At 39.4% G+C, this 141,873-nt stretch overlaps 20 protein-coding genes across 20 annotated transcripts; 7 read left to right on the top strand and 13 right to left on the bottom strand.

Annotated features, from left to right (window-relative positions):
* Positions 1 to 34,493: 34,493 nt before the first annotated feature.
* On the bottom strand, positions 34,494 to 37,267 carry K441DRAFT_657298 (uncharacterized protein). Its single transcript, XM_067648157.1, has 2 exons — positions 36,797 to 37,267; positions 34,494 to 36,731 (listed from the first exon to the last, which is right to left on the bottom strand). Exons 1-2 carry the CDS (start codon positions 37,236 to 37,238, stop codon positions 34,630 to 34,632), a joined length of 2,544 nt encoding a protein of 847 aa, XP_067506100.1. The 5' UTR covers positions 37,239 to 37,267; the 3' UTR covers positions 34,494 to 34,629.
* Positions 37,268 to 45,739: 8,472 nt separating this feature from the next.
* K441DRAFT_675993 (uncharacterized protein) lies at positions 45,740 to 46,400 on the bottom strand (the record flags this gene model as incomplete). Its single annotated transcript, XM_067650903.1, has 3 exons — positions 45,740 to 45,943; positions 46,082 to 46,164; positions 46,334 to 46,400. 3 exons carry the CDS (start codon positions 46,398 to 46,400, stop codon positions 45,740 to 45,742), a joined length of 354 nt encoding a protein of 117 aa, XP_067506099.1.
* Positions 46,401 to 47,788: 1,388 nt separating this feature from the next.
* K441DRAFT_551387 (uncharacterized protein) lies at positions 47,789 to 49,788 on the top strand (the record flags this gene model as incomplete). Its single annotated transcript, XM_067643097.1, has 3 exons — positions 47,789 to 48,132; positions 48,391 to 48,718; positions 48,772 to 49,788. The coding sequence occupies 3 exons, from the start codon at positions 47,789 to 47,791 to the stop codon at positions 49,786 to 49,788; spliced, it is 1,689 nt and encodes a 562-aa protein (XP_067506098.1).
* Positions 49,789 to 49,894: 106 nt separating this feature from the next.
* Positions 49,895 to 50,378, bottom strand: K441DRAFT_50783 (uncharacterized protein). Its single transcript, XM_067642067.1, has one exon. The coding sequence runs from the start codon at positions 50,299 to 50,301 to the stop codon at positions 50,002 to 50,004; it is 300 nt and encodes a 99-aa protein (XP_067506097.1). The 5' UTR covers positions 50,302 to 50,378; the 3' UTR covers positions 49,895 to 50,001.
* A 278-nt stretch (positions 50,379 to 50,656) lies between these two features.
* Positions 50,657 to 52,925, top strand: K441DRAFT_695082 (kinase-like protein; the record flags this gene model as incomplete). The annotated part of the gene is made up of 2 exons (XM_067652783.1): positions 50,657 to 50,835; positions 51,041 to 52,925. The coding sequence occupies exons 1-2, from the start codon at positions 50,816 to 50,818 to the stop codon at positions 52,923 to 52,925; spliced, it is 1,905 nt and encodes a 634-aa protein (XP_067506096.1). The 5' UTR covers positions 50,657 to 50,815.
* Positions 52,926 to 54,042: 1,117 nt separating this feature from the next.
* On the bottom strand, positions 54,043 to 56,173 carry K441DRAFT_633077 (WD40 repeat-like protein). Its single transcript, XM_067646368.1, has 4 exons — positions 55,871 to 56,173; positions 55,573 to 55,808; positions 55,231 to 55,522; positions 54,043 to 55,171 (listed from the first exon to the last, which is right to left on the bottom strand). Exons 1-4 carry the CDS (start codon positions 56,156 to 56,158, stop codon positions 54,146 to 54,148), a joined length of 1,842 nt encoding a protein of 613 aa, XP_067506095.1. The 5' UTR covers positions 56,159 to 56,173; the 3' UTR covers positions 54,043 to 54,145.
* Positions 56,174 to 56,830: 657 nt separating this feature from the next.
* K441DRAFT_686061 (Di-copper centre-containing protein) lies at positions 56,831 to 59,233 on the bottom strand (the record flags this gene model as incomplete). Its single annotated transcript, XM_067651951.1, has 8 exons — positions 56,831 to 57,010; positions 57,062 to 57,663; positions 57,720 to 57,841; positions 57,889 to 58,190; positions 58,262 to 58,525; positions 58,576 to 58,703; positions 58,903 to 59,055; positions 59,086 to 59,233. 8 exons carry the CDS (start codon positions 59,231 to 59,233, stop codon positions 56,831 to 56,833), a joined length of 1,899 nt encoding a protein of 632 aa, XP_067506094.1.
* A 1,862-nt stretch (positions 59,234 to 61,095) lies between these two features.
* On the bottom strand, positions 61,096 to 63,366 carry K441DRAFT_675988 (DUF1750-domain-containing protein; the record flags this gene model as incomplete). Its single annotated transcript, XM_067650902.1, has 3 exons — positions 61,096 to 62,952; positions 63,001 to 63,264; positions 63,322 to 63,366. The coding sequence occupies 3 exons, from the start codon at positions 63,364 to 63,366 to the stop codon at positions 61,096 to 61,098; spliced, it is 2,166 nt and encodes a 721-aa protein (XP_067506093.1).
* Positions 63,367 to 64,059: 693 nt separating this feature from the next.
* K441DRAFT_415676 (uncharacterized protein) lies at positions 64,060 to 64,707 on the bottom strand (the record flags this gene model as incomplete). Its single annotated transcript, XM_067641523.1, has 2 exons — positions 64,060 to 64,472; positions 64,563 to 64,707. Coding segments are annotated over 2 exons (558 nt in total), but the record flags the coding sequence as incomplete, so codon positions are not given.
* A 16-nt stretch (positions 64,708 to 64,723) lies between these two features.
* On the bottom strand, positions 64,724 to 65,510 carry K441DRAFT_657292 (uncharacterized protein). Its single transcript, XM_067648156.1, has 2 exons — positions 64,839 to 65,510; positions 64,724 to 64,788 (listed from the first exon to the last, which is right to left on the bottom strand). Exons 1-2 carry the CDS (start codon positions 65,155 to 65,157, stop codon positions 64,781 to 64,783), a joined length of 327 nt encoding a protein of 108 aa, XP_067506091.1. The 5' UTR covers positions 65,158 to 65,510; the 3' UTR covers positions 64,724 to 64,780.
* Positions 64,993 to 65,944, bottom strand: K441DRAFT_50544 (uncharacterized protein). Its single transcript, XM_067642045.1, has 2 exons — positions 65,200 to 65,944; positions 64,993 to 65,135 (listed from the first exon to the last, which is right to left on the bottom strand). Exon 1 carries the CDS (start codon positions 65,680 to 65,682, stop codon positions 65,206 to 65,208), a length of 477 nt encoding a protein of 158 aa, XP_067506090.1. The 5' UTR covers positions 65,683 to 65,944; the 3' UTR covers positions 64,993 to 65,135; positions 65,200 to 65,205.
* Positions 65,775 to 68,101, top strand: K441DRAFT_657291 (6-phosphogluconate dehydrogenase-like protein). The gene is made up of 13 exons (XM_067648155.1): positions 65,775 to 65,944; positions 66,007 to 66,035; positions 66,101 to 66,119; positions 66,175 to 66,194; positions 66,249 to 66,280; positions 66,337 to 66,643; positions 66,700 to 66,739; positions 66,792 to 66,911; positions 66,963 to 67,394; positions 67,449 to 67,552; positions 67,610 to 67,676; positions 67,733 to 67,896; positions 67,946 to 68,101. Exons 1-13 carry the CDS (start codon positions 65,900 to 65,902, stop codon positions 68,049 to 68,051), a joined length of 1,485 nt encoding a protein of 494 aa, XP_067506089.1. The 5' UTR covers positions 65,775 to 65,899; the 3' UTR covers positions 68,052 to 68,101.
* A 616-nt stretch (positions 68,102 to 68,717) lies between these two features.
* On the top strand, positions 68,718 to 69,549 carry K441DRAFT_552134 (uncharacterized protein; the record flags this gene model as incomplete). The annotated part of the gene is made up of 3 exons (XM_067643130.1): positions 68,718 to 68,830; positions 68,891 to 69,268; positions 69,330 to 69,549. The coding sequence occupies 3 exons, from the start codon at positions 68,718 to 68,720 to the stop codon at positions 69,547 to 69,549; spliced, it is 711 nt and encodes a 236-aa protein (XP_067506088.1).
* Positions 69,550 to 70,780: 1,231 nt separating this feature from the next.
* Positions 70,781 to 72,515, bottom strand: K441DRAFT_686056 (inositol monophosphatase; the record flags this gene model as incomplete). The annotated part of the gene is made up of 2 exons (XM_067651950.1): positions 70,781 to 70,799; positions 71,710 to 72,515. The coding sequence occupies 2 exons, from the start codon at positions 72,513 to 72,515 to the stop codon at positions 70,781 to 70,783; spliced, it is 825 nt and encodes a 274-aa protein (XP_067506087.1).
* Positions 72,516 to 73,608: 1,093 nt separating this feature from the next.
* On the top strand, positions 73,609 to 75,138 carry K441DRAFT_657285 (uncharacterized protein). Its single transcript, XM_067648154.1, has 2 exons — positions 73,609 to 75,024; positions 75,082 to 75,138. Exons 1-2 carry the CDS (start codon positions 73,905 to 73,907, stop codon positions 75,120 to 75,122), a joined length of 1,161 nt encoding a protein of 386 aa, XP_067506086.1. The 5' UTR covers positions 73,609 to 73,904; the 3' UTR covers positions 75,123 to 75,138.
* A 649-nt stretch (positions 75,139 to 75,787) lies between these two features.
* Positions 75,788 to 76,767, bottom strand: K441DRAFT_607808 (uncharacterized protein; the record flags this gene model as incomplete). The annotated part of the gene is made up of 2 exons (XM_067645452.1): positions 76,362 to 76,767; positions 75,788 to 76,306 (listed from the first exon to the last, which is right to left on the bottom strand). The coding sequence occupies exons 1-2, from the start codon at positions 76,758 to 76,760 to the stop codon at positions 75,788 to 75,790; spliced, it is 918 nt and encodes a 305-aa protein (XP_067506085.1). The 5' UTR covers positions 76,761 to 76,767.
* Positions 76,768 to 78,392: 1,625 nt separating this feature from the next.
* K441DRAFT_675981 (uncharacterized protein) lies at positions 78,393 to 79,734 on the top strand (the record flags this gene model as incomplete). The annotated part of the gene is made up of 3 exons (XM_067650901.1): positions 78,393 to 78,603; positions 78,655 to 79,601; positions 79,681 to 79,734. The coding sequence occupies 3 exons, from the start codon at positions 78,393 to 78,395 to the stop codon at positions 79,732 to 79,734; spliced, it is 1,212 nt and encodes a 403-aa protein (XP_067506084.1).
* A 4,097-nt stretch (positions 79,735 to 83,831) lies between these two features.
* On the bottom strand, positions 83,832 to 84,856 carry K441DRAFT_714537 (uncharacterized protein; the record flags this gene model as incomplete). The annotated part of the gene is made up of 2 exons (XM_067653960.1): positions 83,832 to 84,460; positions 84,507 to 84,856. The coding sequence occupies 2 exons, from the start codon at positions 84,854 to 84,856 to the stop codon at positions 84,088 to 84,090; spliced, it is 723 nt and encodes a 240-aa protein (XP_067506083.1). The 3' UTR covers positions 83,832 to 84,087.
* A 773-nt stretch (positions 84,857 to 85,629) lies between these two features.
* K441DRAFT_657280 (uncharacterized protein) lies at positions 85,630 to 87,170 on the bottom strand. Its single transcript, XM_067648153.1, has 2 exons — positions 86,737 to 87,170; positions 85,630 to 86,690 (listed from the first exon to the last, which is right to left on the bottom strand). The coding sequence occupies exons 1-2, from the start codon at positions 87,109 to 87,111 to the stop codon at positions 85,851 to 85,853; spliced, it is 1,215 nt and encodes a 404-aa protein (XP_067506082.1). The 5' UTR covers positions 87,112 to 87,170; the 3' UTR covers positions 85,630 to 85,850.
* A 2,179-nt stretch (positions 87,171 to 89,349) lies between these two features.
* K441DRAFT_552230 (uncharacterized protein) lies at positions 89,350 to 91,059 on the top strand (the record flags this gene model as incomplete). The annotated part of the gene is made up of 1 exon (XM_067643135.1): positions 89,350 to 91,059. A coding segment is annotated over one exon (1,710 nt), but the record flags the coding sequence as incomplete, so codon positions are not given.
* Between the last annotated feature and the right edge of the window lie 50,814 nt (positions 91,060 to 141,873).

Genomic DNA, 141,873 nt, shown 5'->3' with positions numbered 1-141,873 from the left:
TCTTAGGCTAGTAGATCTTAGTAAATTTCCTAAATTTTAGTTTAGGGTTAGGGCAGTGCGTTATAGAGTATTCCTTTCTATAATAAGGGGTAGTAAATAAAAGCTTAAGGTTATTCTAATTAATAACTACCTTATATAGCTTTATCTAGGGTTGTTTAAGGATTACTAGGTAACCTAAGGTAGTAATAAAAAGCCTAATTAGTTCTTTATAGTATAGGTATTAGAGTCTTAAGGCTACCATATAAGTAATTTAGCCTAAGACTATATGTTTACTATTAAATCTAAATATATTAATATGCTAGCTAAGGGGGGTTAAAGTAAAACTATTATTTTATATAAAGATCTTATTAATAAATTCTATACTACTAGCTCTTATGTTAATTAGGACTTAAGTATTAGCCTATTAATTATTTTACTAAAGATAATAATTAATAGTTATGCTATAATCCTAAGAGTTAGAGTTTGTAATATTTAAAGTATTTAATAAGATCCTAAGGCAGAACCGTTCTAGAGAGCGACTTAGCTTTAGGACCTTTCTTTTAGAGGCGATTAGGGCGGAGTTCTTATAGCGTATCGGTTATAGCTTTGTCCTTATAAGTAGTACTTATTAAATAACGTGTTAAAGCTAGATAATAATTAGGGTTAGTAAATAGGGCTTAGTTAAGGCAATTAGTTGCTTATACTAGTTGTCTATTTATATATTTAGGATAATAAAACACTACTTATACTAATTATTTGTATATATATTTAGGGTAGCAGAATAGAGCAGTAACTTAAGATATAAGCGTTGCTTCTATACTTAAAATAAAGGCCGTATTTAATATGTCGTTTATATTTAATAGATCCTTTTAAGGCGTAAGAGAGGGTTCTAGCGTTAATTTTTTTTTATCCATTGTATTATACTACGTACAATACTGCGCATGCAGCCTTGGGCTATGGCGCTATAGTTCTATATACATAAATCCTTTCTAGGCAGCTTAATATGTACTAGTAGCTATGTCCTAGTAGTTATAAACCCTAAATTAGGAGTTTATAGTTTCCTAGTAAAATACTAAGATACTACAACTACTAGGGAATGAGAAAATGGTAAGAAAAACTATAAAAAATTCTAACCCCTGTCCCCTGTCCTTTTGCAATTTATTTCTGTCCTTTTGCTCTCTAATATCATTTTAAGAGCCTAGTAGGAGTTGCCTCCTTCTAGAATCCTATCTGTTTTTATTCTTCCATAGAATCTTCTTTGCGTACTAGTTTAGCAGCTTTAAGAGTCTCGTAGTCTTTTACTATTAGCAAGAGTGTTTTTCTTTACAATTAATGCAAAGAGGGGTAGTATGCTAGCAAGCTTGCCTGTTATTATACAGGTAGAACAGGAATAGTCTTTAGATAAATATGCAGCCGTATAGTATCTACAGGCCCTAGTAGAGCACCTGTCTCCGTATATAGCCAAATTTTTAGCAGCTCGTACACTGCGTAGTAGGAGAGACTTCGAGGTATTTTACTACCTTAGTAGCTGTACCCTGCAATTAATATCTCTTTTTGCTTAAGGATTTCTTGTCTTTTTTCTTCGTTTTCTATAGTAAAAACTATAGAGCCGAATCTGGTCTGTGGATCGTGTCTTTTTAATACTAAATAAGATCCATTTAGGTAGTCCTTGTATCCTTATAGGATTAAAGGTCTCAATTTCTCTTTTAGAAGCTTAGAGCCTCCTTCTCCTAAGAAAGGTAGGGTAGGAACCCCATAGGCTATAATTTGAACCCATGGTTCTAGTTTTTGTTCTCTTTAAAAAGTAAAAGCAATTATGCAGATTTCCTTGTATTTAACTAGGAAATCCGCATTATACTCTTCCGTAGGTTATAAGAAGAATATTTTGTTTTCCTTAGTTCTAGTTATGGATGCTTAAAACAGGTTTTTCTACTTGCAGTTTTAATGCAAATAGTTGATTGACTTTGTTTCGTATAGAGAAGGTATCTAAAGGTTAGTCCTTTTGGTCTATAATAAGGACTAGCTTCCTTTCTTATAGCTGCTTTTTCTTACTTCTAGTAGAAGTAGAAGGGGTAGGAGATGGTGTTGGTAAGGAGGGCAGGGGGGACGAGGAAGGGAGGTTCTTCTTTAGTCTCTCTGCGTAGGTTTCCTTAGTAGGAGCTACTTCCTTACGGAGAGCTCTTACTTTTTCGACTAATCCTTGTAGGATATCTTTTGCCTTTTCTTTCCCTTTTATAAAGGGATTTTCTCTCCTACTAGAATACTCCGTGTATAGTCCTCTAGCTATTTTTAACTTGTTCTTTTCTTCTTCTTCTAGCCCTTTATAGCCTGTATTAGGCTTTCTAGGGCCTTTTATAGGTGTTGTTTAGGAGAAAGGGGAGGGAAAGATATACTAGGTATACCAGCCGTAAAAGCCATTAATTTTGTTGTCTTTTTTGCAGGTTTTTGGTTTTCTTTTTNAGTAGAAGACTNAGNATGTCCTCTTTTTTCTCCTNTCCCAAATAGGCCAGGAGAAGGAGAAGGGGCAGAAAAAGTGAATGTAGTCGTAGACTCATTATCACTTATTTCTATAGGAGGTTTTTTTTTATGCCTATTAGACTTTGGCATCTTATAGGGGGGTTTCCTAGTTTTTTTCTACCCTTATACCCTTTCTCCTTACTAATCCTACTAGAAGATTTCTGGGGAGATTAGGCTAAAAGGGAGTAGAAAGACTAGCCCCTATTGGTATTAGTATTGGTGGTAGTGGTAGTAGTTTTAGTGTTCCTGTCCATACCTCGCTTATAAGCTAGGACCACCCCTANAGAAANTTTTCTNTTNGGATAANGGNGTAAAATNACAAATAAATCCACNTCTAGCTNGCTAGGCGGTAGGAATTAGGTCTTAAAGGTTGGAAAATCAATTGTTTTTGATGGTAAGATGGGTATGCGTAAGTTTTAGAGTGTGGCGCTACCTTTTGGTAAGGTTGCATGTGCGGTAAAGGTTTTTTCCAGCGTTAATATTTATGGTATTTAGGTCCTTGCAGGTCCTAGGCGGCTAAGGGGTAGAGTATTAAGGTATATATTTTAGAGTAAAGCGTAGTATATCGTTATATAAGCCATTAATAATATTAGTATAGGCGGTAAGGGTATCTAGTAGCTTAACTCCTATAAGGAAAGCCTTTAGTTTAGAGTATAAGGACTTTACTAGGCGATTAATTAAAGCGGGCTTATTCTATCTAGTCTCTTTAGTATAGTAGTAGAATTTAGCGAAGTATAATAGAAAGCTCTTAGAGCCTTATATTATCTTATTTAGTTTTTTTTATACTATAGTAATTTAGTTAGGGTTGCTATAAGATACTTCTAGTATAGTAACTAGTTTTTTATAGTGCTTGGCTAAAATAGGTATATAGTTTCTGCGGCGTCTTTTATTAGGCGGCTTATAGCGTAATATAACTGGCTATTAAGAGTAAGGTATCGGTTAATATTACTATTAAGCTTATTCTTAAGTTAGTTAAGAAAGAAGCGTAGTTTACTTCTTTTACCTAAATAGGCGAGAGGATTAGAGAGACGTTTAGTTAACTTCTTTATAGGGGTATAAGGGCGCGAAGAGGCTTTAGGGGAGATATAAAGGAACAATATAAATTCTATCTAAATCTAAGGGTATATAGCTCTTGTAGAGTACAAGACGTTATATAAAGAAGAGAAAGGAATAATAAGAAAGTTATATATTAAATAGTTAGGGGTCTTAGTAGTCGATATATACGTACGTGCGTACGCGGTCTTTAACCAACTTTAGTAAAATTTAATAGATCTAGTAGAACTTGGTAAAAGTCGATTAAGCTAGCAGAATTTGGTAGAATTTAGTCAAAGTATTAGAATTTATCTGTCGAGTGTTTTACCGAGACATTCCTATTATAACTAGGCTAGTCCCGTTATAAAGGGCACTAGTTAGTAAATTTAGGATTAAGGGGCTAGTTTTAGACACGTTCTCTTTACTTAGTATTTATAGGTTAATACTAATAGGGGTAAGTAAGGGTAACGGTGTAGTAGACAATAGGTTTTAGTAGATCTCTTTAATTTCTTTTTTTTAGAGATTTAATTAACTTATAATATTGGGCTTTTTAGCGAGTAAGAGTGTCTATAAAAGCCTATTATAGAGTCTCTATTTATTTTGTAAATATAGCATATTATTATAGGACACCCCTATAATACCTTGTATACGTCTACCTATTTTTACTAACTTAGCAATTAGAGACCAACCGCGAAATAGCAATTTAATAGCAATCTGATAGCAATCTAACGGCAATCTACGGCATCCCGCTATATCCCGCCAAGTTCTACTAAATTCTGCTAAGTTCTGCTAGAACTATAACTTAAACCCTATTTTACCCTATGCACGTATTAACTAAGTAACTAAGTTAATAATATATACCCTTTCTTCCTGTTTTCCTACCTTCTTTCCTTATATAACGTCTTAATCTTATTATACAGTTTATATATATAGCTTAATAATATCTACTTTGCTATATATTATCGTCGCTTATACTTACTCTATAATACTATATTATGTTAAACCTATACTACTTTGCCTTACTTAATATGCAGAATAATCTAAAAGCCCCTATATCTGTAACTAACTTATATAATATATTTACTAAATAAATAAAGGGCCTGCAATAGGCCTTTATAGATACCCTTACTTAATAAAAGGCTTAACACCAAGAAATAATTGGATCCCTAAGAAAAGAAATTAAAGAGATCCGCCGTAACCTACCGTCTACTATACTATCGCCCCCACTCGTTTCTACTAGTGTTGACCTATAAGTACTATATAGAGAAGACGTGTTTAGGACTAGCTCCTTAACCCTAAATTCGCCAATTAGTGCCCTCGTAAAGAAGCTAACTAAACGTCTCCCTAATTCTCCCGCCTATTTAGGTAAAAGGAGCGAACTACGCTTTTTCCTTAACTAACTCAAGAATAAGCTAAACGGTAATATTAATCGCTATCCTACCCCTAATAGTTAACTATGTTATACCATAAGCCGTCTAATAGGAGACGTTGTAGAAACTATATACCTATTTTAGCTAAACACTATAAAAGAACTAATTACTATACTAGAAGTATCTTATAGCGACCCTAACCAAATTATAATAGTATAAAGGAAATTAAATAAGATAATATATAGTTCTAAGAGCTTCCTATTATACTTTACTAAGTTTTACCACTATGCTAAAGAGACTAAATGGAATAAACCCGCCTTAATTAATCGCCTAGTAGAATTCTTAAACTCTAAACTAAAGGCTTCCCTTATAAAAGTTAAGCTGCTAGATACCCTTACTACCTACACCAACGTTATTAACGGCCTATATAACGATATACTATGCCTTACCCTAAAATATATACCTTAATACTTTACCCCCTAGCCTTCTAAGACCCGTAAGGACCTAGACGCTATAAATATTAATACTAGAACCCTCTCTTATGCCCTAAAAGGATCTACTAAATATAAATAATATATTAAACATGGCCTTTATTTTAAGTGCGGAAGTAATACTTAGTTACTGCTCTATCCCCCTGCCTAAAATAAATATTTAAATAACTAGTATAGGCGGTATACTACTATCCTAATTATATAAAAGGACAACTAGTATAAGTAACTAATTGCCTTAACTAAGCTCTATTTACCAACTCCAATTATTATCTAGCTCTAATATATTATATAATAAGCACTACTTATAAGGATAAAGCTATAACCGATACGCTATAAGAACTCCGCCCTAATTACCTTTAAAAGGAAAATCCTAGAGCTAAGTTACTCTCCAGGACGGCTCTACCTTAAGATCTTATTAAATGCTTTAGATGTTATAAACTCTAACTCTTAGGATTATAGCATAACCGTTAACTGCTATTTATAGCAGAATAATTAATAGGTTAGTGCTTAAGTTTTAATTAATATAGGAGCTAGCGGCATAGGATTTATTAATAAGATCTTTATATAAGATAATAGTTTTACCCTAATCCCCCTTAACCGGCATATTAACGTATTTAGATTTAATAGTAAACGCACTATCTTAGGCTGTATTACCTATATAGTATTTCTAAGACTTTAATACCTAGACCATAAAGAACTAATTAGGCTTTTTGTTACCACCCTATATTACTTAGTAATTCTTAAATAACCCTAGATAAAGCTATATAAGGTAACTATTAATTAGGACAACCTTAAGCTTCTATTTACCGCCTCCTATTATAAGTAGAAGTGCCTTATAACTTACTACTTAGACCTAAAACTAAAATCCGAGAAATTTACTAAGATCCACTAGCCTAAGAATTCTACTAAATTTCACTAATATAAGACTTCTACCGATATCTACTAAGGATCCGAAAATTCTGCTAACCCCCATAAATAGACCCTAAGTACTATACTACCCCGCGCTAAGTAAAAGCTTAAGCTTACTATATAAAAGTACTAGAAGGACTAGTACTTTACTATAAAGAGTATATTTAAAGAACCTAAACCTAAATCTAATACTAACTCCGTACTTAATACTAAATCTAAAGCTAAATAGGAAGCTATATAAGAAACTATAGACAATCTAATCAAGCTTAGCACCCTAGATATCCGCATAATTAGAGGTACCCTACTAGCGCAACTTGCTAAGAAACCCAAGCATATAATCTTCGCTATTACGATAGCCGATATTAAGAAGGCCTTAGTACTAAAGAAGTATACTAACCCTACCATAAAGGTACTAGTAGAGCACTATTATTGCCTAGATATATTTTTATAAAAGGAAGCTAATAGGCTACCGGAATACCAACTATATAACTATAAGATTATACTTAAAAAAGGAGAGCAGCCTAGATTTAAACCCTTATATAAAATGTCCTAAAATAAACTCTAAGTGCTATAAAGGTATTTAGACGAGAACCTAAGTAAAGGATTTATTAGAGTAAGCTTATTACCTATAACCGTACTAGTAATCTTCGTTAAGAAACCTAGCGGCGGTCTATACTTCTATATAGACTACTAAGCTCTTAACGCTGTTACTGTTAAGAACTAATATCCGATCCCGTTAATATAAGAGACGCTAAACTAATTAAGTAAGGCTCGTTACTACACGAAGCTTAATATTATCTCTATATTTAACCGTCTCCGTATTATAAAAGAAAATAAATAGCTTACTGCATTTCGTACCTAATATAGACTATTTAAGTACTTAGTAATACCCTTTGGCCTTATAAACACTCCGAGCTTGTTTTAATATTATATAAATAATACCCTACGCCCCTACTTAGATATCTTCTATACTGCTTATATTAACGACATCCTAATATATAGTAATAACCTAACTTAATATTAGGAATACGTTAACCTTATTTTATAAGCCCTACACAGAGCTAGTTTATAATTAGATATAGATAAATATAAGTTTTATAAAACGGAAGTCTTATACCTTAGACTCCTTATTTTTATAAATAGTATATAAATAGATTTAAAGAAAGTTAAAGCAATTATAAACTGGTAAGAACCTAAGAACGTTAAGGATATAAGAGCCTTTATAGGGTTTGCTAATTTCTACTAACGGTTTATTAATAACTTCTCCGCCCTAGTTTTACCCCTTATAGCTCTAACCTAAAAGGATAAAGTCTTTATCTTTAATAAGGAATATAAAAAGGCCTTTACCTATCTAAAGATTATATTTACTACTGCGCCTATACTCTAATACTTTAATCTAAACCAAATAAGTATTATAAAAGCTGACTTATCTAACTATATTACTAAAGGTATCCTGTCTTAATATAATAAGGATAGAGTATTGCACCCTATAGTATACTTCTTAAAATAATTAAGCCTAACTAAATATAACTACGAGATCTACAATAAGGAATTGTTAGCTATTATTAGATATTTTAAACAATAGCGACCCGAACTAGAAGGCGCTAGATTTCTAATTGAGGTCTTTAGCAACTATAAGAACCTACAGTACTTTATAACCATAAAATAGCTAAGTTATTATTAGGCCCGCTAGTTAGAATATCTATCCTATTTCTAATTCTTAATTATATACCGCCTGGGCGTTTAAGGTTAAAAGCCTAACGCCTTAACCCAACACTTACAAGACGCGCCAGCCCTAGAAGAAGCGCGCTCTTACTAAAATTAAACCCTACTTCACTCTAAACTATTTAACCCTCCTATTAAAGACCTTATGGTACACGTCCTTAAAATAACTAATTAATTAATTAAATAGATTATAGTTAACAAATACCTAAATAACGAGTTTATCTAAGAGACGCTTAAGCTAATATATAATAGCATTAAACGCTTTAAAAAGATTTCTCTAAGTAAATACGAAGCCTGTAAAAACCGCTTATATTACTAAAACCGCCTAGTTATACCTAACTATAATAAACTTAAGCTTAAGCTCCTTAAATATTGTCGGGAATGAGGCAAGCGGTCGTCACGTGTCGACGTGGCCCTAGCGTAGTGAGGAACCTTAGGTTCCTCACCCCTTTCCTCATTCCTATCAAGAACAGAACAATCAACAACCATCATACTATCTACGAACCGTAGCTACGTGATATCCCCTTGTGAGTCCAACACTGATCAGTGGTTAACTTCACTGTTATACCACAGAACAGCTAGGTATCACTAAGAAGAGACGAGCCACTGTACCAGTGCTACTCGTGCTAGAGGAAGCTGTCTTTTGAGGTCAGAACTGGTCCTAAACCTTAAATAGAACTCTTCTATAAATCTAAGGATCTAAAAGGCCAGAACTGGTCCTGAGCCTTTCTGAGATTACGGATTCTTGCGTCCATCACGCAGAACAACACGCTTTACGAGTCTTCGCGATTCAAGGCCAGAACTGGTCCTGAGCCCCATAATCGCAAATACACGTCACGAACGCGTACCAAACCACGAACGCGTACCAAACCACGAACGCGTATCAAACGACAAGTACACATCACGAACGCGTACCAAACGACAATTCCTACAACTCTATAATCTCTATTACGACACCTGACAATATAGCCGTAAGCCAAAAATATGGCCACAGTCACATCAAACAACTGGAAAGACTCCTTACCACTAGGGGTAGCTACGTACGCGAAACTCATCGACGAAAATTGGGACGAATTTACCCTTAATACAACAACTTGTACCGCAAAACAAGTTAACAGCTTTCTCCTACACCGTATTCTATTTTACCGAAGTAGATACTACGCCGATTCACAGCTGTGGGAATATTTTAGGGAGGATTTTATGGGATGGACTGCCAACACCTAGGCACTTAGTAATATTTATATTATTTAAGATTTTCGAGACTTCCTTCGGGAGAAAGGAGTATTTGTCCCTATAAACGGGGGTACTATTAGAGACAATATTCAGCAAGTCCTTGACGCAGAAGAAGAGCACGAATGGACTCCACAAGAGATTNAGCACCAAAAGAAGTTTAACTCTCGAGGGAATCCTAATAACGGACAGCCACAAGCAACACTACAGACAACCTTAGGCTATCAAACACCTCAAGTTCCTCAGGCTGCCGTATCTCAACCTGTGCAACAAGCTCCGCATCAAGCTCCGCAACAAGCTCCGAAGCAACCTCCACAGCAACCACAACCTCCGCAGCAATCTCCGCAAGAACCTCCGCAGCAACCACAGCAGCCGCAGCAACATCCGCAGCAACATCCGCAGCAACCTCCGCAACAACCCCCGCAACGTAAGCAAGCGCAAGATCCCCTTGCTTTGAGATCTAATAACCTCCAAACCCTGCCACAGCAAGATCAGGAGAAGAAGTTCAGCGGGGAATTAGAATACGGCAGAGGGTACGATCAATGTCAACCACAAAGCAATCGTGGAGGTCCTTGTAGAGGTCCTCGTGGAGGTCCTGGTGGAGATCCTCGTGGAGATTCTCGTAGAGGTCCTCGTAGAGATCCTCGTGGAGATTCTCGTAGAGGTCCTCGTGGAGATCCTCGCGGAGATTCTCGTAGAGGTCCTCGTGGAGATCCTCGTGGAGATTCTCGTAGAGGTCCTCGTGGAGGTCCTCGCAGAGGTCCTTATAGAGGTTCTCATGGAGGTCCTTGTGGAGGTCCTCATAGGAGTCCTCATGGAGGTCCTTGTGGAGGTCCTCATAGAGGTCCTCATGGAGGTCCTCGTGGAGGTCCTCATGGAGGTCCTCATGGAGGTCCTCGCAGAGGTTCTCGTGGAGGTCCCCTCGTAGAGCATCAAGAACTCTTTGGGATTCAATGGATTAATGGCCAAGACAACCCGGCAGATGCGATGACAAAGGCAATTCAAGAGCATTCCTATTGGTCAAACTGTTGTTCCCATTTACTCGAGCTAGCCGTATCCAGTTACGCTCCGCTAGCTCCGCAACCCTATTTTCAACGACGCAGTTTCCTAGGGCGTGCTACCTACCAAATTCTGCCATATTCTGCCGACCTAACTTTCGCCAACCAATTAGGATTTTCTATCCCCGGGATGGAAAATCGCTATTGGCTCGCTTACTACTAGCGCCTTGGCGACTCCCTTGTATTCTCGTTAAACTAACGTCCTTCTTTATCTTCTTCTTCTCCTTAGCTTGTATCTTTATATAAGTGGCAATCTACAAGTGGTATATAGATGGCAACACAAAAGAAGAGTTGCAGTGTCGGGAATGAGGCAAGCGGTCGTCACGTGTCGACGTGGCCCTAGCGTAGTGAGGAACCTTAGGTTCCTCACCCCTTTCCTCATTCCTATCAAGAACATACAATCAACAAACATCATACTATCTACGAACCGTAGCTACGTGATATCCCCTTGTGAGTCCAACAAATATGTATATAATCTACTAGTAGCCGGCTACCTAGGCTAAGGAAAAACCCTAGAACTGCTCTAATAAGAATACTATTAGCCGAATATATATAATATAATACGAAGGTATATCTTTAGCTGTTATATCTACTAATAAGCTAAAGCTTTATATAAGACATATAACAGCCTCTTAAAGCTACTACCTATTCTAAACCAAAGATAGAAGGATATCTTAATTAACTTTATTGTTAACCTCCCTATAAGTAAAGGCTGTATAAACATTATAGTAGTTATAAACCAACTATCTAAGATAAGGCACTTAATCGCCTACTATCGCCTAACTGTTCCTAGATTACGTATAGAAACCCCATAGACTCCCTAAAACAATTATCTCCAATAAAGGTAGCTAGTTTATCTCTATATTTTAGAAAAAACTAACTACCTAACTCCGTATTAAAGCACTACTATCTACTATATATTACCCGGAAATGGACGGTTAAATGGAATATATAAACGCTATAATGGAATAGTATATCCAGATATATACGTCGTATTTATAAGATAACTAGATTAACTGGCTTATATTCGCCGAGTTTACTATAAATAATTTCGTCTTGGAAACTATAAAGGTCTCCCCGTTTTAGCTAATTACGGCTAATACCTATAAATGGGTTTTAAACCTTTTAGTAATATTCCTCGCCCCGCTCGTCACGCCTTATAAATTATAGAAGTAAATTAATTTATAAAGAAGATAGAGGAACTATAACGGTTCCTTATTAATAAAATAATATAAGCCTAATCTGTCTATAAAGCCGCAGCGAATAAGAAATAAACCCCAGTACTAGTTTACTAAATTAGTAACTTTATTTAGCTAGATATAAGAAACCTAAACATAAAACGACCTGTTAAGAAACTTAATTAAAAGAACGCTGGCCCTTATAAGATTGAGAAGGTTGTTTTCTCTTACGCCTACTAACTAAAGCTTCCTAATATAGTTAAAATCTACCCCGTATTCTATACGTTAGTCCTTTACTATTATTAGGCCATAGAGACGCACTGGTTGTAACCGGCTTAGCGCAGGCGAGGCGCAGGCGAGGCGCCTATAAAACGTAGTCGCCCCGCATCAGAGAACAGCAGAATTCAGTTCTATAGTTCTACTTCATTAAGAACCAGATACCTATTGCATTCCGCTACTGTTATTACGTTACTACATGCCCTAAGGACCTTGGCGTCCTAACAACCCTACTACCCCCGTATTAGACGCCCTACCTAAATAAATATAAGACCCTCCCCTACCAGTTAAAGTAAATAGTAAGAATAAGTACTTTATTAAAAGAATTAATAACATTAAGTATAATAAACGGAAACGCTAGTATATATACCTTATAAAATGGAAAGGCTTTATTAAACCCTTATAGGTACCCGTTAACTCTATAGGACTTATATAAGCCGCAGAAGACCTTTATATACTCTACCTAAAACTACTATAGCCCTATCTCGCAAAAGCTTAAGTTTAAAGGGGGGGTACTATTATGGGACACCCTTATAACACCTTATATACATCTACCTATTTCTACCAACTTAGTAATTAGAGACTAACCGCGAAATGGCAATTTAACAGCAATCTAATAGTAATCTAACGGTAATCTATGGCATTCTGCTATATTCTGCTAAGTTCTACTAAATTTTATTAAGTTCTACTGGGACCACGACCTAAACCCTATTTTACCCTATATATGTATTAACTAAGCAACTAAGTTAATAATATATACTCTTTCTTCCCGTTTTCCTACCTTCTTTTTTTACGTAACGTCTTAATCTTATTATACAGTTTATGTACATAGCTTAATAATATCTACTTTGCTATATATTATTGTCGCTTATACTTACTCCATAATATATATAGGTCTTTTATAAATATAGGGGCTTTTAGGTTATTCTATATACTAATTAAGCGGTATAGGGTATAGGTTTAACGTAATATATTATTACAGAGTAAGTATAAGCAATAATAATATATAGCAAAGTAGATATTATTAAGCTATGTATATAAACTATATAATAAGATTAAGATATTATATAAGGAAAGAAGGTAGGAAAACGGAAGGTAAGGGTATATATTATAGACTTAGTTACTTAGTTAATATATATACGGAGCAGAATAGGGTTTAGGTAGTAGTCCTAGTAGAACTTAATAAAACTTAATATAATGCGGTAAATTACCGTTAGATTGCCGTAGATTTCTATTAAATTGCCGTCTTATGGCTAGTCTTTAGTTGCTAAGTTGGTAGAAATAGGTAGATATATATAAGGTTTTATAGGGGTATCCCGTAATAAGGAGCCTGGATTATTAATCCTTTACTGCTTTATTATTAAGCAGTTAGGCGGAGCTAATAGCCCCTTAGCCCTAAACTAGTAGATAAAACGGCGTCTTTAAAACCTAAGATACTACGTAATACTTATTTAATAAACGCCCCCTTTAACGTAGGCTGCACCCTAGCGGTTAGAGATCCTTTATTACTATCCCTTGGCCCGTCAATTCGCGTCCAACGGTTATCGATAAGAACTAGCCAATCAATCGTGCTGGATTTAACGCCTGTACTAGGGGGTGTAGGGCCTTGGTTTTGTAGTAATTTAATATACGCGCCTGGTTTTGGGAGTTAAGTCGCTCGATATGAAGTTACTAGCACTTATCTTTCCTGCAGAACTGTATTTTGCATTGTGGAGATAGGTGCACGCGTTGTTTCGAAACTGTTGTTCGCGCACGGACCACTTACTCGTTGGACGCTGACGGGCCAAGGGATATCGCTAAGGGGCACTCTAGAGTAATATTTATCTATTAATTTAGTAGTACCTAGTATAGCCCTATATAGCTAAGGTTAAGTAGTAAATTAATTATAATTTATAAAGCGGCTAGAGCTAATAAGCCGTAACTTAGAACGGCTTATGGGCTTATAATATACGGCCTATTTTAGGGCGAGGATATCCGTATAATTAAATATAGTTATTAGTTAAAATATAATAAAATATAAGGTAACTAGAAGCTGTTTAGTAATATAAGGGAGCTTATAGCGGCAAGGAACTAAGCGCTATTACTTTAGAAAAGACACTCTCCTAATAAAACGTAGCAGGCAGTAGTACTAACATAGTAATTTTTATAGATCCCATTAATCGGCGGCTATAAGTAGTAGCTCCCTAGAATGGCCTAAATGGAATAGAAAAAAGGCTTTAAATATTATAAATACCCGCACGCTTTAGTAAGAGGAATCTTTTAAAGTTGGCTACTAAAATATTAAATAGCTATTGCTACTCCAACGGCAAAAATAAAGGAAAGAGCCGTTTTGTTTATTACCGCGAAAGGAGTATAAAAGAGGGAGTCGCTATTAAAGAGCCTAAGAGGCGCTGCGCTACTATTAGTCTAAGATATAAAATTAAAAGTAGGTAGGGCTTATATATGCGCAAACGCTAATAGTGTTACGGCTTATATAAATGCCTCTAAACTAAAGCTTGTAGAATGCTGTATTATAAAGATACTAAGCTAAAGAGAGGGAAAAGGAGTTGCTAGGACTGAAGTAAACAAATATATAGGGGTAGCCGCTAAGGCTTTAGTAATAGGCGAGCCAATTATAGGTCGGCAGAATTTGGCAGAATTTGGCAGGTAGTATGCTATAGGGCCGTTATATTACCCCCTTTTTTAAAAGAAAGCCTACCCTTAGGCTTAGTTAGGAATAAAATAGCACTAGGCTTATAAATATAAGATTATAAAATATAAGATAAGGAAAAGGAGACGTGAGTACGTCCGGACTAAGTATAAAAGGTAACTATAGGTTATATAGAAAGCAATAAGCTAAAAGCCGCTAAAAAATCCCGGTAAGGATTTAACTAATTAGATAACTTTAACCGGTGGCTAAAGTTCCTAGATATCTAAAGTTTTGCGGTAGTAGCAGAATTTGGCAGAATTTGGCAGATAGCTATATTAGGGCTTTAAGGCGTTTTTGTCTCTATATTCTTCTAGTAGCGTATTATTTTTATTATACTAGCATTCTATTTATTTTTCTAAGTACTTTATAGGTCTAGGCGCGTTAGGGTATTAGTTATAGAACTTTTTAAGCTTTTAGGGGTAGCTTATAAAGTTTTATATAAGGTACTAGGTTAGGTCTAAATTATAGCCTTTCTATTAAATATAGTATTTTAGCATTCTCCATACTATCTTATAGGCCAGTATTTTGTTAACTTCCTATTTATTATTACCGTTTACTTAAATTAGTAAAGGAGGCTTGTTCTTTTATCTAGGTAATAGGTCGTTTATAGCTTTCTATAGCTTATTTAGCGAGAAAATAGGGTAAACCCTAATTAAATCTAGGAGTTTTATCTTATATAAGTTGCCTATCTTCTTAAGAACCTTATATAGTCCTGCTATTTAGTAATCTAGCTTCTAGCTAGGTTGTTTAGTTTTTTAATTTCTTAGTATAACCTAGACTATATCGCTAGGGGTAAAGTTGGGCTCTTAATAGTATTTATTCGCCTACTATTCTATTAACCTTTAGGCTTTTTCTAGGTTCTTATAGGCTACCATCTAAGCTTCCTCTAAGCGTTTAGCGTACTATTAGGCCTTAATATAGGATAGCTTCTCTTATATAGTCTAGGGTTCTTCTAGCCTTTTCTAGTTAAAGCTTATATAGGGTAAGTATTTCTATTTCTAGCTAAATTGGGGCAAAACCTATAGAGTTATAGGGTAGGGTTGCTTAGGCGTAGTTTATTAAGGGTAGTAGTTTAAACTAGTTGTCCTAAAAATAGTTAATAAAGGGCCTAAGCCTCTAGTCTAGGTACTAATTTATAATCTCCGTCTAACCGTTTATCTAGGGGTAGTAAGCCGTAAAAAGCTTTAGCTTAATGCCTAAAATCTAGGTAAACTTATTCTAGAAGGCTGATATAAACTATAGCCTATAATTAGATATAATAGTATCTAGTAGTCCGTAAATTTGGTAGATATAATAGATATATAGCCGGGCCGCCTTTTTAGCATTAATGTTCTTATAACAGGAAATTAAAAATAAGCGTTTACTAAAGCGGTTAACTATAACTATAACTATATTATATCCGTTACAGTCTATAGATAGTTTATAAAAGTCTATAGAGATATACTACTAAGGGCGCTCTAGTATTAGAAGTGGCTTAAGTAGTCCTAGGGTCTTATCCCGTAGGGTTATAGCTCTCTAATAGTCTTCGCAGTTTTATATATATTAATTAATATCTATAACCATTCTTAGCTAGTAGTAGTAGTAGTTAATAATTTTACGGGTCTTGTTCTTGCTAGGGTGTGCTGTAAAAACCTAGTAATAAGCTTTACGGATTAGTTTAGTCCGTAAATTATTAATATTAGGGACTATAAGCCGCTCCTAGTATAGGAGCAACCCTTTCTCCGCTTTAAAATTGGGGTTTTCTTTTATAGTTTAATTATAAAGGGCCTTTAGGGCATTAGCCATGCGGTTTATAGTTAAAAGGCGGTTAATTAGCCCTATTAGTTTGTTTAAGGTTTCCTTTATTAATGCTAGCTCGTTTAGCTAGAAGTCTAGCTTTTTAAGGATCTATAGATTAAGCTATTCGGGATAGAGAAGGGCGCGCGTCTAATATTAGCTCTTTAGCTTATCCTAGGGTCCTATATCTTATTCTCTTTAGGTTAGGGTATTAGCATTAAAGTTTTACTTACTAGAATAATATATAATTATAAAGAAGAATTGGGAAAAGATAAATTAATTCTTTATCTCTTTAAAGGCTTTTATATAGTTATTATTAAAGATAAAAGGCGTGTCCTTCCTAGTTAGTTGTATAAGAGGTTTTACCATAATTCCATAGTTATAGATAAACTAGTAGTAGAAGTTATAAAAACCAAGAAAGGACTAGATCCCTTTTACTATATAAGGGGCTTTTAGTTATAGATTGCCTTTACCTTTTTAGGGTTAACCTTAATTCCTTCTATAGTTATAATAAACCCAAGGTATTTTATACGTTTTACCCTAAATTTATATTTCTTAATATTAACTTATAAGCCTACGTTCCGTAGTTTCTCTAGGACCTTTTTAATATAAACTTAATACTTAAGTTTATTGTCTAAGTATATAAGAATGTCGTCTAGGTATACTGTATAGAATTTATTAAAGTAATTAAAAAGAACATTATTTATATACCTTCAGTACGTAGCTAGACCGTTTGTTAGTCTAAAAGGAAAAACTTTATATTTATAGGAACTATAATAGGTACGGAACGTTATTAAGTCTTTAGATATAGGGTTTATTCTAATTTAGTAAAAAGCTTAGCGGATATTAAGTTTANTAAANATCTTTNCCTAGCTTANACGTATAAGGGTCTCGTTAATTAAAGGAATAGAATACTAATCTTCTTAAGTAATAGTGTTTAGCTTTTAATAGTTAATATAAAAATAAAGGCCTCTACTAGGCTTTTTTATAAATAGAATAGGAAAAGTAAAAGGGGCTTAACTTAGTTTAATAAACCCTTTATCTAGGTTATTAATTAAGTACTACTTAATTACTTTTAGCTTACCTATTAATTGTTAGTAGAGGGGGCTATAGCCTAGTAAGTTATTGGCTTTTAATTAAATCTTATAATTATATATCCGGTAATAGGGTAATTTATTTAAAGCCACTTTTAAGAATATATTCTTATAATTTATATAGATAGTAAAAAGAAGGCGTTTAACTAGTTCCTTGTCAGTTTCCTTAGCTCGCTCTTTCTCCCTATTATTAATAATTTAGTTAATCTTATATAGGCTTATTATAAAAACCTTATTATCCTTCTAGTATATATTAAAGTGGAACGCTATAGCGCTAATTATAGCGATATTTACTATAGGGGGGTTATATAATAATAGGGGTGTATATAACCTTAGGGGCTTCTAGGGTACTAGTATTATTATTACTTTTTTTAGCTCCTATTACATCTTTTAGAGGTTATCCCTTATATCCTATTAATANNTTCTTTTCNATANNNNTTANATNTNNNNAATTTNNANNTTATNTANNTTANTATCTNTCCNNCTTCNNTATATAGAGTCCTCTTTAAATATAGCGCTTTAGGAGAGTATCTTTATTAGTATAGAGTTCTTTCTAGCTTTATAACGGGCGTTTTTTTTTTTAGTAAAGGCTAGGTTACGGGCCCGGATATCCTATTAGTAGGTAGGGTTAGCCTTTACAGCTAGTGTCTTATAATTAGTTTTGTCGGTACCAATTTAATGGTATAAGTAAGTCGTGTCTAGGGGCACGAAATACGTATAGTATCGTATGCTTATTTAGACGGTGGTGACTGTCGATTCTATTAAGGTGGGCTACGTGGTCTATATACTAACGCACCTCCCCCCTAAGCTAGTGTTTTAGGAGTGTACTAGACACGTAAGCGAACCGAACGCGTAAACGCGTACTTGGTGTATTGAACCGCGTAAGCACGCGGTTAGTACAGTAGGTGCTGTAATTATACACTAGCGGTACTTGGAAAATGGAACCACTTGCGTATAGCCTCCGTAATTGCCTTAATAGAACTATAAAAGACGTAAGAAAATACATAGGAAATCCCTCCCGAGGTGCCTTTTGGGTTGCCTTCCGAACGGTGCTCCAAGCTAGCCGTAAGTCCTGCTTACGGTCCGTAAAATGAACTATACGCCCTTTAACGGGCCGTAAATGCACTATACGGCCTTCCGAACGGGCCGTAACTAAACCATAAATGCTCCGTTAGTCTCGCTCTACCCATTCTATAACCTTTAGGTTGAGCTTATTTATGTTAATTAGGGTTTTGAGAGCTTAACACGGCTTTGCCTTTATTATAGCGTTTGCTAGGTTATCTCCACTGCTGATCTATTTAACCTCCGTAATCTCGCGTTGTTTATAGGCCTGATATAGGCATATTAGGTTAACTATAAGCCTCTTCTTTTGTGTCGTACCTAGTTTGACTAGGCAGTTATAGAGGGACTTTAAATTAGTATATAAAACCAGGGGTAGCTGCTCTAGTTATAGGATCTTCTGGATCGTTAATTTGATTACGGCTGCTATATTAAAGCTATGGGCTAGTGTATATAGTTTAGAAGCTAGTATACTGCGGGTTACTCGCTTATATTTAATTGAAGACTAATATAATATATTTGCGTCTTGATTATAGTCCGTAAGTATAATTATAAAGCCGATTTGCGATAATAGGTCCCTATTATTGGCGAAGGAGGCGTCCATAAATACTATTACGCTAATAGAATTTAGGTCTAGCGGTATAAAAGTAAGTCCTCTTATTGCGTTGTCAATCTGCTATTAAATACGCTTATTAAGCTGCTTAATATTTTCTTCTTGCGGATCTACTGCCTGGGCCGTAAAGGATAAGTTATAGGTAGATTTAGGTTGACAGACTGTGGCAATATAGGCACCTCTTACACGCTGTGTAGCGTATTGGTCCTTTATATTTACGGTTTTATAGGTCTCTTCGCGGGAACTAGTAAGGTCCATAGACTTTGCCGTAATAGGCTTTAGGTTTTAAGCTTGGCGTTCTTAAGTTAGCTAGATTAAGTTACCCTTTTGTATAATTAAGCCTCCGTTAAACTTAATTGGAGTTTACTTAGTTAACTGCTCCCATGGCTTTGCTAGGAACTTAGCCTCTTATAGTTTGGTCTCTTCCGTATCCGCAAAAGTTTGGTCCGCTAAAAAGAGGGTATTGTCTGTTTAGAGTCCAACGATGCCAAGGCCGTTTAATAGGGTATGTAGGAGGTAAGGGTTATAGGTCAACTGCTCTATCTTAAGTTTACTAACGTGGTGCTAGTAGTACGTCTTAAACCAGTGGTTTCCAGCTTCTGGTACTCTATAAAGTGGTTTTATAACCCATAAAATTGTTCCTAGTTATAGATTAAGCTTAAGCGGTGGCCGTATAAAGATATCCCTACTTAGGTAGGTATTAGACTGTACGTAGGCTTGTGAGATGTCCCGTAAGTAAAGAGCTATGGGTTTGGTTTTCTGTAGACCTGGTGTAAGCGCAAGTATAATTTGTTAACTGACCTGTTAAATTGTAGGCGATTGCGTAAGGACGAGGTCCTTTCCCTAGTCGTTATAAGCTTGTACGACGAGCCTTAACTTTTTAAAGGCTTTATTAGTACCAGGGTGCTTAATTTTGTTAATAAAGCGCGAGTTAAATATACGGACGCCTTGCGGAATGTCTCTCTCCGTTATAACCGCAAAGACGCCCTTCTTAAGTAGTCCGTTGATCTCTTTGCGTCGTAAGTCTATAAAGGGGGTTTCCTGTACTAGAACTAATATATCCGCAGGCGGAGATTGTTTTGCGGATGTACCTACGGAGGTGTCTACAAAGGTTAGGTAATTCTCCATTACGGGGTTCTTAGTTACGGGGTACTTTTAGGGGCGCCCTCGGCTACGCTTTATAGTAGGTTTTACAGGCTTAGTAGGTTTCTAGGGGACTTCTTTAGTAGGTAAGGGTGCTTCTAGTTTATTTGGTTTGGCGGGTGCTTCTAGTTCATCTAATTTAGTAGGTGCTTTTGGTTTATCTGGCTTGGTGGGTACTTCTGGTTTATCTAGCTTGACGTTATAGGTGCTTTTAGGCCGAAAATAGGGTTTTACGGATGTGCTTCTGAAGCTTGTTGGTCCGCTAGGGAGCTATATATAGTAGGTCTCGTCTTCTATAGCTAGTAGACGGTAAGGTCTAGTCTAATTGCCGCTTTCTCGCTATATAAGGACTTTAGAGTTAAGCGGGAGGTTATATACTGGGGTTGTATTAGGTCCGTTACGGTAGTATAGGGCGTTATTAACAGCTTGTTTGGCCCGTAGTTTAACTATCTTAGCTATTGCCTTCCGTATTATAGCTGCTCGTTCCGTAATAGACAAAGTAGGGGGGTCTAGGTTACTTATCCTTGGGTAGGCTCCATAGACCAAGAGGGTAGGTACTAGTCCGTTAGGGCCAGCGGTGTCGTTAACGGCTTTTACAGCCATCTGTAAAGCTAGTTCCTTTTAGATGTTTTTATACTCGTCCGTAATAATCTGGTAAGCTCTCCGTAAAGCTAGGTAAGCTCGCTTAATAAGCCTAATAGACTAGTGCGCCTTAACTAGAACGGCTTTTATTAATATAGCTATGGCCATAGCATACTACTGGAATTTCTTGCTAATGAAGTTTCTACTAGTGTTGTGGGTGATATACTTAGGAGGCCTAAGGTATGTATTAATCTAGCAGGTCCGTAAAATGTCCCAAGTATATTTTGCGGATATATTTTGCAACTAACGGGTAGCTTAATAGTGGGTTGCCTCGTTAATTATATGTAATACTAGACTGCCGTTAATGTACATAATATCTATGTATACTAAGTGGTTGAAATTAAGGTCCTTATAAAGGGTGAACTTAAATCTGCCTAGGGAACGTCCGTATTTCTGGCAGAAAGAGTAGTATTTAGTCAGGTGGTTGATTGCCTTCCTATTAACGTTGTCGTGTCCAGAATGTTCAAGGACTCTATATAGCTTTTTAGCTGACGGGTGGCCGAAGCGGCGGTATAGGCGGTGGATCTCCGTACTAGTGAGGTAGTACGGGTTATAGTTAAAAGATTCCTAAATATAGGTCTGTAAAGTCTCTCCCTATATAAGGAACGGGTGTCCAAAACGTTATATAATTGGTAGGGTAATATATTTACTTCCTAGGGTAGTTATAGGGCTAATTACAGTGTCCGTAACGTTGTTATAGTAGACCTATAACCTATCTATATTTACAAGGCAGAGTAGAAAAGGGGTGTCCGCTTTTACTACGTGGAAGTTAACTAGGCTAATTGGGGTCTCAACTGCAACTGATTTAATTGATGTGGTTGAGCTAATGCCGAATTAGACGTTTACGGCCCCAGATTGCATAGTATTAATATCCGTATTATCATTTACGGTGGTCTTATATACAAGGTATTATCCGTAACCTGTAGTAGACTTCTTAGAGGCACCTATATTGATTATAACGCTATAGAATTCTTTAGGGGTATAGCGTTCTGTAGTAACATATGCAAATAGGTCCTGTTTACGGTCCGTAACGTCCGTAATGGGTCTAACGGGTGTGCTTATGGGCCAGTTTTTGGGTATAATTAAGTGTATAAAGGAACGGTCGGCTAATATGGTTATAGTGTTAAAGGCTTAACTGTCCGTAAAAGGTCTAAAAGTAGTTAGGAATGTCTCTAAGGTCTCCTATTCCTAAGCGTCTAAGTTAAAATCAATTATAAGGGCTTCTATTAACTCGTTAAGAGACTCTTCTACTTCCTTTCCTTTATATTCTAAGATAAACTGGTTAATCTGTTTATTAAATTTCTTCTTAGACCTGTTACGTTCTTCTTAGGTATACCTTATAGACTAACATCCTTCCTTACCGCATATAAAGCACTTCTGATTGGTTTGTCTGTGGGGGTATGCTTTTGTACGGGAGTTGCTATAGAGGTTATGGGTAGAACCTGGTCAATACGGGTGCTGCTAGCGGTAGCGGCGGTCCGTAAAGTAGGCATCTAAGTCAGTTTGCGGATCTTATAGGTCTGTAACGAAGGCTTAAGTACTGCCTAGCGGGTTTAAGGCTTTGTACGTTGCAATAGAGGACCATAAATCGTTGATAAGGCCAGCTACGGTGTCTGCGGGCTTGTAATAGGCGTATTTATAGGGTTCCATTTCCTAGCAGGCCGTAATTAGTTTATTGTGCAAGAAGTTATCCGTTTAAAGCTTAATATTAAGACCGTGCTATAGGTGGCGGAGGTCTTTAATAAGGATTTATAGGCACTCTATAGTTGATTTTTTAGTATTCTTATCTATTACGGTCCGTAACTTGGTTGTATTCTATTAGGTAAGGATATTACGCCTATATTCTAGTCCTTTAAAGTAGTTACGTGTGGCTTTGTATAGCTTATTAAAGGGAACACTAAGGGGGTTGCTCTTAAGGTTAGTGTAGTAGTAGTTAAGTGCTAGGCCGCGTAGTATGGTAGAGTAGGCTTAGCTAAACTCCTGTTTAGGAATATTAGCCTTCTAACAGAGGTCCGTAAAGATAGTTAGTTTAAAGTTAAAGTTATTGTTTTCACCGCTGTACTTAGATTTGTCGGTATAGAGCTTAGCTAGGTTAGCTAGCTCCTTACCGTAGGTCTTTACTTAGGTAGTTTGCGGGTCTGTAGCTTGCGGATTTATAGGTTGTAGATATATGGGTTGCGGATCTGTAGTTTAAATAACGGGAGGGGTTTGGTCCGTATTTTAGTTCGCGGGGGTATTATAGTCCGTAATTTGGGTTATAGGGGTATTACGGTCCGTAATATGAGTACTAGGTATACTTTAGCCAGTAAGATTAATTCTAAAACTGCTTGGGTTTATAGGACAAATTTGGTTAAGAGGGTTAGGTATAAGGCTAGCGATTATATTAAGTTTGGAAGAAGCAAAGAGTTCCTTAGTAGTGTTATACTCGTCTAGGATTTCTTTCTTAGTCTATTCCGTTTAGTCCTCCTTATATATTATATTGTATAAGGACCGTGCGATAGTAACCCGTTTATTCCTTTTAACCTATACACCTTAGTTACGTAAAAGGGTCCGTAGGTTACAGATAGTAGTAGGGTTATATTCCTTAAAGATGGCTTCCGTAAAGTCCGTAAAGTCTTCCTAGTATTACTCCTATAGGTCGACGTTTATAAGCTTAAAGTATTTATACTTAAGGATTTTAAATTTAATATAGTTGTTAATATTATCTATAGACGTAACGTCGACTCCTTATCTCTACTTCTTTTAACCTTTATTAACCTGCTTGCTGATATCTACTATACTATATAGTGTAGTGTGGTGCGTAGCGGGTGGAAGAGGTCTTATAAAGGTCCGTAAAATCGGTTGACGGGCCCGTAACGGTTCGTAAAAGGGTAAGGGGGTCTCCGTAGGGTCTTAATAGGTCTATAGTAGTTCGCAGGAGGGTAAGAGGTCTCCGTAACGGTCCGTAAAAGTAATTAACGGGTCCGTAACGGTTCGTAAAAGGGTAAGGGGTCTCCGTAAGGGGTTAGAGAGGAGGCCGGGGTATTTTAGTAGAGTGTGGTGGTCGCGTTCTTGGTATAATTGTGTTCTTAACGTAGTTGCGTTAACTACTGGTACAGTAGTTAATATCTCTAATTAAGGTGGAGCGTAAACGTCTTCTAAAACCAGGGTAGATTTAAGGTAATTCTAGGTAAGGTGGAGCGTTAGATGTCTTCTAAATCTAAAGTACTTTAATTCTCTTTAACTAAAATAGGGGCTTGCAAGGTGGAGCGTTAGACGTCTTCTAAGCAAGTGCGTATCTCCTAATCTGTGCGCGCTTACTAATTAGTATTGGTACCAATTTAATAGTATAAGTAAGTCGTGTCTAGGGGCACGAAATACGTATAGTATCGTATGCTTATTTAGACGGTGGTGACTGTTAATTCTATTGAGGTGGGCTACGTGGTCTATATACTAACGCACCTCCCCCCTAAGCTAGTGTTTTAGGAGTGCACCAGACGCGTAAGCGAACCGAACGCGTAAACGCGTACTTGGTGTATCGAACCGCGTAAGCACGCGGTTAGTATAGTAGGTGCTATAATTATACAAGTTTAGATTTCCCTAATAAAAGAAAGTAGTTTTAGTCTATCCCCTAGCCAGATAAATTGTCTTTATTATATATTTAGCCAAATATTAAAATAGGACATCTATTTTCGGCTAAGGATTATATTATAAGACCCTAAGTCTAGGGTATAGAAAGAGATACTATATTAGCGTTATCTGTTAAGAGCAATATATAACTTTAAGACATAGGTAACTAGCTAGCTGGCTTAGCTATTATAGCCTTTTACCTAAATAGGCTTCTCTAATTAAGTGGCTTTTATATTTAAAATTTTAGCAATATTATTTATATAAGCAGTATTTATAAAGGCGAAGCTATTTACTCTAATACTAATAAGGGCGGTTATATTTACTTTATATCTATTTTAAGATACTATATATAGAATGGTAAAATACTTTCCACGTATTAACTAACTAAGATTAATCTCTTTAAGATTAATAGGGTATCCTAGAAGGGAGTCTTTCTCTAAGATTCTTTTTTTCCTAACTTATTAGACATTTCTCCTTCCTCTATCTCCTTAATATTGTCTATATCCTTTAGCTCTAAGTAAAATAAGGTAAAATAACCCTCCTTATTATAGTTATAGCATATAGCTAAGGTAGGGTTAATTAGGGTATTTTAATAAGTATTAGTTAATAGTGAAGTATATAGCTAGTTAAGTAAGGCTTACTAGTATATAGATATAGCCGCTTTTAGTATAAAAGCCATTATAGCTTATCTTCCTACTTTAGCTCCTATAGGTATAGTTAATAAGTTTTAACTACTATAAGCCCTTTTTATTAATTAGAACGGGTATTAATTTACTTTAATTTTAAGTTAAGTAATAAATATTAGGCTATAAGTCTTTAGTAGGTTAGTAAGTTATCTAAGGCTACTATAATCTTCTTTTATAGTTAAACCGTTAGCTTATTATATAGGTTTAAATAATAACTCTTAAGGGGAACCTAGCCTTTACCCATTAGGTATAAGAATTAAGTCTAAAACTTAGTAAAGGATTAGTTTAACTTTATTATTAAGCCATTATAATTATAACGCGCATTTTATAATTTATTTAGGTTTATATATATAGCGGCTAAATGCTATAGTTTTTTACTAATAAATATAAAGCGGATAGGGGAGTTATCCTTAAATTTGAATTAAAGGTAACGTTAAGTATCTCCTATAGTTTAACTAAAGAGGTAAAGTATCTTAGCTTCTTTAAAGAGGAAGTAGTTATAGTTAACGCGGAGTTTTCCTCGTACTTAAATCCTCTAATTTTTAAAGGTAGGGTCTATTCTATTAGATAGGAGTTAGGGGTTAAAAAGCTTAACGGACTTTAATTACTTTATTATTATATCCATACTTCCTAGTATATTATATTTAGTAAAGTAAATAGGTTAGCTAGGGCTTTAGAAAGGGGAACCTAGGCTATTTTATAGGGCCGTAAGGCTTTCTAGGATCTCTTATAGGGTCTCTTATATATTTTTTACTTTAAGATAATTGGCTTTCTGGCTAGCCGTAAGGGCGCGAATCTACTCGCGTACGTCTATAACATTATTATTATCTTTAATTTCTAATCCTAATTAGATCTTAGGTTCCTCTTAGGTAAAGATAGCTCTCTTAAATAAGCTTACTTTAGGTACTATTATTAGCTTTTTAGGGTTTATTAGTATTATATGCTTTAGTTTTAATTCTAGGGGTATAAGTCCAGTCCTATCTAGCTTATAAAGTAGAATATTATTAAGGCCTTCCTAGGCAGTATAGGGTAAGCTTAGTATAATATTACGGCTTATATAAATGCCTCTAAACTAAAGCTTATAGAATGCTATATTACGAAGATACTAAGCTAAAGAGAGGGAAAAGGGGTCGCTAGAACTGAAGTAAACAAATATATAAGGGCAGCTGCTAAGGCGCTAGTAATAGGCGAGCCAATCACAGATCGGCAGAATTTGGCAGAATTTGGTAAGTGGTATACTATAGCGCTGCCACAAATAGGGGGTATAAAATGCCTTAGGGGCGGAGCAAGGAGGTCTAATTAAGGCTAGGGTATTTAATAAGGGGGGCAGTATTAGGGAGAAAAGAGGAGATAGAGGAGGGAGAGTAATATAGTAAGGAGAGGACGCTTTATATAATAGTTAGAGTATAGGCCGGAATAAAGCGGCGGGTTAGTAAGTGAGGGTATATTACCTATAAAGGAAGTATCTATTTTCTAATACAGATTTACTCTTATAGATATAATCTTTTATAAAATATAATTTTTATATATAAATAATAATAATTCATTGCTTAACGTCCGATTTAGATCCCTATTAAACCTACGCGGACTACTCCTTATATACATATAGGGAAAAAACTCTATTTAAGAAAACCCCGTAATCTATCTCCCTACCTTTTAGGACTCGCCTGCGAGGCGCCTGCGAGGCGCCTATAAGTTACTTATAGTGCTCCTACTACCTTACTTTTTAACCTCTTTAGGAACTACTGCTGCCATAATAAGCCTACGGACGCGCTAGTATTATAAACTTTACTCTACTACTGTAGAGTTATTAGGGGGCGCCCATTACTTACCCCCCCCACCCTTTATTACTATTTCCCTTACAACCTAGAACTAGTTTAGTACATTTTAGCTAATAAGCCACTAGGTAACCGCCTTAAGGCCTTTTTATATTAAGAGTGGTATATTATAGTTCTCTATACTAGCTACTAAAAGTATTACTTCTTAGTTAGTACGTAAGGGGCATAATAGTATTACGTGTTTTAGTATCTGTCTTAGCTAGCTATATTCGCATCTTAGGCTACCTACTAGGATACCCACCCAGTAGAGCCAGTCTTTTAGTCCTATTATTCCTATTCTTAAGAGTATCGCCATTATATTTTCTGCCTTTATTAGGCCTTCTTAAAGCCCTAAAGTATTTACCCCCTATAGCGTTAACTATGCTATAGCTTAGGTTCCTCTTGCCTTAGTTAGCCTCTATATCTTTAACTCCTATACGCCTCTTTAGCGTTAGTCTAACCAGTATTATATTACAGTAGATAGTTTCCTAACGTTCTTTTATACTCTGCTTTAGCTCCTTTTTTTCTCTTACTATTGTCTTTACTAGCCTCTTACGCGTCTCCCTTTTTCCTCTATATAGGCCTAGGCCCTAAAGCAGCACCATTTTTCTTCTACTTTCTTTACCTGTTTCTCCAATATATCTTCCCTACTTTAGGGTTGTTAGTTTATTCTCCCATAGGGCGCCCTAGGGTCCCTCTATAGTTTGTTTAGGCGTGTCTTAATATACTTTATAATATTAGAGTTACGTTTATTTTAGGCCCTTTATATTGCAGCGGCTTTAATATATAGTTATAGGGGGGGAATATTGGCTTCCTTCTTAAGCAGTACTGTGGCCGTTCGCTTATATCCGCCTGTTATACTCTAAAGTCAAGCTATTTAGACCTTTTGGAGTGGTTTAAGGAGCGACTTAGGGGGGCCTTTCTTAGATTCTCCAATGGCCTAAATACTGGACCTATACGTTATAGTTGGCCGGACAACTACTATATATAGTAGGCGTAACCTCTAAAAGCATGGGCTCTATATAGAATTAACGATCCTAGATAATATAATATACTATACTTAGCCCTTATAGGCCGCTTACGCTATATATACGCTCTACTAGAGCTATAAGGGTTATTTTAGCCCTTACTCGGCTGCATCGCCTAGGGGCTCTTAGGGGTCGCCAAGGCTAGCCTTCGGCTAGCCCTTGGCACCTCCTTATAAGCACCTTAGGCTTGCAGCCCTTCCCTCCTTATTAGTTTAAATATAAGGCAGTATTACTAGGGTATATGGTAAGGAGCAGGCAAGCCGAGCATAAGTTATATAGGGAGTCAATAGAAGAGGACAATATAGTAAAGAGTAGGTAATAGCCTCGTACTGAGAGACGAACCAATAAGGAGGGAAAGGGCTGCAAGCCTGAGGTGCTTATAAGGAGGTGCTAAGGGCTAGCCAAAGGCTAGCCTTGGCGACCCCTAAGAGCCCCTAGGCGATACAGCCGAGTAAGGGCCAAAATAACCCTTATAAGAGCTTACTGTCTACCTATACTCCTAATACCCTTAGGCCCTAAACTAGTTAACCCCTAAAGCCTTAAATGCGGATTATATACTAGAGATCTACAGATTAGTTACGTTTTTTTATAAAATAGATTAGCTGGTATTTCTTTAGTAAGAATTAGACTCTATATTATCTTGCCCATTCTATATAGGTATTATAAGCTTTCTCTAGTATTCTACAATTCTTTACGGCTAATGGCCCGTATATAATTAGGTTTGTGTTATTAATAAAGCCTATCCCCTAGGTCGCCCCTTTCTTAAAGGAGTTAAGTAGGTTACTTATAAAGAAAAGGAAGAGTATAGGCGAGAGGGGTAATCCTTATAGTATTCCTATTGTAACTATAATAGGGGGGCTCTAGTATTTACTAAAGACTAGTAATATTTCTTTCTAACCTATAAACCCTTAAATAAATTATATAATCTATTCTAGGAAGCCTTTTGCCCTAAGGATATATAGGAGACGCTTATGGGGTATGTTATTATAGGCGCCACTAATATTTAGGCTAAGCATTAATACTATAAAGTCCCTTTGCATCGCCTATGCAGATTTAATAGTAGTAGTAAGTAGCGTAAGTGCTAATAGTGTTAAGCGGTTCTTTCTTGCCCCTATTTAGCTCTATAGTAGTAGGGCGTATTTCTTAGCCGTGTCTACTATATAGTCCGCTATTACCTTTTCTAAGATCTTGCTAAGGGTGTTTTTTAAGGCAATAGGGCGGTAGCTTTCTAGGATTAAGTAGTCTGCTTTACCTTCTTTTTGTAGGATAACCGTTATTATAGATCTTCTAAGTTATAGGTAATAGCCTATAGCAAAGTATGCTCTAGCTACATCTATAAGCTAGGGTGCTATAAGTAGTCTATAGGTCTTTAAGGCCTTATTTAGAATCCTATCTAGACCTAGTACTATATTATTTAAAAGGCGGCTAATAGTTCTAGCTATTTCCTCTGTTATTATATCGCTGTTAACCTATAGGCGAGTTACTAGTGCTTTACCCGTAATATTACTAAGGTCTACTAGAGCCGGTTAGGGGAAGAACCTTTTTATAAAGATCTTTGCCTTCTTATCATTATTATTAGTGGCCTATAATTCCCCTGCTCTTTATAGGGGTAATAAGCATAGGTCTTCTACTAGTCGCCCTACCTTTTTCTTTACCTATTTTGCTATAGCCTACAGGCCCTTATTATAGGGGAGGCTCGGGTTAAAAGTATACTTATTTATAAATCGTCTCTAATTATTCCTTACTTCTTTTTTTAGGGTATTCTTTAACTGGTTTCTTATATCTTTATATTGTCTCTTATCTTTAGGGTTATAGCTACTTAAGTATTTCCTTCTTACTTATTATTGGCTAGCTATAAGAACTATGTATTATATAGACCGTGCGTATCGCGTATAGGGGCCTAGCCTTAAGACCGGGCAGTACTTTTTTAGCCTATTTTTAATCGCTGCCTAGATCCTTTCTAGTCTTTGGTTGATTTCCTTAGGGGTGGCTAATAAGCCTTACTTGTTTAGTATTAGGTGGATTTCTTTTAGGTCTTAAAGTTATTATTTAACTATATTAAGGAAACTGTCTACCTTAAGCATCCTTATTGCGTATCTTTTACTATTTAGTTACGCCTTAATGTCTAAATCTAGCTATATCTAAATGGGGATATAGTCTAAGGTAAGTGCCTACTCTTCTTTAGGGTTGCACCTTTTAAGTCTTTAGTATAGGCCCTTGTCTATAAATATAAGGTTAATTGTACTTCTAGCGGATCCTTATTGCCATATAATTACTCTAGGGGGGGTGGCTAGCTTAAGGCCCTAAGTGTCTATAGCTTTTAGTAGGCACTCTACCTGTTATTTAGTAGTAATATAAATACCCCCCTACCGCGGGTAGTGGAGGTTTATATCTCTTAATAGGATAAACTCTATGCCTTTAGTTTTAAATAAGCTTATTACTAATATAATATTCTCTATTTATAGGACCCCTTTAACCCTAGGGTTATATATATTAATAATTTATACCGGTCCTCTATATGTCTGGATTATTATAACTACAATATTTAGATTAACTGCCTACTATAACTATAAGGACAGGCTAATAGTCTTACTAATTATAAAGCATACGTATATAGCTGCTTTTAGTTTATATAGGAGCTGGAATCCTTAGGGGCAGTATATTAATTGTGTGTATATATTATAGTACGGCTCTTATATAGCAAGGATATAGTATTTCTCTAGGTCTAAACTGTCTAGTAAGGGCCTTACAAGATAGTAGTTTGTATTGCTATAGTTATATTATATAATGGATAGGTAGCGGACCCCCGGCGAGGGTCCTTCGCCTCTTTATTGTTCCTTACTTCTTCTATTTCCACTTTCTCTAAAATATTTAAAACTTCTGTTCTTTATGTCTATACCCTAGTTACTACTTATTTTATATAAAGCTTTTTATTCCCGTATCTTATATTCCTACTAGCGCTTTTATATCTAAATCTATTGTCTCCGGTTCTTTCCCTATTCTTACTAGTTAGCTATATGCCCTTTAAGAGTTAGCTACAAATGTTATATTTACCGCGTTAAGTCTAATTCTTAATTATCCCAGTCTTAAGCTTACTATAGCTGTCCATAANGGTCTTCCTATANGGCGTCCTCNCCCTTATATCCCCTATAACCCTTATGTCCCTATATAGTCTAATAATGTTACGCGGCGTCGCTTCTAGCCCGTTAAGGCTTAGGATAGCTAGCCTAGCCCCCTAGTATTAAAGGTAGGAAACGCTAGAAAGGCACCTGCGCCCCCCTAGCTTATTGCCTATTATTTCCATTTATATAACCTAGCGTATAGTTATTCCCGTAGCTATTAAGCCCTTACCTTCTATCTTCTATATTTAATGCAGTCTTCTCTCTCCTACGCCTTATATGTGCTTTAGTGGCAGTTTACGCATTTTATTTAGTCTTAATTTAAGCAGTGTCTTATATTATAGGGGCCTATATAGTGGCCGCAGTATACCTATACTGCGTATATAGATTGGATGTGCCCCTATTATATATAGCGATAGCATTATTCTAGGCGGAGTCTGTAATTATAGAGCCTTACGTTATATATAAGGCTATTTATAATAATACCTTTTTAAATAAGGAGTTTTTGCATTCCTAGTATATATATACTAACGATAAGGGAGCCATGTGTTTAACTAGCATTTCCCTAGCAAGTCTCTAGCGACCCTTATATTCTTTTATTATTTTTATTATATACTTAATTTATATTTTCCTATTAAAGCTATTAGACTTAGGTAATCTTAAGTCCTAGTATAAGGCGTTCCGTTTATTTTACTATTTTATATATAGTTACTATATTATCCGCCTAGCGTCCCTTTTCTACCCTAAGGCTTAGGGGAACCACTAGGACTTCGACTAGGTAATCTTTACGGAGCTCTTTTATACTAATACGTTCTCCTAGCCTATCCCCTACCCTAACGGCTTATTCCTTTATCTATTAGTCCCTTAGGGTAACTCTAATATCTCCGCTCCTAAGGTGTTAGACTATAATAGCGTTATAGACCTCTTTTTAAATCTCTATAAGGACTTCTATTTCTAATTATCCTTTAAGCCCCTCTACTTTTTCTATATTTGGTTATATTATAATTATATACCCGGATATTATCTTTAGGGGTGTGGGTTCCCTATAGACGCGCAGCTATGGCGGCCTAGGTACGGTTCGCCAGTAAGGAGGGTTTTTATTTATTTTTAATTTTGCTTAGCTATTAAAGGATTTAATTAAGGGTTTACTAGAGGGGCGCCTAAGATTCGCTAGACTGGCGGAGCCATTCTGCTAGCTATATTAGTTTATTATAGCTAACAGTTACTCCCCTATAACTATAGATACTAGACATGTCCAATAGGCTTTATATTTTATTAGATGCCTTCTTAATAGAGGTCTTTCCACTTTATAGTATAGTATTCGCCTATTCTTATTATGGAGGGCTATTGCTAGGCGTGGTTCTGGTGGACGCGCGCGAGTATAAACCACCGTTATTTGATGTATGCCTCCCCTGCGATGCATATATCTTAGGGGGATTCTCTAGGTATTTTTTAGGGTTCTTTTGGTTAGTTTTAGTCTTTTTAGGCCGGGTGTAGCAAGAGCTTATAGCTAACTCGTTTTATATATAAATAATATAGTATTTAAATTTTTACCCTTATTTTATAAAATAAAAACTATATAAGAAAAATTAAGAAAAATGATATATACCACCTTTTATACCCCTCTAAATTTCTCTATAAAGCGTCTAAAATATTATAGTTTTAGTTTTAGTAATACCTAAGCCTAAAATATATTTAAAACGGGCAGTAGTATTCTTATATACCCCTAAATTAGGCTTTATACTTATCTATATAAAGTAAAGAAAAAAGAGTCGTAGAAACTTTTAATTGGTTTAAACTGCTTAAACGGCGTAGGAGTAAAAGCTTGCGGTAGAGCAATAAATGTAGTTAATTAAGAAGCTGTAGTTATAGTAGTTAATTATAATCCTCTACGTCTTCCGCGTCTTTCTATATATTCTCTTTTTTACTTATACCTTTAGGGAGGCTCCTAGTATAAAAGGCTATACCGAGTTAATATATCCTCGTAGTATTTAAGGTTACGCATAGGTGGGCGATAGATTTTTAAAGTTTGTAATTAGCTTATAAATATACTAAGCTACCTATTTAGGCAAGAACTAAGCCTAATTTAGGAGTATATATATACACTAAAAAGGTATATAAGAATATCGCTGCCGTTTAATCCCTATTTTTATTACTACTATCTTATCCCTTATAAGGGGACTTTATAGATAGGGGGCCATAAGGCACGATTATAAGAATAGATAGATTGTGGAGGAGACGAATCCTTAAGGAGGTAAGGCCTCTAGAATTGTAGAGACTATATACTACGGGCACGTGCCAAAGGTATATGCCTGGGGACTATCCGAGGGGTGTCTGGGGGTTGTCCTAAGGGAAACCTAAGGTGACCGCAATAATATCCCTTATATCCCTTCTCTAATATCTAATTATTTAAAAAAAACTATAAAGTAGAAGCTCTTTAGTTTTTCTATTTATTATATTTAACAATAATATTAGAACTATATTATATAAAAGTTAGATATAGGTAATTAACTATATTATTGTAAGAGTATATAATGTAGGTCCCGCCACAGTCGCGAGTACTGCTGTCTTTTTGGCCTATCAGGCGACGTGTGTCACGGGACTCACTAGTTGCTTGTTTATCCCGTGACACCTATGCACGTGCCACGACTGCCCCTATTTCTTGACCACGTCGACCTAAATCTGTTCTGTTCTTCCGAGCGTCTTATTGCCTGCAAGGGCTATTTAGCTTAGCTTTCGATAGGATTAACTTAGTTCCTTTAAAGCTGCCTCGAAGTCCCGACTACTATGGCCCTATAAGGCCTATACAGCTACGTAGCTGCTTTAGGGAACTAGGCATTGGTTTACTAAATAAAGCCTTTAATAAATCAGGGTTGCAAATTAATCAATTCGATTGCCCGCACAGAGCATATTTTATACCATGCACGAAAGCACACAGTATAGGACACGGCCCAAATTATGCTCTGTGCGGAAAATTGAATTGAATTGAATTGATTGATTTGTAACCCTGTTAATAATGACGATGGTTCTGCCACATGCGTCTACACGCGTTTCCTGCTTACATGAGCAGACTCCCTTTGTTTGTGTTTTGGTTTGTCTCCATAGCAATCACTTATTGATTGCTACACCATATAGGCCTATGTAGGGCCTATCCCATGCGCCGTCACGAAAGGTGCTCCTTTTCCTGAGCCAACCAGAGGCTCTAGGTTTAATTAAGTCTTGGCAAAATAAAGTTGTAGATTTAATTAATTAATTATAACCCAATATTATAGTAATAAAGCTTAAATTTAATATATAATTCGACTCTAGGTTAAACAAGGTCGGCATCATTGGAAGAACGTTTGCAGCCCATTGTGGTGGTTTAATCACGATAAGAAGCTATAGAGAGACGCGTGTTGATGTTTTGGTGTTCGCGCACGGGCCACAATAAAAGGATATTCTTCGTAGTTAGATCTCATTCATTCCAATATCATTCAGTTCATCAAATAAACCGTTTATATAAACCTTTAACAGAACTCTGCATTGACTAGAACAATCTTATAGCTGAACGCTAAAAGCAAAGCCGCCGTAAGCATAATCCGCTACATTGCTACATAGGTTTAATTCCATGAAAAGTACTCTCCAAACTCAAACTCTGAATATCCGAAGTCCAATTTCGGACAGGCGGAATCATAAGCTTCCAGCCACGCTCCTCTGCTTCATTCAGGACAGTAGTCATTGCCTCCTCAGTATTACTCTCATCCTTGGCACAAATAATAAAGCTACTCAGGTAGAACATTATGAATGGGTATTTTGCATTCATGTAGCAATGGATGTAGTATTGCCACATTCGCTCCGCCCAGGGTCTATCAAACGGCATGGATGTCCAGTGATAAATGTGGCCTTGCCAGGTACCGAAATTCAGCGCAGGCTTCCCTTGTCGGTTGACGATTGGCATGGGCCAAGCACAGTAGTGTGTTTGGATCGAACCTTTAGCCATGAGTGCATTCGGATGCTTGTCTTTAAAGTTCCTTGCGAATTCAAGGAGACAATTGGGCGAGGGGAGTGCTCTAAAGGATGCGGTGGACTGCAATGACTCGGATAATTTTTCTCTGAAGTTATATGGGAAATACAGATCAAGGCCTCCATCTGTACCCTGAACAACTAGTGGTCGAGTTTGAGGAGGTTCGTATCCCGGAGCGAGACTAATTACGCCTTTTTCTTCCATATCCCGAATAACGCACATGATGAAGCGATCTTCATCTCTGGTACGAGACTTCTCAAATTCGGACCAGCGACTAACAAGTGATGCCCTATCTGAGTCCCAACACCTGAATCTATTGCCCTCATATTTGATATCCTTGGGGGGTGGGTATCTCAAATCGAAGGAATTCTGTAGGGTTATTTCGTCCCAGAATATCTCCCGGACCGCAGGCGGGATTATATCTTGAATGACTCTTCTAGCCAGTTGCCTTGGGGAGAGGTCGCCCATAAGCATTAGCAAAGTATCCTGGACAATGTCAAAAAGTGCGAATGGCAAGCCGGGTTGTCTATCAATAATGATAAATTGCCAAGAGTCCACTACTAGCGGGTTATACATCGGGTCTTTCCTCAGACGAAGAGTATTCTTGATATCCTCCAAAGTAACCTCAGTTGTCCACCCAACGTTTTTAAGTTCCTCCTTTGTCTTCGCCGAACGGCGCCGCTTGATAAAAATATCGTCCTCTGTTGGATGGACTGTGGCATCGGCGCCAGTTCCTTCGTAGACAACAAGTGATAGGCGCTCGGTGCGCTTTTGTAACTCTTCCAGAAGCTGATAGGTTAAAGAGTCACCTATGGCCATTTGCCCAATAATGTAATTCCGACACTGGACTTCAGAGACTAAACCATCCTTTTGGTTTGTAAGCGGTGGGGGACTCTTTTGATCAACCTTGATAGAAGGTATAAAACCGAGATACACACCAGTGGTGCATTCAAGTAAGATGCTTTTCGGGTGGCACCAATGTTTGTTATACAGTCCTATCATTAATAGCTTACAGATAGTAGTGTAATCTTCGAAGGTTTTGCAAATAGTCGGAAGAGTCCAAGGAGTGAGAAGTTTTGGGAGCCATCGATAGAGTATGTCCCAGCACGGCTTAGTCATTTTGAGGCCTTCCGTGTTGGAAGGAATGATGCCACCTAGAATTCTTACGTTCTTGAACTCAAGGGCGGTAAGCGTTTGTGCCCATATGGCGACCCTAAGATACTGCAGAGCATGTGGACGCCATGCCTTTTCAAAGAAGTCAACATAGGTCTCTACCCGACTGGCATGAAGACCTTGTAAGAACTCATCAATGCTTGCTGCTTTGGTTGCATGCTCAAGCACCTCGGCGTCGCTTTCATTGAAGACCATAATCCGGAACCAGCTACGCAATATGTCGGTACCACCATCTATAGGGGTAGGTCTTACACCTGAACTGCCAGCGCTACGCTCTGGAGGAGAGTCATTGAGGTCCGGTACAATTTCATAAAGCCGACAAACGGTGCTTGCGCAGAAGTCCGTGTAGAAACGCTTCAAAACCATAACGGTACTATTATCGGGGATGCTTTTGAGGGCGCTAATACTGATTCGGGGATTGAGTGGAGATTGGAATACTGTAATAGGTTCTCCGACTGGACTGGTCTGCGTCACTCTCTTTATCTCCGGAAGGCTGATTTCGGCAAGGCTCGACCCTAGGTATACTGTTAGGAGGGAAGCACTTAATCAAACTTTATTACGTTTATAGCAAGCAACTTACCCAGGTTTCGATCAGCAAAAGCCCGTACGTCTTGTTCCAATTTCATAATCCACTGGATACGGTCGGTGATATCATCACCAGTCCCATAGAAGCGCACACTAATCTGCCTTCTTAGATCAATAGCTGAACGCAGCTTGTCCACTTTCTGCCTGGCCAAGTTAAAGTTAAGGGGGCCTTCGATGTCGTCGGCTTTCTGCTGGGCTTGCTTCCAGTCCGCATTTAAGGATTTCATCTCCTCAAAATGGCGATTGCACCAGGCCTCACCCTTTGTTGAAAGGACAGCATGNCAAGGCTGGTTGTCGATTTCGAGCGCATCGCATGTGGTTCTTTTCATACGTGGGGACGAAGGTGGCTTTGAGGAGTAAAGTAAGCTCCTGGTTTGTAATTGGTTACTGCGCCCACTTGGGCTCTGGGGGGCAGAAATGCGAATTTGTGGACTCATGGTGAATGCTTACAGAAGGCAACAACCGGGCCTTCGTGTTATAAGAGAGGGCAGTCTTAAGGGGAGGAAAGAAGCTACGCCGCAATAACAACGTTGGTCACCTGGAAAAACTTTCATGGCTGGCAATCAGAATGTGTCCAGAGCTGCTTCACTGTTGGCTTCCGAATTGCTGGGATTACGGCGTAGGAGCACAACTAGTCGCTATTGGGGAGACGGTTTCAATCTGAAATTCAAATCATGCCTACAGCACGTTTTGTGTATCCACAGGAAACAGTATTATATTTAGAGAAAGCATGCAACGTTGAAATGAGCCTTTCTATGACATGAGGAATTCTAAGCATCTGTTATGGTTGCGTGGGAAATAAAGCCGCGAGAAGGGGTCGGCTTCCACGCTCGCATAGCACGTTCGGGGACAAGTTTCACGCAACGTGTGATCGATGGGCGCCGACCCCCTATCCCCAAGTATGAAGCCAAAGTAGGAAGTGGTATTACTATCGGCGCCAACCTCACCTCTGATTGGTCAGAGCGGGGCGCCGAAGCTCCTAGCATGGTCGGAGCTTTGGCGTCACCCACAACAATATTTTGCAATCAACATCCTTACCACGACAAGGATCATTTCAATTAAGCACCAAAAATTTGTCAACGCTTATCCTAGCTCTCGCAAAAGCAGTTTAGTATTATTTCATGGATCGTTGGTGCACGAGCGTAGTTACCCCTTATTAACCAACGAATTCTCTACAAGGGTCTAAGAGCTTATAGTCGCAGTTTTAGTATTAACTTATTATTTTAAAAATTAATTTTTCATCTTTTTCATATCTTTTTATCTCTTTTTATATACTATAATTTAGATATACTAGTTATAATATATAATTCATTCTTTGAATAATTAACTGTCCGGTGACTAGGGGTGTGAATACACCGTGTAAGTCGGAATGTTACACGTGTACACGGTGTATTACACTGTGTAATACACTGTGTAAGTGTAAGCTTATATAATATATTATATATCGTAATCCTTAACGTCCTCCTAGTCGTCGTCCTCGTCGCCGAATATATATATATCTAGTTCTTGGCACCTTTTTAGGTGGGCGACGACCTTCTGACGACTATTTGAGTGCTATGTTTTCTAGCAGTGAATGCAGATAGCCTTTGGGTGGGTTTTACTACGGAGTTTATAGGCAGCAACCTCTTTCCAGCATAGATCAGCTGTAGAGCCTGCTATTTAGTAAGTGATTTGATTGAAAATGTCGGGAATGAGGCAATTTGCCCTTACGTGCGGCATATTGCCGTCACGTGAGGCAACTTGCCGTCACGTGCCGTCGCGGCACTAGCGTGGTGAGGAACCTTAAATTCCTTACCCTCCCCTATCTAGAACAACAACCTTTTCCATTACTGTATCTACTTAAGTAGTATTAGTGATTTGCCCTATATTTCTAACACTAATTAGTGGTTAAATACACAGTTAACTATAGAGCAGCTAGGTTATTAACAGAAGAGATAGTCTTATATAGGGGTGCTATATGCGCTTATATGGAATGGATCCCGGCGATACTGTGCTACCTTAACTTGCGGAAAACTAGTAATAGAAGTATTACTAAGTACTAGGAGATACTAAGTTGCGTCTATTATGCAGAACAATTACGTTTATAAAGATTTAGTTAAGTACTTTAGGTTAGAAGTATTACTAAACCTAAGGTCCTAAGTTAATGTCCGAAACGTATTAAATAACATCTTAAATTGCCTACCTTTAGACAGTAAACCTACGAGATCCTATAAAACCGAAAATCCTACCTACTTTTAATATATAATACCTTGTTAATTCTACCTACTATAGTATTAACCTATCTAAAGAAGTACGAGAAAGATATTAACCCGGAGATATAGGATAGAGCTATAACTAACTTTATAACCGCTAAGCAACAGGACCTAAATGGATTTTTAGTATACCGTATAAAATACTATAAAGACAGCAAATACGATAATACCGCGCTATAGTATTATATAAAGGAGGACTTTATTAGATAGATAAAGAAAATATAGGTTCCTATAAATAAAGATATCGTACGGGACTTCCGTAACTTCCTTTAGGAGTATAAAGTATTTATCCCTATAGATAGGGGTAGTATTAGGGACAATATTTAGGAACACGTTATTAATATAAAGGAAGAGCATAAATAGACTCTATAAGAGATTAAGCACTAACTACACACTATAAAGAAGCTTAAATTACAATAAAACCTAAGTAATACACCACTAGAGACGCGTTCTAACTCTATTACTCTAGGCACGAGTTCTAATATTCTATATCCATCGCCTCTACCTCTATCTTTAACTCCCCTATATTAACTAGCTTAACCTATAGCCTTAATTAACAACCCCTAATAAGCATAAGATCCCCTTACTTTGCGGTCTAATAACCTTTAAACTCCACTAACTAGATCTATATTACTATTATAGCCTATAATACAATACAGCTAAATACTAATTAGAGGCACCTTAAAAATGCTTATAGAGCTTATAAAGCTCTATTTAGAACAGGAGAAGAAGTTTAGTAAAGAACTGTATAATATCCTTAATTTAAAGTTATGTATCTTCTACAACTATTACTAAAAGGTTAGACTAGAACCCAATTAATACCACATTACTTATTTAGTTATGCTTAAGGGCCAAGCTAGTACCTTCTATTATAATTGTTTAGTAGGAAAAAAATACAATTTTAACCAAATAATATATAAAATAAGATACCACTTTAAAATAAAGGAGAATAAGTAGTAGTATATATTGGAGTGGAGAGAGACTACCTTTTTAAGAATTATTGCTACAAACCTAGGTGCCTCTTAACTTAATTATCTTTAAAAGCTCTTTAATTAACTCTAGATAATTTAGTATAGTTTATCTAAATTATATTAAGAGGACTTTAGCCTACGCGATTAAGTTATTAGCGTATACTAAGGTATTAAAGAATATAACCTTACTCTCTTTAACCCTATAAGTACTTATAAAGGAATATGTGCTTAATTAAGATCCTCTATTAACACCGCCCTACGCTCTTAAGAAGTATAGTAATTTAACACCTAACTCTAACCTACTTTAATTAACCTAGCCGACCAACATGATTATAACTAGACTAATTAAATATATAGTAGTCGTGGTAGGGGATATAATAAAGGGTATAATTAACGTTAACTATAAAGTAATTATAGAGGTCCTTGTAGAGGTTTATTTTATAATAATTAGTAGAAGAAATGCTATATTTATAAGAAGCCAAATTGCTAGTTAATTAGACACCCCCTTAATAGACAAAAGGAGGTATATAATAAGTTTCGCTAGAGCGCATAAAACGTTAGAAACTAAGAAGTTACTATAGCCTACTTTTAAAGCTTCCTAGTTTAATATAAAGGCGAAGAAGATCTTAAGGGTAAGATTAACGAGGCTAAATAGCTCCTTATAGATATAGAAATTAAGGACTACTCTCCTAACTAATACTTTACTAAGTATAGTAAGGTAAATAGCATATAAACCGTTGCTATCCTTAATAACTAATCTACGCTCTATTCTGTTATAAGGTTAGATATCTTTAATAAGCTAAAGAAAAGTTCCGCGTTCTCCTTTAACGATAGATACTTAGCGAATATCTTTTATAGTATTATGCCAGATACTAAAGCCGCAGGAGTATCTATAGTAGGAGAACCTTAAGTCCAAGCTCTTTAGCAGCTTAATAGTTCTATTTAGATTAACTAATTAACGGCAGGCCAATATACAATTTGCTTTAGTAAGGGTACTATAATCTCTCTTAGTATAATTAAGGTCTAAACCCCGTTAGGATATATTACTTTCCATATTATTCCCATGAATACCCCATTCCTATTCTGCATCTAAAATATAAATAAATTAGGCATTAAGCTTAACAACCTTAAGAATATATTTATTTAGGGAGATAATCGGGTACCTATTATATGTAAGTGGGGTTACCCTTAGTTGCTCCTTTAATAGCTAGAAAGAAGCATTACTTAAAGTTACTTAACTAAGTTAGAGCTACGTTAACTATATTATTGTTTTAGCCACCTATCCGTTTACTAACTGCTTAGGGTTCTTTAATAAGTAGGTTATAAAGTTAAGGTTAAGGCGATTAAACATCTTATAAAGTACTGCTATTACTACTAAATAAACTAAAAGTCCCCTAGCCGATTTAAGTTTACCTTTAAAGATAACTATAACTTTAACTTCTATATTATTATAGATGTTATATATCTTAGCGGCAAGCCAGTACTTTAAGTTATTAACTTTTTAACCTCCTTCTAAGCCGCACGCTTCTTAAAAAATATATTAGCTAGAAACGCATAGGATACTCTTTAATTATACTAAATTAATGTCTACCTAGGACCCCCTAATTAAATCATTCACGATATAGGAAAGAACTTCTTATCTATAGAGTTTTAATAATAGGTAAAGGCAATAATAATTAAGGTTAAGGAAGTCCCCGTTAAGGTATATAATAGTATTAAAAAGGTAGAATGATACTATACGCCATTACGCTGCGTATATAAGATTATTTCTTTAGAACTAGAGGGTGCTAGCAAAAAGCTTATCCTATAGATAGCTGTTAAGGCTATTAATAATACCGCTAGCCTAGATAGGCTTATACCTACGTTACTAGTCTTTAGCGCCTACCCTTAAATAACTAATAATTCTCTATTATTTCCCTCTATTATATAATAAGCTAAGGCAATTCGCAAGGTAATAAAGGAGGTACGACATCTTTACGCTATACGCCAGGTTAATAATGTACTAGGAATAAGAAATGGCCTAAATACCTTAACTACGCTTAATCTACTACTCTAATCTAAGGTACGCGTATAGCATAAAAAGGGAGGATAGTTAGGCCCATATAAACTTATTATAATTAATAGTTAGACTTATACTCTTTAGATGCCCTATAGACCTACTTAATTCCGTTTAACTATTATTAAGCCTTACTATAAAGATAACAGTTCCGAGCCTTTATAGGATACCCTAGAAGATACCCTAGGAGATGCCCTAGAGGAGAACCATAATTAATGTGCCCTAGAAGGCGACTACAACCCTAATATAACTATAGTAGATACGCCGCAACTATAACGCGGTAGAGGTCGCCTAAAAGGATTACGAAACCGCTAATACCTTATTAATTTTAAAGAGTAACTTATTACCGCCATTAAGAATAGAGTTAAGCTATTAATGGCCTTTATAATAGCTAAAGAGAAGGCTAACTTTAAGCTTATAAAATAGCTCTAAAAGGAAGGCCGTATTATAACTCTAAGAGCTCCTTTTTAAGTATCTGATAAGTAGGAGATTAACGGTCTTATTATAAGAGGAGTCTTTAAGTTTAAGAAGTATAACCCTACTAAGTTTAATAGGGTTTGTATATTTAGGTTAAGAATAGTTAACGAGATTAAAGGTAAAGCTACTAATACCCTATTTAAGAAGTTAAGGCTAATTATTTAAGGTTATAATAATAATAGTAAGGAAGTAATTCTTATATAATCCCCTATAATTTAACAAGCTAGTTAGTAAGTTATTATTACGCTAGCTCCCTCCTTAATAAAGAATAGAATGGCGGTTTATTTGTAAGATATTACCTAGGCCTATACCCAATTAGAGACACGCCTTTAGCGCTTAATACTAGCATACCTTCTAAAGTAAATTCGCTACTAATATCCTAAAGATACGATTATGGTTGTGCTTAAGCCACTATATAGAATTGTAGAGGTAGGAACTTATTAGTAGGCTACTTATAGTAAGCACTATAAAGAGAAGCTTTTAATGACTACTTCTATATTTAATCCCTACTTCCTTATTATAGCTACGGGAACTCTATTTAGAATCGTTAGTATATAAACGGATAATATAATTATCTTAGAAGACGACTAATTCTTAGCTCTTAAAGAAGATAAGCTAGTAAAGGCAAATCTTATAGTAAAGCTAAAGGAAAGACTTAATTTAATAATACTATTACTCTTTAATAGATGCATTATTTCCCTAAATAAGGATTCTATTACCCTACGCCAGAAAAGTTAAGGTAAGAAGATTAACGTTATTAATATTAATTCTCTAAAGTAAGGATATGTAGAGTAATACGCTTGTGAAGCTTATATAGCTTCTATCTATTAACCTAAAGCTTCCTTTAATCTCTCTATTACCGCTTAATACTAATAACTAACTAAGGAGGATATCCTTGCCCTAAATAAGCGTCTTTTTTAGTAAAGGAGCTATTTTAATTAAGGACTGCTTTATATACCTATTAACCTTCCTACCGCTAAGCTTTTTGTATTTATTAATAGATTATTTATAAATAATAAAGATTTTAGCTTTTAGCTAGGATATAAAATTATTATCGCAAACGAATTTACTAGAGAGAGTGACTTTATAATCTATAGTAATCTTATCTATTAGAGCTTAACTAAAAGTAAATGTGTTACTTAAAGCGTTCTAGTGTTAGAGATATATAGAATAGTTAGCAAAGTTAATATAGTAATTATAATTAGAACTACCTTAAAGATAATTATAGATCGACTTAAACTCCCTATTATCCCTATAATTGTATACACCGACTTATATTCCCTCTATAAGTGTTTAGTTAAGCTTAATACTATAAAGAAAAAGCGCCTTATAATTAATATTATAGTACTATAGTAATTTTATAAGCGTTAAGAACTCTTTAAGATTTAATGGATTAATAGCTAAGATAACCTAGTAGATACGATGACAAAGGTAAACCTAAATAAGGTATTAGAGACGTTTATTAATATAAATACTCTATATATATAAGTTAAAGGTTAAGTTAAGAGGGAGTAGAAGATGCGGCGAGGGCCGCTAAGGCGCTAGTAGTAAGTGAGCTAATAGTAATTTTCTATCCCAGGGATGGAAAATTGTAATTAGTTAGTAGAAGTCCGGGTTAGTAGAATAAGGCGTATTACCTACTAAATTCTGCTATAGTCTGCCTACGGTCGTATTGTTATATATTATCTGTTTACATATAAATAGTAACTACAAAAAGAAGAGTTACCAGTATTGGGAATAAGGCAATTTGCCCTTATGTGCGGCATATTGCCGTCACGTAAGGCAACTTGCCGTCACGTGCCGTCGCGGCACTAGTGTGGTGAGGAACCTTAAATTCCTTACCCTCCCCTATCTAGAACAACAACCTTTTCCATCACTGTATCTACTCGAGTAGTATTGGTGATTTGCCCTGTGTTTCTAACAGAAAACACTAAGCCAAGGCTCGTGATAGGGACGAGTATACCGCTTAAAGAAAGAGTGCGATGAACGGCCTTGCAAATAGGTGTTCTGCTTATAGTAATTTAATACTATAGGTTATCCAAACGAAAGACTCTTTATTACACTGTTTATGAAGCATATGGCCCGTGCAATACACGGTGTAACCCTTTAGAATACACGTGTACACCGTGTATGTACACGAATGTATGTACACGTGTAAGTGTAAGCTCACACCCTACCGGTGACAGGTCTATGACCGGGGTCCCCTAGCCTGCTAGTGACCTGCATCGGCCTTATATATTTTTAGTATTTGGCCGAGTGGCGTAGGGCTTGCCACCTTACATTAACCTAAAAATCATTAGGTTAAGTCAGGCACTCACTGGGGGGGTTTTATTTATTTAAATTATAAAGTAGGTAACGGGGTTTTGGTCGCTCACTGTTTTGCACACCAAAATTCGCCAAAATGCTGATTTAGTGGTAAATAACTAGTAAAAGCCATTATGAGTCATCGAATTGTTAGTAAGAAGTCTTGAAGATATAAATATATATAATAGAGTCTATATAAAGTCGATTTTTGGTGTTTTACATTTTAATTGCCCACTGAGTTGGCCCCTCATCTGGGGACTCTTGAGTTGCTTATGTCATCGTCCTCCTGCCCTTCCTGCGGGTCCTCTGTCACCTTCTTGGCGGCCTCCTGAAGTTGTTTGACAAGAGCCGCAGCCGTAGCGGCGGTAGTAGAGGACTCTTCCGCCCGCTTCTGGAGCTCATCCGCAGTTGATTATTTCAACGTTGCATAATTGCCTTGGAGTCGTTTTCAAAAAGTAGTGGGAGGAACTCCATGGGCAGTCGCGCAGGCTTAGGGGCTGCGATATAAGCCGCATGCTCGCCAGGCAGTAAGAGCAGCTTATATACAATCTTTCGCATCTGGTGCTTGAGGTCAGCGAGGCATAGGCGTAGATTGGTGGCGTATTTCGTGGAGTTAAGGGTGGAAAAGTACCTGAGAAGGTCGGTTGTTTACTCCTGAAGCGGCAGTATACTTCTTTAGGCAATAAGCTAGCTATAAAAAGAAAACGGTCTGCTAGTGCGGTCATAACCCGGCGGTCAAAACTTCGTTACCTACGTTACTCCGTTTTAGCTACCGGCGAAGCACTCGGGCAGCAGAAAGTTTAGGCTCGGCCGGTGGTAGCCCGTCGTCATGATGACAAAGTCGGCTTCGATGAGTTCTTCGCGACCGGGGCCGCCTTTCANCACGTCATGACTGCACTTGTTGGGGTGTCGTCGAAGGCGATGATGTCGCTATGAAGCCAGGAAGCTTTGCCGTTACGGACTAGGCTCAGAACATCATCGTTGACCATGGGCGTGTCGATAAAGATGCCTTTGCTGCTGTTTGGTGGCGGAGAGAGGTCGTAAAGGTCGCGGTAGAGGAAGAGGCGGAGTCCTTCAGGGACCTAGGAGAAGAGAGTTTCTTCGCCGAAGATGTTGAGGGAGAGAAGCATATCGACGAGTGGATTGCGAGGGATTAACCATTTTCAGACTACGGGGATTTCCTCAGCATGAGAACTTGAAGAATCGAAAGTTCAACTTACTCGTGCAAGAACGTTTGTATGGACTACATTCTCTGCGGCGACAAACTCGAGGGTTTCTACGGCGCTTGCTCCACCTCCGACAACTACTACTTTTTGTCTTTTGCGTTCTTCCCGTCAAGTTGCGAGGAGTGGTAGATTTCCCCCTTGAACTTCTCTTGACTAGGGACGTGTGCCATTTTGGGGTCTCCACAGGTTCCAATGGCGGCAATAACACTATCAAACCTACCATATGAAGGGTCATTGACAACCCACCTGCCATGAGGGTCTTTATAGGCCTTGGTGACTCTGGTATCGAAGGTAGTTTTCGTTTCGAGTCCATAGCGCTCCCACAGTTCGGTGATTTGACTGACGATTTTCTGGCGGTCGGGATATCCTTTCCCTCATTTGACGGAAGGGTGGAAACGATACATGATACTGTGGATTTGCAGGCCGGAGGTGTTGTTTACTTTCTGTGGTTTTATTTAGGTGAAGGGATTCCACAGGTGATAATTAAACTTACACTGAATATGCCACCAAGAGCTTTACGACCACCAGCCTCGAAGATTCTGCAATCGAATCCATGACCGACGCAATGAGATGCTGCTGAGACACCCGTGAGGCCTGCACCGATAATAGCAATCTTTGGCCTGCTGAGATTGGCATTTGGTGGTGGTGGGGTTGGAGACAATAATTTATCGAGGACCCATTGGATGTGTCGACCGTTGAGGTCACTCTCAGGTATCACCTTATGACTCACCACCCTGTTCTCGTATGTCTTACTACTGTCTCGGTCAGCGACTCGGTCAACGACTCGATCAACGACTCGGTCTACGACTCGGTCTCCGACACGGTAACCAAATTAGTCTACTACCCTTTTTCTTATGTATTTATAGAGGCTATAGAGCCACATTCAATAGACAGAGTTCTTCTCAGTGACTTGTCCGTCCGACAGGATGAGCTGGTAGACAAAGAGAATGGAATTGGTGAGGAAACGTTGTATGGCGTATTGGGCAGCCATAGTGGAGTTAATTGAGGTATTTGGCAAGTTTAGACAGATTACGAGTGGTCTTACTCCTTAAAAGGTGTTTTGGGAGCTGGCGGGTGCTTTCGGGCAGTGACATCACTTAGCAATGCGTCTTGCGGCCGCATCACATGTGAAAATCGAACGTAGCAAACAATGCGCAACACGCAATTGAAAGGGAGACAAAGCACGGAGCAAATTAGAAGTATATAAAGGAAAACCACGCGGAATGGAATCAATCACCCTTCTCAGACCTCGAAGGAGAGTGTTGAGAGCTTCGGGGCGCGGAACGTTGTCCCTGAACCATGCGGCGAACCACTGGTCGAAGCCGTCGGAGCCTGAGCTTCAATTTACGACCAACGCAACCGCCATCTCTACCGCCGCCACGAATCCGACGACCCACCACTCCGCAAGCCTGGCCGGATGTCCCTCCACGACGAAGAGCCTTTTCACCGACCACCGCCGAGCAATGTCTAGATATCCTCAATGATCCAACCCAAACCTTCCCTCCACGCCTAACCTGGCATGCCCTCCATAAGCTCTTTAGCCGCGTTAAGCAACGACTAATTCCCCATTCTGAGGAGGACTACGATACTCTCTCAGTCCTTTGCGCCCCCCTAGCTGAAGCCGTCTACAACTCAAAGTTGGAATTTATCCAGAATCAAAAAGCACGACGCTCGAAGCAGCGTCCTGCGATTGCATCAACGATGCAATCCAGTTCTACTCCAGTCCTCGATAAGTTTCTCGAAGAAACTAACAATATCCTTCTCGACAAGAATGGCGAAAAATTACAGAGCTACTTAGTTATCGAGCCACCATTCAACGATCTATACAATACCATGATTGCACAGATACGCCAAGCTTTTCCGAAAGGCAGCGAAGATGCGTTGGAAGAGAAGTGCAATCGGAAGTTAACCGCGGCGCAAGAGGATTTGGATGGCTCATCCTGGGCGGCATTTGTGAAGTTCATTGCCAATTATTTCGTCTTTATACGAGATGTTGACGCGGGGAATTTGCTGGATACCTACAATTTGCTCAGTGAACTCCAACAGTATGTGAGAGAAGGAGCAGAATTAATGCATAGAAAACCACCATTTCGGTTACTTCAATCCGGCTTAGCATATACTAGGAAACTCATCATCGTGTCCTGGGGTCTCTTAAAACCTTGGCAATTTCTGGGGTAGCTCTTGGCTAAAGACTGCAAAAGCCTCCCAGAGGACGATTTTATGCATCAAATCCGCTCCATATTTCTATTGCACCTATCTGGTAGTCCTCTAATATAGCTATAGAGCTGACTAATGTATCGTAGGAAATGCAATAGCGCGCTCGCGCATCCTACCAATGGTGTCATCATTCTCCCTACTGTAATTTCCTATGCTCGTATGTTCGCTCGCCTCGCCATTGGTCTTGACAAGAGACCTGAGCTTATTGCTCATTTGGTAAGAAAGGCATCATTCGAGGATGACGGTGCAAGAGAGACACTTCCAGAACGAGCAGCAAACATACTTCGGCAAGCGTTCGTAACTTGCTTAAACGATCGAACACCTACTGCATCAGGAACAAGAGGCGGCAAACCCGATGGGAAAAAATCCGGTATCTACAAAATTGCGAATCTCTGCTTAAAGATTCTCTTTCAGGTCAGAAATCAGGTGTACTCCATCAGACATATTCGAGTGTTGATGCATTACAGTGCAATAAAAGCCGCAATGGCGAGCAAATATTTACCAATATTTACAATCAATCACCTCCTCTGTCCATATACCCAGCTTCTGAACGGGTCACATATCTTTACTACCTCGGACGCTTCATGTTTGCTAGTAATCACTTCTATGCCGCGCAGCTCGCTCTTCAAGCAGCTTACGACCAATGTCTCGCAAGCCCCCAATGCTTACGCCAACGCCGCCTAATTCTCATATACCTAATTGCTTCCAACATAATCCTTGGCCGCTTTCCTTCAGAGTTCCTCTACCGACGACCGGAAGCTCAAGGCATCCGAGAACGCTTCAACCCCATCTGCCGCGCCATGGCTAGAGGTGACCTAGAATCCTTCCGCCGCCTTACAGACCCCAAGCACGAGCATGCTGATTGGTTCTTGCACTTCCGCATCTTCCTCCAAATTGAAAACCGCTGCGAAGTCATAGTTTGGCGCTCCCTATTCCGCCGCACCTTTCTCCTCGCCGGCGTCCAAGGCGACGCGAACTCCCGCCGCGCACCGACACTCGATCTCCACGATGTCTTGGCTCTGTTCACCTACCTGGAGAAGCGTGCCATGATGCCGCTCTCTCAGCTCGATGGCGGGCCTGGCCGCCGCCACACGAACTGGATCTTCATGTCGCAGGACCCGCCTCCCAGTGCTGCGTACATTGATCCAGATTTCGAGGGCTGTGAAGACTTTGAGCCCGAGATCTTGCTACCAACCATTCTGGGCATGGAGAGTATATGCTCCTCTCTTATCAATCAAGGCCTATTGAATGGATTCATCTCGCACAAGCTGCGCCGGTTTGCAATTCAGGGCGCGAAGAGAAAGGGCGCTCTGGCTGCTGGCTTTCCTAATGTATGGGAAGTCATCAAGTCACGATCTGACGATGAGGTACCTGGTTGGAAGAAAGATGTGTCGCAGGGAGGAGCTGTTGCGGGCGGATTTGGGCCAGGCATGGTTGTCAATTTGAGCGGTGCGAGGCCGGTTGGGGCCGCCGCATTTGATTGATACGGATGATTTGGAAAATTGAGGTTGGTTATTATCGGGGCTGCATTTATTTGGTGGTGGCGACTGAAATCACGACCCGAACGAAAGTTGTATGTGAGAAAGTAGGCCTATGTCGAGCGACATGGACGTCCGGTTTCAGACAATTTAACACCGTTTGAAGCGGCATTTGCACCAGTAGCGAAATCTAATGAATTTCCAAATCCTAACTCTCCTCTAATTACTGATCGGATTCAATTCCCCTATGTGATCTATGTTTAGGTTGTGTTGGGGTATCGCATTTCCAAAGGTGTGACAACGGGAGTGCTGTATTGCGCTGAGTTTCCAGCTGTTGCCTCCTGAGGGCCAGACTGGATAGGCATATTTCCAGAGGCCATCAACTAGTCCAGCACAGTCGTCATTTTCCAATTCGCTAGGAGCTTTCAATAAACACTGCAGCTTCAGTCTGAGTCTGGATATTGAACAGCGGGCAATCCGTGATTTCTCCAGAAGGGGTTCTGCAGGTCTGGGTTGCATTGGTAAGCAAATCACGTCCCATCCAGCGATGAAATCTCCATTTCAACCTCACATACCTGTTGGATCGCCATTGGATAGGATGAACTCGCCCTCTCCACACAGGCATGAAATACCTGTTGGATCGCCATTGGATAGGATGAACTCGCCCTCTCCACACAGGCATGAAATACCTGTTGGATCGCCATTGGATAGGATGAACTCGCCCTCTCCACACAGGCATGCATCCTGGAGCACTCACATGGGCAAGCAATCTGCGTTCCCACCTTTTCCCTTTCCGGCGTTATTCGGCTCGGCTGACTGGGTGAGCGGGCCAAGCACCGGCCACGTTAGGCGATGAGCTGCATGGCCAGGTGGTTGCAGCGAGTGGAGCGGAGCAGTGATCTCCCACGATTAAACATAATGGACCTACGTGGTCAGCCTTTAACATGGAGGACATACTCCTTTCTCACTGCCGCACAGCGAGAGAAATTCCAGCAGCGAACATTGTTAATGACCGTTACTCAACACAGTTTCAATGTTCATCGCATCGGAGTAGTAAGTGTCTTTCGAGCCAGCAGGTTTCCGAATGGCTAAGAAAAGCATTCTGACCTCAATCATAGCAGGGTGAGTCAGTGGTGCAATTGCAGAGCATGCTGAGACATCCTCACATCCCCTAGCCTTCGATAACGTCAACCTCAATTTAAGTTGTCCCGAAGTTAGGCATTGGTCCATAGGAGCTTCCAACTACAAAGCTTACTAGCATTACAAGCCCAAAGGAGGAAGAGGATAAGACAGGGCGGCGGCGAGGCGGGCTTAGGGACGCAATGTTATCTCAATCTGGGTCAAGCCGGCGGGATTGGCCAAGTAGAGACTGTCACCATGTGGATTTCGACGCAAATGAGCCAATACCTTTAAAAAAGGAGGAGTATCTTGGCCATGGCACTTTTGGAAATGTCTATAAAACAATTTGCAAAGGAGTACCCTTAGCATGGAAAGAAAGACGCTGTCGAAGAACTATTGGAGCTCAAGAGCTCAAGGAAATCTGGAACTTGAGGAAACTAAACCATCAGCACATTGTCAAGCTGGCCGGCTCATATACTCACCGTCTGACCTTGGGTCTTTTGATATATCCTGTAGCTGTATGCACGCTCAACACGTTCTTTGAGGATATGGATGCTTTCAAGACTGCAAAGACAAACGATGACATCAAAGAACGCGACCCAGAACCAATCTACCGCTTCAGCCAGTTAGGTATTGACACGACGAGCTGTTCGATTGCGCGGGACTCTGCCGGAAAATGGTTGTTTCGGTGCTTTGGATGCCTTGCTGGAACTCTCGCATACCTTCATAGCGAAGACATTAAGATCAAGCACAAGGACCTCAAACCGTCAAATTTCCTCCTTACTGCAACTGGTATATGGATAGCAGATTTTGGTACCTCAACGGACTTTTCAACTCTAACGGGAAGTGAAACTGATAACAACGAACGTGGTACTGCTCGATACTTTGCCCCGGAGGTTGCAAATAGAGATGGAAGTGGCCGTGCAGCAGATGTGTTCTCCCTCGGTTGCATTTTCCTGGAGATGTTTTGTTCTTGTACCCTATCCGATACTCTGACAGACAGCCTTAAACGCCTTCACCCTGTAAAAGACTCCAATGGTTCCCACTTCCAAGCTAATATTGAGCACATTCATAATCGCCTTGTCCCTTCAGTCGTTTCCAGCATTCGCGGGAGGGTCCAGCAGCACTTGTTGTTAGAAATAAAACATATGCTTTCTGCCGACCCAAAAGCGCGACCTACAGCCGCTGAACTCAAAACACATTTGGGACTTATTGATGGCTTTAGGAGGAAGAACACACCTGACTGGAAAGACTGGCCAATTCACGGAGCATGTTGCCTCCCCGTACAAGCTAAGAAAAGGCGTTTGCATGAGAACGGTCGGCAGGTTGAAGAGCTAGGGAGGCAATTATACGAGAGTGAACAGCAGGTTAAGGAGCTGAGAGAGCGGTTGTACAAGACAGATCAGCAGGTTAGGTCGCTATCAACAGCAGGCTCCCGCGCTTGGGGGGATTCATCATCCATTTCTTCTATGAGTCCATTGAATCCGGGGATGTCTCGCACTCAGTCTGCACCATGGCCTAACTATACATCACTTCCTCCAATTGACCCACATGGGTTCAATTGGCCCCTCTCTTCGGATGGGGCTCATCATCTCAAGCAACAACAAGATGACCTTGAATCTGACGAGGATGAACAGCAAAATTTTTTGGACGGGGCAGAGCTTTCGCCAGGGATGCAAAGCGGTGGGGATTGGCCTATGCTTCATATGAGGACAAGTGATGCGTCTAGAATCGGCATTGGCCAATCATCCCCAGAAAATCGACTACCACCATACTTAGCAAAATCAGTTTCCAATGGATTTGCTACTGCTGCCTCACAGAGTAATCGGTCTTCCACTTCATCGCATCATCTTGTGCTGCTAAGGGAACCGCATGCCCGACCGTTTTCCTTCCCAAACAATCACAATGACGGTTTAAACGCAACACACGACTCTCCACCAGGTCACCCTACACTCTTTCTGGCGGAAGGCAACAACAATAACCCTTACCGTAATCGCATGGGCTCTGGGGTAGGTCCGACTTAAAGAATTAAGATCTATGCGGTCCGGTATCTGCTGCATTGGAGGGCTCGACAAGTATCTCCAACTAGCTTTCCCAGCTTATGCACAGCTGAGAGGGCATGCGAAGACATATTCTGTCTCACAGATCTGAACAAAAAGGTCGGCCTACCCCAGTAACCACGCCTGGTATGGCGTTGGGGGATTCGGTCGCCAGGACTTTTCCGATGGCAACTTTGATATCAATCTCGATCTGTTAGCCATTCTCGGAATTCACGGCCGCAAGCGAGGTTTAGAGATTAGAATAAATGTTGACAACACTCCATCGAATTCCGTGGCTTGGAACGAAGTTGGCGCTAATGATGATGAGGGCGATGGAATGGACAAAGGGGGAGGGGTGGCGAAATCAATAATGTAAATTTCCGTTCCCAGATGATCGAGCGGAAGGGATGCACAATCCACGAGGGTAGCCCCACGGTTTTGAGTGGAAGCTGCTAAATATTAACTCTTTGGCCTGTTCAAGCTCGTAATTCTATTTTGGGCGAGGGCTGGGACTTAGATAACGACTGTATCAGTGCATTGAGACCTGGGCACACCAAAAGACTTTAGGCGATTCTTTCTCCTTGCGCTACTGGAACGCACAGCAGGACCAGGGATGGTTATATTTGCGCAACAGGGAGCCGCGACATCAGAAGGTTCCGGCACAGTTAGGAGTCACCCACTTCTCAAACGCTAGGTTTAGGGGAGACTTTGACGGTTAGTTTTGGTTGGGTCACAAGAAGGTTGGTATTATGCGACGCCGCGGCAGCTTTTCGGTGAACCTTGACAGTCATGGTCGGTTGACAGGACGAGTGGTGATTAGACTAAGCTAGTCTTTATTCGAAGGTGTTCATATAGCGTGAGAAATTAGAGCCTTGAAGATGGCTTTAAGGTGTCATCGCAGGTATTGCATTAGACGGTAATGGTGGTGTAAGTGCCCCTATGAGAGACTTTCCGCTGAAGCTGGCAGCAGAGTTATGTCCATTTCAGTCGTTTTACACATATCCAAAGATCTGGAATACGTGTTCCTAACAACCTAGAATAACTTATTCTTAGAGTAGTCTCGCTATGGTTGTGTAACCTTTGGGAAGACTCACCTTTTGATAAAACCAATTACGGTTATTCGCAATACACGAATCACAAATGTGGAACCATGAAACCAGAAATGTGTTTGCAAAAGTGCATGAAATTCGTACCTACGAACAGTACTATGCCCTGACTTCCCAAAGCCTAATCTTACCCTGCTCATTCGCAACAGCGAGTAAAGTCTCCGCCTCTTCCCTTTCCCCCCTGCCCCACGCCACAGCCGAAATCCTTCCTAGCGGCGTATTCGATGTCGGCCAATTCCTATATACCGTACAGCTAGGTAAATGCACCAACCTCATCGCATCGCGCTTCCAGCGACTCGCCATGGCAAGCAGCTGGCCGTCCGGAGAGAAAACCAGATGAGAAGTCGGCATCGTGAGATGATCCAACGCTCGCACAGGAGAAGGGTTTGGAGGCACTCCGGAATTGTCATCATCTTCTGCGTCTGCCTTTGTGAGATTGGAGCTCCAGGCTCTTCGATCATAGATATTAACGATTCCACTCGAACTCCCGAGCGCAACCCACCGATCGCCGCCAATCCACCCATCTCTTCCACTTCGCCCACCCAGAGCTATAACGGTTGTGCCAATTGCGCCCTCATCCATCCATCTCGCAACTGTTCTTTGCTCATCGATACTCCATTCTGTGACCTCGCCATTCTTGCCTGCAATAGTTAGACCTTTGCCATCGCCCCACCAGACAAAATCCGCAATTCCACCACGGCTCTCTACCCGTGCCTGGGCGACCCACTGGAGCGTGTAAGCATCAAGAATATTTATTACCCCTCCCCCTTTTCTTGCAGAGCCTTTGAGAGCCATGAATTTCCCGTTCGGAGAGATGGAAAAGTCTTCCATGCTTCGTTGCTCGTGCTGGTGGCCATATACGCGCGTGATCTTTTCAATGGAACCGGTGGTCAGATTCCAAATATGGAAGTAACGGCGGCGGGCGCTAAGGAATATGCGAGAGTCGGACGGCGAGGGGTGGAACACGGTGGTAGTCAGAGGAGTATGTTTTATGTGTAAGGAGGTAACGAGAGGATTTGGATGGGGGGGGTGGGGGTAGATGTGATGAAGGTACAACGTTGAGCTGGGTCCAGAGGATAATAGGAGTGGAAGATTTGGGTGGAAGGAAAGGGACGTGATCGCGGACTACGATTTCAGGATTAGTAATGATCTATGAGGGGTATAATTAGTAGATAGTTGCATACTGGTTGGGTCCCACTGATATCCTTCGTTCGTTGTATATCTAAAACCTCAGGTTGAAGCTTCCTTCGCTTGTTTGGCCCAGTGTTTGCTCCTCTTGTAAGAGTATCCGCATCCTTGAGCAGTTTAGCCAGAGGCTGAGCTGAAATATCATCGCTGTCGACGTCCATGTCGTCTCCAGAGGTTGATTCCTCCTCCTCAGAGGCTACTACTTCTGAGTCTCGCCTTCGCTTTTTCTTTGCGGACTTTACTGCTGGAGACTTTGCCCAATCTGGTGCTGGGTACAGCCGTTCGAACCTAAAGAGGTCAGCTTTGTGTTCACTGAGGATCTCCATACATAAACATACTGTTTCCGTAGCCGTCTCGTATACTCCTTGCCATTGATAATATCTTCCTCCTCTGTTCGTCTGAGTTTACGTAGTCGCGGTTCAGAGCCCAAAGAGACCAATATCCGCTCGTCATCACTGTCTTCCCACGCAGGCGGATTCTTCTTGAGGTCGGCGTCATCCTCGTCTTCGGATGTAGTTACAGGCACGAGCGCTTGCGGTGTTGCCCCAGAAGGTCCAGAGTCAACGAAGAAAAGCTACGAATAACTATAATTAGCTGAGGGCCTTACTACTTCTACTCGGAGAGTGGTGTTCATACATCTGCATCCGCAACATCTTCAAAAGCACTGCCTTCTTCAGAAACCTCTTCTCCGTCTGATCCTCCGCCAAGTCTATTCGCTTCCAACGTGAACGATTTTATGCCTTCTCGAAACCCAATGCTGTCTCCGAATACCAATTTCTCTAGCTCTTCCTCTGCCGCATCTTTTTCAAGATCAACGTCTTCGTCTTCGGACGAAGCTACTTCAAGCTCATAGTCTTCTTCTGGCTCTGGTCTTTTTTCCTCTTTGGGCTTTCGAGAGCGTTTGCGCGGTTGTTGCGGGGCCATCTTGGAGGAACTATTGGCGGCGATGTAAAATCGATAGTGATCGCTCGTCTCATAAATTTTTGGGTTCCCAAAGTTGCAGGGATCAAATTTAAGCTTTTTGGTCGGCCCTTCAGACGCCGAGAAAACTCAACACCACAACGCTATCACGAAATTTATTAACCATAAGGAATGGTTCCAGAGGCCCTCCAACAGGCGTTCAAGACATTAAAACAGCTTTGCTAGAGTACCGAAAGCCCGTCTGAGGCCCTAAATGCTGACAGCATAATTAACATAAGCGTCTAACGGCCTCACTAAACACATAACAGAACGCAAGCGTATTAATTATACTGTGTTTTACGATTATGAATGATACATTAGAATTTCCTGTTGGCCGAGGTGAAATTAAATGTAGCCAGGTAGCCCACGGCATACAGAGAAGCTCGTACGGTAATCCTCCAACGCCTTAATGGTACTGCTATTGGAGGTCGTAAGATGATCTTGGTCTTTTTCTATATACTGTATTTCCTTTTAGATCTGATGCACTCCGTTACCCCTCCCCTCCCCTTCTCGAACTCGACTACCTAAGGTACTTAGGTATTCGGAATAATAACTCTCTTTCACTAGGAATTAAAGTCAACTTAGTAATGTATATTTTAACAAACTCAATAGCGCTTCGGTACGGCTCGTACATTGTTATAGCTGGTCTCCATGTTGAAATCCGCCGGGGCGGCCGGAAGTGGCGGTGGTCAGCACATGGTATTCCCCAATTTTTTGAGGGAAGTCATATTGAGAGCTTGCCGGGCGAACTTCAGACCAGAGGACGGAGACTTGGAGCCCAGGAATTTGGTCAATAGGGATCTCGGTATTTTCCATCTGCGGAAATATCAGCTTCTATCTAAATTGTATCATACTGATTGAACTTACGCTTCTCACTCTCCAGCGTAATTGGTCCTTCAAATACGGACCTACTACTTCTTCGTTCAGACTTCCTAGCTCTCCACTTGCCAGCTTTGCCTCGAGAGCAGCCGTCAGAGGAATAGCACCGTTTGCTCGGATATCATTGCCTGACCGGCCAACAGTTGTAGCTGAGAAGATGCCGTTTAGGCCCACGAAGCTTGGATCGCTGGACCAGCTAGCCGGGCTTGTGGTAGGATTGTCTCCTAGAAACACGAAGATGGAGAATGAGCCATCCTTGCAAAATTTCTGCGCTTTAATATTGGTGATATATTCACGGCCCGATGAGTAAGATGGAGCTCCAGCAATAGTCCGTGGATACACACGCGAAGGTTCTGCCGTGGAGAGGCGGTCCCGCGCCTCACGATCAGATCTCCCGTAAAGGCCACTGACGTGCTGACGTTTCTGCTGAGAGGCGCTGGGACCATACAGAGTATTAATAGCAGCAATTAAGGCTGCGGTATCATTCCCGTTCTGAATCTCAGGGTAAGTGTAGCCGAACGTGTCCGTAGAACGGACTAGATTAGACGTCCAGAAGTCGCCGTTTTCATTCATATGGAAGGGCGTAAGAGCTTAGGTCGATTAAATTAGAGATTGAGTTGACCTCAGGAAACACCTAGAAGCTTACGAGAAGATACATCCTCCACGCTCCCCGCTGGAATTGTGAAAGTAGCATAATTTTGCGCCATCGGCTCCACATAGCTGTTGGGGTACAATGACTGCCATATCGCGAAACACCGATCAATCATGCTGCATATACGTTAATCGTGCAGTTTGGAAGATGGAGAGAACCGTACGCATGATGTAACCAGAATATCGGATCAAAAGCGGCGTAAGGGACTTGGGACATATGACCACCACTGCCCACAGTAGTGTGGACAGTATCATGGACGGCTTCCAGGCTATCATCAATACTAGCATCGCTACTCATATCGAAGTAGTCCGTCTCCATCGTGAATATGTGATAGAGTCGGGACTGTAGATTTGCCCGGATCTGGTCCATCTGATTCGCGACCAAATCGTTTCGACTTGCGGCATTAGCCTGTTGGGTACTTGGATCGCGGACTGTACCGGGCCAAACAGAGAATTGAGGTTCGCTCTGGGGCCTATTAGCGTTTGCTCTGATGACCGATGTGATAGGCGATTGAACCACTAGCGCCTAGAACTTACATTGTCGTGTAAATCATTGTAGACGAGAGGGTGAAACCGGTAGGAATAAAGTGGGTTGCTGATGGTGTTGGTACCATTAGGCATGATCACCTGGATAGTAGGACGTTGCAGACTGCTCGGCATCACGTCTTGTCCGGCTGGCGGAACCATAGCCCAATCCCAGTATGGCATACGCAAAGTGGACAAGGCATTCGTATACTGATCTTTAAGTGATCCTGCAGGGAATTCAGCGACGGCTTGACGACAATTGATGTAGAGGATTTCCTATATTGCATAAGTTGAGCCTAGTTTAGATTCATTAAGAAGGTTCTAACCTCAAAAAGGGCAAGATATGGCCTGTGCCAAGGAGGGAAAAGATTTGAATCATGGGTGCAATAACCCCCACTGCCACCATTTGCTTGTTGAACGCCATCCCATTTAATGAAGGGTCTTCCGTGAATACCTGAGGAACAACATAAATTAGCAGTTGCAGAACGTCTAGGCTGTTAGTAATAGATCTTCCAATGGGTCGGACGCGAGGATGATTGGATCAACTCTTTGTATTCTTGCCGTAGCCAAGCTAACACCACTAACTTCCTTCGCATTATAAGATCGGAGAGATCACAATCTGTAGTAATGGTAGAATGAATAATTATTCTCACCAGCAATTTGATAGTACGAAAGCGGGTCAGTCTGGTTCATCTGCTGAAACCGAATTAATCCAAGGAGGTAGACATTCCACTGATCTGCATTCTGCTCTAGTTGGCGGATTTCGAGACGTGGATGTATACTAGCGCCAGCCACGCCAGCCGCGCCTAATACTGAGAAGTATGGTCCACCATTACCAGCTGTTTGCGGTGTCCTTTTAGTATACAAGTCTTCAGCAACGTGTTTGCCCTGTTGAGCATGGACTGGGCTGCCACAGACTCTTGGGAGAATAAAGTATGAGGCAAATAGGAGTGAGACGATATTCATGAGAACCTCGGCTGGCATAATTGAGATTCCTTGCAGAAGACAGGGAGCACGCGAGCTCGTGTGGCTATAGGTTGGCAAAGGGTTTTGTCTCAATGTCTCCAGGCACAAGTCTGTGTCTGATCGAGATATAACGAGTGACAAGAGGATGAGGCAATCCAAGAACCTGGTTCAATAGAATGTTTCCATACTGTTCGAAGGGAACGTGGAGAAGAAGAGACACAAGGCTGAGGTAAGTCTAAAATATAGGTAACGAGAGAATACAAACAATATAGCTCACTGCGGCGGCAGACAAAGTGGAAGGAAGAGAGGAAGATGCATACCTAGCCAGGAACAGACCAGTCCCGTCGGATGCCCCTCCGCATGCTAACTTTAGCTCTCTACCCGTTCCATCGGTTTTCTGGGTAATCGCTCATCGCGGCTTTTTGGTCAAAGCTAAACGTGCATAAAGCAAGGCTGATCTGGAGTGGTCGTTGCCACTCAATCTGTATTCGCGTCCAACCGCTGAAGTTCTCCTGAGCCAACGCATGCCGGCTCGTAAATTTAGACCAATTTTACTTAGACCGTTGAAGCCATTCAGAGGCATTCAGACGAGCGGTAGACGCCAGGCCGATGTGATCGCGATGGAAATGGAAGCCTGTCTTGATACAATGAGCGCCGGCCTGAAAGACAGGCAGGCTCCCTCTGGCGTGGTAAAGGGACCGTTTTCCAACCATGGTTGGGCGTTGACAGCGCGGTTTGTGCAACAAGCGCCATTCTCAGATTTTCGCTAGCACGGATGAGAAAGTTGGCTCCATAACAGCGTCACCCCGAGTTATCGTTGAAATATCCATATGAGAATAAATCAATCTCAAAGATTCATTCATTTAGATTCATATTATTCAGATCATCTGGGTCAGCAGTTGAATGAAAACTCATTAGCACAATATCAACATGCCCCTTGAGCTCTCTATACTGGCGTTTGATAAATTGTCACACAACAGCATCCACGTCTACTTCGATTCTTTCGGTTTCCGGTATCGCAGATAAACGGCCATGCTTTGGGGTTACAGGACGTTACATCAACCAGCATTGAACGGCATAGAGATGTAACCCTGCGTCTTTCGTAGTCAAATCTGTTACCGGAAACCATTGGTTTGGAGAAACAATAAATGCGACGAACTGTTGTGGTTCCGATAGACTCCGTCTGTGGGTGTCACCTGGCTAATAAACCCAAATTCTAATTATACTAAATACCGCTGGTGTATAAAAGCACAACCGATATAAACTTTCAACTACGCTACCTCAGGTTTCGCACAAGGAACCACCTCCTCCTATGGTAAGATAACGGAATGTTGGGTTTAGATCCTAGCACACGCAGTGTTTTTTTAGCATCGCCCATAGGTTGCCAAGAGAGCGTCCAATCACCCGCAAGGATATAACGCAAGGATAACGAAACCGTGGCTCTTCTGCCAGCTTATCCCTGTGGCTTGCTTCACCACGAGAGAACTTTATTAACCACAAGCAGCATGTCAAACATACAAAATGTCATAGATCGAGTACAGACCCGAGAGATACAGAAGCAATTCCAACCGCCCCCGAAGGAATAAAATCCGTAAGATGTACTCTTAAAGTTACAACCTAGTCATCCCTAAGTACGCTATCAGCACCTTTGGTGAATCTCCTAAACTCCAAGGCTAGATAATATGTCGTAACGAAGAACCCAAAAAAGACAATAGGTGCTAGGGGGACAACGTCCCAGCACTTCAAGCGCAAATCTAGGACAGAACTCTAGTATCTTGTGAGACGTTGCCCATGCAGAACGATGTGCCGGTGCTGCTGCAAGCGTCACGACACGTCCATGGCCACTCGTATGACAAAGCAATGATGCTTTATTGAGATGCTCACGCATTCTCTCCATCGTCTGTCTCACCGTGATGTGTCTCAGTGCCGTGGAAAGCATCCCCAAATGCTGAGTTGTCCAGGTCCAGGCCCAGGTCGTCTCCTTCAGCAGTATAATCTGCCAGTGCATCTCCGGCAGTATCCAGATTGTCGAAGCTTTCGAACTCTGCTGTGTCGAACATGCCAGGAGTAGCTCCAGAGTCCACGTTACTCGCTGGCGCTGCATCTGGATCAGTTGGCTCTGCTAAGGACTCTGCACTAGCGGCTTTCGAAAGCTGTGCGCCGCTAATGTGCTCTTGGCCATCGTCAGTCTCATTGACCATAACCCAGTCTCCCTCACCGCCCTTGTCTTCTGTGTTAGATATGCTGGCCATGTCCACATCAAGATCCATAAGGTCATGAGCTCCACTTGAGCCCTCAAGATTGCCTTGCTCTTGATATGAGCTATTTTGCGAAGGATCTATGGCTCCGGTACCTGGAGTTCCAGTAATGGAATGAACCTGGCTTTCTGGTTGTGATACTTGAGGAACAGAAAGGTTCGCGGCTGGTGTGGTAGTTAAACCGTATTGATCTAGTAAACTGGCAGCTGTGTTGTCAGCGTCCATAGCGCTCTCATCCAAAAACCCGTTGAGGCCTCCGTTATCCGTGTGTGCGCTGGATGGACCGGTGCCATTGCCGTTTACCTGCTGTGTCTGCTGAGACTGCTCTTCAATATAACCACCTTTGTCCACGCAAACTACATTTTTCTTTGAGCCGATCACCACGCCGAGTGACTCTTCAACCTCATGGACGATATCATCGACTTTTTCGTCAGAGCTTGGCGTGCCGCTCCGGGTTCTGTCCTCATCTACAGTACCATCAAGAAGATGAGATGTGTCGGTACTGTCGCTTGAACCTCGCGCTGCTTCTCTCAACCGTCGTTCAGCTTGAATGTATGTTTTGCTGCGCTTTAAGTCGGCCAATTTCTTGGTATGCTTGAGCCTCATTTTCTCAAGCTCGGCTTCTCCTTTTCCCACGTAATCTGCAACCCGTTTCTCAAAGTCTTTCAGTTGTTCGGGCTCTAGCTTGTGATAACTCTTAGGTGTTGATGATTTATTGCCTGGAACAGACTCCGCACTAGGCGTATCCAGGAGACCGTCTGTAAGGGGTGCTAACTCTCCCATTAGACCTAATCCCAAGTCAACTGGTAGTATCTGGCCCGCAGCATACGGCGAAGAGAATATCTCTTCCATCCATTCATGATGTTGTGTATACCTCATCGCGCTGATTTCTCGAGGTGTGAGATGGTCAAGAAGATCTCCAAGGGCGGTGTTTTCCTCATCTTCGATGCTGGTATCGGCGCCTACCGCTGCTGGTGGTACTCCGACATGGGCAGACCCAGGCATTTGAGTTGGTGGAATCTGACGTTGACGTTTTGCAGGGGATGGTCCCACTCCAGGAACTTGGCTTTGTTGGTAGTATTGAGGTGGTCTAACGAGCCCACCCATTTGTTGCATTGGGTTGAAAACTGGCCTTTGCTGGCCTTGAACAGCAGGCATGGGACCACCACCAGAGAACTTTATTTCTGGCCAATTACCTCGATCGCGGAGCATGAATTCTTTTCGAAGTAACTGTCCTTGCTTCTCGAGATAACTTCGCTCTTGCATAATCCTTTGGACTTCTTGAGGTACTTGGATCTGATTCGCTGGATACCTGTTGTTCGGCTCCGCCTGTGCGTAGTGAACTATCCAAAGGGAGGGATCATGCTGCATGTTTGCGCCGGGTGCTTTAGATATTATACGGTAACGGTGCCGAGAGTGCACAGCAATTTGTTCAAAGCCGAAACGGTATCCACTCCTATGGACGAGGATTTCTAGTGTCTATATGTTGTCAACGCTAGCCCTGAAATTGTGTAAGAATTCACTTACGTAGCCTTTTATTTCGATTGTGTATGTAGCCTCTGGATCGGCCCAAATATATCCATCACTCGCAAACCTAGATTGCATCACGGGCGGCTGCCAGGTGAGTAGCACTGTCCCATCTTGGGGAGGTGCTTGAAAATACATCCAAGCTACGGAGGCGGCATCATTGACGATTTTGGGAGCGTTGAGGAGGTAGTCAAATGCGGTCGGCGGTTGTAGTGTGGCTAGATGGGGAAATCGATATGAAGATACCAAATGGACATGCGGTAACTATCTAGATTAGCTTTCTTCAGCTTTGAAAATTGGCTTGCATGCTGTAACACTCACGACGAACTGCGGGACTAGAGCCGCTGGGGATTCTTGAACGTTCATGCTGACAATTTTGCGACATGCGCTCGCTTCACAGGCTCCAAAGATTCCTGCGACAGTAATGCCCTAATCCACAATGAGAGGGTAGATTGGGCGCGGGAGCTTTGATGGATTGGCGTTTCTGATCGCGTTTGGATCGCTAGGTCGCGAAGGCCGCAAGGCTCGGGGAAATAGTAATTCCAGGGTTTGGAGATTTCATGGGTGCAGCACAAATGTAGTTAGTCAGCTTGCGGACCGATTGAAAATCCGCACCAACGGAATCACGTCTGAGCCTGCTGAGGTAAGGCTCAGAGTTGAGCGACTGAACAAACGACTTGATAGAAATCCTGTATAATCCAAGATTTATACATGCCTCAACAGAGACAAGGGAATATATTGTATCAGATAAATAACTGTTTAGTCTTCCATAAACGCCTATCCATGCACCACTTCCACAGAGACAGATCTGCTTAGCTGGAATTACTCAGTCAGGAGCCCATCTGCAAAAGTTATAGAAAAAAAACTCTCCCGGACCAAAGTTTGCTTTGGGACCGTAGCGACACAAATATGCCCAACCATCTGTAATACGCCTTTCGAACTCTGCGGAACTAACGAAGCTTACGCTTAACCCAACATCCTGACTCCGCCCTTGTCCTTCTTCTGCTTCTTTTGCACACCAGCTCCAGTAATGAGCCCACCTCCACCACCTCCTCTACCATTCTTGCCGTGCTTCTTCTTGTCCGTTGGAACCACAGCCTTAATCTCAGTCGTGCTCCGCTTAATCGATACAGGGTGGCTACCAATATACTTGCCCTGCATTTCTTTCGCTGCATTGAAAAAGTCCTCAGAACTTGCGAAACTAACGAAACCGTACCCTTTGCTTTTGGTTGTTCGCTTGTCCCTCACAACACGAGCCTTCGTGACTGATGGATACTTGGCAAAAGCTTTGAGGAGAGATTCGTCAGTGACTTCTCCAGCTAAATTGCCAATGAATAATCGAGGTTCTGATTCATTCCATTCAAGCAGACTGGGATCTTGCCATGATTTCCCACCTCCGCTGCGCACCACAGTCTTCTGTTTTCCATCCGCGCCTGCCACAATAGAAGCGACGCCAGTATCGGAGTCAACGGCTGAGTTCATGTCAATGGAATTAATTGGAGTTGAAGAGTTCGGGCGTCCTCCTAAGGGGATGGCATTTGCGCCCCCCGCAGACGCCGCACCTTCCCCTCGCCCACTCCTACTGAATGACTTCCCACCTGAGCTATCGTCTTTGCCCGCATAAGCGCTCTGCCATTGTGCGATCTGTGCCTCGATCTCAGGATCGTATACACCGTCTTTTCCGGCTCCGCGGCCGCGGCCGAGGGCACTGTTTGGATCCTGTCCGGGGACTGGAAATGGATTTAAGATTTGGGGTGGCGTGGGTTGGGCGTAGGTTTCACTACTTTGCTGCTGATAGTATGAGGGCTGCTGCTGGTAAGGATTTGATTGATACCCACCACCATTGTAGTTGGCCTGAGGGGCTGTAAAACCTGTTGGTGGTGCAGGAGCAGCAGACACAGTGGGAGAATGAGATCTCCAATTTTGATTTCCTCCTCCTACAGTACGCGGTTTGAACGCGGTGAAGGCGCTAGACGCCCCGGATGCCTTGCTTTCATTATTAGGATATCCTCTTGTGCCTGGAGCGCCGGCGCTAAACTTGGCAGTAGGGAGAGGATGCGCAGGCGGCGGTGGACGAGCGGGGAGAGATGGATGAGGCTGCGGCGTTGATGAAGAGCTGGGTTGATTCTTGAGACCTGGAGGCGGCGGATAGGCCATGATGAACCTCTGCGCAAAACTCCCAAGTGCGTGATAACTTACGTGCCCTCAACCGCGATCGCTGATTCGACGCGCCACCCAAGTGAAGCAACTGTGACTCAAGGAACTGATTAAAAAGGAGTAATAATGCCGCAAACACGGTTGCCGCAAGCCGTTGATGCTATGCAAACGGCTGACAATACCGCTGACGGAGCGTGGGTGCTGCTGGCCGGCTCTTCGGGCTTTGATTTGGGCTGTTAGGCGTTCTGTCGGCCCGGCTTGCTGGATTATAACTTGTACGGCGGGGTATTCGTGCCGGGTGCGCAAACATGAGGGGACAAGAAGTAGTTTGTGTTTTCCGCGGGCGGAAAAGCGGAAGTATTGGTCTCTGCGGCGCATACGTCTGCTCCCCGACGTTCGAGGGCAGAAGCAATGGGCGCGGCGCCCGCTGCTTTCACTCTTTTCCCCGTGGGGCCCATGAAAGGCTCTGGGAGGCTTTGTAGGGATTAGCCCAGCCGTTCCCCTCCATTCATTGATGCACTTCATGCCCCACCCTCCATCCACGCTACCAACACGAACAAACTCCAAACTCTTCCGGTCGCAAGCCAGAAAAAGACTTATCTACTTGCTCTCCCCAACTTCTTCCGCCAATTTCATCCATCATACACCACAAAATCCTCAATCTCACCAGTCTTGAAGATCGGCCTGCCCCACTACTACTCTCCCACCCCGCAGCTCATTCAACCTTCTAACAATTGATACCATGGCCGAAGAACCCGTGGGAGATTTCGGCCTCATCGGCCTCGCCGTACGTTTTCCCTTGCCATTCAAGCTCTGCAATGTGAATAGACACTGATGCAAGCTGCATAGGTTATGGGCCAGAATTTGATCCTCAATGCGTAAGCAGCGCTCCCCCCCCTCCCCGGCCTATCCGTCCTCAATAAGCAAAACTAATCCAATTCAGTGCGGATCACGGCTTCACAGTATGTACCTTCCAGGCTCACGAGAACATTAGGCCTTTACTAAATAATTAAAACGGTCGTGGCTTTCAACAGAACGTAAGTGCTCTTTCAGCCCAAGACTTGAGATAGAGTTGCTGACGGAGGCGGCAGGGTAGAAAAGGTTGACCGGTTCCTGGGAGATGGTGCGTCAAGAGTGGTAAATGATGTGGTAGCTAAACATAATCTAACAAAACTATAGAGGCTAAAGGCAAATCCATCGTCGGCGCTCACTCGATCGAAGAGTTCGTCCAGAAGCTTAAGAAACCCCGAAGGATGATGATGCTCGTCATGGCTGGCAAGCCAGTTGACGACTTCATCGAGCTACTCCTCACCAAGGGTGGCGTCGAGAAGGGTGATATCATCATCGATGGCGGTAACTCTCACTTTCCTGATACCAACCGCCGAACAAAATACCTAGCATCCAAGGGTATCCGCTTTGTCGGTTCCGGTGTTTCCGGTGGAGAAGAAGGCGCTCGATACGGACCAAGTATCATGCCAGGAGGAAAGTGTGTATTGCAGTCTGCCTCGAAAGCTATGAAATGTTGACTGACCGGAATTGCAGCGAGGAGGCATGGCCATATATCAAGGACGTTCTCCAGAGTGTAAGCTAAATGCCATCTACCTAGTGACAAAAGAAGTTTCTAATAATCCTAGATCTCCGCAAAATCCGATGGTGAGGCTTGCTGTCAATGGGTTGGTGATGAAGGTGCCGGTCACTACGTCAAGATGGTTCACAATGGTATCGAATATGGTGATATGCAGTTGATCTGCGAGGTATGATTACAGAAATAGGGTCAAATGTTGGAATTCTCACATTTGGCGCAGGCCTACGACATTATGAAACGCGGCCTAGGTATGAAGGACAAGGAGGTCGGAGATGTTTTCGCAAAATGGAACAAAGGTGTCCTCGACTCCTTCCTCATCGAAATTACTCGCGACATCATGTATAAGACCGACGACAAAGACGGAGTTCCGATTGTTGAGAAGATCCTCGACTCCGCTGGACAGAAGGGTACTGGAAAATGGACCGCCATCAACGCCTTGGATCTCGGCATGCCAGTCACTCTGATCGGAGAGGCTGTCTTTGCTCGATGCCTGAGTTCACTCAAGGCTGAGCGTGGACGTGGTGCGAACGTCCTCCAAGGACCCACTCCAAGCTTCTCTGGCGACAAAGAGAAGTTTCTAGAAAACCTAGAACAAGCTCTCTATGCCTCGAAGATCATCTCGTATGCTCAAGGTTTCATGCTGATTCAAAACGTAAGATATATTGCATCATATGCAAAGACAACAATTGGCTGACAATTGGAACAGGCCGCAAAGGAATACAAGTGGAAGCTTAACAAGCCCGAGATTGCACTGATGTGGCGTGGCGGTTGCATTATCCGCTCCGTCTTCCTTAAGGATATCACCAAGGCGTAAGCAAGGCCAGATGGCTCCCTCGGACAGTAGTACTAACGTTGACACTATTGCAGTTATCGCAGCAATCCCGACTTAGAGAACCTTCTGTTTGATGATTTCTTTAATAAGGCTATCCACAAGGTAATAACTTATAAGTCTTCACTCTGAGACACTAGTGGAACTAAATGATTCGGTAGGCGCAACCTGGCTGGAGAGACGTCGTTTCTAAGGGCGCTCTTTGGGGCATTCCCACACCAGCTTTCAGTACCGCCCTGAGCTTCTACGATGGTTACCGCTCCAAGGACTTGCCAGCAAATCTATTGCAGGCGCAAAGAGATTACTTCGGTGCTCACACTTTCAGGTAAGCATGGTAGAAGAGATTCAGAAGCTTCAGTGCTAACCAAAAACAGAGTCAAGCCTGAATTCGCAAACGCGGATTATCCAGAAGGCAAGAACATCCACGTGAACTGGACCGGGAGAGGAGGAAATGTCTCGGCTTCCACTTACACGGCATAAGGAAGGTATTAGTATCGCGCCAGTGGGGTGCAGAATAGGCGGCAGCACGCATCAACTCACGGTAGCTAGGGTATGCCGAAGATTTGTAGTTCCCCATTAAAATAAGCATACATGAGTCAAGCAAATTGCAGTAATGACAGAATGCTTTAACATCTCTAGGGGACTGAAGAAACATGAGTGACATGAACAAATTGAATTCGGCTCGCCCAAAAATCCTCTTCATTTTTGCGGCTCGAGTATCGACGGGCATTGGAAAGCGCAAGAATGGAACTAGGGAGGGGTGTATAATTTGCTAAATCAGGTAAAGATCTGTTTGAGATGGCGTTGCAATTTCTGTGGGCCGCAGTAAAGAGGCTGAAATCAGTTGGGTTGGCGCTTCGCATCCTGGCCTTGTCCGAAGCGATCCCGCAACCACCACCGAAACTTGAGCTCAAGTGACAACGTGTGAGCTCTGGGCTCTTAGTTCACCTCTCCCCTCTCCGCCTTCTGTTTCCTGTTCATTTTGCGCCTCTCTTCTTCCTTTTCTTGTCGCTCCTTTGCCCTAATTTCTTTGCTTGCATGTGTCCTCAGCGAACGGCCTGAGGGAATACTGGCGAGCATTGGTGAGCACAGGTGCAGAACAAGGTCGAACAGGTCTGCACAGGACAGGCTAAAGTAGAGCGAAACATGGCTGACAGCAAGCGCAATTCCACTGCTGGAAAGATTGCGACGCCAAAGGTTGTCCCAAACAAGGATGTGATTGACTCGGATTCCATCTTGTACAAGGCAGTTGGTGCGCGGTAGGTTGACGCTATACGACCCGCGTGAAAAGGTGTCGGGTTAATATGATATGATTATAGGGTGAAAGTGTCCTGCGCACCTCACAATAATGTCCTTGAAGGAATCCTCTTTACAACTTGTAACATTACGAACGCCATAGCTATCAACACGGCAACTCCTCCACCGAATCCTTCATCTGCCCTCGCAAACCAGCCGGGGGATTATCACATTATCCCCTTTGCCCATATCCTCAACATTGAGCTTTTGAGCGCCGGCGAGAGGGTTCCAGACTCAGGGCCTGGATTTGATGGCGCTCTCCCTAGCATCTCCAAAGTTGACCTGGAGGCTGTGAAGGCAAGAGAGGAAGCCACAATCCGTAAAATAAAGGAAAAAGACGCCATGAAGGGCCGTGGTGTATCAAAGGAAGCGCAAGAGATTTTCGACGCGCTGGCACGAACGTATGTTCGGTATATGTGGTCTTCATACAATGATTACGCTAACGTTCTTTCTATCTAACAGACTGCCTACTCGTTGGCACGATACCTCGATTATCGTGAACGACGCCGTCATTATCTCTAAACCGTACACGCTTGAAGACTGCCGAGCGCCCGTAGACAATCAGAAGAGCCTACCCCACGTAAGGAAGATTCTTGAGAATTTTTTTGCACGCAAGAAGAACCCACAAGGCGCCAATAGACCTGTTGTCGCAACCCCCATAGCGCCGCGGAAGGGTGGATGAGAGGGGAAGGGTGTGGAGGACAGGAAAGACATATCAAGCGGCTACGAGTAATAGAGAGCCGAGGCAAGGTCTAAGAGTGAAATTCTCCGGAGGCATTTTTTAGCGCATACTGGTTCGTCCAGTGTGGTCTTGGCTGTACTTAAACTTATCGTGCAGACTCCAGCGGCCATGGAAGGTCCGAGACTGATTTTCCAGAACTTTAATACCACTGGATGTCTCACGATTAGAGCCATTGATCCTGAACTTTGAGCCGCCAGTATGTTGAGGTTTACAGATATACGTGAAGTTTCTCCCCTCCTACAAGCTCTTTTCTTCTTTCTTTTTCTCCTTTTCTTCCTCTTGTTCTCCTTTTTCCTTTCTTCCTTCTTGTTCTTTTTCTTCTAATTTTCCTTCCCCTTCTCCCGCTATCTTATTCGTTTTCTTATCCACATCCTGCATTTTATAATACATCATAGCGCCCTCAATTACCATCAAGAATAAGTTCTTCGGCGGCTACTGCGCCCGCTCAAGATCATGCTTGGACATTGGACGTCCATATTCGCACTCGCACGTCTGACCCAACTAACGCCCAAAAGGCTTACAGGCCGTGTAGCCGGACGCGTGCCAGACGATACAGGCATGCTTAGCATCGGCGACGCCCTTTCCGACAATGATGTTGCCTTTGTAAGGTAGGTTGGGCATTAATTGTTGTGGTTAACGAGAAGGGGGAGCAGGGTAGATCTCCCCTTATGTGTAGTGCACTACGGTTGGTTGCGTTGGTGGTGGTTGGATGGTCAAAATGGGACCTTGGCGGCGGTATGAAGAGGGTTGGGGAAGCATATTCAGAGGGGTACGCTGGATTCTGGGGGTACGCGATGGGAAGGGCGTTGGAAAGACTGGCGAGCGGGAGTGCACTAAGGGCGGTGGTAAGAATGTGCATTTTGCAAATATTCTTTGCCTTTCGGTCTGACTTAAATACCCCGGGGCGTATAAACTGTGGAGGTCAAACGCGTCAGATTCTCTGGTTTTCCTGAAGCCTTTATGAAGGCTGGGTTTAATGGGTAAGTGCATACAGATTTCGATGTTTTTTGAAGGCGTACTAGAGTAGTTGCTAGAATATTCGGCGATCTATTATTACTAGTGGTCCTGATAGTTGCTGAAGGTATTTTAATACCATCGTCAAGACGAGGAAGATAATACCAGGGGCTACCAATACGAACCTTCAAGGGATATAGTATGCGCTAAATTTTCCCTATTTAACTCTAATTCCGCTAGGATATGTTAAAGTTATCGCGCCGATCCAAATTTGAGTTCTACGTAAGAGATTAAGAGCTACCGAACTAGTGACACAGACCGAATTTTAGCGCACTTTCACAGCCTCTACAGTGCCAAGATTAGTATTATTCTTTCAGTACTGTAGTTGCGATATTCCTATTTTGGTAATCGTGTCAGATTACCAGTGCGGCTTTTGGTCCTGGAACCTGGTGAGGATGTGTTGGTACTAGACGATGGTAGATGTCTAGGTTAAGAGTCTGAGCTATGTGTAACATAAGCACGCAAAGGTTTGAAGGGAGTGCCGATATCTAGAGAATTAGGACGAGTGTAGTGTCTGGTGGGTCAGAGGAGCGGGTTACATGCATGACTGTGGTGTACCAGAGAGAGTCGTGTATGTGATAATTACTGCTCTATCTGTTTTATTGGCCTTAAGCGGATTGTACACCTGACTATTATTTAGCAATATACATTGTATATGGATTTGGGCAAGAACCTTTGAAGCCAAATCATAGGACCGATACTGTGGTTCGCTTAGAAGCTGCAGTTACAAAGGTTAATGTTCGCAGGATCAAGGACAAAGGAGACAGTTACGTGTCACACACGAGAACCTCATACATGAATGGGCCTTGCCAAAAGAATAATATTCGGCTTTATATTGAGGCGTACCTGTGAAAATAGGTATAGTGAATCGCCATTGAGTTCAAACTCAGGGTAAGCAAAAGTAAACCAGATCAGTCCGTCTATGCTCTATAAGTGACCGAGGGTATTCCATTCCGTGTGCAAATCCCGGGAACCATTCTATAACGTTTGCAAATTCTCGTAAACGTGGGTCTCGTTTCAAGTAAACCGTTTTGGAAAAGCATTGTCGATGAGTGCTGTTGAAATCGCTATTTCGCGAAGACGAACTCTTTTCCGTCCATACAGCTCCATAACTCCTCCACGACTTCTTTCTGGCCACTTGGGGCACCTCTAACTGCCAGGTACAATCGTCCTTCGAGGCTTGGGTCCCAGTCACCAGGGTTGGCCGATGCAACAAGGCCACCTGCCTCTTCCAGGATGGTCCAGCCGGCGCAGACGTCCCATATCCAGCAGCCACCCTCCCAGAATAAGTCCATCTGCCCGGCAGCGACATAGCAGAAATCTAGGGCCGCAGAGCCAGACGAGCGGATAGAGTGACACATAGCACCACCAACAGATTTAGCAGACAAGAGCTTCCGTGTCGTGTTGGTTCGAAGGTCCCAATTAGGCCCGCTACGCTCGCTACCCCATTCTACGGCCACGAGGCATCCGTTGAGACCGGTGAGTGGATCTGGATTTTGACGAATGGGGAGCCGATGGACGGTGCCATTTGGTTTTTGAAGATAGGCACCCTGGCCCTTGATGGCGGTGTAGAGCTCCCGGCGGAACGGATTGAACACAACGCCGACAACCGGCCTCTTTCCAACTGTAAGTGCGAGGGAGATTGCGGTGTTAGGGAAACTGTGGATGAAGTTGAGAGTCCCGTCTATCGGATCACAAACGAAAGTTGGTGCATCGCTCAGCTTTTGGCCGACTTTGAAGGATTCCTCTCCGAGAAACTCGAAGTCCGGGTAGGCAGTATTGAGACAAGCCTTCACCATTGCTTCGACAGCCTTATCGGTCGCTGTAACACGGTCACTTGAGTTCTTCTTGGTTTCAGAAGTGTCGACAGATGGGTCTGCGTTTAGCATCATCTCGCCGGCAGCCTGTGCGACCGATATCAGGGTATCTCGAATCTCAACTAGGTTTAGCTCCCCGATAAGGCACTCGACAAGGGCTTTGTCGAGATCCCGGAGGCTTGAGATAGAAGATGCTAGACTTGATGTGGCTGGTGTGCCTGCACTGCTAAAATCTGACATGGCGGGAGTTGTAGCGACCGAGGACATAACCGATAGCGCCATTCTGTATAGTCTTGGGGGATTAAACAAAGTGGTTATTGGCATTTGCTAAGGCTGCTGCCGACAGTAAAAGGTAAGTCTGGGCTGGTGAGCCAAATTTAGGGAAGAAGGACTCTTATGTTGGTGGACCCAAGTGAAACGGACAGGGGTCAGCAGAAGGTGAATGGAGCAGAAATTGTTGAACGACACAGCAGGAAACTGAGAACCAAGATGAATGTTAGAGGCAAAGAAACAACCCTTGAGGGGCTAGGCCCTTTTAAAGGAAATCCACAGCTCCGTTAGTCGACAGTGGTCGCGCAGCGTAGTGAGGTTATGCACAGCGCAACAGGGCGAATCTTGGAACCGGCAGGACTCGCGCATATGGCTACTGGGCTTTTCAGCAGGGCTCCCTTACCTTGATATGTGCTGTGGCAGTTCGTGAACAAAGATGAGCTAGCTGGACGCCGATTCTTTATGCCCGTGAAAGAGTTTAAAAGGCGCAGATTGCTAGCTGGCTTGGAATGTCACCCCCGGAACCTCGGTAATCAACCGCAGTGACTTATCAGGGCCACGAGTCAACGGCCAGGAGCCAGAGCACATGGAAGCTCGATGGAGGAGCCTTAGGCGGAGGAGCAGAAAAGTTCGTGATTCGGCTGCAGTCGACGCGCTGCTCACAAAAAGCTTGTGTAACTCGCTCACCCAAACTCTGCTCCTAAACCTCCTATCCAGGGCTCCAGTTCTGAATGAGCACGTATCCCTACGACACTTGCAGTAGAGATATTGGCTACTCCGATTAATTCCGAGGATAACCAGCTCGGCGTTGATAGCACCTTGAGTCATTCTTGTTGAACTCGGTCCCGCCAGTGAGGAGAGCGGATCGTCGGTGTGGACTGTTGATATCTGCGGTATCCAGTACCAAAAATCCCTCCTGAAGAACGGCGACATCAAAGGGACATCATCCAGGATAGTGGAGAGATTGTCGTATTACGATACGCCTCTAGCATATCACCCTAGGATCACAAGCTGCGACAGATCCCATTTGAGCACGGTATGACTCCCGCGCGATGCCATTGGAATGTGTCCAACATCTTCAGGGCTGTCAGTTACGAGAAACTATTACTGGCCGTTCTTCGCCTACACGTGGCGTAGAAAAACAACTATCGTAAGCTTGGCTCCTCCTAAATGCTCCAACTTCATCGTGGTATAATGGAGTTTGGCAGAAAACGGCGAGTTTCCACGGATGCCAGAAAACAACTATATGCTAAAGGACGTACACGTAACAATCATCTCCAGGCAGACGGCCTTATGCTCATGCCCGTCTATTTTCACGTGTTTCTCAACTGTATTAGCCCAATGAAACCCCACCACATTCAGCAACAAAATTGCGGCGAGGTGATGAGCATTTCGCAACCATCCGGATTCCCGCTGCTCACATTTCATCCGATGAACTCTAGGGACGAAATTAGCCATGGCAAAGCAGAACGGCATGCGAGACAGCTTACCGCCCGAATAACCAGACGCACCCTCTTTCAGATCACACCATTGAACTGCCACCCCCAGACACAATCCCCTCTTTTCAGCATTCTTCCACCGGAACTTCGGAATCAAATATTCGAATTGGCGGTTTCTCAATTTGAAGACCGTACGAAGCCGTTTCCAGAGAATGCTTTTTGGTATCGTCCGGATCACTATTATGAGCTTCGCACAGAAACGTCGCTACTGCGGACTTGCCGGCTCATCTACTACGAGACTAGCGTAATCCCTATGCGGAGTGCCACTCATCATTTTTATTATAATCGCGGGCCAAAAGACCTGCCGGTTGATAATTATCTTCATCATCTTGCGCGTAAAGAACAAGATAATATATACCATCTGCATTTCTTCGCGAGCGTAGCTAGCTGGGACTTTGAGTATCTTCGGAAACTCCTGTATCTCCCTTTCAAGAAAGTTACGTTGTCTTTACGCCACAGCGACTGGCTCGGCTGGAAAAGCGACGCTAAGCTCTGGCTCGGTAATATAAACCACGAGTTGCTTCTTCCTCATTCTTGCCAGGAATTTATCCTGGAGCTCGAGACGCTCCAACAAAAGAAGCATCAACTGGACGAGATTGTCCAGCGTGCTGTAACCTGGGAGTTCCAGGCGGATGATGGAGCAATGTTCATTTGCGAAACTGATCGACTTGTGACATCATCTTGGACAGGACGTTCTGATCTTAATGATATTCATTGGGAGGTTCATGGTCCTGAACCATCCATTAGCTATCATATTGTCAAACTTAGATGGCGACCGGGCAAACTGGTTGTTACGGACAATCCGGAGCAGTTGAGTAGGTCTTGATCAATGCTGATATTTGAAACAGCCTTTGTGTTGATGTTCCTGGCAGGAAACAAATTGCGTGCGAGATTTGGAATCTTTAAGGGATGAGTGTGTCAAGTGGGACACAAGAGGTTCCATGTCGGAGGAGTATGGAGTGTCTTGTACCAACTACATGTAGGAAATGCGACATATAGGGTACCAATAAAACCACGGCACGTCATCCGGAACACATAAAAATTCATAAAGCAGCCGATCCCATTGCGGCACCTTAATCTCAGAAATGTCCTAACTCCATTTATTAATGCAGTTTTTGCGAGTTTCCACGAATTCCCCATGGCGGGCTTGGACGTGATAGGGCCAAGCTTACTCATCTTCTCCACCTACCTGCCATTGAAGACCGGAAGGGGAATACACCTCATCAAAAGCATATCAGTTTACGTGTGAATCCATACGGGGAGCAATCCATACGGACAGAGCCATTAAGGACAAGAAACCTTAAACAACTCATTTCCACCCTAGCACTCGGGTTCTCTAGAATCTATTACTGATTATGTATCTTTGCATGTGAAGCTTATAGATTGCCTCGAAAACTGTATTCGAGCGTTTATCAAATTCATCTAGCAACGCTAGAAATTCCGAGCTTTCTTTTCTACATAAATACGTTCATTGTTGTAAAGTAGGTTTTCAGCTCATATCACATACTTTGGATTACAATCAATTTCTTCGAGAAGCTATCCTTCAAGGAGCTGGAGGTTGGTGGGTATGTACTTAGCTCACTCATTATTCTTCTCTTTTTCCACAGTATCCAGAATTCTCTTCGTAATCCTGTCCCTCTCTCCTAAGTCAACAACCCCATACTGCTCTTTCGCCTGTCGAAAAATGCTCTCTTCCCATACTTCACCCACGTTCACTTTCCCAGTGTCATCCCAGCATTTCTGTACTGTTCCTCCAATATTTTTGAAGAAGCCCTCAAGTCCTCCCGCCCCACCACCTGCATGGTAGCTCTTAAATGGCCCCGCAATGGCCCATCGCGGTCCCATGCTTGTTTCCACGACCCTATCGAGTTCTTCTACGTTCACAACCCCCTCATTTACTAAATGGATACTTTCGCGAAGAAGCGCAAAGGCCAGCCTATTCGCTACAAATCCCGTCATCTCCTTCAGAAGAAGAATGGGGACGCGCCCTCTTGTGCGCCAAAATTCTTGCGTCCGTGTTAAGACATCAGCGGATGTCTGTGGGGATGGTACGAGCTCTAGTAATGGCATCATGTGCGGTGGATTGTACGGATGAACCTTGTATTGCTTGTGAATGGGCGCTTGAAGGTGATATGCTTATGAGCTTACGCACGACTAGCAAGCGTGTCTTATCCTGCATGTCCGCTGTCTGCTGTGAAGCGGGAATGCCTGAGGTGCTGCTCCATAACAATGTATCCTGAGGAGCATGCTTTTCTACTTCCGCCCAAATGCTCTTCTTAAACGGTAGATTCTCTGAGCCACTCTCTTGGATTATAGAGGCATTACGAACAGCATCGGGAAGCGAGTTGCTCAAGGTGACATGGGAGATTGGGGCATCTGGGAAGAACTTAGGCAGAGTAGAGCGAACGTATTCTTCGAGGTCAGGCCTAGTGTCAAGGATTGTCAGCTGAGATGGTGAGGAGAGGTGTGAGAGGTGGAACGCAGCGAAAGAGAGGCCAATCGTGCCTGCGCCGATTAGCGTAATGCGGATGTCGTTTCCTTGGTGGCCCATATTGCAATAAGCGCAGGGGTTGTGGTTTGGAGCTTGATGTTCGGCAAGTTTGCCGAAAGCTTCGATTCCGAACCTCGATTTCGTCGGAGCTTTCCCCGCAGGACGATTACCGAAGAAATGAGCTACGCATTAAAGACCGTTCAAGCCAGATTCCTGATGGCAACGCCTGGGTCAATGGAGCTTGTAGCTGCATCAGCGAAAGAATCAGGCATTCTAAAGCAAAACGTCTTTCTTCTCGACGGCGAGCTTCCTGGATATATCACTATTCAAGATCTAATAAGAATTAGGAAGAGCTATGGAGAATCGGGTCAAGTTCCAGCGTTCAAACTTTCACCTAAAAAAAGAATAAAGATATGTACGGATTCTTGAGTTTCAGTTCGGGAACGACTAGTTAAAGGCTATATGTGCATCAGCAATTCCTAGATTCTGGGGATATAGCTGACGAGAATTGTAAGTTATGATTATTCACCAAAATGTAATAGCACAATGTCTGCCAATGCAACAAATCTCCAACAGAACACAAGAACGCTCTGGCAGTCCTTCCGTTATTCCATAGAAAGCATCGTTCCACTCCCCATTTCCCTTAAAGTCATACTAACAATCTACAGTAACTGGCCTCATCCACGGCTTACACCTTCCCATTCTACTCAACGCCAAAGTGATAATGCTTCCTGCGTTCACAATGCCCTCCATGCTTTCTACAATCGTTGAATACCAACTCTCTGAGCTGCTCCTCGTCCCACCTATCTTAATTCGGCCCGTACGAGACGGAGCCACTGTCTCGAAATATGACCTCCACCACTTGAAGCGTTTCTCCTCCGGCGCAGCGCCGCTCTCAGAAGAGATCATCCAGCTACTACAGCAGAAATTCCCGGGGACAGGCTTGAAGCGAGGCTATGGTATGACAGAATCATGCAGTTGCATCACAGCGCACCCGCCGGATAAATACGATTACAAGTACGCGCACAGCGGGGGCGCCACCGTCGCCAACACCGAGGTCAGGATTATCAAGATGGGACAGGAGTTAGCGTGACCCTAGCTTAACCAATTAAACAGCTGTGTTCGTTGGCAGTAAGGCAGGCGTTCTGCCGTACACTTGAGGTTCGCATAAAGCTTCAAATATACTCCACAAACTTATCCAGCAGCTTGCCAGTCTAAAACAGCTAAATATTTGATAGGGATCGCCAGAATCGATGTAGTGTGGAGGTTTTAGGGTGTCATAGGTGTTTTCATTGCGGACAGGCAGAGGTTAAGTAAGGTGGTGGTTTAGGCGCAGGTGGTGGTTTTTTCTTCATTCAACGAAGTACATAGAGGGGGGACACTGGAGCCCGTATAAGCTATACCTAATTGCCTATTGCTATTGTAGGTCCCAACCTCCGACAAAACCCTCGCTTCGCTTATACATAACAATGCCTGCTTTGCCTACTTTTGTAAGTCGCTCCAGCGATAAGCGTAATCGGATTAATGGCATTGTTTTTTCCTTGCGTTCCGCCTAGAAACTAAGAAAAATAGCGCTTCCCTGTGCAAGGGATATGCACTTTTCTAGCTTGAGAGCCTTGGAGTTTTGTTTCGATGCAACGCGTCCGCGAATGATACACACTGTCGGTTCCATGAGTCGCAAAATTGCCCATCATGAAGAGTCTGCTCTTTTTCATAAACTCCGCTCTCATTGTCCAACTATCTCGAAGCGACGTCGCACCATTTTCGGACCTGGCACGCACCTTCTCCCTACAGGCCCAAGATGACCTTATCTCTCTGCTCAGTGGCAACTTGTCCAGCTACACCGTAGAGTTCGGCCCGCACGGCGCACTTGTTAGGCGGCAATGTGCGAACCCTGGCGATGGTAATCCGCTGCTCATATTTCTGAACGACAGCGAAGACTAACTGCGATCAGCTCCCTGCGCCAACCAACGCGGGTGTTGTCCGGCTGGAGACACTTGTGTCCCCAACGGTTGCTGCCCTGCCGGGCAACAGTCTTGTGGCAGCAGCCACTGCTATGACCCATCGACATCGAAGTGCTGCTTAGAGGGCTTGGGCTGCCCGTTGGACCATGACTGTGTCGAGGGCGGGTGTTGTCCGTCCGGGGAGCAGCCCTGTGGGAGCAGCAAATGTTACAACCCGAGGGCGAACATATGCTGCCAGAGCGGAGGCAACATCTGGAGCTGTCCTACTTCTGGCAAGTGCTGCGGTGACAATTACTGCTACAATCCCAATTCAGAGCTGTGCTGCCAGAATGGGTCATGTCCGAAGGAAGACACCTGTTGCGAGAGGGAGTGCTGCAAATCGATTGCATACTGTGCTGCGGACGGCTACTGCTCCTCATGTCCTGCAGCGACAAAGACGATTACTACGACAAGCGGCTCCACCTATACTTCAATTACCACACGGACAATCACTGAAGTCTCCGAGCCGGAAGAGGCGACTGGTTTCAGCTGCCTCCCCATGACGGTAACGAACAGCGAGGGCGCGACGCTGGAGCTCGACACGGAGTGCGCGCTCTCGTACACCCCGCCCAAGACCACCAGCGAGAGCAGTGTACGAATTACCGCCCGAAATGCACTCATAACGCCCGTGCCGCAGCTACGGGCTAGGCAATTATCATGCACGCCCTTCGAGACGATAACCAGGACACTGACATCGACCCGAACCGTAACGTCCCGCTCCACAGAAACCACAACAGTTTTCACCGAGCAGGCAGACTTTTCGTGCGTACCGATGTCCGTCACAAATGCGTTTGGGGACGAGCTATCTCTAGATGAGAAGTGCCAGCTAGAATTCTCACCGGCTGAACCAACCTCGAGCTCTACAAGCAGCGGGGCTACCAGGGGCGGTGCCCCACAAGTAAGTCAACAGTCAGCAGCTTCAAGGCGGGAAAGCTTTATTGTTTCTGTATGGGGAGTTGTGGTTGTTGCGTTCCTAGGGCTTTTGGCATAGCGGCTATGTTGAAGGGCTGTATTATAATGGTGGTGGTTAATAACAGAAAGAGAAGCATCGAAGTAACGTGGTATAATTTAGTTGTGGCTCGGGCTTCTCCTCTTAGCGGGCCTTTGTCCAGAGGATAAGAAACTAGGATACTCCCAGCAGCGGTTCTGCACATCTCAAGGGGTGAGGTCAACGAAAATGACCACCTCTTCTAGAACTTGTCCCCCTGCAGTACGTTGGATAACTCTGTCGAAATTCATGAAGACTTTCATTTCTTGCTTGTGTATTTTTTCCATGATTTTGGCGCATATCCCTTGCGCAGGGGACACCTCGTCGTCTTACTGCCTAAGGCAGAGTTGTCCGTACGGGAACGTCAAGATTTTCAAATCGCTTTAACGTTCCCGCAGAGATATTCCGTCGACAGGGCTTCCGGAATATCGTCCAAGGCATCCGCAGAAGCCGTCGCTTAACTTCGCAGAACGTTCGTGTCACAGGTACAACAGAAAAGGACCAACCGGCGTAAATTTGTATTGGCTTGGCTAGATTCGTATTAGATTTTGTCCGAAGTTACAGCCATAAGACATAGCATGCTTATTTTGTGACTACATTTACAGTTTTAAACTTTAGTTCCAGTTCTACTCCGGGGGAAGCGCCAGCGCCGGAGAGCTACAGTCGCTTCGGAAAATGATGATAAAATGTCAGAAACCATGATCAATGATAGAAATTTACCGAATCCTCGCCTGTTTGAACCACTTTTCTATACTCGCGCATGACACCACCTATCGCCTTATTATTATCTTATATTTGAAGCCATGGGCAATCCCGCCTGGTCAACTGAACAGAAGTCAATTGTAGAAGCTCTAATTGACCTCGGCTGCAACAATTTCTATATAAAAATCAAGACTCGCGTTCCTTAATGTTACGGGCCTTATATCAGCAGTAGTACAACTACTGAGAAGAGATATGGACGGGTTGGTTGAGACAGCACGAGAGGCGCTGGAACCGATCGAGCCATGGGACGAGGGGTAGCCGAGTTACGTGACTAGTTACGTTACCAGTTCGGAACGTGAGAACGTAGGAACGTAAGAACGCGGCGATATTGTTACGGACCTTATATCGGCAGTAGTACGACTACTGAGAAGAGACATAAACGGGTTGGTTGAGACAGCATAGGAGGCGCTGGAACTGATCGAGCCATGGGACAAGGGGTAGCTAAGTCACGTGGCTAGTCACGTTATAAGTTTGGAACGTGGGAACATGGGAACGTAGGAACGTGGGATATACCAACGTACTAACGTACCAACGTACTTAGTATATTTCTTAGGCGTAGTATTAAATACTTAAAGGACTATAGTCCCTGCCTAGATAGCTTTTTTTTTATAGTAAATTTTAGAATATAATTAGAGTTAATCTATTAAGTAACCTACTTTACTAGTTATACTTATATTATTAACTTCTTATTTACTTATATACCTAGCCTATTAATAAGTTTACCGTAGTTCCTACTATAAGGCTTTATTATAGATATACTAACGTACTAATATACTAATATACTTGGTATATTTTTTAGGCATAGGATTATATATTTAAAGGACTACAGTTTCTACCTAAATAGTTCTTTTCTTTATAGTAAAATTTAAAATATAATTAGTGTTAAGCTCAGACCCCTAAAACTTAGTTAGCTCCTAAACTCGGCCACCTAACCAAAATTAAACCACTGACTTATTAACCTATTTTCTCTATAATAAATTAATTAATATAGACTAAAATAAGTAGAACTTATAAATAACTATTATAAATTCTAAATCTAATATTTATAAGTCTATACAAAAAGCAGTGCTTGTATATAGTGTCCCTTTAGCAATTTTATTAAATTATATTATATAAGATTGATTTTAGCGCTGCTATTATATAGTGCTTAAAACTAACGCACCTTACCTATAGGGAGTATTATTTCTAGCTTAATAGCGATATAGAGAGTCTCTCCTTTTATATCTTGCCCTAGTTATAGCTAAAAAGGTCTATAACTAAGGCTTTTCTTTTTTTAGATTATTAGTATAGTTATTACCCTACTTATTTTTCTAATAGGATCTACCTCCGGAATTTTCTCTTAACTTCTTAAAGTATTTCCGTAAAGGTGTTAGACAAGTATTAGGATAGCCCTAGGAGTCTTTCCTATTACTTAAGGCCCCTAACTTAACCCTTCTAAAGTTCTCTTTAAAAACGGCTTCTTTAAAGGTTAGGTCTGCCCTACGTTACTACTAAAATGCCCGCGCTTTTAGTAACCCCTTAGCTTCCTACTAAAAGAGGTCTAGTTCCTTACTATATCTTTAGCGTTTAGAACTACTTGTTTAAAATCTATATATATAGTAATCCGCAATAGGGCTCCTACACGCTTTATTTTATTATAAATTATTAGCTTAATTCTAGCCCAGATAAACCTAATCTTCTCCTTTTTATAAATGCTACCGTCCTTATTTTTAAAGGGCTTTAGATTTATCTATTAAGTATAAGTTTCTATAAAGTTTATAAACTAGCGGAAGTTATAGCAGTTAAGCTATAGCTTTATATTATTATATTATATAATATACGGATCTTAAGTCTATTTCTTTAGGAAGGGTTATAGCTATAGCTATATAGTAATTTACTCTTTATTAAGCTAATTAAGTGCGATCTAGTTTAGTGATTAGTCTTTAATCTTGCTAATAATCTAGCGTATACGCTCTTTAGTATTATCTTATATTATTAGCATCTTAAAGAAGTTATCTACCTTATAAACCTAATTATCTAGCTGCTAGGCGTTAGGTCTATAGCGAAGTTCTAACCTACTAAAGGCCTTAGCCAGTCGGTCTATATCCTTTTTCTATTTATAGTATAAATAACTCTCTAAGTCTTCTATACCTCCTTAGGTAAATACTAAGTAGCCTCTAAAAAGCCCTTAGCCTTAACTAGGTTATAAAAGAATTTACCTAGCTTAGATTAAACCCTACTAGATATAAATTTGCCCTTAAAGAGTTCTAATATATTTATTAGTAGCTTTCTCCTATATAGCTTTTAAGAGCCTTATAATAGCTTCCTAATATCTATCTTAAAGGGGATTAGTATAGGGCTCTTAACCTTTTAAACTTAGGCCTAGGGAAGCTCCTACTATAAAGGTAGTATTAGCACTAGTGGCTAATACGGGCTTCCTAATAAGGCTTAGGTCTTAAATTAGTAGTTAGTTTAGATTATTTAAAGGGTAGGCCCGCTTAGCTTATAAGTAGTTTATATACCGCTACTATGCTAATTATAGGCCGGTAGTCTTCCGAGAGGGTTTTAGTTAGTTCCCTAGTCGGACGCGTTAGTATATTCCTTTAGCATTTCTAGCTTAGGGGAAGATCTTAGAGTCGCCTTTAGCGCTTAATCTTTTAATTGGCCTAAGTGGGGCTAGAGGGGCTTTAGTTGCTTTTTAGTAGCGTTATAACCGTTATAAAGGGTATCTATATTTTCCTTAGCGGTAACTATAAGTATATAAGAGTTTTCGAGCTCCTAGAGCATCTAGGTATTAAGGCTCGTTTAGCTATCTTACCTAGAGGGTTATATTATTGCAATCTCTTGCTATTAAAGGGACCTTTCTGCCTTAGCGCGACGGCTTTCTATAAGGTACCCGTAGAGTTTCCGTTTAGGTTATTATAAGATTTTTAAGGGAAGATAATAGTTATAAATAAAAGATATAAACAAATAATCTAGTCCTTAAAGCCAACTACCCTTCTAAAAAGGAGTAGGAAGGATTTAAATATAAGGGGGTTTTATAGATAGGGGGCTATAAAGCACGATTGTAGGAATAGAATAGATTGGTAAGAGAGATAAATCCTTAAGGAGGTAAGGCCTCTGGGATCATAGAGACTATATACTACGGGCACGTGCCTCCGGCACGTAACTGGCGACCATCCAAGGGGTGTCCGGGGGTTGTCCTGAGAGCAACCCGAGGTGTCCGCAATAATATCCCTTACAAATATCCCTTACAATCTGCCTTATAGACTAGTAGCTTAATATCTCTATATACTGGTTCTAGCATTATAATATATTATATAGGGTAGATCTTTATCTTTTCTAGTAAGTTAAGTCTGTATATAACTTCTAAAATCTTTACTATAATTTTAAATGGTCCTAGTCTAACGTAGTCCAACTTCTTGCTTAGTCGTCGACTCTTGAAATTTTTATATAGTAGCCATACTTTATCTCCCTTCTTAAGATCTGGTCCCTTAAATCTCTTAGCATTATAGTACCTTTTTATTCTTTATTACGATCCTGGCAAATACCCCGAGTTATACTACCGCTAGATATTATGCTACAAGTCGTTATAGTCCGGGTTATAGTATTACAAACCGTAGTAATCCGCATTGTAGCATCACAAATTATTATACTAAAAGACGACAAGGATAGCGCTGTGCATTAAGCACCAAAGAATAAACAGCCCCCAGAAACCAGAATAAGCCCCCTTCTTAGAGATTTGAACCTCTGAGATCGTACTCAATATGGGCTTAAAGACCACCACCAGTGGCTCAGGTGGCAAGCGTGAGATGTCCTTAAGAAAAGGAACAAACCCTGGGTCATCCGCTCGTATTTGGCCCCCATTGGCGGTCCTCAGGCTGTGAATGAGGTCTTCTACTTTGCGACCGGACTCAGAGCCCAATTTGGCAATTCCAGAATAGGCCAAGCACTGCGCGCGATACAGTGAGGAAGAACCCAACACAGCAGTAAGAGTATGACTCCCTAGAACGACCTTGAGGGTTTTTCTGCTTCTCGTTGGATCCTTTCGTTACATTAACGTCCAACACTTACATCTCTAACTCCACATGGTCACACCAAGTCCGACTTTCATCAACGTCACTAATTGACCTCTCGCTGCCGCTGCTGGTCCATTCGCTGCAGTTACTGATCGACTTATCGCTTCCAATAACCGACTTATCACTTCCAATGACTGACTTATTACTGCTGCCAACCAACGTCTCTGTGCAACTATAGTATGCCTTCTTATCAGCTGGCGCTTCAACGACCGTCTCCTTATTATCACTAGTAGTTTGGCGATCGACGGTGACGCTGTCGGGGCAAAAGTGTATAGGGATCTCCCCGACGCCGCTTAAGGAACTACAAACATTAGCAATCTGTTTCAAGCTCGATCGGGGCGACATACGATCTTTCTATAAAGACGGAAAAGAATAATACTTGGGAGAGCACGGATTTCTAAAGCAAAAGAACGTTGATTTGGATGTCTGTGAGCACCGGACGAGCGGCACTTTTATAGCTACGTCCTCCCCTATTGACAAAGATAGGCTGCTGAAGGAAGAGACGGCTATGCCATCTGCACGAGGTAGACCGTATGAAGAGCTAAACAGCTATTAAAACCATTAGCGTATCACCCGCCGTTTTGCCACCTGGGGTGGAATTCGACGTGCAGCATTTAGTGGCTATGATAACTCCTCAGCACAAGCATTGCCTGCGCTTTGGCATTGACGGAATTAATCATTGGCTGAGATGCTGCTAATTGATTGGATCACGTTCCTCGTTAGGCACGGAATGCTCCTCCAAGGATACTCTCACTGCGGACGTTAACTGTTTGTTCTTCCGCGCATGAGACTCCCAGCCCCATTTCAAAATCCGTGTGTCAGCGGGCGGGATTTACGCGGGTCAATCCAGCGGCAGAACATGGTGTCATATGCGGGGGGAGATAGAGGTGTAGCATCGGTACGAGAAAGATCGGGCGGAGCGGTTTCAAGGTCTGAGTTTCCTAGGACGTTGTGTGCTCGGACTCGAGGTATATGGCCGCATTTTCAATGTCCGTTGCCATGTTCGGTGGCGATATTTCCAGCAGTCAGACCTACGCAAAGAGGCCGATAACTTGTTTATATCAATTGCGGATTCGGAGACAATGGTGAGACTTATGCACTCAGGGCGTCTTGGGCATGTATTTTTGTATTGTAGTGTTTCGAAGTTTACGCTGTGATTCATAGATGTTAACAAGCGAGTAGCGCACGTGTTGTCCTGCATCAGGGGAAACTAGAATAAAATAATTCTCAAATAAACTTTCGAGCTCTGCAGATCGCCAAGCAAATACTATTAAAGACTGCAGAAAAGACGGATGTAATCGTTCCACTTGACCTTCACATTCTGAGCCTGTAAGGCCTTTTAGGAAGCGGTAATCTTCTTAAGATCGTAAGGTGGTGCCAACACCCCAAGCAACATACTCCACTGCAATCCAAGGCCATACTTCCGCACACATTTCCCATTTACGATAACATGACTGAGTACTTCGTAAATCAACCCCTTCTTTGCCAGTAGCGCCTTCATGTATTGATCGGCCTGTTCTTCCTTCACAACGAGATTAATAACGTGCTTGTCCCTCATGATGACCGTGGAGATCCACATTGCGGTGACGCGTCCAAATATTCCTGCTACCAGAACTAGGATCATAGTGATGGTAGCGGCTAGGATGGTTACGAGTGCCGAGCTGGCGAAGAGTGCGGTTGAGAAAACGAAGACGCCGACGGCGATGAGTTTGGAGATCAGACGGAAGGCTGTGTTGCGTTTGTGAACACCCCGGATGCTGAATATCACGTAGACTGTGTTAGAGGAGGTGAGGGGTGTCTCCTCGATGGCGGTCTGGTTACGCTTTGCCTTGTAGCCTTTTGTCTTGTAGACCTTCATGAGTTCTTTAAGAATATTTTTCTCGAGTGGGAAGACACCGTGAGGCAATTCAATGGTCTTGACAGTCGCCTGCTCATCGTTTGTTAGGGAGATTGGTTGCTCTTCCTTGGTCGCAACGGTTATCAGCTCGTCTTTGCGAGATTCTAGAGTCTGAGCTGACATCGCATCGGCTTGTGTAGTAACAACCGAGGGCAGCTTCTCGGGGGGTTGGAGTCCAGAGATTCGAATAGTCCACGATTTGCTGAATGGTGCACCCGAGACATTTTCGAGCAGGCCAGACATTACGGTAATACCATACCACAGATACATCCAATTTTTGCCCTTGGACATTAGTAAAAAAATTTGTGGTTGGCGAAGACGGACTTACAGTGCACCACCAGACGACTATTGCGCCTGATTGTAGAAGCCAGCACGCTGCGAGTATACAAGATAGACAGCCACAGAGTAGAATGATCCCCACGATGATCTCCAAGTTGGGATTGTGCTTAGAATGGTGCTTCGTCGTGGCCTTCATGTGCACGGTATCCGCAAACTCTTTCGCTTTCTTTTGGGTTTTCGGTCCCTCACTTGTCACATCGATAACTGTAACACTCCTCGATGATCCTTGTGAGCTTTCAGCCGCTGTAGCGCCACCCACGCTCCTGTCCAGGAGTCCTTCGGGATTTGTGTAATCATTGATGCGGCGAGGGATAATGTTCCCGCCCAGAGAGAGGGCGACGGACAATATTCCGGCCAACGGCATCAACTTATACAAGACCCATAACTCTTCAGCAGGAGCTCCAATCAGAGCTCCTGCCGCTGGAAGAAGAGTGAGTATGGTTGTGGAGCCATTCGAGCTTGTTTGGTAGGCCGCGCCCACGTCGGCAAGGGCTAAGGATAGGTTTCCGGTGCAAAGGGCGAAGTCACGGGAGGAACGAATCTCTTTCGCTCTCCGAATCCAGGACCCGAACTGGAGGGAGCGGTCGGAGAAATACTTCGAGTCGGCGATGATAGTGGAGTCGTTTGACGGCGTGGCTTGGAAGTCGAGATATGACGACTCAGGAGGCTCCAAGAATGGGTAGCCCGGCTCCGGTACTGGGACCCCAAACGCTTTGGGTAAGAAAATCAGTGCTCCGCAGATACTGGTGTGTAGGTTTTCGAGAACGTTATGGCAGCGTGCGGCTGCGTCTGTAGTCACACTGCCAAGCGACGAAGACAAGAAGGTCACCCGGCGAGGTCGAGCAGAAGAGGCAGTACTGTTCTTAGAGGGCTGCATTTTGACTTGCAGAGATAAGGCTTGGAAAATTCATCTACAGAGGGAAAGGTTCAGGCGCTTATAGCCATTTCCAAGGTTGAGCCGCATGTCTCCGGCAGTGTGCTGACCACACCATCCGTTGGTCGCCGCCGGATTCGGTCGGGAATGGGAGCTCATGTTATGCAGTCTTTCTCGGATTCGAGGCTGAAGATGAGGGAAGGGCATGTTATGGCGATGTTGCATGTTGTGGCGGCGGGACAAGCAGCGCGATTTCCCAGATTGGCCTAGCGTAATTTCCGTCAGCCCGGCAGAGCGACGCCTGTTGCACTTTCGTTCCCACAAGAGCCAATTGATAACTACGCCCACTCTCTGGTGAAGAACACCACGGCTTTCCTCTCGCTCAACCATGTTCCGCCGTAACACCGTTTGGGGCCCATCGCATGGCCGGCTGCACGACCTCGCCGAGGTGGCACTGTTCAGCTGAGACGCCGAGTCCGATAATAGATAGCATTAGCTCCGACTCTCTACCATTGGATCCGTTGAACCTAGCTTGAGGCTCTTCTCTAAATGAGCCTAGCTATCTGCGCAAAAATGAGCCTCGACATGGCCGTCTTGTAGCATGACCTAGGTTGGGTACGGCATTCATTTTCCTACTAGACTCGCCGTTGTTCATGCTAGACAAAGAGCAAAGCAAGTGATTATACGCACACGCGGAATATATGAACTCGACAAGACGACACAATAAATTTGCTGGCTCTAGGAATCTTGCAGATTATAAATCGACGCGCGACAAGGCTCCCTAAATAGCTTCAGCCAGCCTTATAGCCGCCACTAACTGATTAAATTTTCACTATCGCAAAAAGGAGGGGTACGTAAATATCTTCTCCTGCACGCTCCTCCGATACTATCAATAAATTGGCTAGAATTCTCACGACGATTTATTCGGCAAGTCTAAGCTGGCAAAAGCTAGGTAACCATAGGGGAAGCCAAGCTTCTCTCTTCTTTTTGCTTCATCCGGCGAATACTCGTCTGGACGGGACCAGGATACATACAGGGCAAAGATACAGACAATTCAAAAGAGGTGAAGCATCATACGCTTCTAGAATGTTGACTAGGATAATCACAAAGCCCAGCTGGCACTCTATGTTAACAACATGTCGACCGTTGAGGTCACTCTCAGGTACCACCTTATGACTCACCACCTTGTTCTCGTATGTCTTACTACTGTCTCGGTCAACGACTCAGTCAACAACACGGTCTACGACTCAGTCTACGATACGGTCAGCGAAGTAGTCTACTACCTATTTTCCTTATGTATTTATAGAGGCTCTAGAGCCACATTCAATAGACAGAGTTCTTCTAAGTAACTTGTCCGTTCGACACAACAACAGTCTCTCGTAGCATAAGGGGGTGCCACGAACGCGGAGGACCAGTTCTGGCGCCATAAATACATCAAAAACCCTACCTCCAGCTCGGCATTTGTGCTTCGAATCGTCCCAGATAATCAGTCAGGCCACAGTAAAGCGCCATCCCTCCCAGCAGCTTGATCTGTCTGTCGTTCTATCCTTTAATTCTCCTACTCAGCCAAGAGCAATTGGATATAAGATCAAACACTATCCGACCCTAATATCTCCCAATACATATCCTAAAGTCCTCCTCTTTCTTTAGTCCGTAATGGGGGCAGCTCCACCCAAACCCACCGACACACTCACCGCGCTAGACACTGGTAAACTCTGAGCTGGCGAAACTTACTTGTCCTGCGGGTTGAAGTCAACCAATCTCCCACTGCTCCACCTAGCTTGTTGTGCTGTTATATCCTTCACCATAGCCTACGTCCTTGATGGCTATCTCGCGGTCCCAACGGAATCGCCCCGACATGTCGACGGCGGAAAGTTCAAACTCAAAGTTTCCGACGTCACGACACTCGTTTCCACCGGATTGACGATCGTAAGACTCCTCGTCGGAGCATGGGCGGGAACGATAATGTGGAATTGCGCGTTCATATTACTGGAGAAGCGCCCGGGAGGACTGACCCTTCCACAACTGAACCGCATAATGACATTCAATGTCCCACCGATTCCAAGGTCTTCTACCAAAGGACTTGTTTTGCTTCTCCTCTTCCTGGTCATACCTCAACAGCTCATCGCTCCTCTTATCACCGGTGCCGTCAACTGGAGCCCTTCGTTCGAATTCAGCCAGACGCTGTGGTCGACGCAAGCTGGAAACCCTAAAGCCAATCCTACCAGTTGGTTTTGGTACTATTACCAGTCTGTGGATAGGCGTGCCAGCATCCGGCGCGCAGCGGCAATGACGACCATGGCTTGGGATGGTTCGGCCACTGATCGCGTACATTCTCGTCACGTCATGAACGACGTCCCGGGTGTTTCCATACCCATAAATTCGACACTTTATAATGCCGTCGTTCCATGCATTCGGATCCACTCCATTACCTTTCCCACATCACCTCCTCCAGAAAGGGTTCTCAAAATCGCCAAAGACTCCGTGTCTGATAAAGAGAAGTCTGGGACGTTACTATCTCGAGTCGATGAGGCACCTCTCAGGTACGGTGTCAATGGCAATGCAGTCCTGTTTGACCCCGATGACAGGCCTGGGTTCTATGATGAACTACCGCCCAAGGACGATTTAAAATTTGTAATGGAACGTCCGGCCGACTACAAGAAGAGCGGGATCATGTACGCAGTAATACTCGCCGGAATACCGGGCGCCGACGGCAGTCCATGGGTGGGCTGCGATGAATTCAAAGTCAGCATATTTGGCAAGACACCCAACAACATATTCAGAACCACGGATGGGGGGAACTACCAATGGTGTCACACGTACGCCATCGTCAACTTGACTGCCGGGGTAGCGCAGAGCCCAACGAGTACCCACGTCTCCGATCGTGTCGTGGAAGCCGATCTCCCGGGCGCCGAGCTGGACTTGAAGGGTGGCCCCTGGGTCAAGGAAGCGATGTACCTTATGCCCGATGTCATGAGCAACGTTGCAATGATGAACTCGACCACACTGTATACTTGGGACGACATAGAAGGATACCTCGATAAGCTGATCCGGTATTCGTACCAAGGGGCCTGGGACATGCTCTATCGATCGTACGAACCCGATACCAGGACGCTAGACGTCCGTTATTATGAGTCCAGGGTTCTTGCCTCGGTGTCGAAGGCTAGGGCGTTCGCTTGGCTGGCACTCAGCGTGCTGTTGACGCTTTCGGCGGTGGTTTTAGTCATGGGAAAGAAGGCGTTGTGTGAGAGGAGAGTTGTGTTTGATGGGCCTGTTGCTGCTCTGGTTACTGATGCGAGGGAAGTGTTGGAGAAAGGAGGTGAGGGATTGGCGAATTTAGCGTATGTGACGAAGGAGAAGGAGGTCGGGGAGGTGCAGTTGAGAAGGAATGCGGGTAGCGGATTTTATCTTGTGCCTTCCGATGTGGAATCAGTTTAAGCGAATGCTTGGTAGTGGTATTAAGAGTTTAGGTTAGACACTTAGTGCTTACTCTATCGCGGCTTTGGAATATAAATTCGGACTGTTACACCAAATTTCTTCAACTAGGCATCCATCGCCTAATATCGAGAAAATTAGTTGCTACCCTTCAGATTTTCAGAGACATAAAACGCAGAACCTTCCCCTTCATAACACCTTTCCTTAAATTTCCAAAAAACTATATTTCATTTCCTCTGCATCGAGATTTTAGATTTTTCATCCATGTTTTATTTCTATTATCACACCATTCGATCACCAATCCCTTATGTGGCCTTAGTACTTAAACGTGACCTCGTCTCTATATATACTTCTCGAACTCCCTTATAACCGCCCTAAAGCGGGTAAACCCGGCATTAGGGTGCAGATATACGACGATTATTACAGCATTCTGTGTTCCGCATGTCGCTACTACTAGGCCGACCCGCTCTAGCCAGACCCTTGAGAAGGTCTACTTTTTGAAGTGGAGAAAGTAGATATAACTGGGTTGGGTAGAACGAACAACTGTCTTGGGCATGGCGTTGCGGCGCTACTAGCCACAGTCCCTCCTTATTAAGGTAAGGTGTGATTTAACTTAACGTGTTTCACCACTCACCGGCCCACCCCACTTAGTGGCCCGCCCCATCCCTTATTAAAAATCATAAAAATCATAGTATAATATCTTAACAACTACTTAATAATAACTTCCAAAAATTTATATTTAAGCTTATATATATATATATTACTTCTTCTCTTTTAATTTTAAAGAATATTAAATTAATTTGCTTACGTCAGGAAAAAATTTACCAGCATCTGATTTTACTTTTCTGCCATTTTAGCATTTTCTAGCATTTCTAGCATTTTCTAGCATTTAGCAGCTAAATGCGGCATTTATTACTAAGTACTAGCATTTAGCGCCAAATGCCGCATTTATAATTAAGTATTAGCATTTAGCTACTAAAATGCTAGAAAATGCTAAAAATGGCAGAAAAGTAAAATTAGATGCTAGTAATTTTTTCCTAAAGTTCTATATAAAGTTTAAAGTTCTGCCACGAAGTTCCGCAGCGAAGCCTTTGCGCGAAGCTCTACACGAAGCTCTGGCACAAATGTTCTATATAAAAGCTCTCTACACGAAGTTCTGCACGAAGCTCTGCACGAAGCTTTACACGAAGCCTCTGCACGAAAGCTCTACCACAAAAGCTCTGCACGAAGTTCTACACGAGGCTCTGCACGAAGCTCTACACGAAGCTCTGCACGAAGTTCAACACGAAGCTCTGCACGCAAGCTCTACACGAAGCTTCTTGCACGAAGTTCTACACGAAGCTCTGCACGAAGCTCTACACGAAGCTCTGCACGAAGTTCTACACGAAGCTCTGCACGAAAGCTCTACAACGAAGCTCTGCACGAAGTTCTACACGAAGCTCTGCACGAAGCTCTACACGAAGCTCTGCACGAAGTTCTACACGAAAGCTCTGCACGAAGCTCTGCACGAAGCTCTGCACGAAGCTCTGCACGAAGCTCTACACGAAGCTCTGCACGAAGCTCTGCACGAAGCTCTGCACGAAGCTCTGCACGAAGCTCTTATACAAAGCTCCTGGCACGAGGCTCTACACAAGGCTCTACATAAAGCTCTGCGTACAGAGGCTCTGCACAAGGCTCTGCGCGAAGCTCTGCGTACGGAGGCTCTACACGAAGCTCCGCATCGGGCCCCCGCTATATTCCCGATAGCCTCTACACGTGCCTCTGCCAAAGTATACCCCCTATATACACCTAGGTAGCCACCTCATTTTTTACCCTTCCTTACATCCTCCCCTACCTAGGGAAGACACCAGAACGACAGCCAGCAGACGGACCGTCGCCCGAGCTAGACCGACCGTCAGAGCCACGACAACCGTCGTCAGAGCTAGACGACCGTCCGCCGGAGCCAGATGACCGTCGCCAGAGCTTGGACGATCGTCGTCAGAGCCAGATGACCGTCGTCAGAGCCAGACGACCGTCGTCAGAGCTGGACGACCGTCGCCGGAGGCCAGATGACCGTCGCCAGAGCTAGACGACCGTCAGAGCCAGACGACCGTCGTCAGAGCTAGACGACCGTCGCCGGAGCCAGATGAGACCGTCCGCCAGAGCCACATAACTAACCGTTTAAAACGACCAGCCAGCGAACACAATAAACGATTCGATCGATCGATCGAATCAAGGTAACATAGACAGGTAGGCACAGACAGGTAGGCACAGATAGGTAGGCCATAAGACGGGTAGGTTATAGACAGACAGACAGACAGACAGGTAGGCAGGCAGGGCAGGCAGGCAGGCAGGCAGGCAAGTAGGCCAGGTAGGCAGGCGGGTAGGCAGGTAAGGCCAGGTAAGATAGGTAGGCAGGCAGGCAGGTAGGTAGGGCAGGCAGGTAGGCAGGTAGGCAAGGTAGGTCGGGTAGGTAAGGCAGGTAGAAGAGAACCGTCGCTATATATTAAATTATCTAAAATAATATAATTTTGCACCAACTATATAAACCAAGCAAATACTATTAAGTGCGTAGGAAGAGCAAGATATATAAAATGCGCGAGGAGGGCATTATATACAGAATGCACGAGGAGGGCATTATATATTAATTGCGCATTAAGTGCAAAATGCGCAATTAGCTGTACTGCATTGTTAAATACGGCAGTATACTGCACCATATTGTTAAATATGGCAGTTAGCTGCACCGCATTGTTAAATACGGCAGTTAGCTGCACCGCATTATTAAATACGGCAGTTAGCTGCACCGCGTTATTAAATACAGCAGTATACGGCAGAATGCTGCATCGCATTATTAAATACGGCAGTATACCGCACCTTAGTCGATACTATACGCTACACATTATAGTGCGCGGAATGCGCATTTGGCCGCCAAATGCTGCCAAATGCTGCAAAAATGCTGGTAAATTTTTTCCTGACGTAGTAATTATAGAGATATAAAAATTAGAGTAGAATTTAGTCTTAAACTATATATCTCTATAACTACTTAATAGATTTATTTAAAATTAAGGGAAAAGAGGTAGAGTATATATATAAGCTTAAATATAAAAATTTAGAAGTTATTATTAAATAGTTATAGAGATATTATACCGCGATTTTTATAATTTTTAGTAAGAAAATAGAGTGGGTGTTACGGCACTAGTGGAAACTAGTAGATTATGGCTAATAGATATTAGTGGATTATAGTAGACAGTTGCAGACAGTTATAAACAGTTATTGTTACGTAACTAGAGGACCATATATAACATTAAGCGGCGCTACCCTCCGTTTCCTTTTCTTTCTCTAGCTTTAGATCTTTATTTATAGACTACCAATTATATAGGCTTACGCGTCCCTTTTGCTATACTCGTGCCTTAATTAACTAAGTCGCTAACATTATCTAAAGCTCGTCTACTCTTCTTTCTAAAAAGGAACTTAAAAAATATCTATAGATTATAAATAAGAATAGAACACAGAAATAAACCTAAAGACTATTACTAAAACTTAAAGAATAAAATAGAACTAGAAGAATAGAAAAGAATAACAATACCTATAGAATATATATAGACTAGGACCCCTATAGAATTCTACTAAAAGTTACCTTAATAACTATATTATTATACTAAGAACCATAGCGGCCGGCAAAGCAGCTATAGGACCCTTAAATACCTCTAATAGTAAAATAGTAACTAACTTAAACTCCTAGGTGGAGCTTATAGTAGCTAATACTAAAATTAAATAACTTTAAGAGCTGCTTAAAGCTAGAGAACCCCTTATACTTAGTAAAGAATTATTAAATACCTAAAGACTTACTATAGTCCTTAAGGCCCTAGCCTAACGTATAGCATTAGTATTATCGCGGTCCGTAAAGGTTATAAACCCCTTATTACTTATAGACGGAACTAACCCTATATTTAATAATTGGAAGCTTTAATTATAGGATAAGCTTAAAGTTAATACAGACTACTTCCCTACTACTTAGGCTAAAATAGCCTACGTCTTTAGCCGTACCGGCAGAAATATATAGACATACCTATGTCCGCAATATATATAGGACTTAGCAGATCCCTTCCTCTCTAAAGAAGATATAATTGTATATCTATTTTCTATCTATAAGGACCCCTTTAAAGTATAAAACACCCGATTTAATTATAAAAGCCTAAATATAAAAACGATAGAGACCTTCTTAGCCTTTTAGACCCGCTTTCTATACCTAGTAGGCTAGGCTTAAATTCCCTAGGAAAATTTAATGCTAGACCTATTTAATAAGCTTACCCTAGACTTGCAGCGAGCTATACTGCTAGTTTTTACTACTATATAGACGCTAAAGGAACTTACGGACTAGTGCTTAGCTATTAATTAAGGCCTTTACTAAATTAAGGCACGCGCTGAATGGTATAAAGCTAGAAACCCTTTAAATCAGACTATAAGTAATATAAGAATAGCCCGCAATGCCCTAGTATAATTAGCAACCCCTATAGTACCACCTATATAACCTACCGCCAATTTAGTAGCTAGCTATACGGCTAGTCCTACTATAGGTCCGACGAATGCTTAGCCTATATATAGTAACCCCCGTATATAGGCCCTTAGTAATTAAGAAGCTTACTTTTCTTACGGTTAAAAAGGTTACTATATAAAGAATTACCTAACGGGCGTAAAAGCGGACAAGGTTCTATTAATATAGGAGGATAGCGCGGAGTTAGAAAAAGAGAAACCCTAAAGGAAGACTCCTCTCTAGAGTTAAAAGGGATTAATATATTAGATATTAATCTAGGTTAGTTAGTTAGTAGAAAAAGCTACACTATCCCTTATACTTTATTCTATAATAGATACTAAGTTTTAACCTTTACTTTAGCTAACTCTAGAGCAAATACCTTTACCTTAATAGACACCTAGTATACTATAAAGCTAGTTAACTTTCTAAATGCACTTATTAAAGAACTGCCTAAACTAATTTCTATTTACGGGTATAATAGGCAGATAGGGCTACCCATTATAACTATCCTATAAATTTACCTCTATATTAATAGACAAAGGTAGTATAATATCCCCTTCCTTATTACGGACCTAGATAGCTATAATATAATCTTAAAGCGAAAATAGCTAGCCTATTTAGGCTTACAGCTTAATATATAGAGTAGACAGCTTATCTGGCCTAAAACCTTACCCTTAACCCCTTCTGTAAGCTTTGCAGTGCGAAGAATTAAATAAACGACTTGATTGTAAATATAGCTCTAAAGTATCTATATATACACGAACAAAGGTAGGTTACAAGTACCCCTTAATCTTATCCTCAATATAGTCGTAATTGACATTTTAGGCTAATTAAGGCGGCTATAACCTTTACGGTCCACAGTAGGTAATATAGCAGTGTCTTTTACGTAGTACTGGTAGTCGGTTACACACCCCCCCAGATTTAACGGTGTAGTTAAAGCTGTAGAAAACAAAAAGGTAGAGATTATACCAAAATAGGAAATTTAGATACAATTTGGGAGTAGTAAAAGGATGGGGTGACCGTGACGGATATTGCGAATATCATAGATATTGCGGATATTGCGAATGGAATCAATTAATCTGATGTCGAATATCTACCAAATTTAATTGCTTTATCTAAGCCTTATGCTTTTAACGGGGTAGGACCTTAGTAAGGCCGTCGGCAGGCATTTTATCTATCAGGACCCATCGGACGTCGATCTTTTTGTCTTAGACTTCCTATCTAAGCCAGTGCTGATACACGTCGATATATTAAAGCTTAGTGTCCAGTTTTAGTATATCCTGTCTTAGCAGGCGGATAGTCTGCATATTATCGCATAGTAGGGTAAATTCGCGTTCTATATTAAAGCCGATTGCCTTAAAGAATTGTTGCCACTAGATAATCTTAACAGCAGTAGTAGACAGGGAGAGAAGCTCCGCTTTAGTAGTCGAGTGAGTTACCGATTATTATAGGGTCGCTTTCTAATTAATTAGTCCTCTAAATAGGATAAATAGGTATCCTTAAGAGCTCCGTCTAGTCTCCTTATAGTCCGCAAATACTGTATTAGATGCTCCGTAAAAGGTAATATCTTCTCCTTTAGGGTTTCTAAAGTAGATATAGGCTCCAAATACTTCGCCAGAGTATTTAATAGCTATAGATTTTGTTCTAAGACAGTAGGTAATAGCTTAGTTTGCCGCGTCAAGGTGTCTTTAATTTAGATTAGTAAGAAATTCGGCCAGCTTAGAATACGTCTTAGCAATATCAGGTCTTCTAAATACGGCGAGGTATATAAGAGACCCTACTCGTTGCTAGTAGGCTAAAGTCCTTTAAGGGTTCGTCTACTGGTCAAACGGAATCAGTTCTTTGGCAGGAAGTAATAACTTAGGAAATCTGCCTAGTTAAATATTGAATCAATTGGCTATCTTTTCGATATAGGAATCTTGGCAAAGCCAGAGCTTTTAACTTAGTCAATCTCGTTCAATTCAAATTCCTAGGAACTACTGTAGGTCTCCTAGTACACGGATCTTATATTGGTGTAGTAGTTTGGCTTTAAACTCTTCTAGTCTTAGGAGGTCCTCTTTAGCAAATAAAACGGCAATATCGTCTATATAGAAGAAGACAATAAGTCGTCCATTAGTAAATAGGTAGTTAGTACCTAGAATAGGTTTCAATCCAAATTCGGCTAGGGTATTAGTAAGCTCTTTATACCACAGTAGCAGTAATATTTTTAGTCCGTATAGCGCTATAAGTAGCTCTAGGATATATCCATTTTAATTAAATCCTTCTAGGCAGTAGCAGTATACTAGTTTATTAAGCTTAGCATTTATAAATGCGTTTACGGCGTTATACTATCGAATTTCCAAATCAAATACGGCTGCTATAGCCATAAGAGCGCGGAATATTCAAGCAGCTAGGGTTGCTGCATAGGTCTCTTCTTTAGTAATATATAGGTCTCCATAGACACATAGTTAAGCTTTTAGCTTTTAAAGATAACCGTCGCTATTAAGCTTATATTTAAAGACCTATTTTAGTAGTAGGATCTGCTCGTTACTTACTTCTTCTTTTAGTACGATTTTAAATGTCCCTCAGCGTTTTAGGTCATTATATTCTTTTTCCATAGCTTTTTAGAAGCCAGTAGTCAATAGATACTTTCTTAGATCTTTAAAATTCTTTAGTTTAGGAGAAAGGTTGTCCCGATATAGATATAAGGATCTAGTTTAGTCAATATCCTTTACTAGTCCTATAGCAAAACCAGCGTAGTAACCAAATAGGGTAGATAGATTAGCTAGGGCTATCGCATACGCTTAACGTCAAATTTATTTAGATCCTTCTAGTAGAATAAGGTCGGCAAAAGGTTTAGCCGAGACTTTGTTAGCTCGTAGAGCTATATTTAACGGTTCTAATAAACTTCTTAGCTGGGTAGGACTTGCTTCAATTATATCCAGGATGTTGTCTTAAAGTCCTTATAGTAAGGTGTTCAATTCTAGCAGATCTAGAGATACCGTCCTACTCGGTGTCGGTAACTACTTAATATCCTTCGTAGGAGGCTCTGCCAAATCGTTTGATTTAGGTGTAGTCGTTTAATCTACATTTAAGGTAGGTCTATATAGGATAGATTTATCCTTAGACTTATCCTTATAGAGAGGTTCTAGTAGACTAATCGTCTATAGGGTGTCTTCTAATACTTCCCTTAGCAGGTAGTTAATGTTCTAACCCTTAGGGTCATAGAACGAGGTCTTATTAAATATAACATCTCTAGTTTAAATGACCTTATGGAGACTTAGAATCCAGATTTAGTAAATATTAGTTAAATCGTAGCCGACTAGGTGTCTAATTAACGCACGAGGACCTAGCTTATCCCCCCTTTTAACTCTTTTGTCCAGCGTATAGGTCTTGCAGCCATATACGTACATATAGGTAAGTAATGGCGGCTTACCGTAGGCGATCTTATACGGAGTTTTCCATTCTAGTTACTTATTTAGGGTTTAATTAAGTGCGTAGCCAGCAGTAAGAAAAGCTTCTAGTCCTAGAGATAGGGGTAAGGACACTTCTAGCTGCATAGCCCTTAATTGTTCCATAAGGGCTCGTCTAGATCATTTAGCTCCGCCATTTTATTCTTCTGTATACGGGGCTCGGCATTTAAAAGTAATGCCTTTATCTGCGCACCATATCTGTAGGGTGTCTCCTATCTGTCTAAAAGCTCGTTTATTATCGCTCTAAAAGAAGACGACGTCTTAGTAAAATCGTAATTTAATTAATCGATATGTCTTACAAATAGTAGGTAAAACAGTAGCTTTGTCCTTATTCTTAGCGGTAAACACAAAATTAAATTTAAAATACGTATAATAGAAGTGCATTATATATCTATCGCCGTTATACCCTAGTTCTCCAAGGGTAATAATATTAAATGCTACTCGCTTAAATGGTCGAGTGGCTGGGAATTCATGTTCTCGTCTTTAAGAGATCTACTGTATATGCTTTAATATTAAGCAGACTTCACATTTAACTTTAAGCGGTGCTCGTTTATCGATTAGCTCTTTAAGATCTACGCCATTAACATACTTAGGAAGCTGCTTAATAGCGTTAGGTCCTACATAGCCAAGTATTTTATACCATTTTATAGCTATAGCTCCGACTAATTTACGGGCCATTCTACTTAGTTAATATCTTCTTATTAAGAAGGTCGATTAAGTTATTAAATCTAGGGTAGGCTCTCTATGCATTAGTACCCAGTAGCCCCCTAGTCATTTTGCATAGCAGACTATTTCGCCAGTTACTAGATAGTATAGTAAGTTTCATCCTAAGTTAAAATAGATATCGTTATCAGTAGCTCTTAAGAGTGCTATAATATTTATAAATATAGTGGGTACTAATACTACATAGGATAGCTTCATCTTTAAGTTCCCAGTAGGTGTATTAACAGTAATAGTTACTATTCCGTAAGCTTAAATCTTTTCAAAATTTCTGCCAGCAATTAGATAGTTGTCTTCTACTACTAAATAGGAGAAGGTAAAGTCTTCTTAGTTATTATAGACATAGGTATCTACACTAGGGTTAAGTATCCAGGTATTCTAAAGTTTAAATGAAATTTAACCAGTACTAAATATAGCAGTATAGCTAGTCGGGGTTTTAAAAGGTAGGGTTTTAGAGTCAAAATTAATTATAGATTCTGTGCTCTTTTAATTATCTTTCTTCGCCCCTCGTTTTTTAATCTATTTAACGATGCGTTTAATCCAAGGTATAGATAAGATCTTTTTATCTACTCCCTTCTGGACGTTTAGGTTTAGTTTCTATCCTTAAGGGCGCTTATGCTTAGCAATATAGTAGCAGTCGCCAAATCAATATACAAGGCCGTATACGCATTCCTTATACCATTTCAAATTAGAATTAGAATTAACGTTAGAATTAAAATTAAAATTAGAATTATTTTAAAGGGTTACAAAGGCAGAGTTATTAGCAGTAGAGATAGAGGATACTTACTACATACGGTAGTACTCCTTAAATTCCTCGATGAGATCAATAATAGATAGTACATCTTCGCCCTTCTGTTCCTTATAAATAAGGTCTACTTCTAGGGCTCCTACGAAGCTAGAAGAGATAGGCTTAATAGCTTAAACAAAATCGTAGTGTGGCCTAAATCCCTATACGTCTGGTAGCTTCAATTGCTCCGCAAGCTTATAGACGTTCCGCCAGCTGTTTAACCATTTATCAATACTCTGCTTTTTATTATAGGCTTTTAAAGCCGTATATTAATTAAGGACGTCGTGATTTTAACCTAAGGAGGTAGGGGCTAGTACAGTCTTTAATGCTTTAAGCCGTTTGTGTACCGTATTAAGGCCGTTAATAAGTAGAAGGTAGGCTACTAATATGGTGCGGACGATATAGTTACTAATATCGTTTATAGCCTATTTTTTCTTCTCGTATACGCGTAGATCGTCCTTATATTTGGCGTAGAGCTAGTTATAGGCAGTGAGCTTAATTTAGTCTAGTTAAGCTATTAATATAGCATTAGGAAGTACGTCCGCTAGTATAAGTTAATGCGGTAGTTCTAGCTTTAGAAGCTCGTCTTTTATAAATAGGTCAATATACTACCATACCTCATTAGTTGTGGCTGTGTTTTAGATAATAAAGAACCACTATATCCAATTAGAAGGCTGGTTGAGGATAAGGTTAACTTTTAATTCGTTTATGGTCGTTATTTTTAGAATTTATGGGGTCAGGCAGTGTCCAATTAGTGGCTTAGCAAAAACCTTATTTTAACATTTCGAACTTTTAATTTAATTCGTCAGTTCATCGTTTGTCGGTTAGGTACGGTCGTCGGTGAAGGTTAATTGTCCGTTCGTTTAGTAGGTAAAGAAGCTTAAGACACTTGCAAAGGTAATAAAAGTAGTGACTTCTTAAATAAGGTAGTAGATTAATTACTTAGCAGGTAGTGCAATCCGGGCTTATAACTGTAAGCTTTATAGTGCAAAGAATTAAATAAACGACTTAATTGTAAATATAGCTCTAAAGTATCTATATATACACAAACAAAGGTAGGTTATAAGTACCCCTTAATCTTATCCTCAATATAGCCGTAATTGACATTTTAGGCTAATTAAGGCGGCTATAACCTTTACGGTCCACAGTAGGTAATACAGCAGTGTCTTTTACGTAGTACTAGTAGTCGGTTACACCTTCCTTTATAAAAGAAATTAGCATTACAATAGAAAACCTTATACGGCCCTAAATTAATACTATTTACTAGGCTAATACTATACGCAGGGACCAGGCCTTTAAGAAAGATATATAGCTTAATTCATAACAGATCCGTATACTACGTCGCCCCTAGACTACTTATATTACGCCACCCGTATTAAAGACTTAGGAAGTTAATAGTAACCTAAAAAAGCCCCCTATAGAGAGCTTAGGCCCTATATAGCTATATAGAATAGTAAGGGATATTAGACGTTATACTAAACTAATAAATTAGAGGGATAATTTGCGGAAAATAGAATAGGAGCTAAGAAAGATTATAAATCTTAGACCGCAAAATACAGTTTAGAAAATAGCTATAAGGAAACTAGCAGACCTCCTACTAGTTAATATCTACTATATTAATACTATAGGATTTTACTAGAACTTAGTTTAGCCTAATACTATTACCTTTATAACAAGCTTATACAAAATTAATTAAATAATTAAAGAAAAGGAAAGTGAGCTTAGTAGATAAAAAAAGCAAGCTTATAGATAAGGAACTAGTAGAATAAAAGCTGCCCTATTAATACTAGAAATTTAAAGATATATTCTCTAAAGTAGCGTCTAATATACTTCCACTTCACTAACTATATAACTATAAGATTGAGATTAAGTAGGGCAAGGAAAATACCCTTAGCTTTAGCCCCCTTTACGAGCAGTTTATTACCAAATTATAGGCTATAAAGTAGTATTTTATTAATAACCTAAATAAAGGCTTTATATCATAGTGCTGCAATAAAGTAGACTAAATAACTACGTTGTAGTATAAAGAGGGGAAGAAGGTGGAAAGGGGGTATTATATATAAATAGTAGGGCTAGCTGCTAAGTCGCTAGTGGTGGGCTAGCTAATAGTAGGAAATAGTATAAGATAGTATAAAACAGTATACGTTAGGTTAGTGCCGTAACAGTACTCCTCTCCTCTAGATAGTTTAGTCTCTAAACTAAATAGATAACTTAAAAATAGGTAGTATATAGGGTTGCCTATTTTTTACTATAAAGATATTAGTTCTGCTTACTACCCTTAACTAAGCTAATGGCGATTTTCTATACCGGGCATAGAAAATCCTAATTAGTTAGTTTAGTAAGTAAGGTCGGCAGAACTCTATACCGCCACCCAAATTGGTCCGCGTAGCATTTCTTAACGAGAATTTGGCTAATTAGATAACTTTAACCGCCGGTTAAAGTTCTATAACATTTTAACCACCACAAATTTTAATACGGTGGTCGGCCGCGACCTTAGCGTAACTTTTCCTTATCTTATACCCAGTCTAGGGGTTCTAGCTTCTTAGGGTGTTGCTTATAGAAGCGCTATACAGCTTATTTATAACCCTTTAGGTCTTCCTCTAGCTGCTAGGTTATATCCTTATAATATTTCTATTTAATCTTATAAGTTAGGCCCTAGAGGTCTTTATTATATATATTAAGGATTTTTTTAAACTCCTATTTGTCTTCTATATTGCCGTTATTATCTTTTTCTACTACTCGTCCTTATATATTACGGCGCTCCGTAATATTAATATTTACTTAGCTAGGGATCTTTTTAGCGGCCTAAAGGCGGACCTTAAATATATAAAAGGATTTATTTACTTAGATATAGTCTAGGAGGTCTACTATAATTGCCCCTTAGTATACTGCGAGTACGGGGTACAGGCCGTCCCATTTATCGTCCTATTTCTTTTTAGGTCTATTTGTCTTTATATTTTCTAAGCTAACTATAACTATATTACCTTTATAGAATAACGCGCTCTTATCCCTATAGGTATTAGTATTATCTTTATAGCGTTACTATAAAATCTAGGCTAGGGCCTTAAGCTGTATTAATATCCGCTTAAAGCGGTTGGCTATAGAGTCTACGCAGAAGAACTCCTTCTTTGCTTGTACTAATAGTGTTAGTAGGTAAAAGCTAGCAGGCTTAATTCTAAGGTAAAGGTTAAAGTTATAGTTTACAAAAAACAGGGAGATACCTATGCTTTTATTAACTTAGTTATTTATAGCAAACTTGGCAAGCGGTAGGTAGTTAACCTAGTTATCCTATATAAAGCTAATAAAAGCATAGAGGTATTTATTTATAGCAGCGTTAATAATTTCGGTTTGGCCGTCTATTTTTAGGTACTAGGCTAAGCTTAGTTATAAGGTTGTTTTAAGGCGTTTACTTAGTCGTTGCTAGAAGTTGCTGACAAATTATATGCCGCAATTAGAGATAATTGTACTTAGTATACCGTGGAGCTTATATACGTTATTAACAAAGCTATTAACTAGCTCCTCTATTAAGAGTCCTATTACTAGAACAAGGTATTATATTTTAGTTAGGCGGTCTATAATAATAAGGATATATTTATATGCCTTACTATAGCGTTAGTATACCGGCAGCGTTGTAATATAGTTGATTAAGATATCGGTTTATAGGCGGGCGGGTAATTCTAGTAGTTTTAGAAAACCAAGCGGGGTAAAATAGGGGGTTTTAGTGTAAAAGTATAGGGTATAGTCTTTAACAAAGGTAGCTGTAAACTGGGAGATTCCTAGCCACCAGTATATTTAGTTTAAGAGGTTAAAAGTTTTAACCTAGCTAGGGTAGCTAATAGGGCCGCTACTATAAGAGTAATAGGTAACTTCTAGGCGGAGGTCTAGGGCGTTAAAGATAAAGAGATGTTAGTAGAAGTAGATCTGTTTATTAATGATACTATATTCTAACTTATTGCAATAAAGTAATTTCCTAATCTTCTTTAGCTAACGGCGAGCTTTCCGATTATATAAGGCTGCTACTATATCTCTTATAAGTTTGTTCTCCTAGTATCCTAACTAGATTAACTCGTCTAGTGACTTTTTAGCTATTTTAGGGTCTAAAGCGGCTATAAACTCCGTATTATTAGAGTTACGGGACTTATATAATAATTCTTCTAAGATTATAAGGTTAACTTTCTAGGGAGGTATAATAACTTAGGCTTAGTGGCGGAGGCGTTTATTATTAGTGTCCTTAGGCCTTATTCCTAGTAGCCGGCTTAGGGTATTAGGGAGTATAGCTTTGCTACTAGGTCTATATATAATTATAAAGTTAAACTATAAAAGGAACTCTGCTTACTAGACTTAGCGCTAGTTTAGCTACTTAGTAGCTATAAATATCTATAGGTTCTTATAGTTAGTAATGATTTTAAACAGCTCCTTAGTCCCTTATAGCTTAGGACACTATTTCTCTAAAGCCTTAATAATAGCTAAGAGTTCTTTATTATAGATCTTATAGTTATACTCTAGCGTAGAGTATTTTATAGAGAAGAATACAACCGGTCTTAATTTTCCGTTATTATTATACTAGGAAAGGACTCCGCCGGAAGCCCAATTTAATACATCCGTCTCTACCACTGTTTTCTTTATATAGTTATAGTATGCTAGTATTAGTGCTAAAGTAAAGGCTCCCTTAAGGGCCTTAAATGATTTAGCTTGTTCTAGTCCCCATAGCTATCTAATATCCTTCTTTAGGAGTTTTGTTATAGGTATAGCAATAGTAGAGTAGCCTTAGATAAATCGTTAGTAAAAGTTCGCGAAGCTAAGAAATTATTATAGTTCTTTAATTAATGTCGGGTCCTTCTATTCCTATAAGGCCTATACCTTTTTAGGGTCTATAGTTATACCATTAGTCGAGATAATTAAGCTAAGGTATTTTGTTTTAGTAGAGTAGAACTTAAACTTATTAATATTAATTTAAAGTCTAGCATTGCCGAGTCTTTAGATGACTTTATTTACATACTTAGTATATTTAGCGCGTGTTTTAGAAAAGATAAGGACGTTATTAAAGTAGGCGGTGTAGTAGTTGTTAAGGGCGTTATATAGAATATAGTTAATATAGTTTTAAAATATAGCGGGTGCGTTATAGAGGCTAAATAGTGTAATTAGTATCTTATAGAGTCCGAACTGGGTAATAAATACTATAAGCCACTTATAGCCCTCCGTAATCCGGATCCGGTTAAACATAACAATTATATTAAGTTTAGTAAAGTACTTAGCACTATAAAGTGCGTTAAGTATCTCGCGGATTAGTAGTAGTAGGTATTAATTCTTAATAGTAACTATGTTTAGGCCTTAGTAGTTATAGTAGATTTGTATACCGCCGCTAGGCTTAGCAGCGAGGAGGAGTAGTACGGTAGCTAGTGAGGTTAATTTGCGGATAAAACCCTTATCTAGTATCTTATTAATCCACTTCTTTACATACCTAAGTTTAGCAGGTAAGAGTGGTCTATTTTTATAGTATAGGGCCTAGTTTCCGGAGGTAATCTTAATTTTATAGTCCTATAGTCGGTAAGGGGGTAGCTTATTTATATTCTTAGGGAGGAAGTACTTAATATATTTATTAAACTCCTTTAGTAGGCATTATAGAATATCTTCGCGGGTCAATCCTAGTTTACCTTTTAGGAATTTTTTAATATCGGTGTCGACTATCTTCTAATATAAAAGCTTAGGTTTAGTTTTTAGATTTATCTTAAGAAAGTTATAGAAATAGGGGGGAAGTACTTTACAGGCTTCCTTTATTATATAGTCGCCTTCCACTAGCTAGCGGAAAGACCTTTTTAATAGGGTTAGTACTTCTATTAGGCCTATAGGCAGCTCTTTAAGCAGCTATTAGTGCTTATCTTATTTAACTAGTTCTACTAGCTCCGCTATATAGATCCTTATTACCTTTATNTCTTTTTNTTTATAGAACTNGGTAAAATTAATAGNATAAGTGTATTTAATATCGTCTAGGTTAGGGCGTGTCTAATTCTCTAATGCTACGGCTAGGCTAGTACGGCTTAGTTAGCCTAGGGGGGCGGAAACGAGGCGGCGGCCCTATATAGTACGCGCGGGAGACGGGTATAAGGTTAGGCGTTATAGCGGCGCGGTTTCTATTATCTAGGTCTTAGTAGTTCTATAGCCAGTCCTTACTATAACGCGAGCTATAGTATGCGTATATAGCATATGGCTTAGTTCTAGTTATTAGGCTAGGCGGCTGGGGTTTAAATAGTGCCTAGGTTAGGGTTAGATTTTTAATAATAGCGGCGTAAAGCGGACCTTCTTCCTTAGTCTCGGTAGGGCTAGCTAGCCTATTATTTTAGTCTTAAGTGCTAGGGTAGTCTAGTCTTTTACTATCTTATTTCTTTATAGCTATATAGGCTCCCCTTTATTAGGAACGTCTTTTACTATTAGGGCTTTATATATAGTCCTAGGCACTAGGCTTAGTAGTGCTAAGTATCTATATAGGGCGTCCCTACTAACGTCAGTTATCCCCTACAGGAGGCAGTGCCTAAAGTAGTAATCTAAGTTAAAGCGGATCTTAAGTTTCCTAAAGCTAGGACGGGGCTTATGCTTCTAAAGCTAGGGCATACTTAGGATAATTAGGGTAATGGGCGAGAGTTTAGTAATAAAAAAGAGTATAGCTTTAGTATAGAGGCCGATTAACATTTAGGCGGTAAAGTAGTCCATAATAAGCGAAGTTAGGATACTATTTATAAGGCGTAGTAGCCTAGGTGCTAGTAGCTTCTTAATTATAACATTATACTTTCTTATAATAGACTCTATATTAGCAAATGCTATTATAGTACTACTAGAGTCTACTAGGCTTACTATATTAATATAAACTTAGGGGTATAGGTTACGTAATAAGGAGAGTTAGGTTTAAATAAGAATTAATTTCTTATCACTATTTGCTAATCTAAGATTAAGTAGTAGTTTACTAATAAAAAGGACTAATTAATCTAGTAATAGGGACCCAATCTTCTTGTCTTCCTCCTTATATAGTTTAGACCCTTAGACGCGACTTAGTCTAAGGGTTTACCTTTTAAAGACTAGGGTATAGGGCTGTCTTAACGGGGCGGTCTAGTGTCCGTCTAGCTGGCGGTATCGGTCTTAGTTTCGGTTAGGGTATAGAAAGATAATACCTTACTAATAACGTGGCTGTGTTTATATTCGCTAGCGCAAAGCCACTAATACTAGGCGTTGTTAACGGGTTGGGCTCCTATATAGGGTATAGTTTAAAGTAACTAAGCCATAGGGTTAAAGGGGGGGGTTATCTACCGCGGCTATAATAGGCTCCGCGGTTACCGCGTTTATAATAGACTCTACGGTTACCGCGTTCGCGGTTATTAGTTCGCGTCGTTTAATAGGGTGGCATTAGGACTAGGTTTACTATCTTAGTAGGGTTATAGGTATCTTTCCAGTAGCTAGGCAGGCCATAGGTAAGGTATAGTCTATTATTAACGCGGCGCTTATACTCCGTGTCTAAGATTTTATTAAGGTCTATAGGTTCTCTAGTTATTACTAGGGTTAAGGTTAATATAGGGGCAGGGGCTTAGGCAGGTAGGCGGTGGTTAGCGTTCTTCTTAAGGTTAGCTTAGTGTGTATAGTTCGCGAGGTTCTTAGCAAATATATCTATTTACTTACTCTAACCTATATAGTCGCTATTGTTAATTTTATAGGTAAGTCTAAGTACCAGCTCTTCTATCTTTAGAGAGATAAACTTTTAGAGTAGGTCCACCTTCTATTTATCTATCTTTTTAGCGCGGACTATTAGCTTATTAAGCTCTCCCTTTTAGGACTAGTAATTACGCTCGCCCTAGGGGAAATAGTTAAGCTTATTCTTTATAACCTGGGTTGTATTAAGGACCTTATAGTAGGCAGTAAGGTCTTTAAGCATATTTTCCTTAGTAGGCCATTTCCACGCAGATGTATTGTTTGGGTTCTTATATATAAGCTCTAGGCCCTACTTAATAAACTTATAGGCCTTGTCTTTTAGTATATCTAAGATATAAAGGATTTAGGACTAAACTGTGTTAAAGTAGTTCTAGTTCTAGTTAAAGACTCCTTTAATCTTAATATGCTAGGTCTTAAAATTAGCTTATTATTCTAGCGGGGTACCTTTTCCACTAAATATTAGCGGGTCTTTAGATCTCCGTTTTTTCTACTAGGTTACTACCGTTATTATAGGGGTTAATTATTTTAGAACGGTGATAGTCTCTATTTAGGAGTTAATAGTTCCTATCTAGAAAGCAATAAGGGCACTAAGGTTTTCGTTAGCTTTCTTATTGGCGGTGTTTATATTATATATACACTGTAGTCCTACTTTAATATTGTTAAGGAACTCGTTAGTATAGTTAATAAGAGTAAGGTAAGCTTTACTAGGCTTAAAGGTCTTTAGGTATAGTAGGGAGCGGTAGATTATCTACGCGATATTAGGGTATGTCTCTATAAAGAGGTCTATAAAGACGTCGCAGGGGTTTTAGGTTTTGGCCATTTTGGCATTAGTAGTATCGCCTATTTAGGCGCTAGGTAAAAACTAAGGATCGTTCTAAAACTATGCTAGGGACGTATTGGTTTTAGCAGAGGCGCGTATAGGTCGCGATTGCTTTAGGGTAGAGGTTAATTAGCTAGGGTATAAGGAATTAGTAATCGCGACAAGGCGCAAATTAAAGATACTATAAACTATCACAGTGCTGCAATAAAGTAGACTAAATAACTACGTTATAGTATAAAGAGGGGAAGAAGGTAGAAAGGGGGTATTGTATATAAATAGTAGGGCCAGCCGCCAAGTCGCTAGTGGTGGGCTAGCTAATAGTAGAAAATAGTACAAGATAGTATAAAACAGTATACGTCAGGTTAGTGCCGTGACACTTTATTAAGCCTAGCTAAGCCCCTTTCGCCTTACCTATTTTCTTTATTAAAAAGCTAAATAGAGGACTCCGCTTCTATATTAACTACTATAAGCTAAATAATATAACCTGCAAGAACCGCTACCTACTACCCCTACTTAATAAGACTCTAGCCTAAATAAGTAGAGCTAAGGTCTTTATAAAGCTTAATATCTGCTAAGCCTTTTACTAAATTAGGATAGACCCTAGGTCTAAAGATCTTACTATATTTTAGACCTATTACGGAACGTATAAATATAAGGTACTCCCTTTTAGACTAACTAATAGACTAGCTACGTACTAGCGGTATATAAACAATATACTCTTTAACTACCTTAACGACTTTTATACAGCCTATTTAGATAATATTATAATTTACTCCAAAAATAAGCTAGAATACGAGGAGTATATTTATAAAGTCCTATAACGGCTTTATAAGGCTAGCCTCTAAGTTAATATTAAGAAGTTAGAGTTTAGTATTAAGTGTATAAAGTCCCTAGGTTTTATTATTAGTATAAACGGGATTAAAACCGACCTAGAGAAGACAGCTATAATTAACTAGTAGGCACCCCCACGGACCATAAAGGGGGTATAATTATTTTTAGGTTTTTATAACTTCTACTAACGCTTTATTAAGAACTACAGTAGGATTGCCTAGCCTCTTAACCATCTTACTAAAAAAGACTAGCCCTTTTACTTTAACGCTATATATAGGCAGGCCTTTAATAAGCTTAAGAAACGGCTAGTATTAGCTCCCCTATTTACCCATTTTAATCTAAAACGGCCCTTAATACTAGAAACTAATGCCTTAAACGGCGTAATAGCTAGTGTTTTTTCCTAGAAGCAACTAGATAAAGAGTAGCACCCTATTATATACTATTTAAAGACTATAATAGATGCTAAGCTAAACTACCATATCTATAATAAAGAAATGCTGGCTATTATCTCTAGATTTTAGCACTAGCGTATATAGCTAGAGGGGACCCCTAAGCTAATTAAGGTAATTTTAAATTATAAGGCCCTAGAATACTTTATAATAACTAAGGCCCTTATAGCCTAGTAGGTACGCTAGGCAGATACCTTATCTTAGTTTAACTTCTTAATTATATATAGACTAGGCGCTATAAACCGTGCTGACACTCTTATAAGGCGTAAGTAAGACCTAAATAACTAAATAGCTGTGAAGATCTTATTATAAACCTAGACGCTACTATAACTAGAATACCTTAACCCTTAAATACGGGCAGAACTAAGTATAGACTCCTTAGGCGCTAAGATATATCCTATTAACTCCTCTAAACTTAACCTTATTAATAAACTACTATAGGCTAACTAAATAACCTCCTCTCTATAGGAGTATTGTAAAAAGGCAAAGAATATTACTAGCCTATAGTCTTTTAAAAACGGACTACTTAAGTACTAGGAACGGCTAGTAGTAGCTAAGAAATAAAACTTATGGACCTAGCTTATTGCTAAAGCTTATACCCAGGTCTCTACAGCCTACCTTAGAAAAAATAAGACCTATAAAATTATTAGCGACCGCTACTACTAGCCCGGAATAGTTATAGATATTAACCGCTATATACGGAACTGTAATAACTACTATAGATCTATAATTCTATAAGATAAGACCCTAAAACTATTAAAACCACTCCTAATACTAGAACGCCCTTAGCAGTATATCTTTATAGACTTTTATAAACTATTTATAGACCGTAACGGATATAATATAGTTATAATCCTAGTTAACCGCTTTAGCAAGCGCCTATTCTTAATCCCCTATTATAAGAATATTAATACTAAAGAGGCGGCCTAACTATATATCTACTATATCTACCAAATTTACGGACTACTAGATACTATTATATCCGATTATAAACCGTAATTTATTTCGGCTTTCTAGAATAAGTTTACCTAAATCTTAGGTATTAAGCTAAAGCTTTTTACAGCATACCACCCCTAGACAGATAGTTAGACGGAAATTATAAATTAATACTTAAACTAGAGACTTCGGCCCTCTATTAACTACTTTTAAGATAACTAGGCTAAACTATTACCCCTAATAGACTACGCCCAAGCAACCCTACCTTACAATTCTATAGGATTTGCCCCTATCCAGCTAGAAATAGGCTACTTACCCCGTATAAGCTTTAACTAGGAAAGACTAGAAGGACCCTAAATTGTATATAAAAAACTATCTTATAAGGAAGCTTGGTAGTACGCTAAGCGCTTAGAAAAAGCTTAGACGGTAGCCCGTATAAATTAATATAATAGTAGGCGAATAAGTATAAGTAAGAGCCTAACTTTACCGTAGGAGATATAGTGTAACCGACTACCGAGGCTCGCATTACGTTGTGACTTACTACCTCGTATATCTTACTACCTATATCTTACTACCTGTTTCCATTACCTATTGCTAACTATAAGTGCTATCTACTGAGGTAATTGTGTATCATCGTTATTATCTTCTTGCTACTATTTTATGTATATATACCTCTTAATTTCTATAGATTTATAATTAAGTTGCTTGTTTAATTCCTACATATTGCAAAGCTTATATATAGTCTAGGTTATAATAAAGAACTAAAAGATAGAACGACCTAGCTATAAGCTAAACTATTAGATAGTAGGACTATATAAGGTTCTTAAGAAGATAGGTAACGCGTATAAAGTAAAGCTCCCAAATTTAATTAAAGTTTACCCTATTTTCTCTTTAGATAAACTACAGAAAGCTATAAATAACCTATTACCTAGACAAAAGAATAAACCTCCCCTATTAATCTAAGTCAATAGCGATAATAAATAGGAAATTAAAGAAATACTGGCCTGTAAGCTTATAAGGGGAACGTTAAAATATTATATTAGTTGGAAAGGGTATAACCCGGACCCCACTTAGCACCCTATATAGAACTTTATAAGTAGTCCCTATAAGCTTTAAAATTTTTATAGTCGTTACCCTAATAAACCCGGACCCCTAAAGTACCTTAACAAGTAGATAAAGTACTAGAATAGCGAAGATAATAAGCTACCTATTAAGTATAAAGATAAGAATACCCTATAGATATAATATAGACGTATAAAGCCTAAGGGCAGGCTTTTTTAGAGGGGGGGGGGTAATGTTATAGCACTAGTGGAAACTAGTAGATTGTGGCTAATAGATATTAGTAGATTATGGCGGATAGTTATAGATAGTTGTAGATAGTTTTATATAGTTCTAAATAGTTATTATTACGTGACTAGAGGACCGTATATAACGTTAAGCGGCGCTACCCTTTGTCTCCTTTCCTTTCTTTAGCTTTAGATCTTCGTTTATAGACTACTAATTGTATAGGCTTACGCGTTCCTCTTGCCGTGCTTATGCTTTAATTGACTAAGTCGCTAATAGTGGGCTAGTAAATGGGGTAGGCCACTAAATAGTAAAATACGTTTTACCTTAGCAAGCTTAGACGTGATTTTTTAGCTAGTATTAGAATAACTTATACTGTCTTCTAAATTGCAAAATTACGTCTAAAAGTGTTTAGCGTGTCTTATTAAAATTATTATTAAAATTTACTAAGCAGATATTACAGATATTTAATTTATTTATTTATATAATATATTATTATTACTAAAAGTTAATATAATATTTTTAAGACTTAGTGTTACGGACGCTTTAAGTACAATGTTATAACTACTTAGAGAAGAGATAGAAGAAGCTAGTTAGTTAATTTACGCACGGTCCAGGATAGAACTGGTAGAGCTATGTGATAAGGAATGGTAACCAAGGTTATATAATATGCTACGTATTAAACAAAAGGAACGGGAGGAACTTACGTACCTTATATATAAGACGTATATTATATACAAGAAGGATTTTATAGAAGTACGGTTGTGTATTTAAGGACCTTTAGTCCCTACCTAGATAGTTCCTTCCTTATAGTAATTCTTAGAATATAATTAAAGTTAATCTATTAGGCAACTACTCCACTAGTTATTATTACTTGTTAACCCCTATACTTGCATTTCCTATACACCTAGCCCAATAATAGGACCCACCGTAGTTCTTGCTATAAGGTTCCGTTACATAATTACTACCTAGTTATAGTATTAAATATAGAAGGTTAGATAACATGCTACTAAAAGCAGCCACTATAACGCTATTAATAGCGGCAACTACTTTAAGGTTAGGTAACGACACCAGTATAGCAGACACTAACTTATAGCAACCTATAACGGTCAGACAGCTATAAGAGATAGTTAACCAGCTAACAGAAAATAATATAATATTAGAAAATAGGATTAATAGGATAGGCGCAGTAAAGCTTAAGTTACTATTAATTAAAAGGTACTTAGGAGAGAGATTAAAGCTTAAAGGATTCCTTACGCAAATGCACTTTAAGGTCGCGCAGAAAGAAGCTAAGCTGGCAACACCTATGGATTAAATAGTATACGCAGGATTGTTCCTAATAGAAAGAGCACTTAAGTGGTTTAAGCCTTACCTTATGGAAATCCAGGTAAACGGAATAATAACTACAAATTAAGAGGTACAGTTTATATTCTTAAGCTAGAATAAATTCGTAGAATAACTTATATAAATATTTAAAGACCTAGAGGTAGTAACCATAGCGGAAAGAAAGCTCCAAGATATTACGTAACAAACCTTAGCAATTAAGTATATAATATAGTTCCAGACATTAGCAATATAAGTTAAGTGGAATAATAGGGCGCTTATAGCATAATATAAATAAGGACTTAAGGCTAAAGTCTAGGACGTAATTATTCTAATAGAAGATACGGACACCCTACGGGAGTTAATAGATTAAGCGATTAAGATTAATAATCAGATCTACTAAAGGGAATAGGCTAAGAGAGGCTAGGATAGAGTTCTATAGTTATATAAGGCGCAGAGTACGTAATAACTAAAGCTAAGTTAAAAACTATAGTATGGCGTAGAGCTAATGGACCTAAGTAGTACTAGAGAAGCCTATAAGAGATAGAGTAAAAAACTATGAAAACCTAAAGGATAAGGATTAAGTAATTAGAGGTCTAAGGAGCAGAGGCTAAATTAGGGATCTTAATAGCAGAAGACATTTAGGCGGACTCTATAGTAAGAAAGATAGTTTAAAGAAGGAGCTTATATAAATTATAGGAAACAGGATTATTTCGCGAGGGATTGCAAAGATAGTTAGGGATACTATATAATAAAGGGAACTAGACTAACGGCAGACGATATATACGTATAAAGGGATAATAATATACTATAAGGAACAAAAAAATATTTAATTAGAAGTTTCGCGTTTTATTATAATAACGCATACCAAATTTATAAGGACGCTAAGTACGGTATAAGCTATTGGCTATAAAAGCTAGCACTTATAGGATATAGAGGAATTAATAAACTAATTCGCAGATCGGATATTAAGGACGATGAATTTAACGTAGGCGAAACATTTTATAATAATAAGGCAATAAGGGCGGTTTACTGGGAATACGCAGCTATTAGAGATGTTATACTAGAGGTAAAGGATAATTCTACTATAGAACAGGGAATATTAGTAGGGATTAAGACCCCGCTAGATACGACGTCTATTACTTTATAAGACGTAAGAGAAGTAGGATAGTAAACCACTTTAGCACTTAATAAAGGTAAAAGGCCAAAGGCTTAAGATTCTTAAGACGAGATAAGAGATAACCAAGATTTTTAGGATAAGATAAGGTAAGCTTAAGGACCTATAACGGACGAAAACCGATAGAGCAGAGTAGTAGCTTGGTTTAAAGATATATAAATAAGCTCGAGATAGAGATTCCTATAGGCACAAGACTCTTAAGATAAGATAAGTGAGATTTAAGACTCTTAAGATAAGATAAGAACACTAAGTAAGCCTAGTTAAACTAAGGCTGAAGCCAAACTTAAGTTAGAAGTAAGCTTAGGATTAAAGAATCTAAGGGATTAAGAATTCGGGGTATAAATAAAGACACCCACATATAAAAGGTAAGGAGCTTTTTTATAGATTAGAGAATCTGCGATATAAATAGTAATTAGACTAGGAGACAGATATATAAACCTAGAGGACTTACTAGGGGAACACAGTGTTTAGCCTAAAGATTAAAAAGTTAATACTAGGATTAAGAAGTAAGATAACTTTAAGGATTTAAGCGTAAGACGCAAACTAAAAGAAACCATAGAAGAATTTAGATAAAGAATTATTATATAGCAAGAACAGAAACTAGATAAGAGATTTAGCATATTGGGACGTATAAGGGATAGGGCGCTAGTATAAAGAATTACTAATAGGCTAAGAGTAGGCACATTAAGAGCTAAGTGGCTTACTAAACTGGAAAATAAAGAGGATTTAGGAATTCCTATTAGGTTCAAAGAACGATATATAAAGGGCTGTTACGACGTAGTAATAAGAAGATACTTCCTTACGGATAAGCCGTATACACTCTAGCAGCTATACTAAAAGTGGTATAGGCAGAGGCACAATAATAAGTGGGAAGATTTCTATATATAGTTAGACGAAAAAGTTATCTAAGACTACCTAATTACAGAGAAGGCCATAACGTATATTAAAGGAGCCTTAATTATAACGTTAAAGGATCTAGAGGAATAATTAGAGGACTAGAGAAGCAAGTAACGCATCTTAGTACCTATAAATAAAGTTATAACGTTTATATTAGCATAATAGAGGTTTAAACTTAAGGATAAAGACGAGCCGAGAGTTAACCTAAAGTACCTAGTATATTATACGCTATTATGGATTATATATATAGACAATATATACGAAATATATAAAAATCTAAAGGAAAAGAATTGGAAATACCCTATAAGGATATATTAGATAATAGATAAGCAATAATATAGGAATACTAAATATATACATAGATGGCATCCAGCAGAAGTCTAAGAGAAAGGAGATTTAATACTTTAGCCAGGAAGATTCCTTACGGAAGAATGCTTAGACGGACAATAGTAGTAGGAATGCCTAGAAAACACGTATTTATAGTATATTAAAGATAAAAAGCAAACTAGGTATTAGCTAAAGAGTAAGCTAAGTATAGTAGGATTAAGCAGCTAATAGTTAGGAAAAGTAGAGGCCTACGGGACTAGGGGGAGCTAGTAGTAGAGCCTTAGACCCTTAAAGGAATTTAAGGACAACACCTAAATTTACAAGTTAAATAGTAAAATTAACAGTTTAAAGCGCTAATAGATAGTAAAGTAACGCGAAACTATATTTTACTAATAGCAGTTAAGAGAATAGGACTACCTTATAGATAGAAAGAGCAACTTTACCTATTAGTTACAATTTTAGGAGATCTAATAGCCTATAGAGGAGGGATTATTAATCTTAAAACAGGACCTATTTAGATAACTATTAAAGGAAGGCAAATTAAGATATCTTTTAATATCCTACTATTAGGACAGGATGAGGTAGTATTAGGAATACCTTAGTTATAGAAATATAATCTAAAGATTAATTGGGTTATAGGTTAGGTTAATATTAGGGATACTTAACGCCGCAAAATATAATAATAAGCTAAGTTAGTATAGTACTAAGTTGGAGTAATATATAAGGAGACTAAGCGAGGCTTAAGTTATATACTAAAAAGATACCATAAATACGGTAAGAAACTATGGTCACCAAAAAGTAAAAGGCTATTAGAGTATATAGTATAGGACTATAAAATAGAATTAGAGCTAGGAATAAGTCTAAAGTTCTTTCCAATCTATAAGCTTACCGAAGAAGAAGGTAGAGCATTAAAAGAATTTATCTAGGAAAATCTACGAAAGGGATACATCAGACCATTACAGTTATCAGCAGGTTATCCAGTACTGTTTATACCAAAGAAAAATGGTAAACTAAGGCTATATATTAATTATAGATAGTTAAACAGCATTACTAGAAAGGATAGGTATCTTTTACCCTTAATTAGCGAAATCTAAGATAGGATAGGCAATACAAAAATCTTTATGAAGATAGATCTAAGATAGGCGTACTATTAGATTAGGATTAAGGAAGGCGATAAATAAAAGGCAGCCTTTAGGTTAAAGAAAGGACTATATAAACCATTAGTTATACAATTCGGGCTTATAAATATACTAGCAACGTTCTAAAAGCGTATTAACAATATATTAGGAGAACACTTAGATGAATTTATTATAGCATACCTTAATGATATTATTATCTACTTAATAACTAAGGAAAAACATGGAGAACACGTTAAATAGGTCTTAAAGAGACTACAGGAAGAACAGATGCTAGTAGTAATTAAGAAATGCGAGTTCTTTACCAGGAAGACCAATTTTGTTAGATTTATTATTAAACTAGGCCAACTTAGTATAGATCTAAAGAAGATTAAGGCTATAGTAAATTGGCAAGAACTAGAGAATGTTATATAATTAAGATCGTTTTTAGGGTTTTACAATTACTATAGGAGATTTATAGCATAATGGTTAAAGGATATTAAGCCATTTACACAATTAATAAAGAAAGAAGAACTATAGGTATAGGGAAAGGAATAGTAAGAGCTCTTTAGAAAAGTTAAAGAGTTATTTACCTAGGAGCTAGTTCTAAAAATCTATTAACTAAGTCTAGAAACGGTTGTAGAAATAGATGCATTAAACTATATACTAGGGGCGTACTTTATATAAAAACATTAAGATGGATAGCACCTAGTGGTATACTATAGTCGGAAGATAACACCACTAGAGTTAAACTATAACATCTATAATAAAGAGTTATTAGGTATAGTTATAGTATTAAAGAAATAAAAAGCATTCTTGCAAGGTATAAAAGAACTATTTATAGTTAAAACGGACTATAAGAACCTAATAGGATTTCTAATAATAAAGGAACTTAACTAAAGATAAGTTAAATGGGCAGAGATACTTATAGAATACTATTTTGAGATTTAATATACTAAAGGTACAGATAACACAAGGGCAGATGCTCTGAGTTAAAAGGCTAAACTATAAAATAACGAAAAGCTATTAGGGGCTTTACTGCGGAAAGATATAGACGGATTAATTAGATATAATTATCTAAAAATTATAGCAACTTAGAAAGAACTAGAAAGAGTTTATAAGATACCGGAAAGCTTTTAGGTATAAAGAATTCTAAAAGTATAGCTAGAAGATCTATAGACGGATATATACAAAAACTAAGAAGTAAAGTATATCCTAAGAAGTATAGTAAAGCAATTTATAGAAGAATTTTATAAGGGATTAACTTAAGGACATAATAGAGCCACGGGCTTAGTGTTAAGACTCTAAGAGGAGTATATTATTAATGGAATCTAGGGCTTAACACGAAAAATTATAAAGGAATATTTAGATTGCTAAAGGAATAAACTAATAAGGTATAAGCTATATAGAGGGCTATAACCTATTAAAACACCAGAGAGACTATAGGAAGTCATATTATAGGACTTTATTATTAAGTTACTAAAGTTAAGAAATCCTATTACTGGATAAAATTATAACGTAATTTTAGTAATAGTAGATAAGCTTATAAAGTAGGGATACTTTATAGCGTGTATAGAAGAAATATTAGCAGAAGATATTACTAGAATTTATATTAAAGCAGTGTTTATAAAATATAGAGTATTAAGTAAGATTATATTAGATAGAGATCTAAGATTTATAGCAGTATTCTAGGAGGTATTCTTAGCGGAGTAAGGAGTTAAAGTATAACTTTTACCGCATATTACCCACAGACAGACGGTTAAATAGAAAGATTAAACTAAACACTAGAATAGTATCTAAGGCATTATATTAACTATATATAGAATAATTGGGTATTATTATTACCAGTTATATAGTTTGCATATAATATAACACCTTAAGAAGGAATAGGCATATTACTATTTAAGGCGAATTATAGATATAAGCCAAGAACATCGTTATTACTATAGTAAGTAAGGAAAACAAGTAGTATAGCTAAAGAGAGAATAAAGACGTTAATAAATCTTTATATAGACCTTATAGAATTAGTAAAGAAAGTATAAGAGAGAATAAAAAGGTATTATAATGCTAAGAGATCTAAGGGACTAGATCTTAAGGAGGGAGATAAAGTATAGCTACTATATAAAAATTTTAAGAGTTGACGACTAAGTAAGAAGTTGGACTATATTAGACTAAGACCTTTTAAAATTATATAGAGGATTTCACCGGTTATATTTAAGTTAAACCTACTAGCTAAAATAAAGATCTACCCTATATAGTATATTGTAATACTAGAGCTAGTATACGGAGATATTAAGCCACCGGTCTATAAAGCAGACATATATAAAGGATAAGAGGAAGACAAATAGTAAGTTTTAAAGATCGTTAGTTATAAGGATATTAATAACGAAATATTATTATTATTATTTATTGCTTAACGTCCGATTCGGATCCCTATTGGGCCTATGTGGACTACTCCTTATATACATATAGGGAGAAAACTCTATTTAAGAAAACCCTATAATCCATCTCTCTGCCTTTTAGGACTCGCCTATAAGGCGCCTACAAGGCGCCTGCGAGTCACCTATGGTGCTTTACTACCTTACTTTTTAACCTTTTTAGGAACTACTGCTGCCGTAACAAGCTTACGGACGCGCTAGTATTATAAACTTTACTCTACCACTATAGAGTCATTAGGGGGCGCCCGTTACTTACCCCCCCCACCCTTTATTACTATTTCCTTTATAACCCAGAACTGGTTTAGTATATTTTAGCTAATAAGCTACTAGGTAACTGCCTTAAGGCCTTTTTATATTAAGAGTAGTGTATTATAGTTCTCTATGCCAGCTACTAAGAGTATTACTTCTTAGTTAGTGCGTAAGGGGCATAATAGTATTACGTGTTTTAGTGTCTGTCTTAGCCAGCCATATTCGCATCTTAGGCTACCTACTAGGATACCTACCTAGTAGAGCCAGTCTTTTAGTCCTATTATTCCTATTCTTAAGAGTATTACTATTATATTTTCTACCTTTATTAGGCCTTTTTAGAGCCCTAGAGTATTTACCCCCTATAGCGTTAACCATACTACAGCTTAGGTTCCTCTTGCCTTAGTTAGCCTCTATACCTTTAACTCCTATACACCTCTCTAGCGTTAGTCCAGCCAGTATTATATTGCGGTAAATAGTTTCCTAGCATTCTTTTATGCTCTACTTTTACTCCTTTCTCTTTCTTACTATTATCTTTGCTAGCCTCTTACGCATCTCCCTTCCTCCTCTATATAGGCCTGGGCCCTAAAGCAGCACTATTTTTCTTCTGCTTTTTTTTTACCTATTTCTCTAATATGTCTTCCCTACTTTGGGGTTATTAGTTTATTCTCCTATAGGGCGCCCTAGGGTCCCTCCATAGTTTATTTAGGCGTGTCTTAATATACTTTATAACATTAGAGTTACGTTTATTTTGCGCCCTTTATATTACAGCGGCTTTAATATATAGTTATAGGGGGGGAATATTGGCTTCCTTTTTAAGTAGTGCTATAGCCGTTTACTTATATCCGCCTATTATACTCTAGAGGTAGGCTGTTTGGACCTTTTAGAGTAGTTTAAGGAGCGATTTAGGGGGGCCTTTTTTAGATTCTCCAATAGCCCAAATACTGGACCTATACGTCATAGTTGGCCGGACAACTGCTATATATAGTAGGCGTAACCTCTAGAAGCATAGACCCTATATAGAATTAACAATCCTAGATAATGCGATATACTATACTTAGCCCTTGCGGGCCGCTTATGCCGCATATACGCTCTACTAGAGCTTACTATCTACCTATACTCCTAATACCCTTAGACCCTAAACTAGTTAACCCCTAAAGCCTTAGATGCGGATTATATGCTAAAGATCTGTAGATTAGTTGCGTTTTTTTATAAAGTGGATTAGCTGGTATTTCTCTAGTAAGAATTGGACTCTATATTATCTTGCCTATTCTATATAGGTATTATAAGCTTTCTCTAGTATTCTGCAATTTTTTGCGGCTATTAGCCCGTATATAATTAGGTTTATATTATTAACGAAGCCTATCCCCTAGGTCGCCCCTTCCTTAAAGGAGTTAAGTAGGTTGCTTATAAAGAAAAGGAAGAGTATAGGTAAGAGGGGTAATTCTTATAGTATTCCTGTTGTAACTATAATAGGGGGGCTCTGGTATCTGCTAAAGACTAGTAATGTTTCTTTCTAACCTATAAACCCTTAAATAAATTATATAATCTATTTTAGAAAGCCTTTTGCCCTAAGGATGTATAGGAGACGCTTATAGGGTACGTTATTGTAGGCGCCGCTAATATCTAGGCTAAGCATTAATACTATAAAGTCCCTTCGCATCGCCTATGTGGATTTAATAGTGGTAGTGAGTAGCGTAAGTGCTAATAGTGTTAAGCGGTTCTTTCTTGCCCCTATTTGGCTTTATAGTAATAGGTTATATTCCTTAGCCGTATCTACTATATGGTCCGCTATTACCTTTTCTAAGATCTTACTAAGGGTGTTTTTTAAGGCAATAGGGCGGTAGCTTTCTGGGATTAAGTAATCTACTTTACCTTCTTTCTATAGAATAACCGTTGTTATAGCTCTTCCGAGTTGCGGGTAGTAGCCTATAGTAAAGTATGCCCTAGCTATATTTATAAGCTAGGGTGCTATAAGTGGTCTATATGTTTTTAAGGCCTTATTTAGAATCCCATTTAGTTTTAGTACTGTATTATTTAAAAGGCGGCTAATAGTTCTAGCCATTTCCTCTATTATTATATCGCTGTCGACCCTTAGGTAAGTTACTGGTGTTTTACCTATAATATCGCTGAGGTCTGCTAGAGCTAGTTAGGGGAAGAACCTTTCTATAAGGATCTTTGCCTTCTTATTGTTATTATTAGTGGCCTATAATTCCCCTGCTCTTTATAGGGGTAGTAGGTATAAGTCTTCTGCTAGGCGCCCTACCTTTTTTTTTTTTACCTATTTTGCTATAGCCTAAAGGCCCTTGTTATAGGGGAGGCTTAGGTTAAAAGTATACTTGTTTATAAACCGTCTCTAGTTGTTCCTTACTTCTTTCTTTAGGGTATTCTTTAACTGGTTTCTCATGTCTTTATATTATCTCTTATCTTTAGGGTTATAGCTACTTATATATTTCCTTCTTGCTTATTATTAGCTGGTAATAAAAACCGCGTATTATGCGGACTATGCGTATCGCGTATAGGGGCCTAGTTTTAAGACCGGGCAGTGCTCTTCTAGCCTATTTTTAATCGCTGCCTAGATCCTTTCTAGTCTTTAGTTAATTTCCTTAGGGGTAGCTAATGAGCCTTGCTTGTTTAGAATTGGGTGGATTTCTTTTAGGTCTTAGAGTTATTATTTAACTATATTAAGGAAACTGTCTGTCTTAAGCTTCCTTATTGCGTATCTTTTACTACTTAGTTGCGCCTTAATATCTAAATCTAGCTGTATCTAAATAGGGATATGGTCTAAAGCGAGTGCCTATTCTTCTTTAGGGTTGCACCTTTTAAGTCTTTAGTATAGGCCTTTGTCTATAAATGTAAGGTTAATTATACTTCTAGAGGTTCCTTATTACCATATAGTTGCTCCTAGGGGGGTAGCTAACTTAAGGCCCTAGGTGTCTATAGCTCTTAGTAGGCACTCTACCTATTAATCAGCAGTAATATAAATACCCCCCTACCGCGGGTAGTAGAGGTTTATATCTCCTAGTAGGATAAACTCTATGCCTTTGGTTTTTAGCAAGCTTATTACTAATATAATNTTCTCTATTTATAGGACCCCTTTAACCCTAGGGTTATATATATTAATAATTTATACTGGTCCCCTATATGTCTAGATTATTACAATTACAATATCTAGGTTAACTGCCTGCTATAACTATAAGAATAGGCTGATAGCCTTACTAATTATAAAGTACACGTGTATAGCTGCTTTTAGTTTATATAGGAGCTAGAATCCTCGGGGGCAGTATATCGATTATATATAGGTATTGTAGTACGGCTCTTGTATAGTAAGGATATAGTGTTTCTCTAGGTCTAGACCGTCTAGTAAAGGCCTTACAAGACGGTGGTTTATATTGCCGCAGTTATACTATATAATGGATAGGTAGCGGACCCCCAGTAAGGGTCTTTTGCCTCTCCTTTATTCCTCGCTTCTTCTATTTCTACTTTCTCTAGAATATTTAGAACTTCTATCTCTTATATCTATACCCTAGTTACTACTTATTTTATATAGAGCTTTCTATTCCTATATCTTATGTTCCTATTAGCGCTTTTATATCTAAATCTGTTATTATCTTTAGTTTCTCCCCTATTTTTACTAGCTGGCTATATACCCTTTATGGGTTGGCTATAAATATTATATTTGCCGCGTTAAATCTAATTCTTAATTATCCTAGTTTTAAGCTTACTATAGCTGTCTATAGGGGTCTTCCTATAGGGCGTCCTCTCCCTTATATCCCCTATAACCCTTATATCCCTATATAGTCTGGTGATATTATACGGCGCCGCTTCTAGCCCGTTAAGGCTTGGGATGGCTGGCCTAGCCCCCTAGTACTAAAGGTAGGAAACGCTGGGAAGGCACCTACGTCCCCCTAGCTTATCGCCTGTTGTTTCCATTCGTATAACCTAGTGTATAGTTATTCCCGCAGCTGTTAAGCCCTTGCCTTCCGCCTCCTGTATTTAATATAGTCTTCTCTCTTCTACGCCTTATATGTGCTTCGGTAGTAGTTTACATATTTTATTTAGTCTTAATTTAAGTAGTGTCTTGTATTATAGGGGCCTGTATAGTAGCTGTAGCACACCTATGCTGCGTATGTGGATTAGGTATATCCCTATTATATGTAGCGGTAGCATCGTTCTAGGCGTAGTCTATAATTATAGAGCCTTGCGTTATATATAAGGCCATTTATAATTATTCCTTTTTAGATAAGGAGTTTTTATATTCCTAGTGTATATGTACTAATAATAAGGGAGCTATATGTTTAACTAGTGTCTCCCTAGCGAGTCTCTAGCGACCTTTATATCCTCTTATTATTCTTATTATTTATTTAATTTGCATTTTCCTGTTAAAGCTATTAGATTTAGGTAATCTTAAGGCCTAGTATAAGGCGTTCTATATATTTTACTATCTCCTATATAGTTGCTATGTTATCTGCCTAGCGTCCCTTTTCTACCCTAAGGCTTATAGGAACCGCTAGGACTTTAACTAGGTAGTCTTCACGAAGCACTTTTATACTAATATATTTTCCTAGCCTGTCCCTTACCCTTATAGCTTATTCCTTTACCTATTAGTCCTTTAGGGTAACTCTAATGTCTCCGCTCCTAAGGTATTGGACTATAACTATATTATAGACCTCTTTGCGAATCTTTATAAGGACTTCTATTTCTAATTATCCCCTAAGCCCCTCTACTTTTTCTATATTTGGTTATATTATAATTATATACCCGGTTATTATCTTAAGGGGGGTAGGTTCCCTATAGTGTAAAAGCACGGCTACGGCAGCCTAGGTGCGGTTCGCCGGTAAGGGGGAGTTTTATTTATTTTTAATTTTGCTTAGCCGTTAGAGGATTTAATTAAGGGTTTACTAAAGGGGCGCTTAAGGTTTACTAGACTGGCGGAGCCATTCTACTAGCTATATTAGTTTGTTATAGCTAATAGTTACTCCCCAATAATTCTAGATACTAGACGCGTCTAGTAGGCTTTATATTTTATTAGATGCCTTCTTAATAGAGGTGTTTCCGCTTTGTGGTATAGTATTCGCCCGTCTTTATTATGGAGGGCCGTTGTTGGGCGTGGATCTAGCGGTTACGCGCGAGTGCGAGCCACCGTCGGTCAACGTGTGCCTCCCCTGCGATGCATGCATCTTAGGGGGATTCTCTGGGTATTTTTCAGGGTTCTTTTTAGTTGTTTTTGGTCTTTTTAGGCTGGGTGCAGCAAGAGCTCCAAATTTTTAGTAATAGTTATTAGGGGTATCTAATAACGAAATATAGTATAAGGTTAAGTGGATAGGCTACACTAAGACTACCTAGGAACTACTAAAGAATTTAAAGAACGCTATAGAAAAGGTATAGGGGTATTAAAAGAAATTAGGTTAGGCAGTATTAATAAAAAAAGATCGCTAAAGAATAAGTTACCTAAGGGGGACCTAAGAAGAGCAGTTACCGAACTACTTAGATCTATTTCCTTCTCTATTAAAGGAGAATCCATTTTTTTATTACTAAGTTCCTATAAACCTTATTTTATAAGTTTCTACTCCTTAGAATAAACCTTATATACTTTCTCAAGATAAAGCAGCCAAGTAGACGCCGCGATGTAAGTATTTAGGGCCTTTTATTCCGCATTACGAGAACGTTCTAATTTAGTAAGGGCTTAAGACAGTTTACTATCTAGCCGTATAGCAGCAGATTAAATATAAAACCCTAAGACAAATTAATTAGGGAACTAGACGACTATTAAGAGTAATAGGTCGCGTATATTTAGCATTAAAGGTAGAGCGAACGTTATAGGATAAATAAATATTCGCTTTAGTGCACTCTAAGTAAGAGGACGGTTATTGTAAAAAAGGGTTCGCCAACGTAATACAAACCAACCCCTCTTTTAAGTAGCGAGAATATGGAGATGGCATAATCTTACTAAAAGATAATATTACAGCAATAGTGCGAGCACGACGTTAGGCGTATAAAGAAGAAATTGCTTTAGGCATAATAAGTAATAATATTAACTAAATTAATTAGATGAATATTATACCTCTAGTAAACAACTTAGAGATGTTTTAAATCTTTAAGAATAAAGATAAAAAGGAGGGAGATAGTGTTACGGACGCTTTAAGTATAATATTATAACCATTTAGAGAAGAGATAAAAGAAGCTAGTTAGTTAATTTAGGCATAGTCTAGAATAGAGCTAGTAGAGCTATATAACGAGGAATGGTAACTAAGGTTATATAATATACTACGTATTAAATAAAAGAAATAGGAGGAACTTATATACCTTACGTATAAGATATATATTATATATAAGAAGGATTTTATAGGAGTACGGTTGTGTATTTAAGGACCCTTAGTCCCTACCTAGATAGTTCCTTCCTTATAGTAATTCTTAGAATACAATTAGAGTAATCTATTAGGCAACTACTCCACCAGTTATTATTACTTGTTAACCCCTATACTTGCATTTCCTACACACCTAGCCCAATAATAGGACCCACCGTAGTTCTTGCTACAAGGTTCCGTTACACTTAGAACTTCTAAATAATATAAATTTTATAATATAGCTATTCCTTAGTCCTAATATTAATTTTTATTAAAGTATTTACATTGCTTTATTTTTATAAGTTAGAAAATAGATACTTTAATTATAATGCAACTTTTAGCTAAGTTATAGTAATTACTAGAAATCTTTGTAAGAATTTTTGCTATAGTAAAAAATACCTAATTTATACTATAAAAGTTAACTAGGTTATTATTTAAAGTATATTAAATATAAAACTCTAAATTATTTAGTATTTTTTAAGGAAGTAAGGTATGTATAAAAGCTAAATAGTTTTACTAAACTAATATACTTATCCTCTACCTATCCCGTAAAAAAGTAAATTAAGACGCTATAAGTTAAGTAGTAGCTCCTAAGATAATCTAGATCTTAAAGGGGATAATATTAAGCTTTATACTATAACTATCTCTATTAAAAGGCAAGGCTATTATTAATATACCATAGTACAATCTATTATTATTAATTTTAATAATATTATCTTAATAGATAACGTATTCTACCACCAAGCCGGCTATCCCACCAAGCCGGCTACTTTTTCTTGGCACCACGAACATCACGTATAAAATATTAATTTATTCGCAACTAACTAAGGAACTTGCGTATAATATACTTGTATTAGATTTAGAAGCTACCTCTTTATCCTTTTTACACGTATAAGCGTTATGGCCGGTCTCTCCACAGTTACTACAGCGCCGTTAAGCTGGTAGAGCCTATTTATCACCACCACTACTACAAGCCTTCTTAGACGGCTGAGACGCCGTAAACGCTTTATTAGCTACGTACGATACTACTATACCATACTTAAGTATACCGCCGTACTGGATCCGCTTTCTCTTGCGCCCTTTACGCTTAGTTACCTCTACTAATTGCTCTTTAAGCTCTATAATCTGGGAGCTCATTAGCGCGCTTTAATATAGCATTAGTTTAGCTCCTTTAATCAGCTATAAGAACCCTTACTAGGCTAAATTTAGTAATTATACGATTAATTCTCTTATAAGCTTTAATTACGATCTAAATTCGTATATATTGCTTAGGGTTTTAGATTGCTAAGGTATTTCTAGTAAAGGTATTGGTGGTGGTATATATAACTGAACTTTAAGATAACTAAGGACAACCTATGCGTTAATAGGGACTAACCTAGATGCCCTAAAGGCCGTCTTATAGTTCTCGTACGTAAACACGTTAAAAAACGCGTCTTTAAAGGCTGGGAGGAAGCCTTCCTTATTAATATAGTAGACGCGTCAGCGTGCTAAGTCTCGTACGCGCTAAGAGTACTTTAACTTTAATGGCGAGAAGCACACTATATTAAGTGGCTGAAGTATATACAATAAATGCGCAGGCATATAAAGTGTAAGGATCTTTTATTTAAGGCAATAATCCTTAAAATTTTAGTTAAGGTGGCTCTCATGGCCATCTAAGATAAGTAGCCTATACGACCCTACCTAACGCGCTTTTGTATGCTTATTAAAGTGCTTTAACCACTTAAGACTAAGCTTGTTATTTGTCTAGCCGTTCTTAAAGACTAAGAGCTTCTAATTATATGGTATATTTGCTTCCTTATACCATGCAAAGATATAGACGCGTCCTTTATAGATAATAAATAGTGGGGTCGTATACCTAGCAGCGCAGATGCCCTAGATAACTATAACCCACTCTTAATCGCCTGGCTGGATAGAATTAGGCCTTATATATCTCTCTAAGCCTATAACGACCTTTATAGAGCTAATTATACCCATCTAAAAGTCCGTCTTATTAAAGTTGTGGATATTATTATTATAAACGCCGTACTTTGTTATTGTTGCTTATACGAGCTCAAACCACACGCTAATAACCTTTAAATCTTCCTAGAGTACTCTCTAGCGGTCCTTTACTTAATTAAAAGCTATCTTAAGCTCCTTTATACGAGATATAAATCGCCTAGGCCAGTTCTTACCTACTAATATCCCACTACACATAGCTAATAGTTTATCCGCTATATCTGCCACCTTATACAGCTGGGGCGCAAATCCTCGTGAATTGAGGTTAAGAATATATCGTACAATCGTCTGTTCTTTGGTCGTAGTAAGTTTTAAGTAATTAGGTTATATTTGGGGTCGAAACGCGATTCCATTAAGCCGATTAGAGAGCCGCTAATATTATACGTTAAAGGCCGCGGCAGCGGGTTATATACTCTTAAATTGGCCTAAGGTATAGGCTTAAAGTGCAAGATTAATTTTACCTTCTTGCTAAGATAAAATAGCGTTACTTTGTTAATGCATTGCCTCTTAGATATAATGTTCATAGTGCTAAAAAAAAGTGGCCGGCTCGGTGGGGTGGCCGGCTTAGTAGTAAAATACGTTAGTCCTATTTTTATTAGATAAAAGCCTATAAACCCTAAGTAACCCTAAGATATCTAAACCCTATATTTTAAAAAAAAAATATACGTTACTTAGATAAATAACCACTATAGGTGTAATGGAATCCCCTAGGAGGTATATATCCGATAAGACGGTAAGAGGTTTTATTTATATCCTATATTAGGAAAAAAAATTTTGGCCCCATTATTGCAAGCGAAAATCGGGGTCTGCAAAACCTGCGTAAGTCGCAATTTTAGCAATTTGCGGGTAATTTATAGCAATTTGCTACAAACACACAACCCTAATTTTCAGCCGCAACAACGTAGCTAAAAAAAATTTCCTAATGTATAGGAAGTGTAACCGTAGGGGCAGGCCAGTAGACCTCTCTTATTAAATACGAAATTGCTATATATTAATAGGCACACTCCTAGTTCTTTAAGCGGCAAGTTAGCAGACTTTTATTATTAAGTATAAAATTGCTGTATATTACCTAGCACATTGCCTAGTTCCTTAAGTAGTAAATTAATACACTCTAGTTATTAGGCATAAAACTGCCGTATATTACCTAGCATATTACCTAGTTCCTTAAGCCATAAGCTAGTAAACTTCTATTACTAAGCGCAAAACTGCTGTATATTACCTAGCACATTACCTAGTTCTTTAAGCGGTAAGCTAATAAACTTCTACTACTAAGCATAAAGTTGCCGTATATTACTAGGCATATTACCTAATTCTTTAAATTACAAGCTAGCAGGCGTCGCCTATTAGTAGAGTATTTTAATATATTAGCTTGTATATTACCTAGTTCCTATATTACAAGCTAGTAAACTTATTATATTAATAGAGCACTACAATATATCGCCTAGCGTATTACTTAGGTCCTTAAATAGCAAGCTAGCAGTTATTGCTTATTACTAGAGCACTATAATATATCTAGTCGCTTATTACCCAGTTCCTTAAATAATAAGATAGTAAACTTCTCTTATTAATATAAGAATTGCGGCATATTACTAATATATACCCTATTCTACAAAAAACAACCTAATATACCTTTTATTAACTATAAGAATGCAGTATATCGCCAAGAAACATTACTTACTCTATTAAAAAAAACCCCTAGCATATACCTTCCATTAGCCATAAAACTACAGTATATTACCTACTATATTACCCAATTCTTAAAACAATAGCCTAGTATACTTCTTCCACTAGATAAAACTTTACGGTAAATTGCCTAGTATATTGCTTAATTCTGCGCTAAAATATTAAAAACACCTCGCTAGAATACTTTCACTAGCTACTCCTTTAAACTCCCTAGCTTATTTATATCTATGTCTAGTATCTTATCTACAGCGGTCTTTTTAAACTTATACTTATTTAGAATTCTAACCTTAATATAGGAAGCCGTATTATACAAAATATATACTATTATAAGAGGGTTTTCTTGGCTAATTTAGTAGATACGGTATATAAACTATTCCTATTTACTAAAGGACGGATTAAGCTCTATAAGCATAATAAAGTATACCTTATTAAGGGTAATACCCTCTATAATAGCCTTTAGAGATAATAAAAGAATCTATAGTCTACTTAGCTGCTTTTACAAGTTATAGATAATATAGTTCTTTTACTTTAGTAATATTCCTCTAGGGAGATATATAATAGCGTTTTTACTATATTTAGTAACTAAGACCTAAAATAAGTATTAACTTAGAGTTCCAGTTAAGTAAGCTACTATTAAAAGGTAAAAAGATAGAGTGTTTTATTACTTACTGCTATATATACCGCCCCAATAGTTAGGAAATTAGTACCAATAACAACCTTACTATAATACCCCCCGACGTTTTTTAATTATATAACTTCTTTATAGATAGCTAAAAGCGCCTTAAACTTTATATTACCATAAAGAATTTCCTCTTTATTTTTATCCAAGATGCTTCTAATAGGAGATTTAATTAATTTTACGTGAAATTTTACTTATATATTAATTTTGTCGTTATCTAGCAGATCCTTATTACATCTATCCTTCTATAAAAGTAACCTAGGCGTCATTGCTGTAACATGGCACGTAAAGTAGGTGCTTAAGGAGGTACCGGCCATTCGTACTAGTTAGTTCCCCTTAAAATAACTATCTTCTTTCTATTTAACTATTTTCTACTAAAATGCCTCTTCTATTTCTAACGCTATTATACTTTCTATACCTTATAGCAATTCAATTTCTACAGTTCTATACTTATAGTTTAGGTAGTAAATTTAAAGCTCGCCTAAAATAACTTTCAATTTTCTTCCATTAAAGCCGATAGTATTTAAGGTATGGCAAATTTTAAAGTTTATAAGTATTTCTCCGCTAACCTAAACTAATTCTTTATATACCGTAGACTATAAAACCCCTTTAGGGTTACTCTTTCCTTATTTTAAGAAATAACTCTATAGCTTTACTATTTTTTCAACTTTAACGGACGTGCATTTTTTAAGAATGCTATTATCTTAGGCGCTTGCCTAATCTAGATCTAAAAGGCCACTTATAATAAACTAATATATATCTATAATATTATTCTCTATTAGAGTCCCCAATATAGCCTAAACAAAGAATCTAAGGTATTTCGGTATAGTACTTTTATAGAAATAAAGAAATTGGTTAACTATAGCCTCTTTATTCTTCTTATTATAAAACTTATCCTATAAAACCCTACTAAAAAACGTAGTCTTAACCAACTGCTAACCTTTATCCTCTTACTTACCGTTAAATAAGAAGCAGTAGACTCTTCTAGTAATTATAAAATTATTAATAACACGCTGTTTTAGGCATTTAGATATTATAATTATAATAAATCTTATTGCCAAGGCAGCTAGGGTACTAATTAAAGAATTACCCTTTCTAAGTAGTAGGACACTATTAGAAAACTATAGGTAAGGGGTTTTTACTTTATCTATAAGAGCCTAATAAGTATTTAAAGTATTATAGGCGGTCTAGTTTCCTAACATTCCTATTTCTAGCCACTTATCTAAAGTCGGCTACTCTATACCTAGAGAAACATCCGCCGTTAAATAGCATATTATAACTCTTAGCGGTACCTACGCTTTTATTATAAGTAGTAAATCTTTAAATAATAAGATATAATTATCTCTCTAGGCAGTAATAATATATAGAACTGTAATAACTAGGCTAGCACTATACTATTTACGCATCGTAGATATAGTGTTATAATTTACGTATAAGTATAGTAGAGGTACTCTATCCTAGCTAGGATACTTAATGCTATTAGCCTAGTGGCCCTCTAGTAGATATTAAGTAGCATTTCTAGCCACTTAATTAGTAGCTACTTTATCCAGGTTTATAGTATAGTAGTAGTTAAGGACAATAGTTAAGTATATGGTTACTGTTTTGCTAGTCCCTATACCATCTATAAAAACCCTACTATTTAGCTCTATACATTCCTAGTAAAACATCTTAGATATACTATACAGCTAGTATAGGAACGCTCTAAACTCTAGATTTAGACCCTATCTATAGGGAATAGGGACCATATTATTCCCTAGAAGGGCCCCTTTAAAAACCCCCCATAGCTTAGCTAAGCGTTTATATATTTATTACTCCATTCTCTTAACCTTACCACCTACTTTTGCCGTAGCAGCTTCTTAAAATCTAAAAAAAGCTAACGTTAGTCTAATTTAAGATATACTCTATATACTTATATGCCTATACCTTTACTTAATACAATTAGCAGCCTCTACCTCCCTATTAGCTTTATTTATCATATCTTTAAGGGCCTCTTCTTCTAGGTTGTCGTCTTCTACAGAAACCTATATAGTATTACCAGCTAGATTATCTACGGTTACAACCTATAATTAAGCTAGTTTAGGATCTAAAGCGGTTGCGCTTTAAAGAGCATTATAATTATTTTTATTCTCCTCTATACTGTCGGGACCCCCTATAGGCTAGATAGCTAGACCGCCGCGGCCGTCCTTAGCAGCTTACCGTAATTTACCTTTAGATACTCTAGCAGGTTACTCCCTTTTATAACTACGTTTCTTCCAACCTAATAAACTTAAAATGCTACTATACGCTAATAAGGTTAATAAAGCATTACTCTTACTTTTAATGTCTTTATCAATAAACTTATTATCTAAGTACTCTAAGTACTTACAGGTCTACTTAAATGTAGTCTTTTACCGTTTCTTATATATAGGCTTACCGCGCAAAGACTAGCGAATTAGGGTATTAGCGATGCTGGGAGGGTTTATACTCTGCTTACGTGGTATTTAGTATAGTATTTCTATAATTAAACGCTTAACTATAATTATTAGTATATAAATAGCCAGATATTATTAAAAGAACTTATAATTGGTACTCTTAAGTATAAATTCTACTTTACTTCTGTAGTATAGCATATATCGCTAAAATACGGCTTATAATGCCCCTTACTAGGCAATATAAGCCTCCTTATAGGATTTAATATTAACCTATATAATTTAATCCTTGTCCAAGTTAAACCCTACTAATACTATAACCTCTTAAAATAGCGAAAAACTAATTTCTTTAATTGTTAGAGTTTCTATATTAGCTTTTATAATATTATAGATTATACAAAGCTCTATAGTATTTTAGGTGGTTAAGTTTATTCTTTAAAATTAAAAGGTTATATTTTTAAGTAAAAGTGGCTTACCTAATAATATAGGGCCTAGTAATTCTAAGATTTGCTTAAAAGCAAATATAGACGCTAGCGTTATTATAGGTTTAAATTTAGGTTAAGTCTAACTTCTAAGTTCTAACTTATTTTACTATTTTATAGCATTAGTTCTCTAAGATATTATTAAAGCAATAATAGTATCTTTAGATTAGCTCTCTAAAACACCTTCCCTCTTAGGCAAGTTACTAAGGACCTTCTAAACAAAGTTATTATATAGTACTTTATTCTTAGCAGTACAAAACACGACTTTATTAAGCCCGGCCTCTACTATATTATCTAAGATTATCTTTTTAATTTCCTTAAGGTGATAAGCATCAATTTCCTATCTATTTATAATATCCAAGTCCTTTATAGTAATACGTAAAAATACTAAGATAGGATAAAGAAAAAGTAGAGCGTTGCTATATAAGAGCGGAAGAATCTAGTTAGTGTTTAGTAAAGATACAAGTCTAAAGTAGGTAGGTAAGATAAACTAATTATAAGAATTAATTAACCAGGCAGATTACCGCAGTTCTAAAGTATAAGTCACGGCTTAAAGCAGCAATTAGCGGTTAAACTAATTAATTAACTAATTAATATCGCGTAGAGGTGCCGTATAAAAGTTAGTTAAGGTAGTAAAGGTAAAAAGTCAGGCGAAGTAGATATTAAAGCTAAGTACTCCCGCAGTAATGCTAGTAGGTAAATTACCATCATCTAATACTTATTAATAGCAAGGTAAATTAAGAAGTTCTAGTAAATACACAAAATGCTAAGTCTAGCGGCATTTTACAGTAGATTGCCTTAGGTAGTATAAGTCTTATATAGTTATAATTTTTAGGATTTAAGAACTAAACTAACTTATTGGTTTATTAAACCTTATAAATCCTACCTCAACTACTAATATAAAAAGGTAATAACTTAGCTAAGTATAGAATTTACGTATTATTTTTAATTATTTTTTAATAGGAGACTAGGTAAAGCTAATTAAGCCTTTACTATAGCCTCCTTTAAGCCCTCCTATACTACCCTTAATTAATCCTCTATATTAAACAGCCGCTAGTTAAACCGTTTAACTACTTATAGCACTTAATACACCTTATTTAGCGTATACAGTACGTCCTCCCTTATAACCTTAAGCTAGTCCTTTACTAAAAGCTCTTAAAACATTACCTTTCTTTAATTTATATTATACGCTTCGGTTAGTTATAAATATAGTTTTATAACCTTAGAGATAATCCTACTTTATTACTTAGGCGTCCCAGATTAAATTAACAATAAATATATTTTAAGCCTTCTTAGCTTTTTAAAGTTCCTTAATTTCCGTCTTTAAACTCTCTATTTTAGTAATTAGTGGGTAATACAGTCTATAAAGCATCCCATCCCTCCTTTATATAACTAATCGTCTAACTTATAATATTAAAGAGGTCCCTCTTTATAATTTTCTAGTTTCCATAATAGCTATCTCCGCGGCACTATTTTTATTTAACTCGGTTCTCCCTAAACTATATATAACGGCATTTCCAGTAACTAGCAGAATAGAATAGGTTAGTAGAGGCTTCTTAATAGGTAGCTAAGCTATCTTTATAGCTTCAGCTACCTTACCATTTTTCTCCTACTTAATTAGAAACCCTCTAATCTCCTTTTAATAACTATCCGCCACTTTTCTTTTTTCGCGGCTTTGGAGCTAGCTTAGTAGTCCTATCTCTATTCTTTAATAACGCCTTTTTAACATAGGGACGCTTAATACACTTAGCCGGGGTAGTTATATACTTAGGGTTTTCATTTATCTATAATAGCCGATTAGCGTAAAATATCTATAACTCCTCATTAGTATATATACTATTGCGACGTTTACTTTAAAAATAGGTTAAGGGCTAGTATATAGTTAAGTTAAGGGGAAATTAGTTCTAATACAGAGAGTAGGTAATAGATAGATGGATAGTGTTTAGNAGTAAGATNTAAGAGGGAAGCTTATCCTTATTAANNTTAAGAATNCNTATAAAGCGGATANGTAGTAGTAATTTAGGGGAAGACTTTAATANAGGATTATCCTATATAATTNGCAGCTAGTTAATAGAGAAAGGGNAGNAACCTATAGTTATAATATTATATATTATAACATTTTNCCTAACTTCCTTAAATATATATATAGGTNGTNGCCTTCTATAGCATTTNATCNGCATNNTAAGTTAACGCGTTTTNGTAAGGCTTACTAATAAAATCANGCTAGCTAGGGTGCCTATAGCATACTAACCTAGGTAGGAGCGCCTAAAGCGCCTAATATAAAAAGTCTCTTTTATTAGACAAAGGGATATGGAGCTTAAAGCTCCTCACTATTTAGTTGCAAATCGCCTCTATATTATAACTATTTAATCTATACGCCTTTTAGTATTACCCGTTTTATAATTAGTGGCGGCTACTACTATAGCTTATTTAAATCTATAATTAAGTTAATTATTTAGTAAGGCTCTAGAATAAGGCTCTAGATTTAACTTCGCATATTAATACGTAATTAACGTTAGTAAATAATTTAAAAGAGCCCCTCTTTGCCACTAGGCCTCTATCGCGACTCCCTACTTTAGTATAGTAATAGAGCCTCCTTCTTAACTAACGTCCTTTCTGTAATCGGCGTTTCCTATATCTTTACCTACCTCCTATATAAACCCCTCAGAAACAAGCTTATTACGATTAAAAAGGTTAAGATAATAACATTATATAAGGTATATAAACGCGACTATAGTATTACGATTAGAGTATATATTTAAAACGAGCCGTATACTAGTATAAAGAAAACAGCAATAAAATAAGTAGGTGTTCTAGATTCTATAGCTAATACACCCCTTAATAGACACTAAGTTAATAGCAAAGCTCTAAAAGTTACTAATTAGCCTTATATTAAGTACGGAGTTACCAATAATCTATTCTTCCTCAACTATATTTTAAATTAGGTATAGATCTAAAGCTTTAAGAGCTATATTAACTTTACATTTACTCCACTCTACTAATTAAATAGTTAGATCTAAAGTCTATATTAATTATAACTCTAGCTAAGAGCTCTAATCTAATAAGATTACTACCTTAAAAAGTAAACTAGCAGACTTTAATTACTAAGCGCGAAATTACCGCACATTGCCTAGTATACGCCCAGTTTCTTAAGCGGCAAGCCAGTAAACTTCCATTACTAAGCGAGAAATTGTTATATATTGCCTAGCACATTGTCTAGTTCCTTAAGCGGCAAGCTAGCAGACTTCTATTACTAAGCGCGAAATTGCCGTATATTGCCTAGCATACGCCCAATTTCTTAAGCGGTAAACCAGTAGACTTCCATCACTAAGCGAGAAATTATTATATATTGCCTAGCATATTACCTAGTTCCTTAAGCGGCAAGCTAGTAGACTTCTATTACTAAGCGCGAAATTGCCGCATATTACCTAGCACACCGCCCAGTTCCTTAAGCGGTAAGCTAGTAGACTTCTATTACTAAGCATAAAGTTACCGCATATTACTAGGCACATTGCCCAATTCTTTAAATTATAAGCTAGTAGGTGTCGCCTATTAGCAGAGTATTCTAATATATTAGCTTACATATTGCCTAGCTTCTGCGCTATAAGCTAGTAAACTTACCACATTAATAGAGCACCACAATATATAGCCTAGCGTATTACTTAGATCCTTAAATAGCAAACTAGTAGGCGCTACTTATTAATAGAGCACTACGATATACCTAATTATATGTTGCCCGGTTCCTGCATTACAAGCTAATAGGCTCCTCTTATAAGCAGAGTATTCTAAATATTAGCTTATATATTGCCCGGTTCCCACATTATAAGCTAGCGGCTTCTTTTATTAATGGAGTAATATAATATATTACCCGCGCATTACCCAGTTCCTTAAATAGCAAGATAATACCTTCTCTTATTAATAAAAGAATTATAGCATATTGCCGATATATCGCCTAGTTCCATAAAAAACAACTTAGTATATACCTTCTATTAGCCGTAAAACTACTATATATCGCCGAGTATATTACTTAATTCTATAAAAAAAAATAATCTAGCATTTACCTTTTACTAACCGTAAGACTACGGAATACTACCTATTATATTGCCTAATTCTAAAAATAATAGTCTATTATACTTCTTCCACTAAAGAAGAATTTACGGCAAACTACCTAGTATATTACCTAATTCCGCGCTAAAAGGATTAAAAACACATCGCTACTATAATCTATAACATTTATATTAGCTACTTCTTTAAATTTCCAGGCTTATTCGTATCTATATTTTTCTTAAACTTAAGCTTATCTAGAATTCTACTTTTAATACGGGAAGCCGTTAATAGTAACACCCTCCGTAATAGCCTTTAGAAATAATAAAAGAATTTATAGTCCGTTTAGCTGCTTCTACAAGTTATAGATTATATAGTCTTTTTACTTTAGTAGTGTTCCTCTAGGGAGGTATATAACGGCATCCTTACTATATTTAGCAACTAAGGCCTAAAATAAGTATTAGCTTAGAGTTCTAGTTAAGCGTGCTACTATTAAGAGGTAAAAAGATAGAGTATTTTGCCACTTACTAGTATATATACCGCCCTAATAAATAAAAAATTAGTACTAATAAAAAATTTGCTATAATAGCCTTTAATATATAGTGCTGCTGTAATTTCTTTATAGATAGCTAAAAGCGTCTTAAACTTCGCGTTGTTATAAAGAATTTCCTCCTTATTCTAATCTAAGATACTTTTAATAGGATTTTTAACTACGTTAATGTAGTATTAAACTAGACGTTTATTTATTTTGTTGTCTAGAAGATCCTTATTAAATCTATCCTTCTATAAAAGTAACCCGGGCGTTATCGCTATATTATAGCATGTAAAGTAGCTGCTTAAGGAGCTGCTAGCCATTTATACTAGTTTTTTCCCAATAAAAGAACTATCTTCTCTCCATTTGACCATTTTCTGCTAAAATGCCTCTTCTATTTCTAATACTATTGCACCTTCTATACTATATAGGAATTTAAGTTCTTTAGTTTTATAATTATATTTTATATATTAAATTTAGAGCTAGCCTAGGATAGCTTTCAATTTTCAGTTATTAAAGTTAATAGTATCCCGGTTACGGCGAATAAGAAAATTTATAAGAATTAGGCCACCGACCTTAACCGATTCTTTATATATTATAGACTGTAAAGTACTTTTAGGGTTACTCCTTCCCTACTTTAAAAATTAGGTCTATAGTTTAGCTATTTTATTAACTTCCGCGGACGTATATTTTCTAAAAATACTAGGTTAGCTTAAGCGATTGCCTAATCTATATCTTTAAGGGCGCTTATAATAAACCAGCACATATCTATAATACTATTCTCCATTACTATACTAGAAATAGCCTAGGTAAAAAATCTTAGGTATAGCGGTACTACATTTTTTTTTTAAAAACGAAGGAATTAGTTAATATAATTTTTTTAATTTTTTTTATTATAAAACTTATCCTATAAGATTCTGCTAAAGAGCGTAGTTATAACGGTCTATATACTTCTATAGAGGACCGTTAAAGAACTATAAGCAGGGCGTTTTCTTTTTACCTATAAGAGTCCAACCATTATTTATCATATCGTGATCTAACTAGTCCCCTAAAGTCCCCATTTAAAGCCATTCCTAAGGGTTTAGTCGCGCCATTCCTTTAGATATACCTTTTGTCTTATAGTACATTACAAACTATAGTAGTGTCTACTCTTTCATTACAAGCGTAAAGTCCTTAAACAACAAAATATAATTGTCTCTCTAGCTAGTAATTACACTTAGAATTATAATAACTAGATTTATACTATGCTGTCTTCGCATTATAGATATAGCGTTTTAATTTATATATAAGTATGGAAAAGGCATCTTGTCCTAGCTAGGACACTCAGCGTCTTTAGCCTAGTTATCCTTCTATAAATGCTAATTCGCATTCCTAGCCGCTTAATTAGCAGCCGCTTTATCTAAGTTTATAGCATAGTGGTAACTAAGGACAATAGTTAAGTACGCAGTTACGATTTTTCCGGTTCCTACACCATTAGTAAAAACCCTACTATTTAGTTACGTGCGCTCTTAGTGAAACATCTTAGATATGCTATACAGCTAGTATAAGAATGATTTAAACTTTAGATTTAAACCCTATTTACTAAAAACGGGGACCAGGTTCTTTACTAAGACGGCCTTTTTAGGAACTCTATATAGCTTAGCCGAATATTCGTATATTTACTGCTCTATTCGTTAAACCTTACCTTCTACTTTAGCTATAGCGGCCTTTTAAAATCTAAAAAGAGCTAATATTAGTCTAATTCAAGATGTACTCTATATAACTATATACTTATACCTTTACGCAATAGGAATTATAGCCTATATCTCCTTAGCTTAGGTTATATTATCCTTAGGCGCATTTTTACCTAAGGTATCTTAGATCGCATTAGTTTCTATAATTTTACTAAAGAAAGCTTTTATGGGTATAGTGTTAAATTATTATATAGAGTCTAAGCTAATTAGGAATACAAAGCAGTTTTACTTTAGGGAGTATCGCGATTATCCTTACCGTACTCTATATCGTTAGGATTATCCATAGGCTAAATAACTAGATCATTATAGCTATTCCTAGCAGCTTACCGCAGTTTGCCATAATTTGCCCGTAGATGCCTCTAATAGGTTACTCCCTTTTATAATTACGTTTCTTTGGACTTAATAGACTTAGAATACTGCTGCGTGTTAATAAAATAGATAAAGCATTACTCTTATTCTCGCTGTCTTTATTGATAAACTTAATATCTAAATACTTACGGATCAGCTTAGGCGTAATCTTCTACCGTTTCTTAAGTGCGGCCTTAGCGCGCAAATACTATAGGTTAGAGTATCGGCAATTCTGGGAGGGTTTATGCCCCACTTATTTAGTAATTAGTACGGTACTTTTACAATTAAATACTTAGCTGTAATTATTAGTATATAGATAGCTAGATGTTATTAAAGGGACTTATAATCCGTACTCTTAAGTAGAAATTCTACTCTGCTCCTATTATATAGCATATACTACTAAAATAAGGCTTATAATGGCCCTCGCCAGGAAATATAAACCTCCTCGTTAGTAACCACATCGAGCTAGGTAATTTTATTCTTATTTAAGATAAAACCTACTAATACTAAGACCTCTTAAAATAGCGAGAAACTAATTTCTTTAACTATTAGAGTTTCTATATTATCTTTTAAATTTTATAAACTATATAAAGCTCTATAGTGCTTTAGGTGATTAGGTTTATTTTTCAAAACTAAAAGGTTATATTTTTAAGTAAAAACGGCTTATTTAGTGATGTAAAACCGTGTAATTTAGAGATTAGCTTGGAAGCAAATATATATACTAGCGTTATTATAGGTTTAAATTAGGTTTAACTTCCAACTTTATATTATTTTACCATTTAGTAGCATTAGTCCTCTAGGATAATATAAAAGGAATAATAGCCTATCTAAACTAGCTGTTTAAAGCACGTTCCTTCTTAGTTAAGTCACTAAGAATCTTCTAAATAAACTAATTATATGGCACTTTATCTTTAGTAGTATAAAACGTGGGTTTTTTAAGCCTGGCCTCTTATATATTATCTAAGATTATATCTCTTAATTTCCTTAAGGCGATAAGCATTAATATCCTATCCCTTTATAATATCTAAATCCTTTATTATAATGCGTAAAGATACTAAGACGGAATAAAGAAGGAGTGGAGCGTTACTATATAAAAGTAAAAGAATCTAATTAGTAATTAGTAAAGGTGTAAGTCTAAAGTAGGTAGGTAAGATAAACCAATTATAAGAATTAATCTGCTAGGCAGATTACCGTAGTTTTAGGGAGTAAGTCACAGCTTAAAGCAGCAATTAGCGGTTAAACTAATTAATTAACTAATTAATATCGCGTAGAGGCGCCATGTAAGAGTTAGTTAAGGTAGTAGAGGTAAANAGTAAAGTAAAGTNGATAAGCNTAAGGTAAATNCTCTNGCTAANNGAATNTAATACACGNNAGTTAAAGGGCAATTTGCTATAGCAGATTGCCGCTAAATACGCTTCCTCTAGTTATAGAAAATATTCTTTATAAAACTAGCATAATAGGCGGAGCTAGAAGTACATTAGAATATATAACCTAAGAACAAGGGTTAATGCGTCTAGGACGTTTTGCCTATCTAGGATTAATATTTTGGCTTAATT

The sequence above is a fragment of the Cenococcum geophilum genome, assembly GCF_001692895.1.
Source record: "Cenococcum geophilum 1.58 unplaced genomic scaffold K441scaffold_13, whole genome shotgun sequence".
NCBI classification, from domain to species: Eukaryota; Fungi; Ascomycota; class Dothideomycetes; order Gloniales; family Gloniaceae; genus Cenococcum; species Cenococcum geophilum.
Note: the sequence above shows the minus strand (reverse complement) of the source record. Positions and strands in the feature narration are given on the sequence as shown.

What these genes read in the sequence shown, in the direction of transcription:
- K441DRAFT_50783 (XM_067642067.1), bottom strand. Translation starts at nt 50,301, where the DNA reads ATGCAACCCAGACCTGCAGAACCCCTTCTGGAGAAATCACGGATTGCC.
- K441DRAFT_633077 (XM_067646368.1), bottom strand. Translation starts at nt 56,158, where the DNA reads ATGGCCCCGCAACAACCGCGCAAACGCTCTCGAAAGCCCAAAGAGGAA. An exon ending in ACGAGACGGCTACGGAAACA is followed by an intron (nt 55,523 to 55,572) that starts GTATGTTTATGT and finishes TGACCTCTTTAG; the next exon opens with GTTCGAACGGCTGTACCCAG. An exon ending in ATATCAGTGGGACCCAACCA is followed by an intron (nt 55,172 to 55,230) that starts GTATGCAACTAT and finishes CTGAAATCGTAG; the next exon opens with TCCGCGATCACGTCCCTTTC.
- K441DRAFT_657292 (XM_067648156.1), bottom strand. Translation starts at nt 65,157, where the DNA reads ATGGCCTATCCGCCGCCTCCAGGTCTCAAGAATCAACCCAGCTCTTCA.
- K441DRAFT_50544 (XM_067642045.1), bottom strand. Translation starts at nt 65,682, where the DNA reads ATGAAGTGCATCAATGAATGGAGGGGAACGGCTGGGCTAATCCCTACA.
- K441DRAFT_657291 (XM_067648155.1), top strand. Translation starts at nt 65,900, where the DNA reads ATGGCCGAAGAACCCGTGGGAGATTTCGGCCTCATCGGCCTCGCC. An exon ending in GTTTCATGCTGATTCAAAAC is followed by an intron (nt 67,395 to 67,448) that starts GTAAGATATATT and finishes CAATTGGAACAG; the next exon opens with GCCGCAAAGGAATACAAGTG. An exon ending in CTTAAGGATATCACCAAGGC is followed by an intron (nt 67,553 to 67,609) that starts GTAAGCAAGGCC and finishes ACACTATTGCAG; the next exon opens with TTATCGCAGCAATCCCGACT.
- K441DRAFT_657285 (XM_067648154.1), top strand. Translation starts at nt 73,905, where the DNA reads ATGGAGTTTGGCAGAAAACGGCGAGTTTCCACGGATGCCAGAAAACAA. An exon ending in GGACAATCCGGAGCAGTTGA is followed by an intron (nt 75,025 to 75,081) that starts GTAGGTCTTGAT and finishes TGTTCCTGGCAG; the next exon opens with GAAACAAATTGCGTGCGAGA.
- K441DRAFT_657280 (XM_067648153.1), bottom strand. Translation starts at nt 87,111, where the DNA reads ATGCCGTTGGCCGGAATATTGTCCGTCGCCCTCTCTCTGGGCGGGAAC. An exon ending in TAGTCGTCTGGTGGTGCACT is followed by an intron (nt 86,691 to 86,736) that starts GTAAGTCCGTCT and finishes CTAATGTCCAAG; the next exon opens with GGCAAAAATTGGATGTATCT.